The sequence below is a fragment of the Spermophilus citellus genome (assembly GCF_964194105.1).
Source record: "Spermophilus citellus genome assembly, chromosome: 13".
Classification (NCBI taxonomy): Eukaryota; Metazoa; Chordata; class Mammalia; order Rodentia; family Sciuridae; genus Spermophilus; species Spermophilus citellus.
The window spans coordinates 3,554,032-3,698,210 of NC_138193.1; the positions used below are offsets into that span (position 1 = coordinate 3,554,032).

At 39.0% G+C, this 144,179-nt stretch overlaps 2 protein-coding genes across 4 annotated transcripts; one reads left to right on the forward strand and one right to left on the reverse strand.

Annotated features, from left to right (window-relative positions):
* Window positions 1-5,219: 5,219 nt before the first annotated feature.
* On the reverse strand, window positions 5,220-77,971 carry SEPTIN10 (septin 10). Of its 3 annotated transcripts, none has more exons than XM_081265336.1 (11): window positions 77,530-77,971; window positions 45,443-45,511; window positions 42,432-42,549; window positions 41,846-42,041; window positions 37,451-37,637; window positions 31,499-31,660; window positions 25,936-26,032; window positions 24,187-24,355; window positions 18,300-18,432; window positions 6,881-7,068; window positions 5,220-5,383 (listed from the first exon to the last, which is right to left on the reverse strand). In XM_081265336.1, the coding sequence occupies exons 1-11, from the start codon at window positions 77,548-77,550 to the stop codon at window positions 5,368-5,370; spliced, it is 1,356 nt and encodes a 451-aa protein (XP_081121462.1). In that variant the 5' UTR covers window positions 77,551-77,971; the 3' UTR covers window positions 5,220-5,367. The 3 variants fall into 3 exon arrangements, with proteins under 3 accessions (XP_081121462.1, XP_081121464.1, XP_081121463.1); XM_081265338.1 differs by lacking the exon at window positions 5,220-5,383 and adding an exon at window positions 6,068-6,264; XM_081265337.1 differs by lacking the exons at window positions 5,220-5,383; window positions 6,881-7,068 and adding an exon at window positions 16,378-16,688.
* Window positions 77,972-78,087: 116 nt separating this feature from the next.
* Window positions 78,088-82,419, forward strand: SOWAHC (sosondowah ankyrin repeat domain family member C). Its single transcript, XM_081265335.1, has one exon. The coding sequence runs from the start codon at window positions 78,233-78,235 to the stop codon at window positions 79,820-79,822; it is 1,590 nt and encodes a 529-aa protein (XP_081121461.1). The 5' UTR covers window positions 78,088-78,232; the 3' UTR covers window positions 79,823-82,419.
* Window positions 82,420-144,179: the final 61,760 nt, after the last annotated feature.

The following is a 144,179-nucleotide window of genomic DNA, read 5'->3' on the forward strand; positions in this document are numbered from 1 at the left end:
AGTGATTATTATTAGTCATACACCAACAAACTGGAAAACATGAAATAGATGGACTCCTGAGCACATATAATATACAAAGATCAAACATGAATAAACAAAAACTTAGGCCTGTAATAACTAACAAAATTAAGTCAGTAATAAAGTCTCCCAAGAAAGAAAACCCCAGAATCAAATAGCTCCAATGCTTAATTCTGCGAAACTTAAAAAAGGTACTGTTACACAATTCTAAAACTATTTTGCAAAGTTGAAAGAGAGGGAATTCTTCCAAACTCATTCAAAACCAGCATCACCCTTATACCAAAAACCAGACAAGGACAAAACAACCAAAAGAGAAAATTACAAACCAATATCCCCAATAAATACAGATGCAAAAGTTCAACAAAATTCTAGCAAACTTAAACCAACAGCACATCAAAAAGATTATATACTATGATCAAGTGGGATTTATTCCAGGGATGCAAGGTTGGTTTAACATATGCAAATCAATAAATTTAATTCATTGCATCAATAAAATGAAGGATAAAAACTATATGATCCTGCTAATAGATACAGAAAAAGCATTTAACAAAACTCAACATCTATTCATGGTGAAAACTTTTAACAAATCAGATATAAAAGGAACATATCAATACAATTAAGGCCATATATGACAAACCTCTGAATAAGGAAAATTTTTTTCCTTTAAGATCTGGAACAAGACAAGGATATCCACTCTTACCATTCTTATTTAATACAGTAATAGAAATTCTAGTAACAGCAATTAGGCAAGAGAAGAAATACAAGAGAAGAAAAAACTGAAAAGCAATAAATCCAACTACCCTTGTAGGATTTCAAATATAGAAATACCTAAAGACTCCAGCAAAAAACTGTTAGAAATGACAAGCTCATTCACTATAGTTGCAGGATTGAAGATTAACATAAAAAAACAAAATAGTGTTTCTACATACCAATAATGAGCTAGCTTAAGAAGAAACCAAGAAAGCAATTTAATTTACAATGGCTACCCCAAAACAAAAACAAAAAACCTATAACAACCCTAGGAATAAACTGAATTAAGGAAATGAAAGAACCCTCTCAACACACACACACACACACACACACACACACACACACACAAATCTATCAAGCGCCGATAAAAGAAATGGAAGAGGGAACATACAAAAACTGGAAAGCGGGCTGGGTTGTGGCTCAATGGTAGAGTGCTTGCCTCGAATGCGGGGAGCACTGGGTTAGATCCTCAGCATCACATGAATAAATAAAATAAAAGTAAGGTGTCCATCTACAACTAAAATTTTTTTAAAACTGGAAAGACACCACACATATGTGGAATGAAAGAATTAATATTATTAAAATATACATACCACCTAAAGCAATCTACAGACTCAATGCTATCCCTATCAAAACACCAATGATATTTTTCAAAGAAATAAAAACAAAACTCCTAAAATTAATATGGAGCCTCAGAGGACCCCAAATCACCAAAGCAACCCTGAGCAAAAAGAACAAAGCTGGAGTCATCAAGAAATATTAGATTTCAAAGCAGACTGCAGGCCAGATATGATGCATGATTAATATCCCAGAAAACTGAGAGGCTGAGAAAGGAGAATGGCAATTTCTAGGTTCTCACAATTTAGTGAGACCCTATCTCAAAAAAATAAAAAGGATTGAGGATGTAGCTCTGTGGTACAGAGCCACTGGGTTCAATCCCCAGTACTGCAAAAGCAAACAAACCAAAAAAACCTTACAGATCTATAGTAACCAAAACAGCATAATACAGGCATAAAAAAACCAGCACAGAGACAAATGAATAGAGAAACCAGAAACAATGACAAATTTATAGTCAACTGAATTTTTACAAAGACAAGAAGAATACCCACTGGAAAAGGGCAATCTCTTTAATAACTGATGCTGGAAAAACTCAATATCCACATGAAGAAGAAAGAACTAGAGACCTATCACTCACCATATATACAAAAATCAACACACCAAGAAAAGACTTAACCTGAACTATTTAAAATACCAGGAGAAAAACATAGGCAAATCAATTTAGGGTGTAAGTCTCGACAAAAAAATTGGGATATGGTCCCATAGGAACAGGCAATAACAGCAAAAATAGACAAAGAGGATTATACTAAACAAAAAAGCTTCTATGTATCCAAGGAAAAAAACAGACTTGATTTATGATCTATAAAATGAAAATAAAATATTGGTAAACTACTTATTCAATAAAAGATTAATATATATAATATATAAGGGACTCAAACCACTCAACATCAAGAAAAAACAATTATAATGGGCAAATTATTTGAACAGGCATTTCTCAAAGGAAGATATAAAATTAACAAGTATATGAAAAAAATTCTTAACTTCATTAATCATCAGGGAAATACAATTCAAAACTACAAAAGAGATATCATTTTCTCCCCAGTTACAATGACTATTCTAAAAAAAAATCAAATATAGGCAAGGATGTAGTTTAAGGAATTCTCATATACTACTGATGGGGAATGCTAATTAGCAATAGCCATTATGGAAACAGTATAGTTTCCTCAAGAAACCAGAAATAGACTACCACATCATCCAACAATTCTATGATTGGATTTAGAGACAAAGAAAATGAAATCACCATAATGAAAAGGTATCTGCACTCCTGTGTTTAATGAAGTATTATTTGCAATATCCAAGATATGGAAACAAGCTAGGGATTCATCAAAAATTAATGGATAATTAACACACACACACAAATATTATTATTTAGCCATATGAAAAATGAAATCCTCAATGATTGAGGAGAAGAGAGAGTCTACGGTATGGGAGCAAATTTTTACCACACACACACATATCAGATAGAGCACTAATCTCTAGGATATATAAAGAACTCAAAAGACTTAATATTAAAAAAAAAAACTCACTAAATGGGCTAACTGAACAGATACTTCTCAGAAGATATACAAATGATCAATAAATATATGAAAAAGTGTTCAACATCTTTAGTAATTAGAGAAATGTAAATGAAAACTACTCTAAGATTTCAACTCATCCCACTCAGAATGGCAGTTATCAAGAATACAAGCAGTAATAAGTGTTGGAGAGGATGTGGGGAAAAAGGTATACTCACACACTGCTGGTGGGACTGCAAATTGGTGCAACACTTTGAAAAGCAGTGTGGAGATTCCTCAGAAAACTTGGAATGGAACCAACATTTGACCCAGCTACCCCACTCCTCGGTCTATACCCAAAGGATTTAAAATCAGCATACGACAGTGACATAGCCACACTGATGTTTACAGCAGTTGAATTCACAATAGCTAAACTGTGGAACCAACCTACAACAGATGAATGGATGAACAGATGAAAGGGAGGGAATTCAATAGATGAATGGATGAAGAGACTGTGGTATATATAAACAAAGGAATATTACTCAGCATTAAAAGAGAATAAAATTATGGCATTTGCAGGTAAATGAATGGAGTGGGAGAATATTATGCTAACCAAAGTAAACCAATCCTAAAAAACTAAAGGCTGAATGTTTTCTCTGATAAGTGGATGCTGATCTATGATGGGGGTGGGGAGAGGGAATGGGAAGAATGGAGGAACTTTGGATTGGGCAAATGGGAGGGTAAGAGAGGAGTTATGGGAGTAGGAAAGATGAGGGAATGAGATGGTCATCAATACCCTAGGAACATGTATGATTGCATGAATGGTGCGTCTCTACACCATGTACAACCAGAGAATTGAAATGTTGTGCTCCATTAGTGTACGATGAATTGAAATGCATTCTGCTGTCATGTACAACTAAGTAAAACAAATAATAATAATAATAATCATAGAAATCCTGTCACTTTGTAGCAACATGGATAACTAGAGAAAATTATGTTCAGTAAAGTCAGGCCCAGAAATATGTGTAGAAACTAAATCCGATGCTCCTCAGGAGCAAAATATAGTTATCAGAGGTTGAGAAGTACGTGGGGGAAAGATGGAGAAAGAATGGTTAATAGGTAGAGGGGTACAGCTGGATAGGAGGAATAACTTCTGTGGCACAGTAGGTAACTATGGTTAATAGCAAGTACGTAAATATTTTGAATTTTTGAATGTACCCAACATTAAAAAAAAAAAAAAGATTACATCTGAGGTAATGAATATATGCCAGTTACTTTGATCATTACACATTGTATATAAGTAGTGAAATATCACTATCACCCATAAAAATCATAAGCCAGGTGTGGTGGCGCACACCCATAATCCCAATGGCTTTGGTTGCTGAGGACGGAGGATCGCAAGTTCAAAGCCAGCCTCAGCAACAGTGAGGGCTAAGCAACTCAGTAAGACACTGTGACTAAATAAAATACAAAATGTGGCTCAGTGGTTGAGTGCCCCTGAGTTCAATCCCCAGTATGCCCCCCCCCCAATTAAATAAATAAATAAATCAAGCAAGCAAGCACATTTTTAGTAAATATGTAGATATATATTTTTTCAAGAATATTGGTTTTATTTAGAATATTGAAATACAAAAACAAAAATTTACATACCTATAACCATTGTGAAAATGTTAGAACCACTACAATGTGAAAATACTAAGGCACTGTTCCTTGAAATAATGTATTTAATATTCAGAAGTTCGTAAAGAAATATTTTTAATAAAATTGATTCAATCTTCTTATATTTTGCCCTGAAAGACAAACTTAAACAAGTAGTAAGATATCCTAATGAAAATTATATGATATACCCAGGTTCAGGAATATCACTAGGTAAAAGGGTTTATATACCTGGATGTTTTAGCTTTTCAACATATTTTGTTTCATCACAGCAATACATCAACCACAACAAGGCATAATCAGGCATAAAGTCATTCTGTTACATAATTTGACACAAAAGGTAGGAATATTACCAATGGGATAATGGAAAAAAAACCTTTAAAATTCTATAAAACTATTGAGAAGTTAGAGTTTGAGCTATGTAATACATTCTGAAACATTCCCTCACTTTTGTGTATTTGTTTGTTTCGTATATTTGAAAAAAGTTCATCCTGGAATATAAATGTAATCAGCCATAGTATGAAGGAGTTCTGTATTTTTGATGGCGCTGAGTCTTTGCTCTTTGGCATAATATGTGACAAAATAACTTGGCAGCAGGAGACGATATCTACATTCTTTGCAAAACAGAAACTTGAGATTTCTACAGTGAATTTCTAAGTAATATCATCTACTCTGGCTTATTTGAAATATTTTTCCATAAATGTCAGTAACAGTGGACATGTGCCAAACACATATAGTGATAAAAGCAAATAAAAACAACAAGAAAATCAAAGCATACTTATAACTTTTTACTTTTGCTTGTGATGATCTTCTGTGCTCTGGAACTCCTGTGTTACATAAAATTGGAACTGGAAAGAGAAAAAAAAAATTTTGATTGGTACAACACAAAACAATATAGGAAGTAAAAATTACCAGAGTCATTAGTTTTACAAAGATTTTACAAAGAAAATATATTACAGGATATTTAGCTACAGCATCTTGAAAAAGAAAACAAAAAACAACCACCAAACCATAATTTCTTGAGGATAAATTCTGAGCTCTATGAATGCAGTTCTGATTTTGCAAACTGCATGGTTCTCAAGTGCAGTAGGGTGACAATTTTTACAATGTAAATGTAAAGCGGTCTTTAATTTGAAAGGAAAATTAATTTTAGTAATATCTGAGATACAAGGATAAAGCAAAATATTGTTTAGTTTTATAATTTTAAAAAAGTATGTTGGAAAGCAGTACTATTATAATATCTACAGTCTATCTTTTGAAATCCAATGCTTGAATCAAATATCACTATTATACTATCACATTCATTCTTAAAAATTGCAAGAAACACAGGCATTGAGAAAATTTAAGTCTTGTTCTGGGTCCATCATAGGAAGACATGACTTTGCTAGGGCACAGGTGGCTGGAGTAAACTGAGGCAAAGACCACAAAGGAGCATTCTGAACAGAACAAATCATGAATTTCACTATAGTCAAATAGGTAAACTGATAAGGACATTTTAAGTGGAAGAAATAAAATGAAGGGGGAAAAAAAACTTATTTTCTAAAACTTTGGTAACTTTGATTTTAACACATACCAAAACCTACAAGCTTGAGATTATCATCCAATTGCTACTCATGGCCGCCCCCTTGTACTGTGGCCCTCTCTACCTTCCTCTGCATCTTTACGTCCATCATTGGTTTCACATGTTCTGACATCAAAGCACAGGAGTTCGAATCGATAGCCTGGGTCCCTTATTAAAATAAAAATTCTCACAAAATCAATAATCAAAAGGATTGGTTAAAAGAAAAGTGAGCCTAAGAATTAGGGTTTTTTTCCCCCAACAAAGTACAGAGTTTCAATTTTGACGCAAAACTCAAAATAACTCATGGTAGGTCAGCAGTCATTACCTGTATACTAAGGGCACATCTGGGCTGTGAAATAGCTAATTTTTTCCCAGCTAACTGACCCTTTTCTACTATGATGAATATTTTTTATCTTGTTCATTCAGTTGCCAAATATTTACAAAGCCCCTAGTATGTGCCAGGTACTGTTCTAACTTTGGGAAAAGAGAAGTAAATGAGAAAGATAAGGTGTGTGCTTGTGCTCTTAAGGAGCAGCAGTTTGAGTTTCAGGAGGCAGGCAGAGAGTAACTAAATAGGAACTAGAATTAGGAAGATCAAGTAGAACCAGGAGGATTGTGGGTGTGGCCCAATATTAGAATGCTTACCTAGCACTGCATAAGGGCCTGGAGGCTTGATCCCCAGTATGGAATTTCGGGGGTGGGCAGGGGTGGGGGGGCAGGGAGCAGAGCCAGGAGACAGTAGAGGAGGGAAGGGCTACAGATGCAGAGTGGTGGGGGCTCTTACTTCTTACGGTCCTTGTCCTTCTTTATGTTACTACCCGATGCCATATAGGATTGGTTCAGGAATATGTCACAGCTAGATTTCCTTTTAGAAAAATGGATCCTTTCTTCTTCCAAAGCTCTTCTCCTTTCTTCAAGTTTTAGTCTTTCTTCTTGGTGAATTCTTTTAAGGTGCTCAAATTTGGCATGCAGCTGTGAAATAGAAATGTAATTTCCATTACTGACACAGTGTGGCAGCACACGCACAACAATGCTCTCTGGCTCAGCAACTAGATAACCCCAACTTCTACTTATGGTCATCATTTTCCTAATGCTAAGTTCATGCTTCAAGTAAAAGTTTACATATGAAATTGCCTTGGTAATTTTAATAATGATTTCCCATGCAAAAAAATGCTTGAACCATATAAAATACAAACCATAGCCTCATTAAAAAAACTGACCTTTTTCTGGGTTTTTTATTTTATTGCTTTACAAGATTCTCTTCAAAGCCTCTTTAATAAAGTTTCTCAAGTCCATGCTCAAAAAAATAAGGGCCATGAAAGAGCAGAAGGAAATTATCATAAAGAAAATAGCCACTTATTTTCCTAATAAAGCTGAAGTTATACTGGCAAACCCTACTAGAAAGCAAATGTTAGCTGTCAGTTTGTCAAGAACCTTACAAATATACTGCATATTTACAGTCATTCAGTAACTTCTTGAAATATTAACAAAGAAATCCTGAATTCAAAAAAGCTTGAAAAAATATTTTAGTAGAATTTACACTATAATGGGGAAAAAAACAGATTACATATCCAACAGAGACAGTAAAAAATAAATAAATTTAGGTTAAATAAATTCAATGCAGCTGTGGGAGACCTGAATTTGCCACTCTAAAATATGAAGGCCTACTTAGCTGAAGACAATTAAGAAACAGATGTACAAGAGATCTCTGTTCTCCTTATAATACCTAAAAGCAGGGCAGAGATTTACAAAGAGTACCCTGCATCTCCCTCACAAGGGGAACAAAGGTTTTACCAGCAGCCTAGAGAAAGCCTCAGAAGACCTTTTATTCACAAGCCTTACTAACTAGCCTTTATCTGCCTTTTCTTTTCTCTTGTTAATTCTTTAAAAATTCACTGTTCTTTGTTGAAGATTCTATAGTATCTTAAATTCAAAAGCACCTCTCTGAGAATTACTCATTGACTGGATATCTCTCATGTATATGTGAAGTATAGATGTTAGTAAGCTCCAATTTTTCTGTGTTAATCTGAACACAAGAAGTCTGTTCCAACTAAGAATCTAAGGGGGTTCTTCTTTCCCTATTCATAAAAAAGCAGAAATGTAGAAAGAAAAATATAAAGACCATAAGCCAGTAAATTTTTATTTCCTTGGGGCTGAAAATCACTTTGATAAATCATATGAAGGGAACATTGTCAACTTAAAGGCAGGCCTGTGTTTAACTTTAATCTGCTCCCCAATTTAAGGAATTCCTTATGTGAACAACAGAAGGCATATTTCTAAAATGGCATAAAACTCTGAGAAACAAAGAGCATTTTTATTAAAAAGGAAGCTTTTAAAAAATTGAGGGGCGGTACTTAACATTTTTAAAGTATGACGTCTGGCAGAATAAGCACTCAAGAAATACTAGTCATAAACAAAACAAACAAGGAATCGCAGCTCTCTCCACCCTTCTATTACAGCCATCAAAGAAACCTTTAGCACTCCATGTTATAATTAATTGTATGAGCAACTTCTTCTCGAGGATTGCTTAGGAGCTCTGCTTTTTTCATCTTTCTACTCCTAGCACCCAGCAAAACATAATGGAAGAACTAGTAATGAAAGGACATACAGATAAAATGTATGGGAAGTGCTGCAAGTAAGCTTACTGGAGTACACAAGGAATGAAGGTGTGAAATGGGGGTCAACTTCATGCTTTGAGTATGAACCCAGCTGCTTGGCCTCTGGTAGCTTATTTTAAAACTAACATGTACTGCCCCCAACCCTTCCTCCTCTCCTTCTTCTCCATTCCCCCAAAACCTCAAGGATTCAAATTAATGGTTTTTTTCCCATTTCAGGCCATCAACTTCAGCTCACTGATCAAAAGAAGAAAGGTATCTGTGCCAAGTCTGAGCAGTCAGCTATCTGAAGGTCACTGCTATGATTTGGATAACAGCTGTCCCCAAAAGCTCCAGTGTTAATGCAGGAATATTTGCAGGTCAAGTGAATGGACTGTGAGAGCTATAACATAAGCAGTCCATCCTTGTTTGATTGCACTCAATGAATGGTAACCAGGCTGGCAGGGCATGGCTGGATTAGGTGGGTCACTGGGTGTGTACCCCGCAAGGGTGGTTTTTACCTGAGGCCCCTTCCTTGCTTCCTACTCTGCTTCCTAACCCCTCCTTGAGCTAAGCAGCTTTCCTCTGCTGGGCCCTTCTACCATGATGTGTGCTTCAACTTGGGTCCAGAATGAGGAGTGAGCCATCTATGAACTGAGACTTCTGAAATTGTGAGCCCCAAATAAATCTTTCCCCCTTTACATTGTTCTTTTTGAGTATTTGGCCACAACAACGCAAAGCTGACTAAAATAGCCACCATCTGAATAGGAATCATATCTTCTGATAGGCACATCCTGAGCTTGGTCCCCTGAGCCTGGTCCCCGAATTTCCCTTTAAAACCCCTTTGTTTCCCCCTTGTAAGGGGAACAATAGTTCTTGAGATACTTACTAGTCTACTACTCTTCTCATTTTCAAGCAAATCAATAAATGTCTTTTCCATTTTTTTCAAAACCTTGTCTTCATTATTTGGATCAGCACTGGGTATAAGGACAAAGATTTTTGTAACAGGTAAAGCTAGTTTAATTGTAGTTTACCTTAAAAATAACAATCTGGGGACTTGAGCAGATTCCACATGAATCAACTATGTGCTTGCCTACCAACATCAAAGTGCAGAATTTAAAATCTAAAAGATAAACTTGGTTTTTGTCCTATAGTCTGATTAGATACTGAGATTAATATTATCAGTTCTGTGTAGCACTTGAGCATTCATGCAAATTAATAAAAAGCAACTTCCTGATAAGCCCTTTTCTGCATCCTGAAGTCCTTTTCTGCATCCTGAACTTTCTCAAGCTGAGACTGAAAACTGAAAAATACCCCCTGGCCCTTTCTGTACCAAGGAAGACAGAAAGTTTTCAACTGACACATTCACTGTCTTACATAGCCAAGTTAAATTTACACATATTTCTATAAATTATAACCATTATCTTAGGACCTGGGAAAAAACAATCTATCTGCTTTTCCCCAGTTTGATCAAACTGCATAAAATTCATTTTGTCTTTTTACATCATTTGCTTATTTCTGATACAGGTAGGCAGATGAATCCAACCAGTCAGGATCCAGGTAGGTACCTGGTTTGGGCGATAGTTGGACTTGGTGTTGGAAAAGATGGTATACAATCATAGTTGGGTTTCAAGATGGAGAAATAGAAGAGGTCACTTTCCTGGCTGCTTCATGATGTGAAACCAAGAAAGCAAATAGGCAACTTCTCAGCAGTGGGTGGGAAAAATAAGTGACTTTGCTGGAAATTAATACTGGTCATTCAAAGCATATGGAGAACTCAGGAAGCTGAATATAATAAAATAAAGAAGAAATCCCAAGCACCACTGTCATGGCAAGCTACAACACTCCCACCACCACCAAGCTTGAGCAAAGTGGATGGATAAAAGAATTAAAGAACCCACATTTTTAGGAGGCCTGTGGTTAAGACAATGATGAACTAACCTGAAAGGCATGCTGCACAAGATCACTGTGCAGGAAAGAAGGTGCATCTCTCCCAGCTGCCCATGGAAGACAGAGGAAGGAGCCATTTTGTAGCCAAGCTGCTAGCCCCCAACAGCTGGGTGAGCAGAACCTGGTGAACCCAAGCTGGGCCCAAAATATAGGCCTGGCAAACACACACTGCATGACACAGAGTGTGCCTAAGTGACTAGGAGAAAATCAAACACAGGAAGGGGTTTATACAGGGGAATAGAGGTCATGGATACCCACCTGGCCAAAAGCCCGCCCCCTCCAATCTAGCTGCTTGCAATACCGGCAGGGAGAGGAGACCAGCCAGAAATTTGAAAGGGTCAGGCACCTACCTGAATGAACATGAAACGCGGGGGTCCAGGGGTAACGGAGGGGACAAAGGATTGGCTCTTCTACTGCACATCTGGTCTAGGGGAGATTCCTGGAGTGTAGACTCCTAGCGTGGACAGGCAACTACTGGGCCCTGGAGGTGTGCCGACTTAAAATCTTCAAATCAATTGCTATTCAACAAAGAACCTAGAACCTATCTAGGCCTAAACCTCACATCCAGAAGCTCCACCTATAGGATCTACTTTCATACACTAACAACCACACTCTGAAGGTGGAGCAGACGTCACACTTTATCCCACTACACCTAACACTGAGGAGAAGGGAAGCTGAGAATTTTTTGAACTCCAAAGGAAACAATTCTTTAACTTTTCATGGGAAATTTTTTCTTCTTTTTTTTTCATTAATTGTGATGTAAATGCATACATAGTTGTCAATTTTTTCTAACTTCAAGCATTTTTTGAAGGCAGTTATTTTTTATGACTAAGTACTGAGGACTGGGATATTTGATTAGTACATTTCAGTTTTGTTTTGTATTCTTTTATTTTTTAAATTTTTTGTTTTACAATTTCTTCTCTCACTTATCTGTTTCCTTTGATTCTTTCTCTCCTCTGCTAACAAACTCTATTTTTCTTTCACTCTTCCTTTATTTTTTAACTTATATTGCTCTCCTCTCCCTCATAATCATCACATCTTAGATCTCTTCTGTGCTCTCCCTGTTCAGCATTTGAAATTGTAAACCTTTTTACTATTATAACTGATTAGATCATTTCTGTTTATTGTAACAATTAGCATTGTAGATGTCACAGAAAGGTTGTTGTTATTTATTTACCTATCCCTAAACTTTGAGTTACTAGAAATCTTCAGGGACACTATAAGCCAAAAAGTAGAAACTCTACCCATACTGTTACATGGGTAGACACACAAACAATACGAAAAAGCAAGGAAACAAACTGCCCCAAACAAACCAGAATACTTCAATAACAGACTCCATCAACACCACAGAGGAAGAGATGTCAGTTTAGAAAGTTCATGGTATAGGATGAGGTAAAGAGTAAAATTAGAAAATACAATAAGTAAAAGATCAATAAAGAGATTCTGTAAGAAAGCAAGCAGAAATCCTCAAAATAAATGAATCAATAAAACAAATTAAAAATTCAATGGAAAGCATTTCCAGCAGACTAGACCACTTGGAAGATAGAGTTTTAACCAACAACAACAAAAAATAGGATCTTGAAAGTTGACCATGGAGAAAAGATGATAAGAGACAATGCACAGAACTTCCAAGAAACATGGTCCACCATGAAGGACCAAATACAAGATTTATTGGGATAGCTGAAGACTCAGAGATACAAACCAAACTAATGTACAATCTTTTCAATGAAGTAATATTAGAGAAAAACCAATCATTGAAAGAAAATGGATGCTAACCATGAATACTATACCAGCAAAATTAAGCCTTGATCATGAAATAAAAACCTTCCATGATAAACAAAAGTTAAAAGAATTCACAACTAGAAAGCCTGCACTACAAAATATACTCAAAATATTTTATGAAAAATAAAACTGAAACCAGGAAAGGGAGGAACTCCACTAGAATAATAGTCAAAGGAGAAATTAATTCAAATTAAAAATTAGAAATAAATCAAAATGACAGTTAAAAATCATTTGTTAATAATAACATTGAATGTAAATGGCCTAAACCCATCAATCAAAAGACAGGAACTAGTAGACTGAATTAAAAACCAAGACCCAATAATGCTGTCTCCAAGAGAATTACCTCATAGGCAAAAATATCCACAGACTAAAGGTAAAAGGATGGGAAAAAACATATTATTCATAAGGATCTCATAAACAAGCAGAGGTTTCTATCCTCATATCAGGCAAAGTGGACTTCAAGGCAAAGTTAATTAGAAGGGACAAAGAAGGCCATTTCATACTGCTTAAGGAAATTATACATCAACAAGACATAGCAATCATAAGTATGCCTCAAACAATGCAGCATCTTTGTATATCAAGCAAAGACTTCTCAATTTCAATGACCACATAGAACACAGTACACCTCTCTTTAACACACCTCTTTCATGACTGGACAGACCTTCCAAAAACTAAATAAAGAAGTTATAGAACTAAAAAATACAAAAGGATTAACAGACATACATATAATAAATATTTCATCGATCAATGACTGAATCCACTTTCCTCTCAGCAGCAACCAGATCCTGTTCTAGAACAGACCATTCTTAGGCCACAAAACAAATCTTAGAAAATACAAAAATAAATAATAATAAAAAAATTGAGATAATACCTTGCTTGTATTCCATCAGATAATAATGGAATGAAATTAGAAATAAAAAATAAAATTTTAAAAAGAAGCTATTTTAACACCTGGAGACTAAATATTACACTATTATATATATGGCCAATGGATGGCAGAATAAATCAGAGGTGAAATAAAAAAATATGTTGAGAATAACAACACAACATATCAAAACCTCTGGGACACTATGGAGGCGGTTCTAAGAGGAAAGTTCATTGTACTGAGTTAATTCACTAAAAGAATAGAAAGTCACCAAATACATAACCTAGCATTACATCTCAAAGCCCTAAAGAAGAACAAGTCAACACCAAAAGCAGAAGACAGAAAATAATTAAAATCAGAGCTGAAATCAATGAAATTGAAGAACCAAATAAAACAAATTAAAAAAAAAAATCAATGAAACAAAAAGCTCATTCTCTAAAAAAATAAAAATAAAAAATTGATAAACCCTTAGCCAAGCTAATCAAGAGAAAGGGGGCAAAATCTCAAATTACTAAAATCAATGATAAAAAAAAAAAAAGAAATATCACCATGGACACTACTGAAATAAAGACGATAATCAGAAACTATTTTGAAAATTTATATCCCAATATGACAGAAAATCTTGAAGACATCAACAAATTTCTAGGACGACCTACCAAAATTGAATCAAGAGGACACAGAAAAACTTAAACAGATGAATTTCAGGCAATGAAATTAAAAATGCCATCTAAAGCCTACCAACTAAGACATGCCCAAGACCAGATAGAGGCCCAGAATAGCCAAAGTAATCCTTAGTGAGAAAAGCGAAGCAAGAAGCATCACAGTACCAGATCTTAAATTATAATACAGGGCTCTAGTAACAAAAATGGCATGATATTGACACCAAAACAGACAGGAAGACCAACAGAACAGAAAAGAAGAGAAAAACTCACATAAATATAGTTATCAAAAGGTGCCATAAACATACACTAGAGAAAAGCCTCTTCAACAAATGGTGCTGGGAAAACTGGGAATCCATATGTAACAAAATAAAATTAAGCCCCCATCTCTCATCCTGCACAAAACTCAACTCAAAGTGGACCAAGGACCGAAGCATTAGACCAGAGACCATGGACCTAATAGGAAAAAAATGTAGCCCATCATGTTGGCTTAGGAACTGACTTCCTCAACAAGACTCCTAAAGCACAAGAAATAAAATCAAGAATCAATAAATGGGAGAGTATCAAATTAAAAAGCTTCTTTACAGAAAAGGAAACAATCAAGAATGTGAAGAGGGGCTGGGGATGTGGCTCAAGCGGTAGCGCGCTCACCTGGCATGCGTGCAGCCCGAGTTCGATCCTCAGCACCACATACAAACAAAGATGTTGTGTCCGCCGAGAACTAAAAACAAATAAATATTTAAAAAAAAAAAAAAAAAAAAAGAATGTGAAGAGAGAGCCTACAGAATGGGAGAAAATCTTTGCCACCTGCACCTCAGATAGAACATTAATCTCTAGGATATAAAGAACTCAAAAAACTTAGCACCAAAAAAAAACAAATAACTCAGTCAATAAATGGGCAAAGGAACTGAACAGGCACTTCACAGAAGAAATACAAATGGTCAACAAATATATGAAAAAATGTTCAACATCTCTAGCAATTAGAGAAATGCAAATTAAAACTACAGTTAGATTCTATCTCACTCTAGTCAAAATGGCAATCATCAAAAATACAAGTAACGCAATAAATAGTGGCAAAGATGTGGAAGAAAAGGTACGTTCATGGGGCTGTAAATTGGTGCAACCACTCAAAAACAGTATGAAGAGTCCTCCAAAAACTTTGAATGGAACCACCATTGGATCCAGTTATCTCACTCCTGGGTATATACTTAAAATAACTTAAAATGTGCTGACTTAAAATCAGCACACAGCCACATCAATGTTTAAAGCAGCTCAATTCACAATAGCTAAGCTATGGAACCAATCTACATGTCCTTCTACCGATGAATGGATAAAGAAAATGAAATATTATTCAGCCATAAGAAACAATGACTTCAAGACTTCTGCTGGTAAATGGATGCATCTAGACATTATCACTAATAAGTGAAATAAGTGAATCCCAAAAAACCAAAGGCAAAATGTTCTGTTATACAGATGCTAACACACGACAGGGGGGTTAGACAAAGGAGAATGAAGGGAAGAGCAGGGTAGAAATAGGAAAGGCAGTAGAATGAATTGGACACAACTTTCCTATGTTTATATATGAATACACCACCAGTGAAACTCCACATCATACAACCACTAAGAATGGCATCCTAATTAGAATAAGTCATATTCCATATATGTGTAATATGTAAAAATACACTCTATGGTCATGTATATCTAAAAAAAGAAATAAAATTAAAATTAAAAAAATAAATTAAAAAATCAATCTATGGCTTTGTAATGCCTGCTATAATGCCAACAACAACAATAACAAAATAGTTGGGGAAATAATTCATTAAGTCAGAGAATGAGGGTAGAAACAATAGATGGCTAAATTCTAATAAAAATTTCATGTTCCATACATGGAACAAGTAAATGGTCCTGTGGGCCACTGAGCCTCTGACAGAAGTATTGAAAATGAGACAAGGTTGAAACATGACTAAGTAAGGCCCTTCTAACCTATAATTCCTTCATTCCAGAGGATGCCTTTTCTGAGAAGTATCAGCTCCTTAGTATTTGCTTATTTAAATAGTTTATGCTTTTCAAAACAAGAGATGTAGGGGCTGGGGTTGTGGCTCAGAGGTAGAGCACTCGCCTACCATGCATGAGGCACTGGGTTCAATCCTCAGAACCACATAAAAAAATAAAGATATTGTGTCCACCTATAACTAAAAAATAAATATTAAAAAAAAAAACAAGAAATGTAATAAATAGATCACTTTGATCAGCTCAGTGGTTGAAAGCACTTGTCCAGTATGCACAAGGCCCTGGGTTCTGTCTCCAGAACTACAAGATAGAAACAAAAAGCAGGTCAATGGTGTAAGAGGCACAACTCTCTGAGCATGGTGCACCCCTATCACATGGGAGGCGAGCAGAGTAGAAGCTCAGGAAGGGAGCCTATACAGGCAGATTGGTTTTATGTAAACAGAGACGAATCTCTGATTACTTAAATCGAAGTGACATACTTTATTTGCATACTAAAATACCTTGAAAGGTTACAGAGTACTTCTAAGTTGCTAAGGCTGGCCTCAAACTTGAGATCCTCCTGCTTCAGCCTCCTGAGTTACTGGGATTACAGGTGTGCACTACCATGCCCAGCTAAAATAGCTACTTTAAAATGTAGCCTTTAAAAGTTGAGGGGAGGATCCATAGGAACAAACTAGAAAGATGGAGCAGAGGAGCAGGATCCATAGGAATAAACTTGTCTCCTGAGCAGACCTGCTGAGAAAGGGGTAAAGGAATGAGTTGGAGTTTTGATTTTAAGCTTTTAAGGCTTTTTATCCCAGAGTATACATCACATGGTTACTATTGACTCCATTAGAAGTAACTCATACAGACACAGTTTGCATTTTATTATGGCCCTATTGATTTACCTAAGGCAGCAAAATGTTACCCTTCTTCATCACACACTATCTGCATTCTGGACCTGATCCATTTTGCTGACCCTGGGTCTTCTGGGGATAAGGAAAGTGGACAAAACTTGGTCTATGGAAAAAACTTTGTTAAGACTGAGAGATTGTGGTCCAGGTTCAATCTCAGGTTGGCAATGCCTTGGACCTCTACAACCATCACTTCTCTCCAGCCCTTCAGACAGCAGGAATCAACGAGCTCTCATGAAAGAACTTCCTAGCAAATATCAATGTTTGGCCAACTATTCCCACTGGTTTCCCATGTGTCCGCATCCTAACAACTCATGAGGGAGGCCAGAGAATGGAAGCAATATTCTCAATTCAGGGTAGAATGAGGAGCACCAGATATTAGGAGATTCATGTTCTCAACTTTTATGACACCTCAAAACAACTACTGCCAAAATGTATCAATATCACTATGTGGGAACACATTATAAAAGAAAAATTCAAAAAGTCAAATGGTTTAAAGAGTGTTGCACACAGAACTAAGACTAACAGGCCCCAGTGTCATCATCCTACTCCTGGCTCCATATTTTATTATAATTTAGTTTTTCCAAGCATGAAACAAGACCAACAATGTAATTCACAGTAATACTTTTAAAAATTAGGTACAATAAGAAATGGTCATGAACTAAAACTTTCACATAAAAATATTTTTATTATCATCATGCAAGATGATAATTCATATGGCCAAACGTAGGTGAGGTCTGAAATCAGTGTATGAAGATTTAGTCATTATCTCACAATACCAACAGAAATGAGTTGTTTTTAGCCCTACTCATGACACAATAGGATTCTTGTAAACTGGTTACCTGTTGGCATTAAATACTGTCCTTTTTACTCTATGACAAAAAGAAAGTAGAAACCTAGAAATGTCAATGAAACATGAGTATGTGTTTCCAACACTTGAGAATTCTCACTTATACATTCATTACACAATTTGAGTAAACAAAGCAGCTCAGACAACAGTCTTGGTAAAACTGTGTACTCCTTTTCCATTGTGATGCATTCTGGACAGCAGCACAGCATTGTGACAGCCCACAACCAATGCTTATTTCCACTTCTGTACCCTAAGCCCTCTGCTAATTCCTGCTTATCAGGCTTTCAATGGTGCAGACTTAATGCCTATGAGAGCTGATAAGATTTCCTTTTCTGGACTGGCTGCAAGGAAGCTCAGAGAAAAATTTTTGTACAAGTTATTGCAGTATTATTACTGTCTAACCCCTGCCTATTTTATGATCCTATCCTAGTTTCTCTTTTTTTTTTCTTTTACCCTAATTTGAATGTATGCTCTCCAAATGGATATTAGGACTTGTTTTTCTTAAAGACAGAATTCATAAAATTTTAAAAAAAGTAAAAAGTGTCTCAACTACATTGGTCCAAAGAAATAGGACACTGAAAAAAATCACATCAAACTTGCCTCTCTTTCGGCTTCTTTCAATATGGCTTCTTTCTCCTTTACTCGCTGCACAAACATCTGCTTCATTTCTTCTTCTTTTCTCTGACGCTCACCATGCAATTCATGTCTTTTGGCTTCATAGGTCTCTTGAACACTAAAAAAAGTTATTTGTGTTATTCTCATGTTCAAAAGATGATGTAATAAATTTGATAAATCTCATATACCTCAAAGTAGACCTCAGATATATAATAGGATGTACCAGTAGCTGCTGACGTACAGAATCTGAAACATGCCATGTCCTATAGCATTTGATAAAAGGCCTCCAGTGCTACAGCTAATGTAGCTACTAGAATTAATTAAAAAAAAAAAAAAAAAAAAAAGGTCCTTCACAAGAAGTACCCTCCCAAACATTTTCCTTTTTCAGTCTCTGTTAACTGGCATAACCCCAGAAACATTGAAGAAATAAAGTCACCTGGGATATATCTCTTATACTTTTCTCTACCTGATATCATTAAAGTCTATATTCTTTCCACTTCTACAGATATCCTATTACAGCCCAAATTGATCTTTGCATTTTCTGCCTTTGCTGTTGAAATAATCTCCTAAATCATCTCTAGACTTCTAGGTCCTCTTTTTTTCACTTTGTTCCTGCCACTCCTTAGATTTTCCACCAAAACCATAGACCTCCTTAACCTTTCTCCCAATTAGTTATTCTCTCTATAGAATAAGGTCCCGCCTCCTTCAATTCTACTTTTCCAGATTCATTTCCCAACAAACAAATCCAATTCCCTTAATGTTCCAGCCACACAAATCTATTCACTGTTCTTAAAATATACCTCACATTTCAAGCAATATTGTACCTTCTTTGTTTCTGATGTTGCCTACTCCCCACCCTCCTTCTGGCCCTCATATTCTTCTATCCCTCAAGGCCAAAGACAGATGCAACTTTCTCTAGAAGGCTTCTCCACTTTCTTAGTTAGAATCAATTGTGCCTTCCAAGCCACTTCTTGTCATTTATATCTTGGCTGACTCTCTCTCTCAACAGATCACAAATCCTGAGAACAGGAATGGGATCTCCATTTGTCATCTTCACTTGGCTATCTAGCAAAGCTCTTCATAAATGTTTGTTCAGTAACAGAAACTTCTGGCAAGTAGAGGCAGATAAAATCAAGCAGAGCAAAGATTGTCCTGGAATTCTATGGACAACTACCCTTTCTTACTAGTAATATTCCAGAGGCATAATAAACCTACTTATATGTCAGAAATGCGGATCTCTTCCATTTTAGCTCTCTGAGAGAATACCCTGAAGGTCTAACAGGTAATATAAATTCACTTTCCTTCTTCAGTTAGAAATTTCTACTACTTATGAAAATACATAAAAACAGATTTCAAAATGTGATGAAATTAAGGAATTTGACTAATCTTAAACACTGTAACTAGAAAAAGTTCAAGGAAAAACAGTAAAAAATGTTGCACAATGCTATTAGTTAAATTTATGATATGTGTAGTAGATAATACCAGGAACAGAAGCTAAACATCTGTAAGAACATCCTCATAAGGAACAAAGCTTAGGGGGCTGGGGCTGTAGCTCAGTGCAGAGAGCTTGCCTAGCATTGTGAGGCACTGGGTTCGATCCTTAGCACCACATAAAAATAGATGAATAAAATAAAGGCATTCTGTCAATCTACAACTACAAACAACAACAACAACAACAAAGCTTACTCTGGGTATGTAGCTTAGCGGTAGTGTTTTCCTACCATGCATGAGCAAAGCTTATAAATGTATAAAATGTCTTAGGTACCACATAAACTGCCTCAGATCCCAAAGAGGCATTTTACTTTGTACTATTTTTTTTTTTTTTATCTTTCCTGTTTGAGTCTCATTTCTTAAAAGCCCCTAAATTTATCAGCTACCTTCACAAATTTTATAAACCTCACTACGTGTTATTGGTATCACACTGGACTGACACCCTTTAAGAACAAATTCAATTGACATAATATCTTTAAGTCATATAAAATGTAACTTAAAAAAATGCCTCACTACTTTGTACAAGTACTGGAGTTGCTTAGGAAGAAAATAAATCTACAGGATAAAGAAAAGAGATCTAACATTTGTTGAATATCTGCCACAAGCAATGAACACTTTTGAACTCATGTTCAATATTTAATTTCCACAGTAACATACAAGAACAAGCATTGGTATTATATTATGGGTAAGAAAATGAAAGTTCAGAGAGGTAAAATAATTTGTCCTAAGTAACATAGCTTTAAAGTAATAAGCTGGGATGTGAACTAGATCATACTTGTTCTAAAGCCCCTATTCCCAAACATCATAAATCAGACTGCTTCAAGCAAGGCATTCTCTGAAGGGAGAGTAAAGTGCTTGCTTCTGAATATTTTCCATCATATCATACCACTTTTCAACTTTGCACAACACACACTTATGAGGGCAATTTTAATTAAAGAAAACTGCACTATCATTCGAAAGGTGGTAAAGAAACTCTTAGGGGATCTGAAGTGACTAGTTTGTAGGGTTAGTTTTGTAAAATGACTGCAACCACTATTTACTATATCATAGATTTATTAAATGAAAAAGCTTTCTTGCTATACTATTTCTTTCCTTAGTATAAAAGTAGCTTTGTTATGAACATTTAATGACCACATGCTATAGCTGCAGATCTCACTGACAAAGCTGAAAACCAAAGAAGAAAAAAACATTCTCAGATGCTCATGCCATCAAGGAAAGTCCCCACGCCCTTCTCTAGGTGACCTGTCTGGGTGTTTCATGTATAGTTTGAATATGACTGATGAACTTTTTTCTAAGTCTACTCTTGACTAAACACAGAAAGTGAGTTATTTATCTCGAGGGCTCCAAAGACAAAAAATGTTAATATAATAAGCAACTCTAAAATATTAATAAATCTTCCTTTCAAAACTATAGGTCCTACAACACTTAAATGATAGTGATTTTGTACTGAAATATTAAAGGTGATTAACTGTGAAAAGACTAGTACGCTAATCTGAAATTCTTAAACTTGGGGATTCAAAATTTTATAAAAGCATGTTTCATATAGTTTAAATAACCAATATAAAACATTAAAATCAAGTTTTTAAAACCAGTAAGAGTATAATGCCATGTATCTGGATATACATGATCACTGTGGGCAGCTTAGGATACCAACTATGACTCAGCATAAGTAGAAATGGAAAACCAATGAAGAGGGCTGATAAAGACAAAGAGAAATAAAGGTCATCCTAACAAGTGCATCTAAGTTCTTTTAAAAATTGCTAGATTAATATACATTTTACATGACAACCAAATTATAGAGACTACCAAATTAAATATGAAAGATTCACCTGAAAGTAAAATGTAAATTCTTGAAAATTCTAAAAAATGAAAGTTTCCAATATATCAGGCTACAGAAGCCTCATCACATCATTTAGTAACAAATAAGAAAGCACTGGTAGAAATACTTTCCCTCAGCTTAAACCAAAGAAATTTCCCCTGTTAAGGGGAACAGGTAGAAGCTATTCTCACACTGGGATCCAGTTCCCCTCCTTACTGCTCCCACCCTATTTGGACACATTAGAGGTGGGGAGTGGTAGAGCTGAGTTCATAGCATGCATGCCCCAGCAACTCAACAACAACAACAACAAAGCAGACACTTCAAAACCACTCAGGATTTTATCCAGTATCTAGTATTTTTCACTAGTGACTCCCAAATTACTATCTCATCCCTACTTTCTCAAATTCCAAATTTTCAATTTTTTTATTTATGTAATAACCTACTCAAACACATTAACTGAATTTTAAAATTATAATTATCATTATTTTTATTGTTACTATTTTGGTACAGAGATTGAATACAGGAGTGCTTTACCACTGAGCTTGCTAAGTTGCTTAGGGCCTAGCTAAGTTGCAGAGGCTGGCCTTGGACTTAAGATCCTCTTGCCTGTCCTGAGTTGCTGGGATTACAGGCATATGCCACCACAGCCAGCTATGAATATTTAATAAGCATCTTAAATTTAATATTTTAAGAACCTCTCAATTAACAATGCCAATGCTAAATTCTCCCTGTCCCACCTTGTTCATGTGGGAATAAACACGACATCTATTCACCCTGTTTCTGAGATAAAAATGGTGACTGAGGGCTCAGGATGTAGCTCAGTAGTAGAGCACTTGCCTAGCATTCATGAGGCCTTGGGATTGATACCAAGTGGTGCAAATAAATAAAAAGAGTCACTGAAGTAATCCTTGATTCTCTTTCCTTTGCATCCCACATTCAAACCAATCCACCACTGGATTCTTAAAATTATATATCCTAAAAATGCTTCTCATTCCTCTATCACTACCAACCTTTTTTAAGTCTCTACGAACTTGTACCTGGTCTCCTAACTTGGTCTCCCAATTCCACTACTGACTACCACCCATCCTCTCTTGCTCACACAGGGCAGAGTGTCCTCCTTCCACACCCACCCCAGAATGTCCATCTGACCCACTGTGCATACGTACCCAAAGTCTAGCATGCTGAGCAGACGGTAGACAAATAGTAATTATTGGCTGCAAGACTGAATGAGCATTTTAAAATGTAGATTTCTAGACTCCATCCCTGGAAATTCTGACCCTGTATTTCTTAATCATCTACAGGTGACTATGATGAGTCCACCAGGCAACCTGGATCCCTCTTCTTAGAGAGTACTACTCCAAAGCTGTCCCGCTTGCTCTCTCAGGGTATCTGCCTCCTTAGTGCACACAGAGACCTTTGCACTGACCCTGAGGCTTGGAAGAAACGAGAAGCGAAGCCTCCTTTGGGAAACACTAGGGAAGCCAACTTGAGATGATTAATCTTTAGTAAAGATATAATACAATAAAATAAGAAAATCATTAGTTTATCACAATTATTGGTCCATGACCAGAATACAGCATACCCAAATTTGGTGAGGAAAGATCAAGTACATATAATTCTTAATTTATCATACTACAATATTATATACTAATAAAATTTAACTTCATCTAAGATTTAATCTTCCACAAGATCAAGGGCAATTACAACACTGATTGGACTCTCCAGTTCTTTACTGTTGTGTTACTCTGGGGCACATGCTAACAGGCAGGAAAATGGAATATAAATAGTAGAATGAAAAAAGAATCCTCAGTCTCAAAACAGAGTTTAAAATAGTGTTTGCCCTAAGGATCTCATGCTTTATTCCAAGCAAAACTGGACAAAAAAAATGCTATAATCAGATTTGACATAAAGGATTAAGATTTCTAGTGTACATGTCTCAACCAAAAAAGAAAAAAAGGGCAGGGATATAGTACCATATAAATTTCCAAAGACATTTATAGAAACATTGACTTCTCTATGCTTTAATCATTGAAGCAAGAAGGTCTTCAGGTTCTAAAAAATTCTTATAACTATGTTGTAATAATGTAAGAAACAACCTAATCTTGAACTCCCTAGAAGTAGTTGCATTCTTTCCTTACAAAATGCTTTGCTAAATTTCAGTCATCATAAAACATTCTTCAGGATAAAAACCAAATGATCAAGTTTTAGGTTACTTAATATGATTTGTAGCCCAACTTTTTACGTGATAATTATTCAATATACTTTCATCTGTTTCAGATAAATACAAAAATAAAACCGAATAATGAGTGTTTTTCCTTCACTTATTCATTCCAGTGTATTCTGAAATCATGGGCTTTGATTCAGACAAGGAGTTAAAGACCCATCAGAAGCAAGAAGGATTCAAGTGATTCAAAAAGTACAATAAATGTTCATTGTTAAATGATTCGATTTCCTGGGTTTGGGAATTTTTTAAAAACACGTTCCCATTATACTGGATACATAAAAAGATATAATCCTTTCTAACTTCCTCTTTTGACTGGCTTCTCAAGAAAAACTCCTTACCTGACTGGCTTATTCTCTGGGCCCACATCTGTAAAGCCCATTTCCTCCAGTTTGCAACGCCTATAGAGCTCATAGTGCCTAGTGTGAGTCTGCTCCTGTAGGTCCTCCATGTTTGTACAAATGAGCATTTCTCGCAACTTTACAAAGTCACAGTGGTTTTCATTTTCCACTAATCATAAAAAAAGAAAAAGCAACATTAGCTTTTAATTGTGACATACACATTAGTATTTGTCGAATGAATAAATAACACATGTGAAAAACATCAAAATGATTGATATGGTTAATAGCTACAATTATTTTATACAAGTTAATCAAAGTCTTACCTTATACACACTGTCTTATAGGCAATGTTAATTAACAGATTGGGAGACTAACTTTAAATTTAATAGCCAACAGAAAATGGTAAAGAAATATATTATCACATGCTCAAGATATTTCACAAATGTTTTTAATATTTACAAATAATATAACATTTCACATAGTACTCTTAAGAGTATGTAATATTATTTCACCTCAAAGTAGTAAACTGTGCAAACTTAAGAATATCATTTATACATAATTATCAAATTCTTTTTCTATAATACATTTATGAAATCAAAATTAGTGAATATACTAATATAGCCTTTATGTAACTTTATGGCGACCAATGACTATAAACATGCTACTGTGACTAACAATCTTATATTACATGTATTTATTTATTTTTGAGACAGAATCTCACTTTGTTGTTCAGGCTGTCCATAAACTCATAATTCTCCTGCTTTAGCCTCCTGTAGCTGGCATTAGAAGTATTCACCACCATGCCTGGTCCTTCTATATTTTTAGTAAATTAAAAGTACTAAAAATAAAAATTTAAAAAGTTGTCAATTTTTAAAAAGCAGTATTTGGAAGGCCAGTAAATGGATAGGGGTATTCTATTCCCCATTAATATCACAAATAAATAACCAGATAGTACTAAATACTAAATGCCAGATAACCTAAATGTAAAGTGGATTTAACTTTTTCAACTTGGTTCAATGATTTATTTGTTTGATCAGAAAAAAAAGATATAAATTTACAAGATCATAATATATTGTTCCCTATTTTGATCAGAAAAAAAAGACAAATTTACAAGAACATAATTTACTGTTCCCTATTGTTAAGTGGTAATTAGTTTATATATCATGTTTAAATACCACTTTACACATTTAAATTTTGATCAAGAGCTGGTGCATGTAGCTCAGTGAGGCTCTGGGTTCAATCCCAAGCACCTACAAAAAAAAATCCAAATTTTGATCAAAATACCCAACCAGTGCTTCTCACCTTCTGAAGCCTTCAGGGGAGATAAAATGGGAGTGGTACAGTGAGAATGAGGTTACTCTGCCTTACCACTACAGACTGGCCAAAAAATTACACAGTTAAGTCCTTTGACAACCAATCATAATTCAAAATAAGCATTACCTCAAAAGAATATATTAAATACATCAGATTACGAGGCAACACAGATAATTTATTTTCTTTTTCTTTTACTTTTTTGTTGTTTTATTTTTGTGGTACTGGAGATTGAACCCAGAGGCACTGTACCACTGAGCTACATCTCCAGCCCTTTCTATTATTTATTTTGAGATAGCATCTCCCCCTAAGTTGCCAATCTCATTTCAAACTTGAAATCCTCTTGCCTTAGTCCCCTGACTTGCCAGGATTACAGTTATGTGCCACCATAATTCATGCAATATATATATTTTTAAAGTCATTGTTTATCTCATTTACCTTGTACAATACCCCAAGGGTACTGACGAGCTTTGACCATCTTATTTCCAACTTTTACCTCATCCATACTTCCTACAACAGCAAATGGTAAATGCTCCTGTAAAAGAACCATATCATCAATCTCTTCTCATACCAACATGACTACTGATAAGCTATAAAAATTATGAAAATAGAGAATAACTTATTAAGCAACAAATCTATAAAAATCTAATGACCAGCTATGCCTCAGATTTAAAACTTGGCTTTGAATATGTACTGACTATACTATATAAAACAATTTGGGGCCCTAAGAAGAAAATTCTTTCCTGAGCATCTCCCAATGCAAGGCATTATGCTGTTGGGAATACAGGAAGAAAAAAAAAAAGAATTTTTAGTGTGCTTTTTTTTTTTTTAATCAGTATTACCTTAGCCCTAACAGAGTCCTAAAATACAGTGTTGAAGAAATTATACATATATCACTATATAGATAATAAAACTATGTATCTGTATTTAGGGTAGATTCAGAATATATGGCACTAATACAAACTAATATATAAAGTTCCAAATTACACTAATATAGTAAATGCTACAGAAATTGAGAGAAGCCAGAGATTATTGGGAGCAGGAAGATATAAACCAAGCTATATTTGGAAAGATGGGATTTAGACAGATCAAGCAGAGTGGCAACAACTAGCAGAAGAAAAGAGATTGTGAACAAAAAACTTGATTCAGGGGCTGAAAGTAAACAAGTTTATCTGAAGTTGAGGATTAATATAGAGGAAAACTCTAATGCAAGAAGTATTGAGTACTATTTAGTTTAATATTAAGGAACCGATATTATTTAGTTTCTAAATTGTTCCTTTCTGAAAAATTATTCTAGACTAGCACAAGAAGTAAAATTAAATATAATCTATATTTAATACATAAATTATAAATATAAGTTGTAAATATATATTTTTCTGATAAATGAAGATCATTTATATTAACTTTTTATAGAATTTAGATTTCTTAATAAAAATGGTATATAAAAAAGTCAGAGGGCTGGGGACATAGCTCAGTTGGTAAGAGTGCTTGCCTTGCATGCCCAAGGCCCTGAGTTCAATCCCCAGCACCACCAAATAAATAAATAAATAAACAAGTCAGAAAATAAAAGGTAAGAAAGAGAATCAACAGTTAAAGATTATCAAAAGCCCAGGACCGGACGGATATACAGCAGAGTTTTACAAAACCTTTAAAGAAGAACAAATACCAATACTCTTCAATCTATTTCAGGAAATAGAAAAAGAGGAAGTACTTCCAAATTCATTCTACGAGGCCAACATCACCCCAATTCCAAAACCAGACAAAGACACTTCAAAGAAAAAAAATTTCAGACCAATATCTCTAATGAATATAGATGCAAAAATCCTCAATACAATTCTGGCAAATCGGATACAAAAACATATCAAAAAGATCATGCACCATGATCAAGTGGGATTCATCACCGAGATGCAAGGCTGGTTCAATATACAGAAATCAATAAATGTTATTCACCACATCAATAGACTTAAAAATAAGAACCATATGATCATCTCGATAGATGCAGAAAAATCACTCAACAAAGTACAGCATCCCTTTATGTTCAAAACACTAGAAAAACTAGGGAAAACAGGAACTTACCTCAACATTGTAAAAGCAATCTATGCTATGTCTCAGGCCAGCATCATTCTAAATGGAGAAAAACTGAAGGCATTCCCTCTAAAACCTGTAACAAGACAGGGATACCCTCTGTTACCACTTCTATTCAACATAGTTCCAGAAGCACTAGCCAGAGCAATTAGATGAAAGAAATTAAAGGTATAATTTTAGGAAAAGAAGAACTTAAACTAGCACTATTTGCTGATGACATGATCCTATACTAGCAGACCTAAAAGGTTCTACCAAGAAACTTCTAGAACTAGTAAATGAATTCAGCAAAGTGGCAGGATATAAAACCAACACCCATAAATCAAAGGCATTCCTGTATATCAGTGACAAATCCTCTGAAACGGAAATGAGGAAAACCACCTCATTCACAATATCCTCAAAAAAAAAAATAAATAAATACTTGGGAATCATCTTAACAAAAGAGGTGAAAGATCTATACAATGAAAACTACAGAACCCTAAAGAGAGAAATAGAAGAAGACCTTAGAAGATGGAAAGATATACCTTGCTCATGGATAGGCAGAATTAATATTATTAAAATGGCCATATTAGCAAAAGCACTTTACAGATTCAATGCGATTCTGATCAAAATCCCAATGGCATTCCTCACAGAAATAGAAAAAGCAATCATGAAATTCATCTGGAAAAATAAGAGACCCAGAATAGCTAAAGCAATCCTAAGCAGGAAGAGTGAAACAGGTGGTATCACTATACCAGATCTTAAACTATACTACAGAGCAACAGTAACAAAAACAGCATGTACTGGCACCAAAACAGAGAAATTACTTTTACAATGTTGAGGTAAGTTCCAACCCACAAAATTACAGCTACCTTATATTAGACAAAGATGCTAAAAGCATGCAATAGAGAAAAGATAGCATTTTCAACAAATGGTGCTGGGAGAACTGGAAATCCATATGCAACAAAATGAAATTGAATCCCTATCTCTCATCATGCACAAAAGTTAACTCAAAATGGATCAAGGATTTAGGAATCAAACCAGAGATTCTGCATCCAATAGAAGAAAAAGTTGGCCCTAATCTCCATCACATGGGGTCAGGCCCCAAATTCCTTAATAAAACACCTACAACACAAGAGTTAAAACCAACAATCAACAAATGGGATGAATTCAAACTAAAAAGTTTTTTTTTCAGCAAGAGAAATAATATGAGGTAAATAGGGAGCCTATATCCTGGGAACAAATTTTTACCCCTCACACATCAGATAGAGCTCTAATCTCTACAGTATACAAAGAACTCAAAAAGTTAAAAAACAAAAAAACAAATAACCCAATCAACAAATGGGCCAAGAACCTGAACAGATTCTTCTCAGAAGAGAATATACAATCAATCAACAAGTACATGAAAAAATGCTCACCATCTCTAGCAATCAGAGAAATGCAAATTAAAACTACTCTAAGATACCATCTCACTCCAGTAAGAATGGCAGCCATCATGAAGTCAAACAACAACAAGTGCTGGCAGGATGCCAGGGGGAAAAAGGTACATTCTTACATTGCTACAATTTGGTGCAGTCAATTTGGAAAGCAGTATGGAGATGCCTTGGAAAGCTGGGAATGGAACCACCATTTGACCCAGCTATTTCCCTTCTTGGACTATATCCAAAAGACCTAAAAACAGCATACTATAGAGACACAGTCACATCAATGTTTATAGCAGCACAATTCACAATAGCTAGACTGTGGAACCAACCTAGATGCCCTTCAATGGATGAAAAAATAAAAAAAAAAAAGTGGCATATAAACACAATGGAATATTACTCAGCACTAAAAAATAACAAGATCTTGGCATTTGCAGGGAAATGGATGGCATTAGAGCAGATTATGCTAAGTGAAGTTAGCCAATCCCTAAAAAACAAAGGCCGAATGTCTTCTCTGATATAAGGGGGGTGACTCAAAATGGGGTAGGGAGGAAGAGCATGAGAAGGAGATTACCACTAAATAGGGAAGAGAAGTGGGAGGGAAAGGGAGGAGAAGGGGAATTGCACGGAAGATGGAAGGAAACCCTCATTGTTATACAGAATACATTTATGACGATGTGAGGGGGAAAAAAAAAAGAAGGGTGTCACACTAGACTGGGTAGAGAGAAGTGAGGGGAGGGGAGGGGAGGGGAAGGGGGAAGGGAAGGACAGCAGAATAAAATAGACATTATTATTGCTGTGTGTGTATTCGTGACTGCAGGACCAATGTGATTCTGCAACCTGTACACTCAGAAAAATGAGAAATTATACCCCATCCGATTCAAACGTATGATATGTCAAGATCATTGTACTGTCATGTGTAACTAATTAAAACAAATTAAAAAAAGAAGTACCTGGAACAAGAAACATTTGTTGTTTTAATGAACTAATGAAACACAAACAATATGTGAATGACCCCTAAGGGCCAGAATGAAGTTGCATGTCTCAAGAATCCCATGTGTCATAAAGTGTTTTTGTGTGATATGTGACTCCTGCTCTAAATCAACCTATTATTTTTACTTTGTATAATAAATTTTTACTTTCATTTTCTAAAAAAATAAAACAAAACAAAAAAAAAACAGTTAAAGATTATCACTGTTAGGTACTTAACTAGGAGTGTATCATTTAATCCTTATGACAACTTTTTTTTTTTTTTAAAGAGAGAGTGAGAGAGGAGAGAGAGAGAGAGAGAGAGAGAGAGAGAGAGAGAGAGAGAATTTTTAATATTTATTTTTTAGTTCTCGGCAGACACAACATCTTTGTTTGTATGTGGTGCTGAGGATCGAACCCGGGCCGCACGCATGCCAGGCGAGCGCGCTACCACTGAGCCACATCCCCAGCCCAACAACTCTTAAAATAGGTACTATTACCCTAATTTTATAGATTAGTTAACAGTCTTGGGGAGGTCCATAACTCTTATACAGCATATGATTAAATTTGTCTTAGTCCCAATCCCACAATCCTTTAAAATAACACCAGATATTTAAGAAATGTGATAGTTTAAAGAAAGTAAAAAGAATTTAGTCATCCTTGATTAGTCAATGTTTCAGATGTATGTATGGGTACTATAGAGGAAGGTGTACATGAATACCAGCTTGAAGAGATCTTCCTGAAGACTTAAGACTCTAAAACATTCCAAGGGAGGTTGTAGAGTATGCTCACATTTGTTTAAAACAGGACAGAAAGGCAATCTTTCTTAGACAAATTAAATAGAGCTCCACAAATTAAATAGAGCTCACAATTGCATAGCTTTATTCAGACGAAAGCAGGGAGGAAGGAAAAAAATGCTTAGAAATATATTCTCATTATCTTTTAACAGTTTTAAAAATGCTTATTTCTTCTTATACTTTTTAAAAATGTCACTTTGTTTGAAGTATTTTTGGAAAACACAAGGTAAAATACACCACAATGATCCCCACTTATCCAGACAGAATACATTTCAAGATCCCCAGTGGATAACTGAAACTGCAGATAGTACCAAACCCTATATTTACTTTTTTTTTCCCCCACACATAAAATATGTATGATAGATTTATTTATAAATTAGGCACATAGAGAGATTAACAATAACTAATAATAAGATAAGAAAACTTTAACAATATATTGCTAATAAAAATTACATGAATGAGGACACTCTCTCTTAAAATACATTATGCTATGCTCATCCTTCCTTTTATAATGTAAGTTGACACAATGCCTGTGATGAGATTTCATCATTCAGAATGGTACACAATGAATTAGAACTTAGAAATTATTTATTTCTAGAATTTGCTAGTTAATATTTTCAGACTACTGTTGACCATGGGTAACTAAAACTTCAAAAAGCAAAACTTCAGATAAGGGAGACTACTGTAGCAGTGACATGAATCACAAGTTATTTTCACATGTAAGACAGCCTTGACATTCCTTTAGGAGCTTACATTCATTGCAGCATTGATTTTTGCAATAGTATCATCATCTGTTGGGAACTGGTATATCTGGACACCATTGCAGACCAATTCACTCATGATCTTGATCTTAAATTTCTGTAATTCGGATTTAGAAATTGTATCTGCTTTGGCAATCACTGGAATAATGTTCACCTATTAGGTAGAAAGAAATACAAAATCATATAATTGAGGATTCATTTTTAATTTTGTAATTATTTGTTCACACAAAACCATTCAGTCTCTGTAAATAAAATTCCTTACCCCGGACCAGACTGATAAACTATGTTCCAGCTTATATAAATAGACTTATTGGTACATCACCATGCTCATTCACGGGCTACTTTCTTATTACAACAGCTGAGACTAGCAGATGCCACAGAAACCATGTGGCCTGGATGCCTAATTTATTATCTGGCCCTCTACAGAAAAAATAAGTAGACCTCTGACTCAGATAATCATTGGCTTTCACTTGATACACACACACACACACACACACACACACACACACACACACACTTTTCTCTCTGTGTCTCTCAAAAACACACATATCCCTTACATAGTCATCCCTATAGATACTGGCCTCATAGTAACTGCTTTTAAAACGCAGACCCAATGAGTTGAGGGTATAGCTCAGTGGTAAAGCACTTACCTAGTATGTGTAGTATATGCAAGGCCCCAACACCATAAACACACACTAACAACAATAACAATAATAATAATACAAAGAAAGCAGAGCTCTTGTTGAGATTAACCTTTCAGGCCAGGCATGGTGGCACATGTGTGTAATTATAGCAGCTCAGGAGGCTGAGACAAGAGGAACAAGAGTTCAAAGCCAGCCTCAGAAATCATGAGGCGCTAAGCAACTCAGTGAGATCCTGTCTCTACAGAAAATACAAAATAGGATAAGGCTCCAGTGGTTCAATGTCCCTGAGTTCAATCCCAGTACCAAAAAAAGAGAGAGAGAGAGACTGATTAATCTTTCATTAGGTTTAGAAATCTCATTTTCTTCTCTCTCCCTTGAAGTGTCTTACAATTCCATCACACACAAAATATGTAAAATATAATAAAGAGTAAACTGAAAATGCCTGCTTAATTCACTAACAACTTTTATATCTTAATAATCTAAGCACTAAGTAATTAGTGACTGGTCCCTCAGCAAAATGAAAAAACAAGTGACGTTTCTCTTTCTGCCTCCCATTATAGCCCTGATTTTTTCCCTATCAGTGTCCCAGTCTTCAAAGACTTCTACCTATATGGTACAGAAAGGAAGAAACTGCACCAATACCAGCTACAAGTCTTCATGACACAAAGAAATAACTTCATTAGCATTATTCAAATTTCTATTACTGCTAGGGAGAAAGAGATGTGGGATCCTGAAGATCAACTAACACATAAATAAATCTAGTCCTTTAAGAGTGAGATGGCAATGTTAATTTCAAAATAATAAAAGTAAAAATAAAATCACTGAGCTACAGCCCCAGCCCACATTCTTAAACTTTTATCTTCTCCAATTTTACAATGATTCAGTATATATACTTGGATATTTCAGTCTTCTATATGATCTAAGGAGATAGTTGTTCTTCCTGCTAAACTCAAATCAATGGTAGAAAACTTTACAATTGTGAGTAAACAGATTTCATGTTAAACTACCTAAAAAATTGAATACTGCTGGGCACCATGGCACACACCTGTAATCCCAGGAGGTCTGAGGAAGGTCTGAGCAGGTTCCAGGTCAGCCTCAGTAAAGACCTAAGTAATTTAATAAGACCCTGAATCAAACTAAAAAAAGCTGAGAATGTGGATCAGTAGAAAAGCATCTCTGGGTTCCATCCCCAGCACCAAGGGGGCAGGGGGATTGGATGACAAGTTCTTGGTTTCAGTATTCTATACTTACATATTCAATAAATTATGCCAGGTCAATAACTTCTGATTACTTCTACAATAAAATGCAGAAGTGAACTGAATGCTAAACATTAACATTTACATGCCTATCAAAGGGAGAGAAAAAAATACATACTGCCAAAGATGGACACTTTTCACCCTCTACAAAAGATAAAAGTAACTTTCTTAAAAAGTAATCAAGTGTTTGGCTTATAGGAACAATAAAGAATTATCTTAAGAAAGGCTAGAGGGGGCTGGGGATGTGGCTCAAGTGGTAGCGCGCTCGCCTGGCATGCGTGCGGCCTGGGTTCAATCCTCAGCACCACTTACAAACAAAGATGTTGTGTCCGCCGAAAACTAAAAAATAAATATTAAAAAATTCTCTCTCTCTTTAAAAAAAAAAAAGAAAGAAAGAAAGGAAAAAAAAAAAAAAAGAAAGGCTGGAGGCCTGAGGAACTAAGATCATTGCTCATTTTTATCTAGTACTCTTGTGTAAATTAGGCTCTAGGCCTGCCAGGTGTCTTGTGGGTAATAGTTGCTACTATAAAAATATTGCATATCCATATATGTTAAGTACCAAATGACAAAATTGAAGCATGCCTCAAGTTTTCTCTTTAAACATGTACAAAAATTTAGTTATAACATTCCTGTCTGGTTTATACAATAGAAAACTAAAGGCAGGGTTTTGATAAAGAAGTCCCAAGTTTAGCATTTTTCTCCCATCAACTGAATAAAGCAGAAGAGAGCAGCAACAATTTTCAACAGGGTAATGACAATCTTCAATGAGTGCATGATGCAGATTTTCTTTTATATTACCATAAAATGTTTCATTTTGTTTGAATGAAATACAGTGTTATTTAAAAGATAACACTGGGACAAGGATGTAGCTTAGCAGCAGAGTGCTTGCCTAAAATGCTTGAGGCCCTGAGTTCGATCCCTAGCACTGCAAATAACAAAACAAGATTGCGATGCTTTCCAAAGTCTTTGGCAGTACATGATATGCATCTAGAGCTAGTTTTCTAAGAGTTTGCAGACTGGACTGCTGAACAAGTAAGTGATCATTATCTTTCCTGTTTATTCCTGAAAATCCACTAAGGGATCATATTAATATAGATTACTCCCTGCTAACTCTTCTCTAAGACTTGAAGGCTAAAGGTGGACATCAGGTTAGTAAGGACCTCTAATACCAAAATATGAATATTCTGAACAAGATTGTGCCTGCTAATTAAAAGTATTTTCAAGTAAAAGAATAATAAGCAACACAGGTGTTTCCTATGTGCCAGGCACTGTGATAAATGTTTAAAGTTATCTCGAGTAATTTTTTTTGTTTGCATTCTAATTTCAAGACTGTTCTTTGCAGCATGTATACAAAACAACTGACCAGAAAGTACAGAGTATTCCCATATACCTCCTTCCCTCACACAGTTTTCCTATTAATAACATCTTCCATTGTTTGACACATTTATTTTTGGGTTTTTGTTTTGTTTTGTTTTCTTGAATTTTTTATTTGTTCTTTTTAATTATACATGACAGTAGAATGTATTTTGACATATTATACATACATGGAGTGTAACTTCCCATTCTTGGGGTTGTATATGATATGGAGTTATACTGGTCGTACATTCATACATGAACACAGGAAATTTATAATTTATTCTACTGTCTTTCCTATCCCCATTCTCCCTTCCTTCCCTCTTCATTCCCCTTTGTCTAATCTAGTGAAATTCTATTCTTCCCTCCCCTCCCACCTTATTGTGTTAGCATCTGCATATCATAAAAAAAAATATTCAGCTTTTGGTTTTTGGGGATTGGCTTATTTCATTTAGTATATTCTCCAGTTCCATCCATTTACCAATAAGTGCCACAATTTCACCCTTCTTTATGGCTTAGCAATATTCCATTGTGTGTATATACCACATTTTCTTTATCCATTCATCTGCTGAAGGATATCAGGTAATCTTTATAACAAGCATGAGCATGTACAAATGTAAAAGCTAAAGCTTAGTTAGTTTGCCCCAAGAGGCAACAGCTGGTATGTGATTGGACTAAAGTTGAACCAGTGAGTGGCCTATTTTATATCACTTTATATTTTATATATATTTAACTTCTTGGTTTTTTTTGTTTTTTTTTTTTTTTTTTGGTATTGCAAGGGATTGAACCGAGGGCCTTGTATGCTAAGCTATAGTCCTATCTTTTTTATGAGATGGGTCTCACTCTGCTGAGGAGGTCAGCCTCAAAATCTTGGTATGGAGGGATCGCCCTCCGAAGCTTCTGAAGCAGTTGGGATTACAGGTGTGCACTACCATACCCGACTCCTATTATCTATTTTATACTAGTGTATTAAGCCTGTAGACCTCAGCTAACTCTGAAACAGCATTCTTATACAAATAACAGAAGCAGGTGCTTGTTTTTTATAAGGTAGTGTAAAGTTTATCATAAAAAGTAAAGAACATCTTTAAATCATCAAAGCTGGAGATTATATAATATATATTTATACACTGTACTAAAAAATTTATGAAATATAGTCTATATTCTGACCACTGAGAAATGTGAACCAACATATTTGCATGCCTATACATTTTGTATTTCATGTGCACAATATAACAGGGACTTTGTAATACATTATCTCATTTAATTCTCACAAAGTAATGATAGCTGTCTTACTAAGATTGTCTATTTGTTAAACCCTCTATTTACCTGGATTAATTTAGTTAATTTTCATACCTGGGCCTTAAGGTAGGGCTTCTTGCTGGTTTGTACATAAGTACGAAAACTGAGACTCAGAAGGCTAAAAGCACTTGCCCAAGATCAAATAAGTAATAGGCGACAGATCCAACATTTAAAACCAGACTCCATAGGCACCAAATTATACTACTGTCTTTGGACAGGAAGATGGGGGTGTGTGGACTGAACCCAGGGGTGCTTAACCACTGTGCTACACCCCCAGCCTTTTTTTGTATTTTATTTAGAAACAAGGTTTCGCAGAGTTGCAAAGTGCCTCCCTAATCTACTGAGGCTGGCTTTGAACTCGTGATCTCCTGCCTCAGCCTCCCAAGTTGCTAAAATTACAGGCATATGCCACTGTACTAGTCTTTATTCACACTTTATACTGTCACGTTTCTTCTCTCCAGCTTATGTTGCATGCTATTGTTTTTTTTTTTAACCTTTTATTTTTGTTTTATTTTATTTTTTTATGTGGTGCTAAGGATCAAATCCAGGGTCTTACATGTGCTAGATGAGCGCTCTACCGCTAAGCCACAACCCCAAATATGAATTCCCACATAAGCAGGCTCCACTATGAAGATAACCGGTTAAATGATTAAGTCTATCACATCTCTTCACATGATAAGTCTATTAACCTTCACCAAGTTTTTGCTAAAGCCTAGGGACTATGCCAAAAGTAAATCAACCTATGCACAAAGGTTTCACTAGTAGTCTTCATGCTTTCCACATCAATTATTGTATTACTATACAGAGGAAAGCAGAACAACCAGAATGCCCTTATATTTTTAAACCATACCTTATAAAATTAGTATCCAGGATTCTGAAAGCTGCCTTTCTCACTACTTGGGATTGAATTTTCTTTTGGTATAAGACAGTAAGTAGTTTTAACTTATAAAGCAATATATTTAAGCAATATATTTAGCTTTAAATAAAAGTTAAACTTGAGCTGATTTACAGTCTTTTTAAAGCTCCCTAAATTTATACTGGCTCATACCAACTTACCTTGGTATGGCTCAAATTAAAATATATTTCACTAAATATGTGATAAAACATTGTACTTTAATCTTTGTCAATGAAGTTCTTCCTCTTGCTTAATAGTGTTGTAACCTAAAACTAGTGTTACATAATTTCTATATTAAAAATAATGACACTGAACTATTATTCTAATGTTTTGTATTTGCATCTCATCTTCCAAACTGAATTCCTCCAGAAAATAAGCTGAGAGAAATGTCAGATGCACAGATAAAAGTCACAATACATACACTATCTATCCATAAATATATTTAAGCAGTCCACATACATTTAATGTCTAATTTATTGATTACTTTCCTAACCCACCTTGCTGTCCAGATTCTTCATGGTTAAGAGGTCAAGTGTCTTCAGAGAGTGGCCTGTTGGAGCGATGAAGTAGAGGCACACGTGGATGCGAGAATCATGGTAGTTGAAAAGAGAGCGCTTGATCTTCAGTTCTTCTTGGAGATAGGCTTCAAACTGAGCATTTATGTAGTCAACTATTGGTAAGTAGCTGAAAATATAATTATTTAAATATTTAATACAACATATCCATGCTACCTTGATAAGACACTTGTAAAACTCTCAAGTCTGAGGTCTGTAGTTTTACCAATTAATAAAGAGTTTATATGCTAAGCTAAACTTTACTGAAAAAAAAACCAATGTGTATAACATATACACAAAGATAATATTCACAAGCCATCAGAACAAACTGTGCTTGATACAGTAATGAATTACAATGATTCATTTCCATATCCGTTCACATGTTGTGTCCCATTATAATAAAGGTTCCCATACTTATCAGACTGCTCAAGAAAGCTAAGAGTCTAGTTTGTAACCATGACATATTATTTAACTAACTGAAAAAAGGCTCAAGGTATCAACTAAAAATATATTTAAATCAAAGTCCAGGACTTTCTCTAAATCAGATTTGTAAAGGCATGAACATAGTAAAGAGGAAAAGCAAACATCAGCTGAAAGTATCTAGGAATACTGATTGGCATGGTTTTATTTTTCGCTAATTATGAACAAAGAAATGGCCAATCATGTTCTCTGCTCCAAGTTCTTACTCAGATAACTCCCCTTAGAATGTTGTCTTCCCTCTGGTTGTCTCAGTCTATTCATCCTTTAGGATGTAAATCAAATCACAAGACACATGCAGGCCAGCGTGCTAACAGCAATTCAAGAGTAGTTTGTGAACGTCCTACTTCATTATGATATGTTAAATCACTGCCTATTCAACTTACCTTTCTACCCTTAACTATCCTCCTTAAACAAATCCAAGTGAAAATAAATAGCAAATAATTCCTACCTCAAATTCCCTGGTCATCTTTGCAATCATCTTTGTAGACCAAAAAGAGCAGTACCTTGTGCAGCTAAAGAACTCGATAAATGTGGATAGAACTGAATTCTTCTATAAAGTTGCCTGACAATTCTAGTTCTTGAGGATCATCACCTCTTTTAAACCCACAGAATACCTTTTCTCCCTGTCCAGACGGTAAACAATGTGAAGACAAAGATCATATAATTCTGTCTGCTATAAGAACTAGAATAATAAAGAATTTACTTCATTTTCAGAGTGATTATTATGAACATCAGTAAGTAATTCTAGGAAACTGGTTTAAATGTAACCTAACAGGATTCCCTTCCCAAAATAATAGTAAAATTTGTTTCAATTACATATTTGATATAAAAATTCCAAAGAAGCTTTTATTCATGACTTAAAACATGACCTATTGTGTGACCTACATGTGAATGTTCCTCTATCAAATGCCTTACTTATGATTTTTGAAAATGAAATCCGTAAATTATTTTTTGCTAAATAAACAGAATATAAGAAATGGAAATAGTGAAATAGGAAAAACAAAAAGGATAAAATTGAGAACAAGAAAGTCAAAACTTGGTGTTTGAAGAGACCAAATAAACTGGCAATGCTCTGTTGAGACTCATCAAACAGAAAAAGAAAACAAGAAGCTGGGGTTGTGGCTCGGTAGTAGAGTGCTTGCCTTGCATGCATGAGGCACTGAGTTTGATCTTCAGCACCTCATAAAAATAAATAAAATAAAGATATTGTGTCCATCTATAGCTAAAAAAATATTTAAAAAAAGAAAATGAAAATTAATACAAATAACCAATATATGAAAAGTAAAATAGGTATCATTATAGATGATATAGACAATACAAAGATAGTAGGAGTGTATTACCAATATTTTTAGGCTAATAATTTGAAAATTTACACAAAACAGATTCCTGGAAAAGTATAACACCAAAACGTTTTCAAAAAATAAAAAAGATCAACTCTAGAATAGTCCTATAAACACTAAGTAAAGTTATGTAACTCAAAATTAGCTTTATTGGTTGGTTTTAGCAAACATCTCAGGGAAAACTAACTCTAATCCATAAAAATAGAAAAAGAATTAAAATTCTTCAATCTCATTTCAGAAAGCTAACAATATCTATTTATTTATTTATTTATTTATTTATGCTAGACTATACTAGGGAGGATTTGTGTATTTTGTTGAATAGTAAGGCGTGATATAGCTCAGTGGTAGAACACTTTCCTAGTATGTATAAGGCTCTGGGTTGAATTCCTAGCATAGCAAATAAATAAATAAATGAACAATTGCAAAAACACTAAAAGAAAAATACCGAATAGAGCACAATATGAAAAGGTGATCCCAAAGTGGTATCCAAGATTATAAGTTTAATTTAAAAAGGGCTGGGTACATAGCTCAGAGATAAAGAGCCCCTGAGTTCAATTCCCCAACATCGAAAAACAAACAAACAAAAACAAACACCAACATTGTCTATTCACATTTTTAAAAAATGTACTACTAAAATAAACTTTCTTATTCTATCTAAAACAAAACTCAAAGTCAACAAACCAAAACCAAGAGAAAAAGAGAAAACAAGAAAAACCCCTAACACATGTAAAAAGTACAGCTTTACCTCTAGGATGAGGATAAGGTGAAGATGCTCTCAATCACTCCTTACTGTTCAACAAAATACACAAATCCTCCCTAGTACAGTCCAGAATTTAAAAAATAAAGAAAGAAAAGAAAAGAAAAACAAACTGTCTCTACTCATTATGGGAATAACTGGGACTGAATTTACCTTTCCACCTAAAAACTAAGACAACGTATATGAGAAAAGGGGTTCTGGATGTTGGACAACAGGCAGTATAAAACTATGATCATTGAAAAAGGAATAAATGAGGGGAGCATGGAAACAGGTTTACTGGGCAGAACACTGAAAGACAGCAAGTAGCCTGATATATTCACCAAGATGCAAAGACTAACATAGAAGTTTAGGGAGACCAAGATGACCGAAACCTGTGGGGCAGAACACTAGACAGAGAAGAGCTGCAGACAAAAAGCTCTGTGGATCTGAAGAGCATACTCCTAAAGTCTGTGGCTAAGACTGATAGGCAAATGCCAAGCCCAAAGCCATTTCCTATATTAAAGAAATGATGGTGGTTACAAAACTACAAGTTTTGTCAAAACTAATTTTGAATTGTATATTTGATAGCAATGAAATCTATTCAACTTAAATTATGCATCAATAAATCTTTGTTAAAATAAAAGAAACTTAAAAAACTGAAAAATATCTGGGAAAACACCTAATTCACAGCAGTAGTTTTTCTGGGGAGAGAAATGGGACAGGGCCTGAGGAGATGACCAAAGCGGGTTCCAACTGATATGTAGTGAAAACGTATCTACATATTATTTTGATAATTGCCAAAAAACAATCCAACAAATAAATTAATGAAGAAAGGCAAATTAAAACTCAAGGATAAATTTACATAGAAAGCTAAATCTACTGTGAATTTATTTCATCCTATAAAGAAATTTAGTTAGCAGGCCAATTATAATGACACTATGTTTAAGTTGAATTAAAAATACTTTCATTAGTTCTAAGTTGCTATCCATCTTACAAATATTAATAACATTTAAAACAAGGTATCAAAGGCCTTTATACTTGCCACTAATCCACATAAATAATTTCTTCATATTTAAAACACAATGCAGTGTCAAAAAGGCTATATGCAAATACATATCAGGTCAATTTGTACAAAATATTTTCCCTCTAAAAAATTGCCTATAATAAGGAAAATATATACATTTCAAAAAACAACAAAAAGTAATTAATTTCACCCAATCTATTTACCCCTTTATTTCATAGCTTAAAGTTGATATGGAATCCATTGTTAATCTTCATAATACTATAAGAAAATATATACTAAGTAAAATATAAATTAAAATTTCACTATTAAAACTTTCCTACAATGCTTACTAGTATAACTATTTTAGTTGGCATATTGCAAAAATAACTGATGAACCATGTATTTGTCCATTGTATATATTTGCCCTTGTATATATTTTATTTTCAACAATAATCATCCTTGCTCTGAAAACTAATACCAATCACTGAATATACACCAAATATCAGGAAATAATTAAAACTATTTTTGCTGAAATACACATTTTAGTAATTTGATTCAAATTACTCTAAAGAAAATAGACAAGTTGGCAGAAAAAATGTCAATTTGTTAATAAGAACAAAACATTGCTTAATTGCTAAAAATAATAATAATAATAATGTATGGGAGGAAAGGTATGGATTGTCACAGAGGAAAATCAAACTAAAGCTCACAAGGCAAAAGGCAAATGTCTTGATCCTGAAATAAGAAAAGTTGTCTTAATACATAAAGAAAACACATACCTCTCTTCTTTATTTATTTGGTCACCAAATCCCACTGTATTCACAATGGTCAGTTTCAACCGAACATTACTTTCCTGGAGTTCATATGTCTGAGCTTTAAGTCTAACATTTGGGCAAAAATGTGAGGCTTCATGTTCTTCAAAATTAGTATTAAACAATGTGTTAATCAGTGTGGATTTTCCAATGCCAGTTTCCCCTGAAAGAAAGAAAGGTACATCTTCATAGGCACATAGAATGGGTGAGAAGAAACAGCTGCGAATTCCCAGAGTAGTTTCAAGGATTGCAAATATTTTAAAGATAGGGTTGTCCATGAAAGAAATATATAATGCTGGTTCCAAGTCATCAGCAGAGAAATTAATGTGTATACTAAGTTACTCAGAATTCCGAAAAGAGCACTAACATGTTTATAGAACAACAAAAGGTTTAAAGCTAAGAAAAACAAAACTGAAATAATTTAAATAAGTAAGAAAATCCCTGGGCTCATGATCTCAAACTGATAACATGAGCATCATACTGCTTATACTAACAACGGAATGAGCACAAGGAACATGAGGAAGAATTCAGAGGAAGAGTTAGTGGCACTCACCAACACAGAGAATATTAAAACAGAAGCCTTGCTGAATGGATCTATTGACTAGCTGATCAGGCAAACTCTCAAAACCAACATGGCCACACATAGTTAAGGATCGGATATTTTCTCTTTTCTGAAGAAAACAAAAACAACAGCCACAGTTAAAATGACCTTGACAGAACAGGAAAAAGTCACACTTGAAAGGATGAATTTATCAAAGGAAGTAAAAATTTTACAATTATTACTATTCACCTAAGACAATGATCAAGTACATTGTGAGGGAAAAGAAATCAGTGTCCAGATCCTCAAAACACAAATTTCTTATTCCCTTCAATACAAAAGTCCAGCACAAATTTTAACAGTAAAACATTTCATTTCTAAAAACATTCAAATAAATTATGTCATATTCACTCACAAAATGGAGGATTTAAAGTCACTGAATGTTTACAATAAATTTTTAATGACTTGGAAAAATCCTTCATTAAGACATGAAGTGAAAAAAAAGTACAATACAAAATTATAGTTTCAGCTCCAGTAGTGACAGTATAACTCACGTCAAACTTACCTCCCCGCTGATAACAATTATAAGCAACTCTTTCAAGTCACAGGGACACAGACTCTGGAAAGAATGAAAACTCCAGAGGGAAGGGAATCTACTCTGTGAAATACACATTTACATAGCAAATCCTTCAGGACACCCCTAACCACTTGTACTCTCCCTTGAGGGTACAAAGATGGAGCTCAGGAAGAACTGAAATAGTCTTACTGAGTTAAGAAGTCATTTGAAAATTGGGGCAGGAACACTGGCTAGAAATTGAGGGGGGTGGGGGAATTCCGGAATGGAAGAAGCCCAAAATATGCAAACACACTCCCCTCAAATACATGGTTGACTGCCAAACTGCACAAGGACAGAAGGAATACTGAGGCTCTGTCATGCAGCACTAGGAGCTGAGCATTTTTAAAGAGTACCATCCTGGAGAGAAAGGAGGTTCTTAAATTTTAAGTCTGTACGTTAAAGAGGCCTGAGAAACACCTCGATCTTAGATATTCCACATTTTAGGATTAAGGACTATTTTCCAAAAATTAGAAAAGTTCCCTAGTATGAAGCCATGACTGAAATAGACTGGCCCTAACCAAGCCTATAACCAAGTCTCAAAGTGATCAATATGATAAGACAGCAATTTATCAGCCTGTTAGAACAAAGCTGGAAGAAGAATCTAGCACCTCCATGATACATACTATATAATAAAAAAGAAAAATTATATTATATATACTATGGTATTATTTGAAGGTAAAATGTGATAAAGTAAAGCTTAGATCAACATTTTTAAAAAGAAAAAAAATAGAGTGGAGATAAAAATGGAACCAATCATAAAAATACTCATAAATCCAAAAAAGGCATAAGATATCATTGGATGCACATAAAATAACTAAAATTTAAAAGACTGATGATGTCAAGTGTTGAAGATAGAAGAACAAATGGAATGCTGAGAATGTGCTGGTGCAAATACAAAATGGTACAGTGAATTTGGAAAAATGTTAGATAAAAACAAAAATCCAACCTGGAGGTTAAAACATACATCCAAACAAGGACACACATTCATAGCAGTTTTATTCCTAATAGTCAAATAGTAGAAACAACTCAAATGTATAAATAGATATACAAATTGAAGCATATACTGATACATGCCAGGACATGTATGACTCTTTTAAACTAAGTATCCAAACAGTGATTTATTTACTATGATTTGTGTGAAAATAAACTTTTTTATGTATGTATATACTTTTATATCTATATGAATAAGGAAGAAAATGTCTCAAAAGATAGTGACAGACTAACCACTAGGGAGGAGACACAGGTCAGGTGAGAAAGGATTGCTTTTTACCATGTGCAGTGGGCAGAATAATGAAATAGCCTCTGGTATGCATACATCTTCTCTCAGTTATTTAATAAAACTAAACTAGGTTCAGTTGAGAAAACTTGCGTATGTGATGTAGGTGCCAACTCAGGTAACTCTAGAAAAAGGACAATCATAGGTATGCCCTGACCTAACGAGGCAAGCCCTTAACAGGGTCTGGGCATTCCTGGCTAAAAAGATCTGGTGGGGGGGGGGGGGGGGGGAGATGTGGCTAAAAAAATCTGAAACACAAAGAAGATAAGACCTGCCAGAAGTTCTGCCTGGTTGGCTTTTAGAATAGAAGAGGCCATGTGGCAAGGAAAAGAAAATGGTCTCTGGGAGCGAATGGAAGGCCAGTCAGCAAGGAACTGCATTCTGCCAATAACTTGAAAGAGCTTGAAGGGGAGCTCTGCATAAAAACCCAGCCATCTGAAACCATCTTGAAAACAAGAAGGGACTCTAGCTATGGGAGCCCAGAACTAAAGGAAATTATTTCATCTCATTGAATTACCATGCTTTACTTGCAATTTTCTGTTTTTAACAGCATAGCTCTTTCATCAAGTTAAATTTACCCCTCTTTTTAAATATAATTTCTAATATGCATTACTAAAACCATTCCTACTGTACAGGCACACTCAGAAGGACCTTGGAAACATCAGGTCTAATCTTGCAACAGAAAGCATTGGCGAGGCCACCCAGTTGGTCTCCACATTCTGTCATCCAAAGTTGTCTGCCCCTACCATGCTCTGCAAAGTGCCCACCCAAAGCAATGCTAGTATTTGTTTCTTCCCCTCCCAGAATTGTGCTGGAATCTAACCGTGGTAGTCTTTTTATGGAATGTTGTTGTTGAAGCACCTGGAGTTTTAATCTGCTTAAAACCAGAAACAAAAGAACCAAAAAATAAATAACAAGTGAAAAAATAAATAGAAAACAATTTAATAGGAACATTATGCATACTCAACAATTAATTATTCAATCTATCACTGATATTTCACTTGAATCAAGAGAAAAGTTAATTCATAAATACAAACAAGCCTTTACATAAGAGTCTACAAATTCTATAAGTAGTTATTTTTAAATCATAAAAGTATTTAGGGACAATATGTAATATATTTTAAAAAGACTCACTCTCTCTTCAGCTTCACATAATGGGGAAGGCATAGAAGCTGTTCTGAATGCCATGTGAGAATGAAAGAACTGGAAAAGAAAAAAAAAGACTTTAAAAATAAAACAAATATATTACATTATAAACATTTACCTAAATAATATATTTACACTAGGAATGGAATCTAATATTGCCGTCATCACTGAGTTTTGACTTGCAAGTCTATACTATGGACTCATGTTTAAATTTTTTTGGCTTACTAAATAAGCAAAAAATAATATTCACCATATACAAGAATACATACTCAAAAATTATAAGAAACCAGTAAACTCCCACTTACAAAGAGAAGGGTAAAGACTGCTGCTTTTATTTAAAAGATTCTGCAGGATTAAAACAGAAAGTAAGTTATTTCACTTAAAAAATACTCCATAAGGGGCTAGAGCTGTAGTTCAGTGACAGAACGCTTGCCTAGCATGGATAAAGCACTGCATTCCATCCTTAGCACCACATAAAAAGCAAATAAATAGGGCTGGGGATGTGGCTCAAGCGGTAGTGCGCTTGCCTGGCATGCGTGCAGCCCGGGTTCGATCATCAGCACCACATACAAACAAAGATGTTGTGTCCGCCAAAAACTGAAAAATAAATATTAAAAAATTCTCTTTCTCTCTAAAAAAAATTTAAAAATAGAGATAAGATAATGCTGTACACTTAAAAAAAGTAAATAAATAAAACAAAGTTATAAAAATATATTTAAAAAATGCTCTACAAGCCAAGGTGGTACTCAAAACTAGTTATGGTCCACTGCGGCATGCCAGGGAAATACAAATGTTAAGAATGATCCAAGGGCTGGAAAAGTATGGATTTTAAAACTTGGACAAGTCCATTAGTCACCCAATTAAAATAAAAATAACTTTTGGGTATTGACCGAGGAGGAAAGGGATAGCTGAGTCACATGGTGGTTTCATTCCAAGTTTTCCAAGGAATCTCCATACTGCTTTCCATATTGGCTGCACCAATTTGCAGTCCCCCCAGCAATGTATGGTTGTACTTTTTTCCCCACATCCTCGACAACACTTATTGTTGTTTGTTCATAATACCTGTCATTCTGACTGGAGTGAGATGATATCTTACAGTAGTTTTGGTTTGCATTTCTCTAAAATTATTAACATTTTATCATATATTTGTTGATTGATTGTATATCCTCGTCTGAGAATTGTTTGTTCAGGTCCTTGGCCCATTTATTGATTGGGTTATTTTGGTGTTTAACTTTTTGAGTTCTTTATATACCTTAGATATCAGTGCTCTATCTAATGTGTAAGGGGTAAAAATTTGCTCCCAAGATGAAGGCTCTCTATTCACCTCACAGATTGTTTCTTTTGTTGAGAAGAAACTTTGTAGTTTGAATCCATCATCCCATTTATTGATTCTTGGTTTTAATTCTTTCGCTGTAGGAAGTCTTAGTAAGGAAGCTGGGGCCTAATCCCACACGATGAAGATTAGGGTCTACTTTTCCTTCTATTTAGACAGTCTCTGGTTTAATTCTTAGGTCTTTGATCCACTTTGAGTTGAGTTTTGTGCATTGCTTATAGCAGCACAATTCACAATAGCAAAACTGTGGAACCAACCTAGATGTACTTCAGTAGATGAATGGACAAAAAAATGTGGCATATAACAATGGAATATTACTCAGCAATAAAAGAGAATAAAGTCATCGCATTTGCAGGTAAATGGATGGCCCTAGAGAAGATAATACTAAGTGAAATTAGCCAATCCCAAAAAACAAATGCCAAATGTTTTTCTCTGATATAAGGTGACTGACTCATAGTGGGGTAGGGAGAGGGAGCATGGGAGAAATAGATGAACTCTAGGTTCATCTTACAGAGGGGTAAGACGGGAAGGGAGGGGGCAGGGAGTTAGCAAGGATGGTAGAATGTGATGAACATCATTATCCAAAGTACATGTATGAAGACACGAGTTGGTGTGAACATACTTTATATAAAATCAGAGATATGAAAAATTGTGCTCTATATGTGTAATAAGAATTATAATGCATTCTGCTGTCGTTTATTTAAAAAAAATCAATTAAAATAAAATAAAAACAACTATTATTTACAGAACTCCTATGCCCATCATTGTGTTAGCTCATAAAGTACAATTTCTTTTCTTTTTTTTGTGTGTGTACTAGGGATTAAATCCAGGGCGTCACACATGCTAGGCAAGTGCTCTACCAATGAACCACATTACCAGGCCCTCCCCACTCTACCACCCCTTTGGTACCAGGGATTGAACCCAGGGGCGCTTAAACACTCTGCCACATCCCTGGTACCTTAAATTGCTTAGGGCCTTTATATTGCTGAGGCTGGCTCTGAACTTGTGATCCTCCTGCCTCAGCCTCCGGAGCCACTGGGATTACAGGTGTACACCACTGTGCCCAGCTTCCCAATCCTTTTTATTTTGAAACTAAATTCTAAGGCTGGCCTCAAACCTGCAATCTCCCTGCCTCAGCCTCCCAAGTAGCTTGGGTTACAGGCATGTGCCATTGTCCCTGACTTAATACAATTTCTTATTTCATCTTTATAACACCTTGAGCTATACTTACTACCATTTTCACAGCTTAGATGAGAAGATTAGGAATCAAAAGGCTGAATAATCATACAATCCAGTAGCTGTATACACAGGTCTGATCCAACTGCAAAGTTGGTGCTCCTTCTAAATGGCCCAAGTTGCAAACCAAATACCAAATGTCACTTTTTGCAACAATAGAAAATGATGGATGAGAAGTATTGTGATATAGATATGAGGAGTCCCCTAAAACTCATGTGTGAGGCAATGCTTTCAGAGGTGAAATGATTACATTATGACAGCTCTTGCCCAATCCATGGACTAACACACTGATATGAATTAACTGGGTGGTAACTGCAGGCAGGTAGGGTGTAGCTGGGGGAAGTAGGTCACTGGATATACCTTTGGAGGTTATATTTTGTCCCTGGTGAGTGGTATACTCTGCTTCCTCATTGCCATGTCCTGAGTTGCCTTCCTTCAGCAACCCTTCTGCCATAATATTACCATAGGCCCAGAGCTACAGAGTTGGCTAACCATGAACTGAATCTCTGAAACTGTGGGCCAAAATAAACTTTTTCTCCTCTAAATTGTTCTTGTCAGGTATTTTGGTCACAATGACAAAAAGCTACAAAGTATGAATGAGATTGGAAGAGACAAATCAAGGGAAACTGGAAGTGTCCACTTAAGAGTCCATTTGGTGCCAAAGAGAATACCTAGTTAGGGGCCCCGTTATCTAATGATAACTGAGTTAGATAGAACATTCAATGCTTGTGGTCACTTCTTGATACAACTTACCAACTGCTCATACCTTAATGTGTGAACGTGTTTACTGTAAGTGTTGCCACACATCTGATTTACCTGTCAACCATACAACTTTAAAAACACGAATGGTAAGAAAGTGGCATTGCTTTTGGTTAAATATATATGTATATATATTATATAACATACATATATATTTAAATAATTTTTAGTTGTAGAGGGACACAATAGCTTTATTTAGTTTTTATGTGGTACTGAGTTGAGAACTGAACCCAGTGTCTCACACATGGAAGGTGAGAGCACTTTACCACTGAGCCACAACCCCAGCCCCCCACACACACTGCTTTTAATCTGATAGCATAGGATTAAATTCTGTAAAATGTAGTTTAGTAGGCAATTGGGTTGGTAAATATAATAATTTGCTTAGAAAAGAATGATAGGTTTTATATTCATTCATTCATTAAACTTTAACAAAACCTAGGCTAAATATCTATTATTATGTAGATAAGGATTCTGTCCCTAGAAGTTCATTGTTTTATCCAAGGAAATGCCATAAGTCATTTGCAGAAGTTTCCCAGTAAGGGAAGGAAAGTTGTTATCAAGATGGTATCAATTTGGTTGGGAAGAACCAAACATTTCCCCACAGTTAGCTGGCAGGAAAAGGCCAGTCTCCCAGGGCCCTGGGACAAAACATGTGCCTCTGTTTGTATTGCTCTCCCTGTTCCAAACTGAGATTTTAAAGAATGTAGAGAATCTGATCCTTCTCCAATTAGCCCAATGTTCTGGCACTTGTTGTGATTCATTAAATACTACAACTTTTTACAAAAGTATTTGTTAGACTTTGGTAGGAGTTAAATTACTGATATCTGGGTTTTTAAAAAATATGTATTTGTGTGCACTATACATATACACATATAAATACACACACACATATGAAATATAAACTACAAAAAAGGCAAATTGAGGGCTGGGGTTGTAGCTCAGTGGTAGAGCATTTGCCTAGCATATGTGAAGCACTGGGTTTGATCCTCAGCACCTCAAATAAATCAATAGATAGATAGATAGATAGATAGATAAATGTCCACCAACAAGTTAAAAAAAAAAAAAATATATATATATATATATATATTTTAAAGTCAAGGGTAGGTTGTGATTTTGTTAGTGCCTTACTTTTGTGCTTTGGAAAGAGACTGTCACTGTTACAAATAGGAAGAAGGTCACTGGATCACTGACATTATGAGACTCATAAGGTCAAGGGTCATGTCTTACTCCTTCAGAAACTCCAAGCAGCTGGCGCTGTGATTTATTCAAAATAAGTAGAATGGTGAATGGCCTAGCATATTGGAATTCCATTTTTTTTTTATGTAGGGTTTCTTAGGAATACATCAAGCTCTTTGTATGCCAACTGAGGCATTCACTCGATTATCATTCTCTTTGTTATTTTACCTTCAATGATGTCCTGCTAACTTCTAAAAACTGCTTCTAAAGTAAAACTTGTTTTGGAAATTTGAGTTGTCAAGTAGTACCAGTGGAAAATATTAAAAACAATTATTCATATTACTTTTATTTTTATTAAATATTTATTTTTTTAGTTGTAGTTGGACACAATACCTTTGTTTTATTTATTTTTATGTGGTGCTGAGGACTGAACCCCAGGGCCTCACATGTGCTAGGTGAGCGCTATACCACTGAGCTACAACCCCAGCTCCTTCTATTACTTTTATATGACTTATTAATGCTTCCTGGTCAGAACATTTACACAAGATTTTATGTAGGTTTTGGCAGACATTCAAAAATACAGAAAATGGGGCCGGGGTTGTGGCTCAGTGGTAAAGCACTTGCCTGGCATGTGTGAGGCACTGGGTTCAATTCTCAATACCACATATAAGTAGATAAAATAATAAAAAGGTCCATCAACAACTAAAAAATATTTTTAAAAAATACAGTAAATAAGCTGGGTACAGTGGCACACAACTGTAATCCCAACAGCTTGGGAAGCTGAGACAGGAGGATCTCAAGTTCAAAGCCAGCCTCAGCAAAAGTGAGGCACTAAGAAATTCAGTGAGACCTGCCTCTAAATAAAATGCAAAATAGGGCTAGGGATGTGGCTCAGTGATTGAGTGCCCACTGTAAATAAATCAACAAAAGCAAATACTTGATATGAACTTAGATAAATTAAACCTAGGTGTTATTAGTCAAAGTTTAATGATGAATGAATATAAAACCTATCTTTTTTTTGTTTCTTTTTTCCCTGTTTAAAAAAAATGTTTTATCGGTACATTATAATTGTACATAATAGTGGCATTCTAAACCTTTTTTTTTTTTAAGCAACTTTTACTTAACAACCCAACTACATTTCACAAAAACTAATCAAACTATCATTAGGTTAAAAACTGAGGGGCTGGGGATGTGGCTCAAGCGGTAGCGCGCTCGTCTGGCATGCGTGCGACCCGGGTTCGATCCTCAGCACCACATACCAACAAAGATGTTGTGTCTGCCGAAAACTAAAAAATAAATATTAAAAATTCTCTCTCTCTCTCTCTCTCTCTCTCTCTCTCTCTCTCTCTCCCCTCTCTCACTCTCTCTTTAAAAAACTGAAAGCCACTTTCTTATAGTAATTTTTAAGAACTTAATTGTTACTAAAATTTTATAATTGACCAGTGAATACAATATAGCTTCAGGGACTCAGGTATGTGGCATATTGCTTACAATAGACATACACATTCAAGTGTGAACAAATGGTAAATTATGTCAAGAAGTAACACTGAGCATAGAATGTTCTACTGCTTTACTCAGTTTATATAATGCAAAGGTATGAACAAGTTACCCTAACCCGATATTTTCTGTGGCACTAAGTGGAGTCTTTGTGGAGTCCAGAATAATTTCCTCACTCAGCCACTCATGTATTACACTAAGCAATTCCTCTAACGTCATTCATATCTTCACAGCCTAAGACCAATGAACCCCTTTCTTCTACCAAATTCATTGTTTAATTTCTCCAAATATGAAATTCTGTCTCCCTGCTGGTGCTCAGGAAGCATGCCACACTGATGTGACTACGCTGCTGCTTAACCTTCCAGGGTCTGAGCCTGTGCTCCCCACAAGCAGGCCACTCTCCTCATTAGACAGCTCTTGCCCTCAGTAATTTCCTTTCACTGTGTCAAATTCTGCCTCTCTAGTCCATTAAGGTCCTGGTTTTTCCTTGGGGAGTTTTCTTTCCTCAAGGTAGATCACAGATATTTGAATACACTTTGCTGCCCCTTGATCCTCTGATGGTGCTACAAGCTAATAACGTTGGGGGAAAATCAAGTTTCTTTGACATGCACAGTACTAGAAAGTATTTTCCAGAACTTTAAAAAACTTAGGTGTAATATACATGAAAACATAAAAGAACTTGGACAAAATCTAGATGCATTTTGTGAAAATGCATAGTGTGAAAAGATATTCTGAACTTCACAGAGAACCAAGGGGCGGTCCTGCGCTGAGTAGGAAGCAAAGTTGAAGATCTTCTAAGGTTCCCACCTTAGTGCTCTAACTCTGAGCTACACTCCAGCCCCTCCCAGTGAATGAATGAAACTATACCGTGGAGAGTAAGGCCCTTTCTGTCTTAACAACTTACAAGGAAAATGCCTGTAAGTCTTGCATTTTGAGGTATAAAATAAATCGCTGCAATCTCAGCGTATGACTTTTCCCCTCCCCTATGAAAACTAGAACAACTCAAGGTTGTATGATGTCGCGTTGCATGCGACTAAAACACTCAGGGGTCACTCCAGGGGAACTGGGCTGCGAGAAATAACCACACAAGAGACAGAAATATCTTTTTCTTTGGGGGTGCTGTGACAGCGCCTCTGACCTTAAGGGTCCTCAGAAAGAGAGAGTGAGAGCGTGCTTTTATTAAGGAGAAGCCATTCAAATGAGACAAGGGGTCAGGTTTCAGGGGGCTGAGTCTAGCTTCCTGATGTCTGCTGTCAGCAGGTTGACTGGCATCTAGGAAGGCCACACCCAAGGGCACAGTAAGAGAAGGGGACACCCAAAGGGCGTTTCCATGGAACATTCTATCCCAAACAGGGCAAGGGGTTATATCACAAAGGAACAGGTGAGCATAGCTTGATCCTTGGGGATGCAGAAAAGCACGCCCATGCATGAAGACACATTTGGCTGCATTTTACACTACTTAAAAAAGAAGCCAGATCATGGGGCGGGAGGGGATGACCGACAGTGCCTCAAACCAATCAGGAGAGGAAAAACACTGGTCACAGGATGTGACCGCCTCCCACAGTATGACTCACCTTTAACAAGAAATCATAAGAATGTGATATGGTGAAGAATGAAGAATAAGTCATAGAAAATGCATGTACAGACAGGACGGATTAAGGAAAAAGACACAATAAAAGTATATCTTCTTGTGTGTGATGACCTTGAAACTAAATCTGAAGGCTTATTTAAATGAAAAGTAGATGGCTTGAATTTGGGGAGAAGGTAAGGTGATAGAAAAAAATCAAATTTGAGAAGTAGTAGGCATAGCGGCATATTCAAAATAAAAACATTAAGAAAGGGTAAGGATGTAGCTCAGTGGTAAAAACAGCCCTGAGTTCAATCTCCAGTACCAAAAACAGTTGTCAGAGTCATTCTTCTGTTCTTCCCTTATCCTGTCCCTTCTCCCTCAATCCCCTTTAACTACTCCACTGATCTTTCTTGTATTTTGACTGACCTTCCCCTCCTCTTCTTCTTCCTCTTACTCCTCCCTCCTCTCCCCACCCCTGCCATTATGGGCTACATTCCAAATATCAGAGAAAATATCCAATCTTTGACATTATGGATCTAGCTTATTTCACTTAGCTATAATAGTCTCCAGTTCCATCCATTTACTGACAAATGCCATTATTCCATTCTTCTTTAAGGCTGAGTAATACTCTATTGTGCATATATATCACATTTTCTTTTTCCATTCATCTGTTGAAGGACGCCTAGGTTGGTTCCATAGCCTGGCTATATAAACCATGATGCTATAAACATTGATATGGCTGTATCCCTACAGTATGCTAAATTTGGACCTTCCAGATAAATACTAAGGAGTGGGATAGCTGGGTCATATGGTGGTTCTATTCCTAGTTTTCTGAGGAATCTCCATATAGCTTTCCAGAGTAGTTGCACTAATACACAGTCCCACCAACAATGTATGAGTACACCGCCCCAAATCCTCTCCAACACTTAATATTATTTGATTCTTGACAATTGCCATTTTGACTGGAATGAGATGAAATCTGAATGTACTTTGGAACTGAATTTCCAAACTGCAAGAGATGCTGAACATTTTTTCATATTTTTTTGGCTATTTGTCCTTCTAAACAGAAACATCTGTTTAGTTCTTCTTTGGCCCATTTATTAATTGGATTTTTTGAGGAGGGTGTTAAGTTTTTTCAACTCTTAATACATTCTAGATATTAATGTCCTATCTGAGGAAAGCTCTTCTCCCATTCTGTAGGCACTTTCTTCATGCTCTTGTTTCCTTTCCTATGGAGAAGCTTTTTAATTTGATGTCATCCCATTTATTATTTTTTGTGCTTTAGGAGACTTGTTAAGGCAAGTTAATCCATGTGCTAATATTTTGGGAGCATTAGGCCTACATTTTCTTCTAGAAGTTGCAGGATTTCTGGTCTAATGCCTATGTCTTTAATGCACTTTGAGTTGACTTTTGTGCAGAGTGAGAAAGGGGTCAAGCTTTCACTCTTCTACATAGGGATACCTAATTTTCCCAACACCATCTGTTAAAAAGGCTATTTTTTCTCCAATGTATATTTTTGGCACCTTTATATAGTATCAGATAACTATTTACATGGGTTTGTCTGTGTCTTCTGTTCCATTGGTTTTCTTGCCTTTTGGGGGGCCAGTACCATTCTGTACGTTATTCTAGATCAGTAGTATAATTTGAGGTCAAGTATTGTGATAGCTCCAGATTTGTTCTTTTTGCTCTGTGTTGCTTTGGCTATTCCAATCTTTTATTTTTCGAAATCAATTTTAGAATTACTTTTTCTAGTTCTGTGAAGAATGTCGTTGGTATTTTCATGGGAATTGCATTGAATCTGTACAGTGCATTTAGTTTTATTTCCTTGATGTGTCTGGTTTTGGTATCGAGGTAATACTGATTACATAATATGATTTTGTCGGTTTCCTCCTTTTCTATTTCACGGTGTAATTTGAGAACTAAATTTTGGCAGAAATTGGCTGAGAATCCCTCTGATGAGATTCTCTTTGTTGGAAGGATTTTGATAGTTACTTCAATTTTATTACCTGAGATTGATCTATTTAAACTGCTTTGATTTCATTACTTGACACTGATTATGTAAGTTTTCTATATCTTCATGGTCATGTATCTCTAGGAATCTGTCAATACCCTAACGATTTCCTAGCTCATTGGGAGTATAAATTTTCAAAATAGTTTCTAATGATCTCTGGATTTCAGTAGTGTCTGTGGTGATATTTCCCTTTTCATCTCTAATTTTGTTAATTTCAGTCTTCCTTCCTTTTGAGTAGTTGAGCCAGAGTTTATCAATCTTGCTTTACTCTTTCAAAAAACCCAACACTGTTTTATTAATCCTTTGCTTTTTAAAAAATTCTTAATTTCATTGATTTTGGCTCTGATTTTAATTATTTCCTGTTTTTACTGATTTTTGTGTTGGTTTGTTCTTTTGCTAAGGCCTTAAGGTGTACTGTTAGATTATTTATTTGTTATCTTTCTACTTCTTAACATATAAACTCATTTATAAACTTTCTCTTAGAACTGCCTTCATACTCTCCCAGAGATTTTGATACATTGTATCATTATTTTCATTTGTTAATAAATTTTTTTCTTTCTTCTCTGATTTCCTCTGCTATCCATTTGTCATTCAAAAATGTATTTAATCTCTGGGTGTTGGAGTGTGTGCTGTATTCTATCTGTGACTGATTTCTAATTTCATTCCATTATGGTCTGATAGGATACAAGGAATTACTTCTAATTTTTATATTTATTAAGATTTGCTTTATGGCCTAAAATGTTTTAGAAAATGTTGCATGCACTTCTGAGAAGAAAGTTAATTCACTCATCAATGGATCAAATAGTCTATAGATGTCTGTTTGATCCATTTGATTAATAGTATCTTTTAGTTCTTAGGAATCTTAATTTATATCTGGATGACCTATCTAGTGGTGAGAAAGGTACCAGTATTATTGTATTGTGGTCTATTTGATTCTTTATTGAGAAGAGTTTGTTATGTACACAGATGCACCACAGTTTCAGGCATAAATATTTACAATCATTTTATCTTGTTGTTGGATGATTACCTTTCCCAGTATGAAGTGACCTTCTTTGACTCTTCTGATTAATTTTGCATTGAGGCCCACTGTCTGATTTTGAGAATAGCTGTCCCTGTCTTTACGGGTAACATCTGCATAGTATATCTTTTCCTATCCTTTCACCTTCAGTCTGTGGATGTCTCTGTGAGTTTCTTGCAAACAACATACTGTTGAGTCTTATTTTTGAATCCCATCTGCCAATCTACTAAATCTTTTGATTGAAGAGTTTAGATCATTTACATTCAGTATTGTTACAGAAAGGTGATTTTTATTTTCTGCCATTTGATTTAATTTAGACTTGATTCTCTTTTAATTGAATGTTAATTCTAGTGTAATTCTTCCCTGTGGTGCTGGTTTTTTTTTTTTTTTTGAATTTTTTTTTCATTGCTTCATATTCTTAAATTTGGTCTCTTGATGTTAACCCAGATTTGTTGAAAATCCTGGTCATGGTCTCTTAACATCTTTTCTTTATGGTTAATTTTATATGCACTATTATACACTTTGTCTTCAAGGCCTGAAAATCTTCAAAGTGTTCTAATCTATTCGTGCTACTTTCCACTGAATTTTTAATTTGGCTTAATGAGTCTTTCATTTCCAGGATTTCTGTTTGGTTCTTTTTTCAGAATCTCTCCTCTTTGTTGAAGTCATCTTTCACTTCCCATGTTTTCTAATTTCACTCCATATATCATCTTTTAGAACATTTAAACTATGAACATCATAAATTCTCTGACCTTTCCTCCACTGTGTTGTTAATGGAATCAGTTGCTGAATTGTTATACGCTATTTGGGGTGGCTTGTTCCCTTGCTGTTTCATATTGCTTCTATGTTTACCCATCAATTGGTATGGTTGTTATTGCTGCTTTTAAGCAAGGACCACTTGGTGAGCTTCCTTCTCTTAAAAAGCCCCGGGTTAGGTAAATATCCAGGTATTGATACTTTAATGTGTGATCCCAGTATTAGCATCATCTTGAGAGAAGTCACTGAACTCTATTTACTACAATCACATCAGAGCCAAGTCATATACTATTCAACCTTATCAATAGAAAACGTGTTGATATTGATATCCACAGCTCTTCTAGTCCCAGTATAAACTTGTAGTAAAGCTCTGGAACAGGTTGAAAATTTAGTTATTAAATATAATAAAATTGCTATAACATTATATGAGGGCTGAAAGGCGGAAGAAAGACAAAGCAAAAGAAAGATAGAAAATAATAATATAAGGTAAGGTAAAAAGAAAAAGATGGGGGTTATTTGAGGTATTAACAAATAATGTAAGGAAAACAAACCAAATGAATGTAATTAATGCTTTAAACCATTAGAAAAAAAAAAACAAACATTGAAATGGGTTGAAGGTACAATGTGGGCTATTTTGGTAACAACTATTAATCAAAGAGTAATACAGATGATCAAAGTTGATGTTAAGAGTTATTTATAGAAAACTATGCCAAGCTGAAGAAAACTCTTGTTGAATCTTGGTTTGGATTTCATTAGAATTTGGGATGTTTAGAAGATGTCCATCATTCTTCGTCTTTGTTGCTATGGACTTCCCACCAGCTGGTTCTGGTTTGTCAGCTCAGGGTCCTGCAGGTGACTGCTCTCAGAGTGTGGTGTTGTGTCTGCTGATTGTTTCTGTAGTGTGCAAGAGTTGCAGATGCAGGGCTCTGCACTGTCTCTGTGATTGCTATGGATCACTATGTACCCTCTTCCCTCTACAGGATCCTTTTCATGGTGGCATAGAGCCTAGTAACTTCTATAAGCACAGGTCCTGTGGTTGTGGGTTCTCTGTGGGTGATCTGTGGTGCAAAAAGATTCCTTGTGGCCCATACAATTCACTGGGGTACTGTCCTTACTACTCAGCTGGTTCACCAGGGTTCTAGCTTCCACTACCCCAGGGTGTGAAGGGCAGGTGCCTATTTCCTCTGGTAACTATAACCGAGGCACAGGCCAGCCAGTATGTAAACAGTAAACACTTGGCATTTGTGGCTGAGGATGAGGCTGAAGGCCAGGTCAGATTGGAAGCCACTGCTCTCTGGTTGGAACCAGAAAACCTTCCTCCTTGGCTGACTTCTCCTGGGCTATGGTAATGATCTGGGCATCTTCCCCTTTAAGCTTCCTGGGGACTCAGGCAACTTCTCACCATGGCTTTCCACCAGCTGCTTACATGATTTGGGAACCATCCTTCTATGCCATTGGATATCCGGGTAGCTTTGCAGGAGAGATCAGGCAACAGTTCCTGTAGGCTTTTTAAGATTCAGGCAATTGCCTGCAGTTCCTCCCCCCCATCCCCAGTGTCAGTGAGCAGCAGCAACAGCCGTACTGTTGGCTCCCCTGTCCCCTTTCCTCTGCATGGGTCCAAAACTGTCTTGCTGCTGGGATCTGCACTCTCACTTCTGCGAATACCAGACATCCACTCTGGCACTGCCCAGGTTCCTACAGAGGCTGTGTGGAGAGCTGAATTGGGTGAGCACTTCCCAGTGGGACTGTTCCACCCCACTCCCCATGATCTTGGTGTGGAAGAGGAGGTTTCAACAACTTTTAGCTGTTAAGATCCCTCTACAAGTTCTTTCTAGATTGGTTCTTAGAAGATCCCACTGCAGGGGTACTCCCTCTGTTTAATTTGTTGCTCACTGGAAGTGGGGAGATGCTGTGTTGATTTAAGAGGGTGACTAGTCAGCTCTAGGAACTATCCTAGGCACTGAGGATGTATAACTTAACAAAAGAGGGGGGAAAAATTCCTGCTCTTAAGGAGCTTCTCTTCAAGTTAGGAAAAACCTAACAAAAATCAAAGTAAAGAATACAATGCTAGATAATGATAAACACAATAAAGAAAAAAAAGGGAAAGGGAAAGAGGAAATGTGGCAGTGGCTTGGCATGGGGATGGGTGCTGTTTTGAACCAGGTGGTCTGATAAGTCCCATCTAAAAAGGTGACAGTTCATCAAAGATTTGAAGAGGTCAAAGGAACAGAGTAGATGAGGAAGATATCTGGAGAGAGAGCATTCTAGGTAGAGAAGTGAACAACTGCAGAGGTCTAGGAGCAGATGTGTGCCTAAGGAGTACAAAAAAACAAAAATCACACACACACACACACACACACACACAAAAAAAAAAAAAAAAAAAAAAGGATAAAAGCCAGAATACAGGGAGAAGGAAGGGGAGAGAGCAGTTACATAAGAAGAGTACCAGATCAGACAAGGTTCTTATGACTTATTTCAAAAAATTGGCTTTTAAAGGTTTTTAGCATAAAAGGAACATGAACTCTCCTTGTTTTTAAAGGTTCATTAAAGCAATTTACAGTTGAGGGTAAATTGAAAAATGGGCTGGGCATGGTGGCTGTAATCCCAGGAACTTGGAAGCCTCAAGCAGGAGGAGCGCTAGTTCTAAGCCTCAGCAACTTGTGAGGCCCCAAGCAAGTCGGTGAGACCCTGTTCTACCACGCGGCCTGCGCAGTGGTTTCATTAATGAGGTTCTGGCATTCAGTTAGTTAGAAGAGATCAAAATAAAACACACAGACAGTACCTTATTTTAATGCTAGGTCCGAGACGGCTCGGTCTCCCTGTTTCCCTGCCTCCAGCCGCTCAGCAGGGCAGCGAGGATTACTCTGGGCTAGCAGGAGAGAGAGAGAGCGAACACGCCGGGGATCAGCCTTTTATTTGGGGGAAACAAGGGATTCAGGGGAGAATTCCATCCAATGAAGGTTGAGGGGGGGCTGTACTCCAAGGTCAGGGTCAGTGATTGGGTCTCCAGGGTCAGTGGTTACGCACACCCCCACACGGATGGGCTCTCTCATCAGGAAAGGGTCGGGATAACTCCGACACAGCCAGAGTGCCTCAGGCCCTTAACGGGAGTCACCCAATCACGTGTCAGAATGGCTCCCCACATATTCCCCCTTTTTATTCTTAACAATGAGGCGGCGGTTTACTCTCTGGAGTCCCCGGATTCTTGATTGGAAGACTCGCCATCCTATAGTTACAATACAAAAGAGAATTAACAGCAAAGAGAATAATCCAATAAGGTACCAAGCGGAGTGCTTAAGAATATTTCCAGGGTTGAATCCATTTAATTCCTTCAATATTTGGTTAGCCAAAGAAGAAGGATCTGAAAAATCAGCTCTATTATTTTGAATGTCTTGGATATGGTGATGAAGTTCCAGAATATCCAAGCTATTATTACTATTTTGCCAAATACCTAATAAATGGGTTTTAACCTTCTCCCAATCCCAGAGAGAAGCATTGTACTTGGCAGCTGTAACACATACATACTTATAATTAGCATGGCATTTAAGCCTTTCCTTAAATTTTAAGGCTGAAAGTTCATTACCAATGTTAATAACAGTCGCCTCTAAGGCGTTTAACTTAGTCTCAATCCTTTCATCAATATTTACTTGATTACGCAGAGCCTTGGAAGTATTTTGAGCTAAATTATTAAGAAATTTTGCATGCTGAATATTCTGAGACAATGTCAGAGATGCAGAGACGGTTGAGGCAATAAATGAGACCAGTGCTAAGACACCAACAATTATGACTCCAATAGCACGTTTAGGTCTTGTTAGCTGGGCATGAATTTGTTGTAGGACTTGTAAACCAGCATCAGCATACCATGGCTCTGAAATATTAGCAGGTAATAAAACAAAAGAGGGCTGATGAAGTATCAGCACTCCTTTTCCTCCATTATACCTAGAAATACAATTAGTTAGGTTGCACTTATTACAAGTAACAAAATATCTATCATCTATCCATTTAACTTTTACATTTCCAATAATTAAAACATAAGGAGATTGGACACAGGCTCTTAGGCCATAGCAAGATCCCTCTTTACAGTTCTTGCCGACAAATTTTGGTAAAGGTTTATCTGAAAAATGTAAATATTCTGAGGCAGCAATTAAACGCCAAATATCTCTTTGAATGCCTCCTTCACTATAAGTCAAAATATTACTAACAAATCCTGCAGGTGTCATAGCAGAATTTCTTCGTAATTGTCTCTTATCAATTTTTGGAGACCAGTCTAAAATATACCCACCAGCTTTAGACACCTTATGTTGTACAGGAAAGGTATTTACACAATCCATCCATTTAGGAAAGGTGCCAATTTCAATTATAGAACTATTTGGACAGTGGGGTACCGGTGGAGGTTTTGCAGAAATGACTGGCTTGTTATGGGAAAGTCCCATCTTAATTACTGATCTAGTATTAGGTTTTAAGTCTCCATAAATAGAATTATTTGTCAGTCTAGGTTTACTAATTGCTGTCTTTTCTTCAAATGATACTTTTAGACAGCCAGCATGTTTATCATGTGACCAACATAAAGGCAATTGGGCACTGTAGCCAGAATAATTAAATCTAGTCACATGATTGGGAGTAATATGAGTATCTGTAAATCCTCCCATCATGAATGAGTCATTAGTAAATACTGGAATAGATTCTCCAGTCCACACAGCTGGGTGTACCAGGGGTGGATCTGGGAAATATGTCCAATAAGTGTCTACTTGATTCCCTTTTACCTGACAGCCCAGTAGGGCAATTACTGTCGCTACCATCAAGACTGGGGTCCTGTTCTTTCCTAGGCGTCGAAGTATTTGGGAGGCCTGGGTTGTCAGTTTCTTCACATCTTTCCATGAAATCAGCTTCTCGGCTGGTTCAATCTGGTCTTTCTTCATCTTTTTCCGATATCTCCTCCTTCTGGGTTGTGGCTCCTCCGTGTCTATCCTCAGTCGCTTGAGTCTGGGTTCTATCTCCTCCATGTCTGATAGCACGTTCAGGCACCCAGATAGGACGAAAAGCACCTTCTGGAAAAATACAAGCATGCCCTCGGCCCCATGATATTACCGGATCTGGGCCCTTCCACTGACCAGTCTGTAAATCTTTCCACAGAACTCTGCCTAAAGGGCCTGTCACCGAGGGAGACATTTGTCTCTCAGCAGCTGTGTGACCTTCTGTGTCACAGTTTAAAAAATTTAAAACAAATAAGGCATGATTAAGGCTATTTTGGGGAGTCATTATCTTATTCCCCCTTTTTAATTTTTGTAATTGAAGTTTAATAGATAAATGAGCTCGTTCTACAATGGCTTGACCTTGGGGGTTATAAGGAATTCCTGTTTTATGATTAATTTGAAACTCTTGGCAAAATTGTTGAAAAGCAGAGCTTACATAAGCTGGAGCATTATCTGTTTTAATCTGCATAGGACACCCTAAAACGGAAAAAGCTGCTAAGCAATGAGAAATTACATGTTGAGTATTTTCCTTAGTACGTGCTGTGGCAAAAATAAATCTAGAATAAGTGTCCACTATGACATGTACATAACATTGCTTACCAAATTGAGGAATATGAGTTACATCCATTTGCCATATTTGATTTGGTTTTAATCCACGGGGATTTACCCCTGATGGCAGAGATGGAATGTAAATAACACACTTAGGACATTGGCTTACAATCTGACGAGCTTGTTCTCTGGTAATACTAAATTTTTTACGTAAGCTAGAAGCATTTTGATGATGCAAGGAATGGGAAGCTAGGGCACAGTCATATGAAGACATCTGTTGACAAAAAGCTACTAATTTATCAATATTATCATTACCTGTAACCAAAGGTCCAGGGAGGTTAGAATGTGCTCGGATATGTCCAATAAAACATGGGTACTTCCTCATTAGCACTGTCTTTTGTAAATTATGAAATAATTCAAATAACTCCTGTGATGAAGTAAACCCAATAACTGAGGTTTCAATATTTTTGGTAACTCTGACTGCATATAAGCTGTCAGAATAGATATTAATAGGCTCATTTGAAAAATAATCTAAGGCCAAAATCAGGGCTTGAAGTTCTGCCCTTTGAGCTGAAGTATAAGAAGTTTGTATTACCTCTGTGTGAACACGGCTGAAGAAACCTGCCTTACCAGAGCTGGAACCATCTGTGAACACCGATAAAGCTCCCTCTATTGGATGGGAAAGTACAATCTTTGGAAAAATAAGTGATGTTAATGATGCAAATTGTACAATCTTATCACGAGGATAATGGCTATCTATCTGGCCAGGGAAATCTGCAAAAGCTATCTGCCATGAACTAGAAGTTTGAAAAAGCCAATTAGTCTGTTGAACAGAAAATGGAATAATTATGATATCAGGCTCAGATCCAATTAATTGTAAAATCCTAGTTCTACCCTTAATCACTAATTGAGCTGTAGAATCATGAAAAGGAATTAATGTTCTTTGAGGGGAATGAGATAAGTAGATCCATTCAATAACTCCTAATCTTTGCCATATGGCTCCTGTTGGGGTATACTCAGTTGGAAATATTAATAAATACAGTATTTCTTTAGGATCTATTCTAGTAAGCTGTGCATTTTTAATTGCAATTTCCACTTTCCTTAAGGCTGTTTTGGCCTCCAAAGTTAGTTGACGTGGAGAGGTTGGAGAAGGATTTCCTTGTAATATCTGAAATAAAGGACTTAACTCAGAAGTAGTTAACTTTAAGGATGGTCTTAGCCAGTTAATATCTCCTAATAGTTTTTGAAAATCATTAAGGGTACGTAACTCCTTGACTCTTATCTGAAGATTTTGAGGACGGATTGTACTCCCTTGAATTATCTGACCTAGATATTGAAAAGGAGATACCTTTTGAATTTTTTGAGGAGCTATACTTAAACCCATAGTTGTAAGTGAGGTCTCTAACTGAGTAAAAATTTCTGAAAGTACTTCTGAATTAGCATGGGCCAATAATATATCATCCATAAAATGAATAATGTATGCATCAGGGAAGCTATTTCTAATGGGATCTATTGCCTGATCAACATATTTTTGACACAGTGTAGGGCTATTACGCATTCCCTGAGGAAGGACTTTCCAGCAGTATCTTTTAACAGGTTCCTTAAAATTAACTGCTGGGACAGTGAAAGCAAATTTTTCACAATCTTCAGGATGTAACCTTATAGAGAAAAAACAGTCTTTTAAATCTATTACCATCAAGCTATAATCTAAAGGAATGGCTGTGGGGGAGGGAAGTCCTGGCTGTAATGATCCCATAGGCTGAATTATCTCTCTTAAAAGCCTTGAAAATCATTAGGGGTTTGTACGGAAACTGTGGTTCCGCTCCGGTAAAATTAAAGATGGCGGCCCCCATGGTCGGCATGGAAACTGTTTGTTTTGCTCCGGTAAATCTAAAGATGGCGGCCCCCATGGCCGGCGCGATGACGTCACACTGTGCGACCGTTCTTGGAATTCCCGGGCTCCCGCCAGGAGGAAATGCCGGCGGCAGCGAGAAAGCGGGCTGATCCGCGCCGTTTGAATCCTCCGCATGGGGCTGCGAGTCTAAGTTCACATTTCTAACCTTGGTCCCTAGTGCTTTTGTTCTCAAGGGAAAGGTAATTAACTTAGCCTCAGGCTGATTTTCCATTTGAATAGACTTAACAGCTCCTTGAATGGCTTTTATAAGGTCTTCAGGTATTTCAGTAGAAAGACAAACTCTCTGTAACTTTCTTCCTAATTTCTCCCAAGTAAGTAAATTTGGAGACTCTTGGTCACAAAACCAAGGACAATATTCACCTACAATCTTTAAGAATTGCAATAACTGAGTTTTCTTTATCTGTTTTCCTTTCTGATTAATTATACTGTCTAAAATAGTTAGATACATTTCCTTATCCGAAGAAGTAGAATTTCCCATTTTAAGTAAATTAACGTCTCTTTCCTTCAATATCTCCCGGTACTTTTGTGACTCAAATGTCATTTTTTCCTTTCTCTTATCTTATTTCTTATTTTCCTTATCCTCTTTATTACTTTTGTGACCCAAATGTCACCTCTTCCTTTTCTTTATTCTTTATTCCTTACTTTCCTTTATTTTCTCTTTATTTCTTTTCCTTATCTTCCTTTTTATTTTTTCCCTTAATCTTTTTAGCGCGCGCTCCCACTCAATCTAACTAATTCAGAATGCCCCCCTCTTGGGCGCCAATTCTACCACGCGGCCTGCGCAGTGGTTTCATTAATGAGGTTCTGGCATTCAGTTAGTTAGAAGAGATCAAAATAAAACACACAGACAGTACCTTATTTTAATGCTAGGTCCGAGACGGCTCGGTCTCCCTGTTTCCCTGCCTCCAGCCGCTCAGCAGGGCAGCGAGGATTACTCTGGGCTAGCAGGAGAGAGAGAGAGCGAACACGCCGGGGATCAGCCTTTTATTTGGGGGAAACAAGGGATTCAGGGGAGAATTCCATCCAATGAAGGTTGAGGGGGGGCTGTACTCCAAGGTCAGGGTCAGTGATTGGGTCTCCAGGGTCAGTGGTTACGCACACCCCCACACGGATGGGCTCTCTCATCAGGAAAGGGTCGGGATAACTCCGACACAGCCAGAGTGCCTCAGGCCCTTAACGGGAGTCACCCAATCACGTGTCAGAATGGCTCCCCACACCCTGTCTCTAAATAAAATACAAAAAAAGGTTGGGGATGTAGCTCAGTCGTTAAGTGCCCCTGGGTTAAATTCTCAGTTCAAAAAGAAAAAAGAAAAATGGCATATAAAAACAAGATCAGTTAAGAGACCACTGCATTAGTCTAGAAAAAGAGATGACGTCAGCAACGTTAGCAGTGGGAGAAATAAGATGTAGTTGAAATTTGGATCTACTTCAAAGGTAGAAATGATAGCACTTGCTGTAGGCTCATTATGGGATGTGAAAAATAACTAGAAAGGTGGAGCTTCCATTCACTGGAATTAGAAAGACTAGAGAGGAGGACTGGGAAAGACCAGGAGTTCATTCTGGAGCTTGTTACAATGGAGATGCCTATTAGACGTTGAAGTAAAGGTACTGAGTAGGTAGTTGAATAGAGTCAAGAGTACAGAGATATCTGAACTCACTGAAAGTAGAAATTCTGAAGTCTGGTATCAATCAGTCAGTACTGCATGCTGTCTGATGAGGTGAAATCACTCAAGGATTGAGAGTATAATTAACAGAGAAGGAATCACAGAAATGAGCCATGGTCCCCAATTTAAAGGCAGGGGATTAAGAAACAACACTCCAAAAGATCAAGAAATAGCCAAAGAGGGTGAAAGAAATTTAGAAGCCTGTGGAGTCCTGGGGGGGGGGGGGGGGTGGCGCACAGATATGTTCTCTGGTAGGAGAATGCCACTCCTATTTATTTACATGTTGCGTTTTCATGCCACAATAATGGAGTTGAATAGTTTCTGACAGAGACCACAGAGCTCATAAAGTTGACACTATTTCCTATTGGACCCTTTAAAGAAATTGATCTACAAGAATTGAGATGGTGAATGAACTAAGAAAATAGAGTCTTTAGCTACAATGAGAGCCTCTTAAAGAGCTCCTAAAGGTCCATATTCTAGAGCCTTGCCCCTCAACTTGGCACCTTTGGGAAGTGGTAGAAACCTTTAAAGGGGTAGAGCCTAGTGAGGGTTAGGGGTGGGGGTGGGGTGGTTCTTAGATCATTGGGATATATGAGCCACTTTCTTTTTCTCTTTTGCCTCCTGCCTTCCATGAGAAGAACAGCCATGTTCTATCACTCACCCCTGCCATTATGTGCTGCCTCTTCACTAGCCCACAATGTAGCCAATTATAGACTGAAACCTCTAAAAAAAACTGTAAGTCAAAATAAACCTTTTCTTTTTATAAGCTGATTATCTCTATTATTTTGTTACAATAACAGAAAGGGGACTAACACAGAGTTGAAGGTCATAAAGTGAGACCATTCAACATGATTTTCCTCTATCACACTGAGCTGTGAAGGCACAAGAGTGGAGTCAAAGGGACAGTTTAGTTTACTTAAGTGTGGGCTTTGGTCAGGAGAGAATGACGCAAAAGACAAAGTTCAGCACTTTCAGGATCTGATTATAAATGGTTATTATCATGGACTCAAAGCATGGAAAAAAGTGGAAAGAAGGTATGAAGGACATAAGGGAAACAAGTTAACAGATTAGGTCACAGAATTGAGGAACTAAAGGTATGGTCAGAGGAGAATGACTGAAACACATTGTGATGGATACAGACATTGGTAATGATAACAAGTATGAGGTATTAACTGCAAGGAGTTGCTAAAGTAACAGATAACATTGACGGAGAGGGAGTCGAACACTAAGAAGGTGGAGGAATTAAAGGATAATCTAAATAGATACTGAAATAACCCAGAATTTTGACAGTTCTAATGCTAGACAAATACAGAGCGTCAGTAACCAAACCTGGGAGATAAGATTTCAGGAATGTCAAGAAAGGGAAGCAGTGAGTAGACAGCCATGACAGCTGAGTGACTGAGAACTGTTACAAGAGAGAATAGAATGATCTGGAAGTGGCAATGAAGGGCATAATGGTTAAATGCCCCTCTTACAGGTTCTGTGCTACAAAGGGAACCCAATAATGACAGTAAGCTTTGAACCCCAGCTCCTCTATATCTCCTTTGGGAAAGTTCAGTCAACGAAAAACTAGGCAAATATTTTTGTATTCTTATCAAAAATCACAAAAACCACCCAGGAATGCTTGATCTACCTTAACCCAAGAAAAGTAGTGAACAAAACTTTCTAGGAAGCTGTATAAAGTTAACATAATAACAGATAATTGAAAATTATCATGATTATCCCTCTTTTACCCATTTTGGCAAACACCAACACAATTATGCTAAGGTAATCCTTTGCCCCAGACCACACTCTCCTCTTGTTACCAAGGCCCTATAGGATTCAATTTCATCTACCTCTCCAGCTTCATCTAGTTCCCAACAGCTCCCTAAACATACCAAAACTCCACACCACTACCTCTGCAACTGCCAGACACCGTACCTGGGTGTTCCTTCTCTCACTTGTCTCATATAAGTGTTCCCTTCTCAAGAGCGCTTATGTGACTGTGTTTTCTAATTTGCCTGCCTCTGCTCAAAGTGTGTAAGTGCTGTGAAGGGAAGAGAATGATGGGATGGAGTGCAGAAGACGGACAAGAAATTTTCAACCACGGTGCAAATGCCTCTCAAAGGAGACAGATAGCTATTTTCCAAAATGATGCAGGATAGCAAGGGAAACAAGATCACAAAAAGAAAGCATACAAAATGGAAAAAAAAATCCTCTTCATTTACACTTCTTTTTGGGGGTGGGGGCAGGATTTAACTCAGGAGCACTCAACCACTGACCACATACCCAGCCCTATTTTGTATTTTATTTAGAGACAGGGTCTCACTGAGTTGCTTAGTGCCTCACTGTTGCTGAGGCTGGCTTTGAACTTGATGATTCTTCTGCCTTGGCCTCCCAAGTCGCTGGGATAACAGGCGTGCACCATCGCACCTGGCTTTCAGTTATGCTTACCAATCAGTGGATTAATATAAAACACTTGTAATTCTCATAAAGGACTTAATAAAATATGTATTTTTTAAAAAAAATTCATAACTTGATAATAATTAGAAAATAGTCCAAGATTGGAACAGGCATGTTACCAAAGATGTCAAATAAACACATGACAAAATGTTCAACATCTTCAGTCACTTGTAAAATACAAGCTGAAACCTCAATGAGATATCACCATACATACAAAAAATGCCTGACAATATCAAGTACTGACAAGGAAATGGAACAAGAACTCTCATTCATTTGGTGGGAATGCAAAATGGTGTAACCATTTTAGAAAACAGTTTGGTAGTTTCTTATTAAGTTAAACATACACTAGCTGCTACTTAGGGGTCTCACAAGTAGACACTTACTCAAGAAAAATGAAAACATTCACATAAAAATGTACAAGTGAATACATATAGTAGCTTCATTTATAATTGCCCCAAATAGGAAACAGCCACAAACACTAAGTGGAAAAAGTGAGCTCAACTGTAGTATAGGCACATTCACAGAATGGAATACTACTCAGCAACAAAAAGGAATGTGCAATAAAATGAACTAATCTTAAAAGCATTACATTTAACAAAGAGATCAGCTTAAAGGCTACAATAATACCTATGCATGACACAATGAGAGGCAGAGAAACTGGTCAGTGGCTGTCAGAGAACAGTGGCAAGAGAGACTGACTACAAAGGAAATTTCTAGGGTGATGAAACTAGTAGCCTAACTATGGTTACATCAACATATGCACTCATCAAAATTCTGGGCTAGAGATGTAGCTCAGTGGTAGGGTACTTACCTGGCATGTGTCAAGCCCTAGCTGGATCCCTGACATAGCAAAAGAGAACAAACAAAAACCAAAAACAAACCCTCACGGGACTTTGTATTAAAACAGGTAGATTTTACTCTATGTACATTGTACTTCAATAAAAAAAGTTAACTCATAGAAATGTAATGTTTTATTTGGCCTTTAAGTTGCCGTGACCAGGACATGGGACAAGGCAACTTAGAGCATAAAGATTATTTGGGGTTCACAGTTTCTGAGATCTCAGTCCACAGTTGGCCAATTCTATTTCTCTGGGCCCAAGGTGAGACAGCACCCCAGGGAGCAAGGTCCCAGTGGAGAAAACCTGATCAGGTAATGGCAGAGTTAAAGAGAGTAGGGAAAGGGACCACAGAGAAGATGCGTCCTTCCAAGATAGACCCCCCCACACACCAGTGATCCATCTTTTCCAGCCACACCCCACCTGCCTACAGTTACCACCTGGTCATTCAAAATTAGCATGCACGGATAAGACTATAGCCTTCATAATCTAAGCATTTCACCTTTGAATATTCCTGCATAAACAGAAGCTTGGAGGTGGGGGGGGGGGGCACCTTATATCCAAACCATAACAGTAACGGAATCTTTGTATTAAAAGATAAACTAATCAATAAATGGGAAAGCAGTAGCTAAAGAAAAAAATCTGATAAACTAAATAATTAAAATAATGACTAAAGTCCTCTTGATATATGTAATTTTTATAAACAATATACAGGAAATATGCAAACACAAAACAAAATTAAAATACTTTCTTCAACTGTTCAAATTATAAAGTAGTGTTAGGTTCTTTTGGCCCTCAGAGTGATGCAGAAACTAAATTATAATTATTTTCTATACAATAGAATCTCTGTTACTATATAAGAAAAAGCCTATCTTCTACCAAACAGAGAGTCCCTAGAAAGAATCTCAATGACTTATGTCACAACAGAGAAGAGCTAACATGACATCAGTATAAATGTATGGTTCTAAAAAGTTGTTAGAATGAACTATGTCTGGTGACAACAGATGCAAAATGCTGGAGCACTAAGTCACCAGCAACACCATGTGTAAGGGCCTGGGGCAAGGAGGTACAATGACAACAAGAACCAAACAAGAGAGATTTTGTTCAACCAAATTTGAGAAAGTCGACTCTCATCCAGAGAGAGGAAGAGAGAGAGAAGGAGGGAGATAACAGTACTCAATAGGAATGAAAATTATAAAATGTGATAACACAAGTAAATTACTTGCCACACTGAACTTTAGCATCAGCATCTGGTCACATTCAATTACCAGAGCAGACATAGTTAAAGCCATAAAAGTCAACTTCATAAAAAATTGAATAAGAAATAAGACAATTTCATACATAAAAAAATAGGCTGAATATGTTAACATTTGCAAAGATTATTGGACTACTAAAAAGGTAAAATTAAACTAAAAGAAGACGAAAATAATGACTAAAGTCCTCAATTTTTAAACATACGTTAAAAATTTTTAAAGCCATATTTTTAAGATTTGTAATACAACTGAAAAGCTTCTCATGTTATTTTAAGGTTGACTGTGTGAGCAGAATCTGAAACAGTCTTCCTGCCTAAAATACCGAGCCAGCTACTCTCTACTAATCTATGGCCATCTCTTCCTTTAAAATTTACCTCAGTACCAAACTTACAAAAAGTCTATATTCATTTAAAGCTAATATGAACAATAATCATACAAATAAGTTGTATTTTCCAAAAATTCATTTTAGTAACCTGCTTAGTTTTAGAATAGTCCTGAGTAGGTTCACAAATGCCTTATTTAACTTACAATGTACACAGTATTACATCTTAGACCATTTCAATTCTAGTAGCAGCCTAAGAAGAAAGCACATTTGTTGTCTTATTTCTAAAAAGGCTAAAGCTAGATCATACCACTAAATGAATACATCAGAATAGTAAAAGTCTCAAATAAATAATCTAAGAACCTCAAAAACCTAGAAAAGAAGCAAAATAAACCCCAAGCAAGGAAAGAAAAGAAAAATACTTCGAAAAAAAGAAAAGGTCAGAAATCACTACTTATACTAAAGATAGAAAAATTAAAATAAATAAAACAAGGAGCCAGTTCTTTGAAAAGATCAATAAAATTGACAAACTGGTATCAGAACTGATAAAGACAAAAGACATAAATTACCAACATTTGGACTCAAACAGGGAATAGCACTACAGACCCTGATGCCAACAAAGGATACTAAGGCAATACTATGTTCAACTCTACTTATGTAAATTTGAAAACTGGAAGGAATGATTCTGTTCTTTAAAAACCACAGACTACCACAACTTTCCCAATAATAGTGAATAGCCTTATAACTATTAAAGAAACTTGAATTTGTAATATTGAAACTCTCAAAAAAGAAATCTCCAGGCCCAGACAATTTCACTGAAGAATCCTATCAAACATTTAAAGAATTAACAACCAACATTTAAACATTTAAAGAATTAACACCCATTCTACATAATCTCTTTCAAGGGAGAGAATACTTTTCAACCCATTTTATGAAGCTACTGTTACCTTGACCGACAGTACATAAACCTATAGACCATTATCCCTCATAAAGTCAGTAAAGGGCATCTACAACAAACTTCATAGCTATCATGAAAAGACTGAAAGCTTTCTCCCCAAAAAGAAGGAAAAAAAAAAAATACAACAACAAGGAGACTGTTCTGCTTTCATCACTGTTCTGATTTGAATGCTTAAAAAAAAAAAAAAAAAAAAGTAGTAACAAAGGGCTAGAATCCAGCCAACACAATAAGGCTGGAAGGAAATGGTAAAAAGGAAGAAATAAAACTGTCTCTATTTGCAAATGGCATGATTATCCACATAGAAAACCTCAAGGAATCCAAACTCCTAGAACAAATGAATTTAGCAAGGTCACAGGATACAAGATAAACATACAAAAAACAATTGTATTTCCTGTTACCAATGAAGATGAAATTTTAAAAATTATCATCTACATTTCCTTAAAAAATTAAATACGTAAACATGAAGGTATAACTCTAACAAAACATGCAGGACTGTATGCTAACTGCATAATGAAAGAAGTCAAAGTAATATTAAGAAATGACAAGAAATACTGTGTTTATAAGGTAGAAGACAATATAGTAAAGATATCAATCCTCAGTAAACTGATATACAGATATAATAATGTAATTCTTAACAAAATCCCAATAAGATATTTTTTTAGATATACACAAAATGATCCTAAAACTTACAAAGAAAGGCAAAAATTAAAGAAAGGCAAAGAATTAACTAAAAATTAAAGAAAGGCAAAGAATTAGCTAAAAAAGTTTTTTTTTAATTGGTTGTTCAAAACATTACAAAGCTCATGACATATCATCTTTCATACATTTGATTCAAGTGGGTTATGAACTCCCATTTTTACCCCAAATACAAGTTGCAGAATCACATCGGTTACACATCCACATTTTTACATAATGGCATATTAGTGACTGTTGTATTCTGCTACCATTCCTATCCCCTACCCCCCTCCCCTTCCCTCTCATCTTCCCTCTCTACCCCATCTGCTGTTATTCAATTGTCTCCCTTGTTTTGTTTTTTTTTCCCCCTTTCCCCTCACAAACTCTTATATGTAATTTTGTATAACCCTGAGGGTCTCCTTCCATTTCCATACAGTTTCCCTTCTCTCTCCCTTTCTCTCCCCCCACTCGTCTCTGTTTAATGTTAATCTTTTCCTCATGCTCTTCTTCCCTGTTCTGTTCTTAGTTCCTCTCTTTATATCAAAGAAGACATTTGGCATTTGTTTTTTAAGGATTGGCTAGCTTCACTTAGCATAATCTGCTTTAATGCCATCCATTTCCCTGCAAAATCCATGATTTTGTCGTTTTTTAGTGCTGCGTAATACTCCATTGTGTATAAATGCCACATTTTTTTTTTATTCATTCATCTATTGAAGGGCATCTAGGTTGATTCCAGAGTCTAGCTATTGTGAATTGTGCTGCTATGATCATTGATGTGGCAGTATCCCTATAATATGCTCTTTTAAGGTCCTCAGGGAATAGACCGAGAAGGGCGATAGCTGGGTCAAATGGTGGTTCCATTCCCAGCTTTCCCAGGAATCTCCATACTGCTTTCCATATTGGCCGCACCAGTTTGCAGTCCCACCAGCAATGTACAAGTGTACCCTTTTCCCCGCATCCTCGCCAGCACTTGTTATTGTTTGACTTCATAATGGCTGCCAATCTTACTGGAGTGAGATGGTATCTTAGGGTGGTTTTGATTTGCATTTCTCTGACTGCTAGAGATGGTGAGCATTTTTCATGTACTTGTTGATTGATTGTATGTCCTCCTCTGAGAAGTGTCTGTTCAGGTCCTTGGCCCATTTGTTGATTGGATTATTTGTTATCTTATTGTTTAATTTTTTGAGTTCTTTGTATATTCTGGAAATTAGGGCTCTATCTGAAGTCTGAGGAGTAAAAATTTGTTCCCAGGATGTAGGCTCCCTATTTACCTCTCTTATTGTTTCTCTTGCTGAGAAAAAACATTTTAGTTTAAGTAAGTCCCATTTGTTTATTCTTGTTATTAACTCTTGGGCTATGGGCGTCCTATTAAGAAATTTGGAGCCCGACCCCACAATATGTAGATCGGAGCCAACTTTTTCTTCTATCAGGCGCAGAGTCTCTGCTTTGATATCAAGCTCCTTGATCCATTTTGAGTTAACTTTTGTGCATGGCGAGAGAAAGGGGTTCAGCTTCATTTTGTTGCATATGGATTTCCAGTTTTCCCAGCACCATTTGTTGAAGATGCTATCCTTCCTCCATTGCATGCTTTTAGCCCCTTTATCAAATATAAGATAGTTGTAACTTTGTGGATTAGTCTCTGTGTCCTCTATTCTGTACTATTGGTCCACCCGCCTGTTTTGGTACCAGTACCATGCTGTTTTTGTCACTATTGCTCTGTAGTATAGTTTGAAATCTGGTATTGCTATGCCGCCTGATTCACACTTCCTGCTTAGAATTGCTTTTGCTATTCTGGGTCTTTTGTTTTTCCATATGAATTTCATGATTGCTTTATCTACTTCTACAAGAAATGCCATTGGGATTTTGATTGGCATTGCGTTGAACCTGTAGAGAACTTTGGGTAATATCACCATTTTGATGATGTTGGTTCTGCCTATCCATGAACAGGGTACATTTTTCCATCTTCTAAGATCTTCTTCTATCTCTCTCTTTAGGGTTCTGTAGTTTTCATTGTATAAATCTTTCACCTCTTTTGTTAGGTTGATTCCCAAGTATTTTATTTATTTTGAGGATATTGTGAATGGGGTGGTTTTCCTCATTTCCATTTCAGAGGTTTTGTTGCTGATATACAGGAATGCCTTTGATTTATGCGTGTTGATTTTATATCCTGCCACTTTGCTGAATTCATTTATTACCTCTAGCAGTTTCTTTGTAGACCCTTTTGGGTCTGTTAGATATATTATCATATCATCCGCAAATAGTGATAATTTAAGTTCTTCTTTTCCTATTTTTATGCCTTTAATTTCTTTTGTCTGTCTAATTGCTCTGGCTAGTATTTCAAGGACTAAATTAAATAGAAGTGGTAAGAGAGGGCATCCCTGTCTTGTTCCAGTTTGCTAAAAAAGTTTTTGATAAAAAGGGGAAACATTCCTCCTAAAAAAAGTAGGAGGAATGGGTCTACCCTTACTTACAAGGTTACAAGACTTACAACTTTACAGGTAAGTTACAAGACTTACAATGTTAGGAGAATCAATGGTATATGTGTTGATAGAACCCAGAAATAAGCTAGCATAAATATGTTCAACTGGCTTTTGACAAAAGTATAGCCATTCAATAGAGGAATAAGAACTTTTTCAACCAAAGCAATTAGACATCCCTAAACCACAAATGAGCTCTTGACTAAAGTCTGACACCTTGTAGAAAAATTAACTCAAAATGGACGGTCATGGGATTAAATGTAAATTGTAAACTATGAAACTTTTAAGGAAAAAAAAAAAAGAAAATCTTCAGGATCTAGGATTAGGCAAAAAATTCTTAAACTGACACCAAAAAAGCACAAATCCATAAAAGGAAAACTTAATAAAATGAACCTCATAAAATTTTTAAAATCCTTGTTTTGCAAAAGATCCTATTAAGAGGATGAAAAGACAAAAGTACAGAATGAGAAAGCATTTGCAAACTACATATCTGAAAAAGGACTGGTATCTAAGATACATTTTTTTAAAAAAAACCTTCAATAGCCAAAAAAAAAAAAAAAAAGATTCAATTAGAAAATTCAAAAAAAGAGATGAAGCATTACACAAAAAAGCAAATACCATCTATGTCCAACATCATTAGACATTAGAGAAATGCACCTGAAAACCACAACATCATACATACCTATTGGAATGGCTAAAAATGAGGACAACCTTAAATGTTGACAAAGATGTGAAGAAAGTAGATATCTTATACACTGCTGGTAAGAATGGTTCAAACATATTAGGAAACAGTTTGGTAGTTTCTCATTAAACTAAAGATGCAATTACCACACAATCCAGCAACTGCATAAATGAGCATGGGAGAACTGAAGCCAATCCCCCAAAAATAAAGGTAGACTGTTCTCTCTGATATCTGTTATGCGGATGCTAACAAGTGGATTAGACAAAGGAAAATAAAGGGAAGGAAGGAGGGTAGGAATAGGAAAGATGGTAGAATGAATTGGACATAAGTCTCCTGATGTTCACATATGAATACTCCAGTGAAACTCCACATCAAATACAACCACAAGAAGGGGGTCCTAATTAGAATAAATTATACTCTGTGTATGTATGTCAAAATACACTCTACTGTTATGTAAATTAAAAAAGAACAAATAAAAAAACTTAATGTTTACATGACATGACACTATAAATTACAGGGATGTTTACAGCAGCTTTATGCATAATAGCCCCAAACTGAAAACAAGCTAATGGCCTTCAAACAAAGTGTGGTACATTCACAACTTCTGATGCTTGCAACAACTTGGATGAATCTCCAGAGAACTTGGCTGAGTGAAAAAAATCCAATCCCAAAAGGTTACTGACTCAGTAATCACATAAATTTTGAGATAAAAATTTATGGAATTGAATAACAAATTACTGATTAAGAGGGATTAAAGAGGAGATGGGACAGGGAACTAAGTGGGTGTGATTATAAAAGAGCAATCTGAGAGACCCTGTGGAGAGGGAAAGGGCCTCGATCTTCACTGTATCAGTCAATATTCACGTTGTACTACATTTTGCCAAATATCAAGAAAACTGCATAAAGGGTAGAGGGATATTACTATATTCTTTCTTACAATTGATGAGATCTACTATGATCTCAAAATAAAACATTTAATTAGAAAACAGCTTCAGAGCAAGCTTAAGTGCTGGAAATTGTCAAGAAATCCAATATTAACTGAGGCGCTCTCTTCTGTTCCAGTATGATTTGATACTGAAGATTACTCAACAAATCAGTTTATAAACACACCTTCCTCACCACAATCCTTTGATATTTTCTTCAACAACGCGAGCAAAGGGCAATGGTAACAAAGAGAAAATCTGAGACTTTTCGAAATACGTTCTAGAGTAGAAAGAGGCCTGGGTGGAATCAGAGCACAACTCTGGTCCAAGCTCCATAAAGCAAACCCACACATATGCAAAGACAGATCCCATTGGCTTCTGGAAAACTCTCAGTCGGCTTCCAAGAGAGTGAGAATATTACACAAGGCAAACCACACACGGTGTTAGGATGAAAACACCTGTGACCACTTTGAGAACCAGCGTCTCAACTGGCAAACAAGGTAAAGTGCCAAAGTCACCTGAAACGTAACGTGCACAGTCATCTAAACCGCTGGACCGTGTTCTTACATCAGCAAGGGCGCCAAGGCGGGAAATGAAAAGGTTCAAATCCCCAGGGACACACCTGGAAGCCGCAGACGGCTTGGGGAAAGCCGCGGGAGCCGGGGTCGCCGCGGCGCGTCGTCCCGGACGGGCGCACAACTCCTTAGTCCCCTGGCTCCGCCGTACCCATCCACAGTGCGCGCTCAGAAACCGTTAGGAAAGCCAGGGACCGGCCCACAGCTCTAAGTCTCATCTCCCCACTTGGGCATAGACTGAAAAGCCGAGCAAAAAGATCTTTCCCCAACTCCCGGAGCGTGGCCCTGCGCCTCAGCGGGTAGGGGTCGGCCGCGAGCAGACCCGCATCTCTGCCGGGGACCGGCCGCGCCCGGGGAGGGGCGCGGATCACCCTCCCAGCCCGACCCGAGCGGCCCGGAGGGCGGAGGCTGAGGCAGTGCCCGAGGGGCGCGCGTCCCGGAGCCCCCGGCCGAGGGTGCCGGGCGGCGAACTCACCAGGCGCTGCGCGTCTTCCATCGATCCCGGGTGGAGGGCCGCGAAGCGGCGGTTTCAGACCTGGCCCGAGAGCGCGTCCCGGCGGCGACGTCGGAGAGGAACCACCCGCGGGGCACGGGATGGGCAGGGCCGGCGCGCGGCCGGGGCCGCCCAACGGACGGGGGTGGCCTCCGCGGCGGGGCTCCGGGTGGGGCGTGGCCAAGCCCCGGGGGCCGCGGGGACCCGCCATGGACCACGCCAAACGTTTCCCGCGCGCCCGGCCAGCCCCTCAAAGGGGTGCCTCTCAACGTTTTAGAGGACTTAATGGTAGGTGCGGGGGGAGGGTGAGTGAAGGACAGTTGGGACACGAAGCAGGAGACGTGAGGACCAACGTCCCCACGACTCCGGCGGCTGGCGGGAACCGCGCGGGCGGACCCGGACCCAGAGACCGGAAGTGGGCGGGGCCGCCAGCGACCGGCGGGAGCCGAGATCGCCGCCCTCGGCGGAGACCGGAAATGGGCGGGCTTGAGGGCGGGGCGAGCGGGCGGGGCGGGGCGGTCGGGGGCGTGTCGGCCCGGGCGCGGCTGGGGCCAGGCGGCGTCTGAGTGCTCTGCCGACCCACGCCTCAGCCGTGCGAGAGCCCAGGGAGCTAGCCGGGTTCCAGACCTCCGACCGCGCGGTGATGGGGCCGGGCTGAGCCGACCGAGAACCGGCGCCGCGGCGGATGGAGGGGCCAGCAGAGCTGGGCCCCGAGGCCGTGTTCTCCTTCCTCTCGGAACGTGGGGGACGAGCCCGGCAGGCCGAACTGGTGGACCACTTCAGGGGCGCCCTGGGCGGTGAGCCGGAGCAGCGCGCCCGCGCCCGAGCCCGTTTTAAGGAGCTGGTCAACGCCGTGGCCACAGTCCGTACCGATCCCGCCGATGGCGCCAAGTATGTTTACCTCAAGAAGAGGTTCTGCTCCGGGTCCACGCCACCAGAGGCCGCGCCTCCCGGGGACCCGCCTCACGTCGGGGTGACCGCGGAGACGGAAGCCCCAGACCACCCGGCCGGGTCCGGGGAGAGCGGCCCGCGCCGCCGCGCGGCGGACCCCGAGGCGGCGGACCCCGAGGCGCCCCCCGAGCCGGGCCGTGAGCCGGGCGACCCCGAGCGCCCGACCGCCGCTCCCGGGCAGCCTCCGACCAGCGGGGCCCGGAGGAAGATCTCCCGGCGCGGCGTCCCTGCCCTCCCCCAGATGCCGGTCCCGGGCCCCCCCGAGGACCCGGGTCCCCCAGCGCCCGGCGGCGAGGAGGCGGACCCCGGCAGCTCCCTGGGAGGGCCGGCCACCCCGAGATCTGCCCGCCAGAACTTCCGGGACCTGGTGATGGGCAGCTCCCCGCCACTCAGGAGGAGCGTGGGTCCTGGGGGCAGTAGCCCCGGGAGCTCCTCCGGGGGAGGTCGCGGCCGAGGCGGGGGCGACTCGGATAGCGCGTCGGTGGCTTCGTCGTCCGCCGAGGAGGAGAGCGGCGGCGGCGGCTCGGTGACCCTGGACCCTCTGGAGCATGCCTGGATGCTTTCGGCCTCGGACGGCAAGTGGGACGGCCTGGAAGGTCTGCTTACCTGCGAGCCCGGCCTACTGACCAAGCGAGACTTCATCACCGGCTTCACCTGCCTGCACTGGGCCGCCAAGCATGGCCGGCAAGAGCTCCTGGCCCTGCTGGTCAACTTCGCCAACAAACACCAGCTGCCGGTGAACATCAACGCCAGGACGAGTGCCGGCTACACGGCCCTGCACTTGGCAGCGATGCACGGGCACGTGGAGGTGGTCAAGTTACTGGTGGGGGCCTACGACGCCGATGTGGACATCAGGGACTACAGCGGGAAAAAGGCCTCTCAGTACCTGAGTCAGAGTATCGCGGAGGAGATTAAGAACCTGGTGGGAGCCCTGGATGAGGATGATGGGGAGAGCGCTGCTGGTAGCGGGGGTGGACGTTGGAGACTTTCAAAGGTGCTCCCGTCGCACCTGATCACCTATAAACTCTCTCATGTCTTGGAGGATGCGGGGGATCATCACCACCATCATCACCATCTCCACTTGGCTGAGGGATGGGCTGGAGGCAAAGCCAAGGATCCCGGTCGCAAAGCCTCTAGCAGCTCTAGTGGGCGGATAAAACCCAGACTCAACAAAATCCGCTTCAGAACCCAGATCATCCACACCACACCCACTTTCAGGGACCCAGAGCAGCCGCTGGAGGAAGGGGAAGAGGAGGAGGAACGATCTCTTAAGGGCCACTCATCCTCATTCAAATTAAGACCGAAGTCCAATGTGTTTGGGTAAAAATAATTTCTTTTAGAAATGCTAAGGTTTGTTTGTCTTCAGGATAGAATACTAGAATACTGGAGTAAGGAAAGGAGAACAGAAAAAAAAAAATTGATGCATTCTTTTGTGAGGGATTGTGATGGGCAGAGAGGAATTCCCCTCCAGCTAGCTTTCTGGGTGAAGTAGATTTCTTTATTAATTGACTGATCATACATTGACCTCTGCCTCTTCCCATTCCACCCCTTTGACCTGTGGTCCCTTTTTCTGAGGATTAGAATTATATCTAGGGGGGCTGAATTGATAACTGAATTCCTTTGTTTTAACGGATACAATGTTGCACTTTTTATGTATCTGTTTTTCTAAGTGGTTACTCTCTCAAGAGCAACAAAAATGCAAATTGTAATGAAACTGGTAGTATTTTTAAGTGTGAACAAAACTACATGCTGCCCTGTAGTTTTAGTAATTGCTTTTTAAGGTACTACTGAAGGCAAGGTCAGAGTTGAGATGCAAAAGTACTGAATAGAGAATAATGTAAGTAAAATGGGAATCCTGTTGGCAATCTCTTCGTATTGCAAGTAGCAGGTTAGTTATTATTTTTTAAAGCAATTTCAGTTTTAATCACTGAACAAAGAATTAAGCAACCGTCACTTTTAAGTTAATCTGTACTCTGGATTTCACCTATCTTAACTCCACTGCACTCAAGTATTACGGTACATTATTTATAACTACACCTTCTTGTTTAAAGAGAACACTCAGCAGCCTATGTATGTTTGAATAAAATATTGCCTCTCATTCTGATTGACACTTAATTTGTTTTCCTATTCTGAAAGTCTAAGTTTGTTAGGATTTGTATTCTGAGGAATCATACAACCATTGGTTCTCTTTTGTTTGACATAACCCTAATGGTGCTTAAGCAGAAACTGTTTCTGGTTTAGACAATTGGAATAAGAAGAAAAAAAAAAGGCATAAATATTAGCGAACCAATGCTTCTATGAAGTAATTATTTAATCAACTTACTGCTTAATGATTCTTGGGTAAGAGACTTTTATTTTACTAATACACTCATAGTTTCTATGCTTTGTGCAACATTTTGCAATTGTTTAAAATAGTAAGTCAATTTTCCTACCTTTCTTTGAATATATTCAAAGAGCTATACTGTAGTTACTGAAAAGCTGGGTGTTAAATCTGCCCAGTTAAAAATGGCACTTTATAAAAGGAAAAGAGAAGAGATGGAACTATTTCCATATTTAAATGCTGCTAGCTATTGAATTCCTTTGTATATAAGTGAAAAATACCATTCATTAAAATTAAAGACTTGTTTAAGTATGATTATTAGTTACATTTCACTCATTTGTGTGAGAGTAAATGGTTTTATAATTATTACTTCAAGATTTATCTCACAAGCATATTAAGTCTTTTCATAACAAGTTTAGAAATTTTCATAGGGGATATATTTGATCAAGGCCTTTTCCGTTAGTCTTTTTATTCTCCTGATATTGAAACTTAAGTTGATACAGCCTACAGGATAGAGGAGTGAGAAAATAGCTTGCAGAGTGAATCCAGGAATGCATTGCACATAGCCTCAACATTTAAAGTTCTTAGATCTTTAATTTCCCAAGACATAGAAATTGGTAACAAATTTGTCACATCTATCTGTAGATGGCAGTTGAATTTGTTTAAAGATGAATAAAAAATATTCACATAAAACATAAATGATTATCCATTTGTGTGCCCTCACTTTTGTTTTAGGATTTGGGAAATGGACCATGTACATTTGAGAAGTGCTTTCATTCACATTTATGGGTGGAAAAAAACAATGTAATTTTCTGTAATTGAAAATAATTTCCTTGAGAGTGCAAAACAGCCTGATTCTACATATTACCTGTGTCTTATATAAGAATAAGCTACAACTTCCCATTGAGGAATCTTAAATTTCATAGACATGTAAAGCTATGGCAACTATAGGAGTAGACACTTCAGAACCTTCTGAAGATACTGTTGAACAGTCAGCATTGATCTCTTAAAGATATATTAGTAACTATGCACAAAATCTATAATTTGCTAGGTCTTCAGAGATTATCATTTAACTTGCTCTTCACACCAAAGATAAATTTTCTGGTAAAATAATATTTTAAATTTTCAAAAAGTCATTCCCAAAAGGGGGAACTACTGGTAACATTCTTTTTCACATGTGATTGTGCGCAGTAAGTGTAGCATTTTCAGCTACTGAACTCTACATTCCTGTTTTTCAGTTTCCTAATCACGATTATAAAAAAACAAATAATTTGTGAATTTAATATTCATAGAATTGTACCTACCATTAAACACTTAGATATGTCAAACACTTAGATGTTTATTGACATGAGAGTGGTAAAAAAAAAAAACACAGGTATGTTCATGTGTTTCTTATGGGTACACTTGAAACTAGTGAATGTTTGTCACAATTTATTTTTGTGGTATGTAAAATGCAACTAGCTTATATAACTTAAAAATCTGGTACTAGTTTATTCATACCTAAAATGTTGGAGTCTAGGATGCCTTGTCTCTCATTTTCTGAGTAAGTGAAAGTTTGGGAGTTTGAGAATGTAAACTCTGTAAAGTTTGTTTTTGTCAAAATAAAAGGTTCACACTAAAATTTCTCTCTGAATTGTCTTAATTTCAATAGTTGTTTAGCCATGTTACATATACTGTGTTTTATGGTTCAAAAAAAATGCTTTTTGAAGATTGTATTTCCTACCCCTTAAGGTCACCGCCCACATGTTGCTTATTCACAGATAAAAATGAGGCTTGATGGCTGTTCAGGGTCACACAGTAAATGGCAGTAAGATCTTCAGAGTCTACTTTTCCATATTGTTAACCATCCTGCACTTTGAATTGTCAGATTTTTAGCAAAACTGATGTACTCAGCAGCACTGATGGAGGAATCAACATGAAGACAGGTAGGATGTCTGCCACTACCTTTTTTTTTTAAAGTTGTACATGGACATATCTTTATTTTGTTTATTTATTTTTATGTGGTGCTGAGGAATCCAGTGCCTCACATGTTTGAGGCAAGTGCTCTACTGCTGAGCTACAACTCCAGCCCCTGCCACTACCTTTTAAAAAGAAGACAAACTGTGAATTGGACACACACCATCTGCTGTAAACTCTCCCTACCCATATCCAGCCTTAAGGCAGATGTGGAACTGCTTTTTCCCTTTTCTTCAATATCCATTTTTCTTCAAGCATCCAATGTTAATTCATTTCCTCATCAAGGCTGCCTTTGATCTCTAGTTTATAAAATTCATCTGTATCAGATCGAAAAGGAATGTGGGAATCCTCAGTGTAATTATCCACTATTGTTCTCTCTTAGGGAGATCCCACAATGATTGCTGCTGTAGTTTTTGTTGTTGTTTTATGAAAATCCATATTATGTTTTTTTACTATATCTATAGGATTAGTAGAATTTTTGTGTTTCTAGACCCAAGTCTTTCTTTTAGCAGTACCTGTTTTAAAAGGAGTCATTGATCAATTCAAGTAATTGAAGATATCTTTGAAATTTTTATCAAAAAATTATCAACTCTTCCAAATCAATAGCTTTATTTTATTTGAAGTTCTTTTTATGGTTAATGCCAAAAGTAAATGCCCTTTTAATTTACTACAAACCAGTGCCCCTTTGATGATGAGTCATATCTTCATAAAGTAATTATTAGAAGACTGGGAGGTGATTCTATGTGTTTGTTTCTCAAGATATAGCAGAAGGGTCCTTTATATCACTCTGTGATCCACCATCCCACCCCAAGAACGGCACTCTTACATTACCATACCTTTTTCTTCTTGATCTTTAACTGTTAACTTCATCTCAGTTAAGTGGCTTCACCATTTTGTTAATAAATTGCCTACTTTTTCACACAATTGGTTAGGAATGTATGGCAAATGTCCCCCTCTAGGACAGTACCTGAACGGTTAAAGATACTCCATAAGTGGGTCTTTAAATGGAAAACATTTGATAGTCATAGCCTATTGTAGATAAATCAACAACGAGTATTCATGTTAAATAAAGGCATTTCTCATCCAACGCAGCTCTTAAATGCCAGCCAACTACCTCATCTGCAGCTTAGCCAAAAGAACAGTTATTTATTCTAATCCTGGAAGTAAAATTGGCTTCATTAGGACTTTGATTTGTTAGTAATTTAAGAGGTTTTCAAAACTAAATTTGACTATATGAAAGATCTATCTTACAAGCTGACTTGTAACTGTCCTTAATTATTCTAAGTACTTTAAGGAATATTACAGACTATATATTCTGTGAAACTCTGAGGAGCAAAAGCATAGAGAAATGAAGCTTAGTTGAGCATAGAGAATTTTCTAATAATCATTTTAAATATATCATGGACAGCCTCATGAAATAGAACACTCAGCCTTTGGCAATGTTGGGTCAGAGCTTAAGGGAACACTTGAAAAGTTAAAAACAGATCATTTTTAAGCACCCTTCTTAGGGATTCTTTCTCAAGAGATACTGTTCTATAGCTATTCTGTCCAAAGCTTTAGCCAAAGGCACCCTGACTTAGAATGAAATTAACCAACTCTTCACCAATTGGGTGAAATAGGATCATGGTAGTTGGTTTTGTTTTGTTTTTAATGTTTTATTCATTGTTGATGGACCTTTATTTATTTATATGTAGTGCTGAGAACCGAACTCGAACCCAGTGCCTCACACATGCCAGGCAAGCACTCTACCACAGAGCCACAAACCCAGCCCGGTAGTTGGGTTTTGTAACCCAACTTTTTGTCGTTTTGATCAAAGAACCTAGAATTCCCCCTTAGAATTCTTTTCTGGGGTTTGATGTTGCTTAATAGTAGAGCACTTGCCTAGTGTGCACGAAGCCCTGGCTTCTACCCCTAACACTGCAAAAAGCAAAAACAATAACACAAAAATTTCTCTGGATCTATAAAATGCTTTGAATTTAACAGTCTAGAAATAGAATTGAACATAAGTGATATTTTTGTGGAAATTTCCAGTATTGCTAAATGTGACCTTAGAGTTTGAAGTGAATAGGCAGTTACTTGATTGTAGTAAGCTCTTCAAATATATGGTTGTATGTTAAGTCTACACTAAGGAGATCCTAAACCTAATGGCTAAGGATTTTCTTTGGCTGTATGAAAAGTATGATTTATACTTTCAAGAAGCTTACTCTGTGTGACAGATGTGGTTGTAAGTACCTTATAATACCTAGGCTGTTTAATTCTCAGAGTACACCTTATAATAACCAGGCTGTTTAATTCTCAGAATACACCTTATAATAACCAGGCTGTTTAATTCTCACAATACCCCCTCTCTTTTTGATTCTATTATCTCTGTTTTATTGATGAGGAATTAAGATTCAAAGACCCTAGCCACTGCTTAATCAAGTTCACATAACTATTCTTAGCAGACAAAGCTTTGAGCTCAAATCAGCTTCCATCCTAGGTTTGTGGTAAAGCACTCGATCCCACCACTTCTCTGGAGACATAAGAGACAGTCAAAGCTGATCCAAAGCTTACAAGACAATCACATCTTGATGTGGAGAACTTATACTACTATGTAAGAAAAGAAGAAAACCACAAAGAAACATCAGTGATGACATGGGTAATGTCTTTAACACTAAAAATATAGCTTCTCATTGAGAAGATTAAGACTCGGTTTTTATTTTATTTTATTTATTTTTGTTGGGGGCAGGTACCAGGGATTGAACTCGGCACTCAACCACTAAGCCACATCTCCAACCCTATTTTGTATTTTATTTAGAGAGAGGGTTTTACTGAATTGCTTAGCATCTTGTGGTTGCTGAACTCGGGATCCTCCTGCCTCAGCCTCGTGTGCCACTGGGATAATAGGCATGCACCACTGCACCCGGCTTATTTATTTATTTATTTATTTATTTATTTATTTAAGGTAAAATTCCTTTGGGTCATGGAAGAATATTTCATTAGCTCAGAAGAGTGGAGTTGCTAAAATGTTTGAGATGTGTCCATGTGTTTTTCCTTACCTCCCCTCTCTCCGGCCCCCAACCACCTTGTCTAAGCACTTAAGCATCAATAGAAGATCTCAGATCCACTCCCACATAATCAAGAGACCAAAAGCCATTTGGGAAGAAAACAGTAGCATAGCATTTATTTTCTCTACCATAAACTGATACATCTGTAGTCCACAATCTCAATTTTGATCATTCATTTTAGAAAAAGTGGGAGTTTATCTTTACTACAAAGGCTTCTATATTTATGTTTTTAAGAAAAGAATCTTTAAGTATATTAGCTTCAATGTTTGCAAAGTGTTCCTAAAAATCAGTCACTTGCTACACCTTTGATGCCCAGTTAACTATGTGTGGACTTCAAATGAATAAAAGTGTTTTGCTTTAGTTTATTAACTATTTTCATATTAAAATGTACTATATGGTCATGCATTTACTCAAATGACACTATAGCAGTAGATCATTTATATCAGTCTTTACTACATCCAATGTAGATATTGAGTAAGTGTGTACGGGAAAGATAGCATTTAGATTCTCTCCTCTAAAAGACACAACTATGAGGTTTCAAAGATGAGAATTCTACCTGTTACAGTTTGGCCTCCAAGGAGGTTTTGTTTAGGACCTCAATCCATCTCAATGTCTACTATCTCCATTTCTAGAAGATTTTCAAGTGAACATCTATCTGGTCATGCCATCCCTGTGTCTTGAACTACCAAAAAGCCTTCCATTATACAGCCTGGCGCACTTTTGAGCCTCATGGGCCTCACCTGGGTGTTCTCACCCCCCACACACCCAAACTTCAGACACTCAAGCTTCTTGTAGTTCTCAGAATACACTGTGCTCTTTGTAGCCTCTGGTCTGTCTTTCTCGAGCTGCATTGATAGCTGGGACAGGCTTGCTTTGGCAGTACTGCTGTCTGCAAATCCCTAGTGGCTTCTTTTCTGGTCCCACGCACTCAGTGGCATTCTCCTCTGTGCCCCTGCGTGGGCCACTGCCTTCTTTGCCAACTATCTGACTGTTCTCCACAGCAGATGTCTTTGCTATCTCCAGTCATTCCTGACTCATGCTTGCACTCCAGAGCCACTTGCTTATGGGTTCAAGAAGGGAACGATTCTTCTTACCCACTGGCCTCCTGCAGACTACTTTTGGTGCCACAACTTTGGGATCTCTTGGAGGGGGACATATATGGAGCTTCTTTTAACCAAACTCTAGACTGGTCCCAGTGGTTAGCTGTTGGCAAATGTCCCTGGTATCTGCACAGCTGGATGTTATTGGACTAAACATGATCTCACCCTGATTATCTTCCACAATGTCTTACCCAGGAAACCAACATATTGATGGATGAAGGTGTCCTCCAGTGAAGGGTACTATAGGAGAATTCCTTTCAGGAGAGGTAATTCCTTAATCCATAACCAACTACTAGAAAACCATGATTCCTCATCCAAAAGCTGGGATACCACCTTGGAAGTAAAAAATCAATCTCCCAAAGAAACTTCAAAAACTAGGTTGGTAAATTTGGGGTAGGGGAAGGAAAGGAGGAGAGAGAAGAGACAGGCAAGCCCAGGTGAGTCTGGACAGCCCCAGGACACGCGCACAGGGGTTGGGCAGGGTCCACTCCTAGAGTCATCTTGGTGCCAACTGAACTCCACAGGAGTGTGATGATTCTGCATACTGAGCAGCTAGTGAAGGGGCAAGGTCTGCCTCAGTCAATAATAGACACACAGCGCACACAGGTGGTTCGCAAATGTTCAAAAGAGGCCCTGGGGCTGGGGTTGTGGCTCGGTGATAGAGCACTCGACTAGCAAGTGTGAAGCACTGGGTTCAATCCTCAGCACCATATAAAAATAAATAAATAAAATAAAGGTATTGTGTCTATCTACAACTAAAAAAATATTTCAAAAAAAAGAGGCCATGGATAGTGGTCTGAGGCTGAGACAAAAATAAATACCATGGTTCAGCTCATCTTACAAAGTTGTTTTGAGATAAACTTCACTCTGGGGCTGTCCCTGGGAAAGTTAGTAGGTATGTTAGACAGCTTTCATTTACTATAACAAATATATTGTTGTAGGGACAAACGAGGCAAAGCACCGAAGACAGCAGAAACAGTTTTATTTGGCTGCAGCCAGGTTCAGAGGGCACAGCTTTTGCTGTAATCAATTAATCCCCTGAACCCCGAGTTCAGGGAGTTTCAGAATTTTATACCCAGCATGTAAAGGGAGGGGCTCAGAAGTTCACAGTCTGCAGAAGTTCACATAAAAGCAGCTTTTTCCTTCACTGTTTTAGGCAAGTTAACCCTTCAAGGACAACACCTGAGAAGGGGGGAGCTTCTTCTCCCCTTTCTTTCCTCCCCCTGCCAGCTGTTACCATGGAGCCCAATTGGTATCTTCTTCTTATCTTAAAAAATGTAGACATCTCTGTGAAGCCCAGCTCAAGGCCAGAGGCCTCCTTAGCACATTTCTACAAACTACTATACTGGATACATTTGTGGAAATTTATTAAGGGGTTGCCCAGCACCTGGAGTGCTGGTATCTTCCTGGCCAGTGGCCAAGCTAAACAGGGCAACAGGAAAATAGGAAATTTATCCATATTGAACTTTTTCTCAGAGACTCTTTGGCTGACAGTCCCAAAATCAGCCATGGTGAGAATTCCTGGAGAAGCCCAGTTAAGACTTTTTCTGTGGAGAGAGGGGGTGCCACTTCATATGAGATGATCAACATACAACAAAGAAGATAGGATAACTGCGCAGGCACAGCGGTGGGGTGGGGGGTTCTTTTAGGCAGAGGCAGCACCATGGTGGAAGTGGAGCGGAAGAAGAAGCAGACCTTCTGCAAGTTCACCTACCGCGGAGTGGACTTCCACCAGCTGCTGGACCAGTCCTCCGAGCAGCTGCTGCTGCTGTAGAGCGCACACGGGCGGCGGCGGCTGGACCCAGGCCTGCATCAGAAGCACACTCCTGCTAAAGCGCCTGCGCAAGGCCAAAAAGAAGGAGTCAACCATGGAGAAACCAGAGGCGGTGGAGACACACCTGCGGGACATGGTCATTTTGCCCAAGATGGTGGGCTACGTGGATGGTGTTACAATGGCAAGACCTTCATCCAGGTGGAGATGGTCCGACACTACCTGGGCAAGTTTTCTTATCACCCACAAGCCTCTGAAGCTCGGCCTGCCTGGCATTGGAGCCACTCACTCGTCCTCCTTCATCCTTCTCAACTAAGTAGTGTTATGGGAGCTGCTTCAGAACACCCTCTTAAGTCTGAATTCACATCAATGGGAGCTTTATTTACCTGGCCAGGGAATGTCACCCACCCACAGAGACTGAAGCTCTGTGGGAGAAGAGCAACTTTCTGGCCTGTGTCCTGGGAACTTGAAGATGAAAACCACAACTCAGGGGCTTTCCTTAGTGTGTCATGCAAGTAAGCCAATCAGAGAAATTAAAACAATAGTAATGGGGTCCTGCAAGCCCTAAGCAGAACTGGAATTTTCAAGCAAGTACAGAAGCTAGGAAAAAGGGCAATCAGCTTTGCAATTCAGTTAATCATTTTTCCAGGTTCAAGCAGGTGCTAGACATCTGTATCCCGAGTTTGAGCAGCGGTAGGCAGAGGAGAGAATCTATTTCAAAGTGATATAGACCCACAAGTGCACTCAAACCCAGGATGTAGCTCACACTGACCACCGCTGCATCCTGAATAGGGTACAATTTGTGGGGAACAAAGTACAGAAAAACAATTTTTATAAGAAAACAACTTTCGGGCTGGGGATGTGGCTCAAGCGGTAGCGCACTCGCCTGGCATGCTTGCGGCCTGGGTTCGATCCTCAGCACCACATACAAACAAAGATGTTGTGTCCACCGAAAACTAAAAAATAAATATTAAAAAAAAATTATCTCTCTCTCCCCTCTCTCACTCTCTCTTTTTAAAAAAAAAGAAAAAAGAAAAAAGAAAACAACTTTCATTTCAGTTTCTCAGAAACAGCTCTTGTAACAGTTTTTATTTTTTTTTATTTTATTTTTTATAGAGGGCAGCAAAATGGAGTCTTAGGCCTATCTATGACAGTTCTTGCTTTATAATTGTCTTATCTCACTTATCATATCTATAATCTATATTTTTTACTAATTTATAACCTATAACTTACACTCTTACTGATTTTACTGATTAATTTACACCACAACAGTAGCCTTCCCAGACAATAAAGACACACACAAATCAAAAAAAAAAAAAAAAAAAAGGAAACTGCCGCAGTCTTGGCTGGGCACAGAATCACGAGCCACTCAAGCAGGAACAAAACTTTATTTTGAAAAAGCCGCCAATACTCTGTAGGCGCTGGCAAGCCAAACCCAGTCCTCCCACGCGGGCCTCCACTGGAACCGCGTGTTCCCTGGAACCGGGGGTCCCCCGGACCTCCCCCGGAATTCCCTCCTACTATCCTTCCCCAACCAATGGGAACTCTCCAGGAGTCCCGTAACATGAGTCCGGTAGCAGGCCAAGGTGAACAGCGGGAGTCCAATTTCCATATTAATGTAAATCTTAACATAATCATCTCAGTGGCTAGCTGGCGTCACTTTACAACCAAAGGTGCCATACATCGTATATTTGCTTGTGGCTCCTAGCAGGAAACGATTGTTTTGACTTATGGATTTGGATATTTCAGCCCTGCTGTGTTTGAACCTGTAGTGAGGCAGCATATCACGGTGAGAGAGCATGGCAGAGGAAGATGTCATATCATGTGAAACAGGATGCAAAAAGAGAAAGGAAGGAGTTGTGGTTCACTATCCCTTCAGGGGTACACCTCAATGTCCACAATCTCTTACTAGGCTCCACCTTTTAACGTTTCCACCAACCTCTCAATAGCGCCACAGGACAGTGACCAAGCCTTCAGCACAGTGACCAAGCCTTCAGCACATGAACCTCTGGAGGACATTCCGAAACCAGAAAGCAGATGGGGGCCATCTCTTCAGGTGGTTTGAATTGAATGCTAAGCTAAAAAGTTTATTAATAAAAAGGTTCTGAGATGCTTTTTGAACAGGATGGTAACGTAACACGTATTACATTTTAAGAAAGTCCTTCTGGCAGAATCAACTGATTCTGACCAACATTCTGGACTATGATACATGCTTCAGCCTTCCTTGCCCATCTCAGACATGATTTCATTCTTGAACTCTTCCTTCAGGCTTCTACTTAAAGCTGTGTTTGGGCTGTCTGGGGAGTGTTGCTTGAGGTCTGCTCTTTTCCTTTCCTCATGGGGAGATAATGAGTACAGTCTAGAGGAACGGAAGCTTCTAGTGAGGTCCACAGATTCTCTCTCTCCCTGTGTCCTTCCACATACTTCTCACTGTCTCTTGGATACACACAGAAAATCTATTAATTCAGATTTGGGCTCCATTGAAATTGAGCTCTTGGGTAACTGAGTAGGTATTTTGGTAAGCAAATAAACACAACAAAGGAGTATTCTATGGAAATGTTGAGAGTTGAATACTTTAAATCTGTGATTTAGATGTTTACTACCCCAGAAACCTAACTGCAAATTACTCTTAGCATTCATTAATGGTAGGAGTTTTGTTAAAGGAAAAATCTATCTCACAGAAATAAATTGCACGGGTAACATCTTATAATTTAGGTTTTCAGCAATTCATGTTGATTTGACTGCCAATCAATACTGAATATAGCATTTTTAAAATATTTACTTAGATATAGTTGACTCATGTAAAACAGATTCTTTATTTTCTCCTTCAAAGTGACTTCTATTTTCTTGATTACTCAAAATTTTATCTGCCCTTTATGTGCTATATAAACTTAGGTAAGCTATTTATTTTGAGGTTTAATAACTCATCTATAAATTGAAGGGGATATATCTAAACCATCATACATAGTTGTTTTGAGATTAGTATGACAGATCATGCAGATGATGAAAAACATTGTTAAGTCTAAACATGTAACTTGTGGTTTGAAAGAATGCCAGATCAAAGTTTCTTTTCTCTCTTCTCTCACCATATTTGACTATTTCCTCTTCTAAAATCATCTCAAAGCTGCTTCTATATAAAATTAAAAGTTTTCAGATGTTAAAAGAAAAAGAAAGAAATCTATAATCGGAACAGAGATTTAATATGTCCTTCAGAAACTAGTGGATCATTCATTCTAAACATGAGGAAAGATGCATTTTTACCTTTAGATGTAATCTCTTCCTCCCACATTCCTGCCATTATGATACCATCTGCCATTGAGCCTTCACCAAAATTATGACAAGTGAGGTCACCTAATCTTGAAGTTTCAGTATTCAAAACTATGAGCTAAATAAACCTCTTGTCTTTATAAAGTTAACCTGCTTCAGGTATTTCTAAAAACAAATTGTATTTCAGGTACAGCATCAAAAAAAAAACAAAAAAACATTACTGTGCCTAAAGTTTAAAAAGATATGTTTTTTCATTTTACTGGGCTTGAAAAACTATAAACCTCTATCTTAAATAAATATTAACTTACAGATATTTAATAAATTGAGAACCTATTTTTAAATTATAATACCATTGTGTACTAATTTGAATAGTAAGATTTGTTCTGCTCGTATTTAGAGCTTGGGACAAGAAGATTAGCTCTATGGTTCTCTGGCATGTGCAAGGCCCTGGTTTCATCCCTAGTTCTGCACAAGAAAAAGAAAAGATAAATAAAAGCACTTCAATAGAACTCATACAAGGGAAGCAGCAGTCTAGTATGCTATAGAGAAAACACTGATTAAGATGCCCCAGGCTCTGCCCTCAAGGAATGCCCAAAGTAAAGCAGAACACACCCACAAATAGGCATAGTGCACGAAAGAATAAGAATGTACGTATATGTATATTAATATATTTTGAACAATAAAAATATATAAATTTATTTTTATGTATATTATAATGTTTTGACATCTTATAAATTTTTTTTTGGCAGAGAACCAATCCAGAGCAAGTCCTCCTCCATCAGGCTTTTACATTGCTAGAGGCAATATTCTTCTATCTTAATCTCCCCAGACCAGGTACTAGGTAACTTTGACTCCCCTACAGTTTAGAGGCCGCCAGCATCATTCACACCAGCCAACCCTAAACTGTCCCCCCCCTCCCTGCCTTGCTTTTTCCTCAGAATTCCCAATGAAGTCAGTGTCTAATCCTTTCCCTCATTCCTGTCTTCTGCCTCCTGGCCACCTAGTAGACCACCATGTGGTCCTGCCAGCCTCCTATCTCTAGGAATGCTAGTTGTTTGATGATTAAATAGATATGATGTCATTGATGCGTGACCTGGAAGTTGACTGTGGCAGTCATAGGACTGTCGATATCATCTCATTCAGGCTTTGGTGTTCTATGTGAAGCAGCAGAGATAAGGAGTGAGTCACACTGTGGCAGAGCTAGGACTTGGACCTACATCAGCAGCAGATTTTCAGCCCAATACTATTGCTTCCCTATAGATTATTTTCTATGAATTGGACAAATTACACTTTCTTACCAGAATGGAATATTTTGAAAAGAAGTCTTATTCATAATCCCAAATCCTCTTGGAAGGATATAGATTCAATTCATAATCTTAATGACATCTGCTGTTACTTGACACATCCTTAGTTTGGAAAACTCTAGATGCAAATAATGTCCAAAGTTAGGTTGTACACTAACGAGTGTACTAATTTCCCACTCTAATAATATGAAGTTTGAAAATCAAGTGAGAGAAGCTGCAAATTCATTAAGGCATCTTATGATCATTGCTGAATAATAAAGAATTTGTCTGGTTATTGTCCTGAGTTCCTGACATGGAGACTCTAAAGACCTTTAGAATTTCCCAAGTGGTGGGTTTGTCTTTGATATGCCACTAAGGTGACTCCAGTGTGTCTGTAAGCAACTTCACGATGAGAACTAGTCACCAGAAAGAGAAATCAGTTGATTAAAAGGTTGGGAACTTTGAGCCACCTGATCTTTGAAAATGGAAAGGAGGTTGGAGGTTGAGATCAATCACATAATCAATGAGTTAATCAATCATGCTCACATAATCTCAATAAATATATGCTGGACACTGAAGCTCAGGGGAGATTCCTAGTTGGTGAACATATTAATGTGCCAGAAAGGTGAATTGTCCCAATTTCACAAGAAGATGGCATGGAAGTGCTTCACAAAAGAAATTTCCCATGTGTGTATGCTTTAACAGTAAAATTGTATTGTGCTTTCCTGGGCTCTGTTAGTTGTTCTAATGAATCATCAAACCTGAGGGGGTTGTGGAAAACCTCCCAATTTTAGTCCGTTAAAAGTGTGGATGTTGGACTGGGATTGTGGATAAGTGGTAGAGCACTTGCCCAGCACATGTGAGGCACTGGGTTCAATCCTCAGCACCACATAAAACTAAAATAAATAAAATAAAGGTATTGTGTCCATCTACAACTAAAAAATATATATTTAAAAAAAAGAGTGGATACTTGGGAACCCTTCAGGCTGTCAGGTACCTCTAAGGAGGACTTTGCTCTTTACCTATGGCATCTGTACCAAGGCAGTGTCAGGATTGAACTGCAGTACAGCCAGTAGCTGTTAGGCCAGTTTGGGTGGAACAGAACATCATATTATGTATTTAGGACTTGATGTCCAAAATGGAATACATAATTTTCAATTCAGATCTCCTTCCCTTTGAATTCCAAAATCTCATATAAGTAACTATGAATGTTGTTGCTCCTTCTTATTATGTTCATGCTCTGTGTAAAATAGCTTGGTTTGGGGAACTTTATTGGCTCAGATCCTGACAGGTAAAAGAAGGCATACTTATTGCAATTTTTAAAAACAGTTTTGAATTAACATACAATTTAAAATAGAACAGACAGGATTAAGGGAACCAGCAGGAAGTGTTGTGGCACCTGGGAAGCATTACCACTCTCAAGCCTGCGGTATTGACAGAGAGCTGTGGCACAGGGCCATGCGTAGGATGTCATAGGACACAGTCACTGCAGAACTATTCCAACAGGCAGAAGCAACCCCAGCTCTTCTCTTACCTCCCAAGACAAAAGGCAAAACTAAAAGAAAAACCCAAATGATTTGCCTCACAGAGGATGAATATGGGGCAAATATCTAGCATTGAAAATGAGCATAGGACTCAAAATTAAGAAGATGCTTGATTCCAGGATTATTATAGATGGGGTGATTCTCAAAAAGTCAACATTTGTTTTTCTTGTATAACAGTTGATTCCATTTAATCCTCTTAAAAATCTAGTGTGTGGAAAAGCAGGTATCACATACTGTGACTAAGAAGACTGTGGATTAACTGGGTGATTTCATTTACGATTTGTAGCTAGTCATCTTCTCCAGGAAGTCTTTAATGAGTTGGCTGCACTTGGGTGTTCTCTGTTCTTTTTTGCATTTTCTCTCAATATATTGTAGTTTAGTCTTTCCACCTTGCCTATTCCATCTGTGAACTTTTTTAGGGTGTGAATTTTCTTGTACTCCTTTCTGAATATTCAGCCCAAAAAAAATCTGAATAAGAGCCAGGCACAATGGTGCATGCCTCTAATCCCAGCAGCTTGAGGAGGCTGAGGCAGGAGGAACAAAAGAAAAAGAAAGGAAAATGGGAATAAGAAACAAGAAAGCTGGGCGTGGTGGCGCATACCTGTAATCTCAGAGGCCCTGGAGGCTGAGGCAGGAGGATGGTGAGTTCAAAGCCAGCCTCAGCAGTTTATCGAGGCCCCCCAGAAATTCAGTGAGATTCCATCTCTAAATAAAATATTAAAAAAGAGGGAGTGGGGTTGTGGCTTAGAGGCAGAACGCTTGCCTAACATGCATGAGGCACTGGGTTCGATCCTCAGCACCACATAAATATAAAATAAAGGTACTGTGTCCATCTATAACTAAAATATAAATATATATATATAAAGAGGTGAGGATATGGCTCAGTGGTTAAGTACCCCTGGATTCAATCCCTGGTACAAAATAAAGGAAATTAAAAAAAAAGACCTATAAATTGATGAAGATTATCTGAAAAATAAGTAAACAAAACTGTTGTAAGTAAAATATCTGATAGTTAAAATTTAAAAGAAACAGACTTAGTGGACAGACTAAACTCTAGATTAGACATCTCAGAAAAGTAAAAAAAAAAAAAAAAAAGCAACTGGAATATAAATCTGAAGAAGTTACCAAGAAGACAATTCAGAAAACCTAAGGGTTTTTTTTTTTTTTTGTCTATTTTTGTCATTCTTGTTTTGTTTTTAATATTTAAAAGAGGTGCTGGGGACACAGCTCAGTAGTACAGCATTTGCTTAGCATGCATGAGGCCTTGGGTTCCATCCCCAAGCCAAACAAAATAATAAACATGAAAAAATGGTTAAGACACATAAATGATACTGATGAAATCAAACTCACATACATTTGAAATTCAAGTAGAAGTGAATAGGGAGAAGGGAAGAGGCATTATTCAAAGACATAATAGCCGAGGATTTTCCCTAACTGATGAAAAACATCAAACATTGATCAGGAAGTCCAACAAATTATAATAAACAAATACAAAGCTACATCTGGATACATCGTAATAAAATCAGAACACAAATTACAAAGAGAAGACATGAAAATAAACTAAAAGGCAGATTATCTAAAAATAAAAAGATGATCAAATTGAGATTAAGATTAGTATCTTAATAGCTGCAATTAGATCCAGAAGGCCAGAAAATGTTAGCTTCAATATACAAAAATAACCATCAGATGTCATTAAAGATGAAACTTATAGGTCATTCAAGATAGCAAAATGTAGACATACTCTAACAAATACAATATAGACATACTCTAACAAATTAATGAGAAAGTGTGCTTCTAACAGTTGCTCATTAAGGAACTACAATAAGAAAGAACTAAAATAATCCCAAATGAAAGTTCCAAGATTCAAGTGGGAGTAAGTATATTAATATATGCATTATATATATATATATATATTTTATATATATTTGTAAACTTAAAAAAAAAGATATGGATAGGGCTGGGGATGTAACTCAGTGGAAGAATGCTTCCCAAGATGCATGAGGGCCTGGGTTCAATTTCCAGTACCACACACACACCAAAATTACACCACACACTGTATTACATAATAATAACAATAACTTGTAATGCTAAAAATGAAGAGGCAATTGACAGGAAGAGTGTTTTGATCAGCTTGAAAAAAAATGACCAAGGGCTTAGGTGTGGCTCAGTGGTGGTAGAGTCTGTACCTGGAATGTGCAAGGCCCTGGTTTCAATCCCAGTGCTGAAAAAATAAAAAAGTCACAACCATAAATGAATATCTATGAATAAAAGAACTGGCAGACAACCATGATCATCTCTTGATAATTAAATATTCCTTTGCTGAAGAAGTTGCTTATTTTTTCAACTACCAGCACCCACTAATAAATTGGCTTTGGTAAGAACCTAAGTGTTAGCACAAATTAATGAAGAAGTTTGAAAAAAAATGATGCACCAATGTTTTCTGTAAATTGCAAAATGAACAGTATTTGATCATTAGTGATCTTTAGAGATCTTTAATGGTAGATTATAGTGATTTTTTAAAAGCAGATTACATCTTTAATCTACCTTAGGAAACTCCAGTGTTTAGCAGAATGACACTTGGAATATTATATTTTAATCACTTATTCAGTAATCACTCATGAACCACTAGACTGAGTGGCAGATCCTTGCTAGAAAACATCCTATCCAGTTCACCAGTGGAGCCAGATGTTGTGTCCTCAGACAGCACCAAGTCCACAGGTTATCTAATCCTGTTTTGTCTCAGCTGGGGAAAAGATCTAGAGCAGAAACCAGGAAAGATAGATTATAATGATGAACAAAAGTACTCCTTTTCAAACATAATTCACTAAGTATCATAGAGTTTCGTTTAGATGTCATGTACTTTGCTGGGCACTAGATTTTAAACACAAAGAAGATAAGCTCCCTATTTTTCCTCTACTGAAAAGTGGTACATAAACACAGATTGTAGTACATTGAATGCTATGGATTAGATGTTTGTGTCCTCTGGGATGTTTATGTTGAGATCCTAATCCCCAGCAAGACAGTATTAGGAGGCAAGGTCTCTAGGATGTGATTTGGGAGGCTTTGTCCTTCCTTTTTTTTTTTTTTTTTTTGCAGCAGGGATTGAACCCAGAGGCACTTCAGCACTGAGCCACATCCCCAGCCCTTTTTATATTTTATTTAGAGACAGGGTCCTGCTAAATTTCTTAGGACCTCACTTAATTACTGAGGCTGGCTTTGAAGTTGCAATCCTCCTGCTTCTGCCTTCTGAGCTGCCAGGATTATAGGCTTGAAACCATCCTGGTGTGAGTACAAAGCAAAAAGATGGCCATCTAAGAGCCAGGAAGGAGTCCCTTATCTGACTGACACATGCCAGTGCTTTAATCTTGGACTTTCCAGGTTTCAGAACTGTGACAAATAAATTGTTCTTGTTTTGTTGTAGCAGCCCCAAACTAGACGACAACATTAAGAATCGGATGATCTTTTGGAACTCTCATTCCCCCCCCCCCCCCAGAAGAACACACCAAGACATATTTTTTCTATTAAAAATAATATGCCTCTTGATATCATGTGCTGAAAAGAATACATTACTTCAATGAAATCTCTGCCAAAAGTACATAACCTCAATGGAATAATGAGGAATCTTCAACAGAGACAAATGGAGGGACTTTTTCTATTGGCAAAAATGTCACTGTTATAAAAGACAAAGATAGTCCAGATCAAAGAAGATTTAAGAAATATGGCAACCAATTACAGTGTTTGATTCAGACTTTTGCTCTAAGGGACATGATTAAAATAATTCAAAAAATCCAAATCAGATCTGTAGATTTTAATAGTACTGTGTTGATGCTAATTTCCTGATTTTGATCATTGTTCTGTGGCAGTGTACAAGAGTGTCCTTGTTTCTAGGAAGTGCACGTGAACTACTTGGGCTAAAGAGCATCCTGACTGTGATGACTGTCAAATTATTCAGGAAAAAAGAAGAAGCAAGAGAGAACAAAGAAAATATGGCAAAATGTGAAGATTTGGGGAATCAGAATGAAAGATCTATGAGAATTTTTTGTGTATTAATTGCAACTTAAGGAAGTAAAAGAATCATTATGCAGGAATTAAGAAACAGCCTCTTCCATTCTTCCTAGTGCTCACAAGAAGCAAATTAAGTTCATTTAAATGTAGGGTAAACACTAGGTTTGCTCTCTGAAGATAGTTTCAAAATGAAATTTACCTTTTCCTTTAAACTTTTATTTCTATGTTCCATAAAAGCAAATTCCCCTCCAGGTGTACACGTTTGGTGTAGGGTTTCCTTTGTCCTGAAGGTCAACTCCAGAGTGGAGCAGAGCCATTTAAAAAAATATAGCAGTGATCTCCTTTCTGGCCTTTTTTTGTTACCTCTTTTCATTGACCAGCTTGAAAATAAGCTGGATTTAGTTTTCAAACATGTTTTAATTAATTCAATCAATTCCTGGTTCCTTATGTAATATATTTCCAAAGAGCAGGTTTGCACAGTAATAATAAAAAATAAATTGAATGGAGCCTCAGCAACAGTGCTCTTGTTACATAATTCTCTCATATTCTCTCAATGGCTCATTCATGAGGGTTTGACCTTAGTTACTAGAACTGGGAGAAAGCTCCACAGGTTTAGATGAATAGGAAACTGCATTGTTGAAATGATTCTCTTGTAAGACCTTCTGATTCTTCTGCCAATCCTTTCGTTTTATTCTTGAAATAAGTAGAAGTTGGAGACTTTTTCCTACAACCAGTAGAGTTCTGGCAATGCTCCAAATCAAAGCCTGGAGCAGCAGATATTGCCACTGGCTAAATCTCTTTATGGAGGAAATGAGGGCAGTCGAAAAGAGGTGTCACCTATATTTTCCATCCAGAATTCTTAGACAGAAGGGGATAGTTGCGCAGTTCTTAAGATTTTTGGTTGTGCAGTGCATTCACACGCCAATGTAGTTTGATATGCAGCATCTCCTCACTTGTAGATATTCATTCATATTTTTCAAGTACTCTTCTTCTCTGCCTTCGGAATTGAGAAAATGATAGTAGTTGGTGATTTGGCATTAGGCCAGATGTACGCTAAGAAAATGAAGTAGATGTTTCTCCAGTTTCACTGAAGATCGTGGTAAAGAGAATTCCTCCCAAATTTTATTTGTTATTGGGTTCTAGAAATCATGTGAAGAATATTAGTTGTAATCATGAGACTTGCACCTGCCTTCTTCAGAAGGTTATTATCAGATCATTCTTGTTTTTCCAACAATACTACATTAAGAGCAAAGGGGAACTCAAAAAGGCTGGGAATTTATCTTTTCTTATTCTGTCTTCTATTCCCCCCCCCCCCCCCCACAAAAGAGTGCACTAAGCAGAAAGAGAGACTCAGACAAATGCTTGGGAATTACATAACTCCTTTTGTTTTCAAATCCTGAATCTTCATTAGTATTTTTATCTTTCTTCCTAATACCTCTGAACAGTCCTCCAGCGTGGATTGCAGGAAACTTTTTCAAATGCAGGTGAACATGAGCTGGAGCAGAGCAGCTTATTCACTGAAGGCCATTCAAACTTACTTTACAACAGTGACGCTATATTGGCTTCCAACAGCTCTTATGAATCACCACCACGATCTGCCCTTTCTAAGTGGGAAGCTCAGATTCTTTGGCTCTGTTTTCATCCTGTCCGGCTGCTGTTTACTGAACAGTCATTCCAAATCCCCATGCCTGCAAACTGATCATTGGCTGTTCTAAATCAGGCCCAGGTGCTACAGGAAGGACTGAATCACAGGAGTGAGGCCCATCTGCCCCTGCCCTCCTTTCAAATCAACTGATGATTTTTGACACTTAGAGGCTGTTGCTTTTATGCGTAGCTTGCTGAAGGAAAGAAACTGAGAATAAATCTTTAAGAATTACATTACCAAAGGGAGCGGGCAGAAAAAGGGGTGAAAGAAGGGTCAGATTTGGATACTTAAGAAGTATAACTACAAATAATGGTTCCAAACATGGATTGGGCTGGGTATATCACCAAAAGAATAAAAAAGCAGGGATTTGAACAGATATGTGCACACCAGTGTTCACAGCAGAACTATTTGCAGTAGGCAAAAGGTGAACACAGTCAGCATGTCCGCCGGTGGGCAGGTAAACAAAATGTGGTCTATACATAGAATGAAATATTGTTCAGCCTGAAAAGGAAGGAGATTCTGTCATAAGCTACAACTGGGATGAATCTTGAAGACACTATGCTGAGTGACATAAACCAGTCACAGAAGGACAAATGCCATATGATTCCACATATGGCACTGCTCTATGTACGAGCAGTCCAGTTCACACAGAAAGTATCATGATGGTTGTTGGGGACAGGGAGAAGGGCGTGGGGAGCTATTTTTTAATGAGGGTACTGTAGTTTCAGTTTGGGAAGATGAGTGTTCTGGAGATGGATGGTAGTGATCATTGATCACAATGTGAATATAATAATGTGAATATAATGCCACTGAACTGTGCACTTAAAAATGGTTAAAGTGGTAAATTTTGTTATGTATATTTTACCCAATGCAGAAAACCTTCCTAGGTGGGAACAAATTGATAATATCCTAGTCAGTCAAGTGGCAGAAACTATTTCTCAAGTAGTCTTTCCTTTTTTTCAAATAGCACTGGCTATTGGAAATGCTTTATTTATTTTTGTGGTGCTGGGAATGGAACTCAAGCTAGGCAAAGCAAACACTCTACCATCAAGTTACACCCTCAGTCCCTGAAATGCATTTTTTTTTAGTTGTAAATAATACCTTTATTTATTTATTTTTATGTGATTCTGAATATTGAACTTAGGCCTTGCACATGCTAGGCAAGCGCTCTACTGCTGAGCCACAACTCCAGCCCGCTGAAATGCATTTTATTTTTATTTATTTTTGCATTGTTGGGAATTGAACCCAGGACCTCTTACATGCCAGGCAAGTAAGTGCTCTGCCTCTGAGCCATATCTTCAGCCCACTGAAAAGCATTTTTAAAAGAAGTTAGGATTAGTAAAGAGATCTGAGTAATGACCAGTGAACGAGTATTTCAGGGTGTCTTGCCAGACTGTATGTTTTGGTAACTGAACATTGGGGCAGGCCAGAGTGTTATGCTCTAAACAGGAAATAGAAATCCCTTGTGTGTGCACAAAATGACACTTTATTTAGAGTCCAGGGGGAAATCTTCTAACATCCTCTGCAAGGTCACAAAACAAAAATCTTCCCATGATAAGCCCAAAGTGGTCAAAAGACTGTCACCAGGAAATATTTCTCTTCTAGGCAGATTGCCTCACTTCCAGATTTTCTTTCCCTAATTTTATTTTCAGATATCATCTCCCCCCCCCCCCCCCCCCGCAATCTTCCAAAGCTCTATCACTAGGCTTTGATTGATTACTCTCATTTATTTAAACCATGTTTATGGATCACATACTATGTATTAAAAAGAGCAAGCCAAAGTTCTTGATCTCAGTGAGAAACTGATGTGACTTCATTTTTGAAAACAGCTTCAACCTCAAGGCCTGTCCAAAGGGAGGGGGAGTGACCTTTGTCCTTGGAAAAACCCACAGAGCACTTCTAGGCAGATAGCCACCCTGCTGAGTTGTTTGTCCGTAAATAATGGGAGAGATCTGTGGCGCCAGGTGTCGCTGACTCAGTTAGGCAAGGTGAAGACCCATAGCAACTCCCTAGCAACCACCAATCAGAGACAGGGAAAATACTTGGGATGCCAGATGACCCCCCAGTAGTTTATGGTGGTTGATAACATGTTAGGAAACCTTGTAGTTTAGCACCCCTCAGAGATTAAACCAATCAGTTCAAATGAATCCCCCTCTGGTACTAACCAATCACCCCATACCCAACATGTTCCCTCCAGTGAATGTGCTCATCAGTGTTAAGAGTTGTTGTTTGATTTTCCCCCGGTGTGAAATGATTTGCTGTGTGATGTTGTGATACATAGAGGATCCCCCCAAAATCTATAAAATCTCACTGAACCAAGGACTGGGGCTCACTCCTTGGGACTGCTGCGTTGGGAACGGTTGTGAGTCCAGGCTGGAGCTTGTGTGATTGCATCAGATTAGGCTCCTGAGGGTCTGTTGAGGTCCCACGGATCTGGCATTACATCGGGGGATAATGAAATGGTTTCTATGACAACATGAAGATGCCATCAACCATTCCAGAATACGGAAAGCTGTGAAGGACAAATGAACAGATGCCCCTAAAGCCAATAGCTCTCAAAGAAATTGGAGGAATGTTTATGAACGATACTTGAAAGGCAGGTTAACCAAAAGTGAGATATAGAATTATTTGAATTGATTCCAATAAAGCGCTGATACAATAGGTTTTTAAGAGAACATCTATGGCATAAAGAAATTTTGTTAAACAACAGTATGGTGATTATGTTTCTTATAAATTCATTATCAATTTCATGTGCACACTGCAGTAGTCATGGGTAAAAATAATATGATATAGAAAAATTTGCTTTAAAATATTCCAAAACAAAATACCAGTGTTTGTGGGAGAACACATTAAAAAAAATATGGGCAAAATACTGATGATTTTAAACTGGGTAATGGTATAGGAAGATTTATTATATTATTCTACTTTTTATATTTTAGATTTTTTTCCTGGAGATTGAACCCAGGGACTTTCTATCACTGAGCTTCATGCCATCCCTTTTTTGTTTTATTTTGAGGCAAGGTTTTCCTAAGGTCCCCAGACAGGCTGGTCTGGAACTTGCAATCCTCCTGTCTCAGCCTCCCAAGTCTCTGAGATTACAAATGTGTGCCACTGTGCCTGACTATTAAAGGTTTTTGAAACATGAGAAAAAGTGAAAGTATTAATAAGAGACCAGGAGGGAGGGGAGCTTGCCGTGTGATCTAGGTGAGAGACCAAGGTCTCGTGCCCTGCTTCTATCTGTGAGATGGTGAGAAATGGATGGATTTAGAAGTTATCTGGGAAGCAGAAAATCACTTTCTGGTGATAATAGGAAAGGAAGAAACCATTTATAATTCCTAGATTTGGGGCTCTGATATACTGGGAGGACAGCCTATTGGAAGGAGGTGGAGTGGGGAAAGCAGAACATTGGAAGGTGTAGACAGAACCTAGAAGTTCAATGTCAGTCGTGCTGTTTGAGAAGGCAATTAGAATCCAAGCAGAAGAGTCAGTCTACAGTTACCCATTCAACCCCTGAGTTCAAGGGCATACAGGAACTGGGGAGAGGCTTTTAGGAGTCCTCAGCCAATAGATGGCATTGAAAACCATGACCTGGTGTCAGGTCACTAGGGGAGAGAATAGGGGTTAAAGCAGTTTGTGTTAGAATTGGAATATTCCAGAACCTAAAGATGAATGTTAAGAAATCATCTGGAAAATATCTCCAGATATTTCACTGCAGGCTTTGCAGTGACTGCATTCAAACTATGTACTGGCTCCTGTGGTCTCTATCCCCGGGGCAGTCAGCAGTGCTGCCTGGCTGCCTGCAGTCCGGGGGCTGGAATTTAAGACTGTGCGTCTCACTCTGCTTTCCTAAAACAAGGAGGTGTCATCCAAATCGGGACCTTATTTTTTGCCCTGCCTCTCCTGAGCTGCTTGTCAATATTTAATTTTTAGATAACAGGACCCCATCTATTGCCAAGCCCCAAGGCCTCTCACTTAAAACAAAAAGAAGAGGAAATCAACAAAATCCACTCTGGGTGAAACAGTCTGCTTTCTCCTGGTTGGTTTGTTCCTGCGGGTTCCCACCCCCAGGAATAGCTCTGTAGCCTCTAACTGAGCAGCTTTTGTTTCCCTCCCAGACTGTGTGGCCCCAAAGACAATGCCAGGATTCAAGAGCCAGTAGAATTCTAAATGTCATATGCATGCCTGAAGCAAGGTTACTCTTCTTCTTCAAGCTGTTGGCAAAATTATTCCAGAGCATTTTTTATTTCTAAGGCAACTTCTCAGCCCCAGTCAGCTTAATTCCTTGGCTGCTGTCTTGGAGACCTGAGACCAAGAGTGGAGGGTTCATGTCATCACGTAAATGAGTTTTTAGACTGGAGGCAGGGAGTTGGGTTGGCGTGCACATGGCAAATCATTACCAATTTGGATTTAAGTACCTAGCCTAGAATATCAAATGGTTTGTCACAGGAAAAGAGGAGTTCCTGGAGAGCAGGGGGAACTAGACTCAGGATCAGTGGGGTTCTTCCCATTTGTGACTGCAGAGAATTTCAGCACATACCAGTCAGACACAAATGGAGGTTTATTTAGGAAAGTAGATATAACACATTCGAGGGAGTGAGAGATGTGTTTGGGACTTCCCAGTTCTTTTTTTAAATAAAACTTGGCGAGGGGTAGGCATCAGAAGGTATGTAGTGATATCATCGGTCTGATATCTCAAAACGATTTCTGGTGGTCTGGTCAGTCTCAGGATCCTTTGGCTGAAGTAGTCTTCATTATCTGGTCAGCAGATAGTGCTGGAAAGTCCCCTAAATTATAGGTTACTCAAGATATCACATCTCTCTTTTTAATTTAATCTATTCATTGGGTGTTTATGAAGATTTAGAGATTCTCCTGGAATTTGAGAGTAACAGACCTAGAAAAGAATTGTGGAAATTCTGAATTAAAATCTTATTTTCTTGTCCTTCCTTTATGTCTCCTTTCTACCAGATTCTTATTTCTTTTATTCTACCTCAGTTTTAGTGAACTGGCACACAGTGAGCTCCTAGCCCCTTCTGGCCAATCCCTGATGGGTGATGCCTAAAATTCACCCTTTTGGCCTGAGATTTTGTTCTCGGTGTAAGGCAAATTGCTACTACCAATAGCAAGTAAAACCATCCTTTATTAAAATAAATCTGGGTTCTCCCGAGTTTATATGTGAAAGAAGACTTTCCAGGTGGGGATGGGAGTATTAGCTAATACAGCCTGGCTCTGCTTGCAGGCCGCCACATGGTCTAAGGGATAGATGGCCAATAGGTGGGCTAGTCTCTGTATACTGTGCCTGGAAGAGAGATTTAGCCTGTCTGGATTGAAATCTTAGATCCATGATTTACCTGTGTGAACCAACTTCTTTCTGCCTCAGTTTCCTTATCAAAGAGGGATACTACCTTGTTGAGCTGTTTGGAGATTAAAATTTGCAAATGTTGAGTAAGATCCTGAGTACTTACCCACAGCAAACTCAGCACAGTGTCAGTCGTAACTATCTGGGGATGGCTGCTCTCTACATCCTGGTTCCCAGTTATGAATGTTAAACTCTGCTCAGAGTATGGACAAGATTCTAATTTCCTTTCAGCATAGTCAAGAAAGGCTACAATGCTCACAAGAACTAGTGCAGTGGTGGGAGGGGTGAGGGGGTATAATTCAGTGGTCAAGCACGAATGTGGAAGGCCTGAATTTCATCCCCAGCACCACAAAAAACTAACAAAAAATCTTTACTAAAGCATAAGAGAAAACCAGAAGTAACTGACGCCAACGGAAACCCAAGACGTGATATCAGCCAAGTTGAATGTAGGCACTCACTGTCCTCTTTGTCCCCTGACCTTCCCTCTTTTGGTGTGTTGGTGTTTTTGAGGATGCCACTCCATGCATGTGCTCTCCTGGGGCTATCTTCTATTCCGTTCTGTTGGTTAGTTATAGTTCCAGGCTCATCTCAGGTGATTGTTACCTGTTAAGGAGACCTGATCCACTTCACCCAGGAAATGGCTCTGGGTAGGAATTAGGGTCAGTAGAGTGAAGCACTCATCTCTGGTGCAAAATGTGAGGCAGGGATAGCAAAACATTAGGTATCCAGATGGGTAAAATTTGACCAATTTTTTAAAGTCAAATGAATACATAAAATGAATGGCAAAGAAAATACTACAATTTTAAATGAAGCTGTGACCTGAGCCATGTTGGAGCCTGAGACAAAAGGGGTAGGGCACTCTCCTATATACATGTCTTCATTCATTAAGTGGCTAATGATTTGAAAATAAAATATTTAAAAGTGTTTGCTTCCATTGAAGCTAGGAGTATAAAGTAATAATAAATTCAGTTTGGGATACAAGTGAAATATTCACCATTAAAATAGTGCCATGAGGTCTGGGGTGGTGGCTCAGCAGTAGAGTGGTTGCCTCACACGTGTGAGGCTCTGGGTTCCATCCTCAGCACCACATAAAAATAAATAAATGAAGTTATTTTAAAAAAATAGTGCTATGAGTTTTAATAGACCTCTTTTTCAACTATTTAGTATTTTTTTTAAATTAATGATGGAGGGATTAAAAAAGAAACCTGAAAAAAATACATAAAAACCTTGAGACAGGACGCAGCTTCTCCCTTGTACCTCATCCACAGGATGCATGGGCCTCCTGGGGGTGTCCACCCAGCCAATGGCTCACGTCAGACACCCTTCCTCCATCCCACTGTGGTCCCTGAAAGTCTCCTGTGTTCCACGTGACCTTCCCAAGCACATCTGACTAATATCTAACTAAGGCTTCCCAAACAGAGTAGATCTCTTTTGAGAAATCAAACTGGGGACTAGAGAAGCCATGGGGACATATTTTCCTAGAAGTGAGGGGACAGCTGTGACAGAAACAGCCTCAAGGACAGAAAAAAAATGAGCAGAGTACGGATGAAAATGAAAGCAAGTGGCCATGTGACCCAGGGATTGAGACCTGCAAACAGCTTTCCAAGTCCTTGGCATTTCCTCATGAGGTGAATGCACAGCTGGTGAAAGTGGATTTCTGTAACTTCAAATCAAAAAAAGCAAATTTGAGGAATCAAATAAGATAATGGAGGCCGAGTAACATTGCTACATATTATAAGGTTGTCATGACCATGTACGTAATGTATACAAGAGTCAGAGATGGAAGATAAAGTAACACAGGGCAGTACCTCTGTGGCTAATTCAAGTAACTACAAAAAAAAAAAAAAAAAAAACTAGTTGGCTGTCTTATTCAATTTTCTGTTGCTGTAATGAAAGTCCTGTGGGTTAAGGGTGGAGCTAATGGTGGAGTGTTTATTCAGCCTGTGGGGGTCCCTGAATTGGATCCTCAGAACTGCCAAAAAAAATTATATTGAAAAATAAAGAAAAAAAACAAAAATAGCTGAGGCTGAATAATTTATAGAGAATAGAGATTTATTAATTCATGATTCTGGAGGCTGGGAAGTCCAAGACTATGGCATCAGCATCTGGTGTCTTTTTGCTGCATCTCAAAGTGGCAGAGGGTATCACATGATGAGAAAGAAGAAGGCGGCAAGCTCCAGTTTCCTCTTCCTCCTCTTATAAAGCTACTCACGCTGTCATGGAGGTCCTAGTCTTATGACCTTGTCTCACCCCAATAATTTTTCAATGGGCCCACCTTCAAAATACTATAAAATACTTCAAATACTATGAATTTGGGACTTAAGTTTGCAACACATGAACTCTTGGGAACACATTCAAATCAAAGCATTAACTTCAGACCTCAGCTCTTCAGGGAATTCCTTTCTAATCCACAGACCAAAGTGAATTCCCTCAAAATTGTTGAGTCGAGGGGCTGGGATGGTGCTCAGTGGTAGAGCACTTGCCTAGCATGTGTGAGGCACTGGGTTCCATTCTCAGCACCACATATAAATAAGTGAATAAAGGTCCATCAATATCTAAAAAATATTTTTTAAATAATTGTTGAGTCAAATATTTGTAGGGATGTTCTGTCTTCTCTGCTAGAGGGAAAGTGCCCTCAGGTCAGGAATCTACATCTCTGTGCTCATCATTCTATTCATCCACCGCACCTGAGACCTGTGGGCAGTTCCAGATACTTAATAAATTCTAGTTTACTCATGAAGGTAAGCAAATAGCTTGGGTAAGACAGAATCTTCCTTATGGAAGATTATGACTCCAAAGCAATCCATAAGTTACAAATACATGGTTTTAAGGCCGACCCATTCTTCACAAATAAATACTTGTTGCTGAATTGAATGAAAACAATGCTTAGGTAGAACTTATTCTGTGCTAGTGCTATTAAAAGTACTTTCAGAGTTAACTTATTACCTCTATAGCTACATTAAGAGGAAAGTGGGTGCAGGGTTGGGATTTGAATCAGCCCCTGCCCCCACCCTGTAGCCTCGGGGACTACATTTTCTCCAACTCAATGAATAAATCAAGTAGATGAATGCTGTATCAGAAAATCAGAAACTAAAGTCCAGTGTTAACAGTTGCTCATTCTTCACTGTGAATGGAGCACCTAAGACATTGCAGCAGGGAGGCCAGAAGAGGTTTTGCAGGGCCTGGCCCTTGGAGTAAAGGTGGACTGTTTTCCAGATTAGCTGCATTAGATGCAGAGAAGCAAATCTTGGAGAGCTTTCTTTCTTTCTTTTTCTTCTTCTTCTTCTTTTTTTTTCCTTCCAGTACTGTTGATGAACACTTGGGCCTCTTGTATGCTAGGCAATGGATATATCCCTGGCCATCAACTTGCTTTTAAACCTTTCTTTTCAAAAGCCTTTTGGTGGGGGCTGGGATTGTGACTCAGTGGTATGCGCTTGCCTAGCACATGTGAGGCACTGGGTTTGACTCTCAGCACTGCATATAAATAAATAAATAAAACAATTAAAAAAAACCAAAAAACACCCCAAACCTTTTGGTGGTCAGATTTGACTGAGACCTTGAGAACAAGTATCCTTCTATGCATGCTCATTGTGAATCTCATTGAATGCCACACCCCAGTCCTATCTTTGAGTTGCCTATAGTCTGTTGGAGGAAGCAGGGAAAAAGTGAATGGGCATATTAACTGTACTCACACACAGGAGGAAAAGCCACAGGAAGGCAACAGAGGGGTACAAAAATGGGGGCCAAAGCTGGTCCCATTGAGAAGACGAGAAGCACTGAGCGAGGGAAGGTTGGGAGAAGAGGGGCTCTCTGTGTCAGGGTTGGGGCCTGCCAGCGTCCTCAGGTGGGAACTTGGAATGGGAAGGAAACTGAAAGGGGAATAAGATCACCACTGAACTACAGCAGAGGGCTCAGAGGGAGGAGGAGGGTGAGACTGTGCTCAACTGAGCCGTGATCTGTGGGTCAGATTCTCTGTGCACTCAAAGCCTCTGGGAAATTTTAAGTAGTAGGATGGCACCTTCGGATTTACATGATTTATGCATATCAGCTGGGCACAACAGCAAATGCCTGTAATCCCAGTGACTTTAGAGGCTTAGGCAGGAGGATTCCAAGTTCAAGACCAACCTCAACAACTTGGTGAGGCCCTAAAGACTTATTGAAACCCTGTCTTAAAATAAAACATAAAAGGGCTCGAGATATAGTTCAGTGGTTAAGCAACCCTGGGTTCAATCCCTGGTACCAAACAAGGGAGGGGGTATCATGGCTGCTATGTGGAGAATGGCCTGCTGGGGGTGGGAGAACAGGAAGTGAAGAGGGATAATTGGGTGAACAGCCACAATCCTAGCAAGGAGTATCCTGGACCAGGCTGCAGCCCTGCTTTGGAACAAGCATCCTCAGTCCTCACCAAGGGAGTGAACGGAGGAAATTTGAGGACAGAAACGCGAATGAAGTCTTGTTACATGGCCAACAAGAGTCCCTAGCTTTTAGAGATAGGGACTAAATATTTGGATGAAATGACGGAATGCATGGAAGGAGGAGAGTGGGTGGAGGGCTGGATGAACAAAAGATTGTCTTTGTGCTGATAACAACCGAAGCCTGGAGATATTCTGCAGGGGTTCACCATTTTATTCCTTCTCTTTTAGTATATGAATAAAATTATCCATAAAACATTTTTAAAAAAGCTTATACACTTGATCCTGCCAGACACTACTCTAAATGTACATTATGGCATTTGAATGCTGTGAAGACCAAAAAGCAAATTAACCCTTGGGCCAGTTTTTCTGACATGAGAGCAGAGTGAGCTACCTCTGCCCAGTGACTGTCACAGTGGACACATGGTGGGACCTGTGCTCAGACGAACCGAGAGACAACCTGGCCAGCTCCCAGCTCTTGTTGCCATGCCTGGTCTCTGCCCCTCCCTCCTGCTCAAAGGGAGCCACTCTCCCCTTCTCACACCACCCCCTCATTTGTATAATGGTTTGAATTATGGAGTATGTTAAAAAAACAAATGATCCCAGTTTCTGGCTTGAAAAACTTGGCAGCTTTATCGAGATGAAGAACCAGTGGAAAGAAAAAGTTTCAGAGGGGAAAGCCAGGAGTTAAGTTTTGGGACAGGCTAAGAGTTCCTGAGAGACTCGGTGTGCAAAGCCACTCAGGGCTGATCCAGGGGACACTGAAAGAAGCCAGGGCAGCTGCGTTAGGCTGCAGGACAACCTGCAGAAGACACAGCCACCTCAGGTTCTGAAAGGCCACAGGGGGTTGGTGCTCTTTGGGTTGGAGGATGGAGGGAGGAGCCCTTAAACTCCACAGGCCACAACCCCTCTCTGTCGACAGCCTCTACTCCAGATTGCTTGGGGCCCTCGGAGGTTGCTGCCACCCTCTGTTCTTTCAGAGCCTGGACTTGCCAGAAACAGCCAGTACTGGAGCCCAGATTCAAATCTTACAGCCTGCTGTGACTTTTGTTTTTGCAGTGCTGGGGTGATTGAACCCAGGGCCTCACGCTAGCTGAGCATGCACCTACCCTGAGCACACCTACAGTCTCTTCCCTCTGTCTGTAGTAAAGCCTCTATCCAATGGAGTACTGCTTCTTGAACATGAATGTGAATTACCTGGTTCAAATGCAGATTCCCCGGGAGCTCCCGGGTGGTGCTTGATCCACTTACTGCAAACTGAATGACTAGAACAGAATTCTTTCTGCCAGTGACTCTGACTGACCCTATTTGGAGGAAGTCCGTTTCCATGGCTTCACCCCAATATAGTGCTCATTGAACACTTTCACCCCAGAAAACAAAAAGGATAGAAGCAATAAGCATGAAACATTAAAATTTTACAGTTTCAGTTGGGAACTAGGAAATAAACATCTGGTTACCAAACCATTAAAGAAAAAGAAAAAAAAAAAAAACAACTCCCAAAATTCAAAATCTGTGGTGTTTTTTTTGGGGGGGTGGGGTAACAGGGATTGAAACCAGGGGAAGTAGGGGAGCTCAACCACCGAGCCACATCCCCAGCCTTTTTGATATTTTATTTTGAAACAGGGTCTCACTAAGTTGCTCAGGGCCTCACCAAGTTGCTGAGGCTGACTTTGAACTTCTGATCCTCCTGCCTCTGCCTCCACAGTTGCTGGGATTACAGGCCTGCACCACCCTGCCCAGCTCCCCAAAGACTCTTAAAGGCTGGTAAGAGCAAAACAGAAATTACTTACAAAATAAGAACAACTTGATTTCATGACTAGAGTCTTACAAACCACATGAATGTAAGTTAATTTGAAGATTGTTTTTCCCAAGTGGAAGGTACATGTTACTGAATATGGTAGTTTATTATAAGGATTTAATATTTGAAGATATTATAAATTCTTTCCTTTTTGTCCCTTCCCCACTCCTCCCCAGTACTGGGGATGGAACCCAGTGATGAACCCAGCCTAATTCTACCTTAAGATAAGAAGCCATCTTGTCACAAAGTCATGAAAAGTTAATTTCTGTTTTACTATAAATTACCACCATTTCTAAACTTGTTTGGAATTCCTCTCCATGCCTTGAACTCATCCATGCCTGGCTCCCCCTGACCAGATAACAACCCTCTCTGAACCTCAGTGGTGCCTCATAAATTCTGATGTTGGGATCTAAATTTATTCCCTACCTTGAAATGTTAAGCCATTTTAATCATTATGCTACTATTTGCCTTTGTATTGTGCTTGTCAAAATCCTGTTATCTGTAAGTTGTCAAGACACCCCCCTTTGCAACTTTTTATGCTATAAAACTATGCTCCTAGAGAGCTGGGGTACTGTTCTCTAGCCCAGGGTTTTTGGGAGAGACAGTCCTGGCCAGAACTACAAGCTTACTTTAATTTGATTTAAATTTGGAGTCGGTGGTCTTTTTTTTTGCGTTGGTTTAATACTCAGGGCCTCTGTTCTTACTGGGCATGAGCTCTACCACTGAAGTACAATCACAGGCCCAATGTTATACATTTTATAGCTTCCGAAAATAAAGGATATTCGTTTAAAGCAGATGATTACTTCCTCATTTTTCCGTTTTGAAAGTTCCAAAATTTATATTCCTTTTTCTTAAGACCTAATTTTTAGAATACAACTTTTCTTTAAGAAAGTTCCCCCTTGATATGTTTAAGGGAAAAGTGTGGCTAGTTAGGCAAAAATGAACTTGTGAAAGCTGTCACAACAATTAGTTAGCCCTCTGGAGGCCACAGCCCCTCCTGCATCAGCATGTTATACTAGAAATGATGAAATTATAATTCTAGGATGCAATCACTCATTGCAAAACAGTTGTGAGTTTATCTTAGGGTAAGGCCATGATGATTCTAAAGTTTCCTGGAACAGTCTCTGGATGCTCCTTGGGGGTCATTCATGTGTAACTCTGGATTTTAAACTGATTCATCTGGATTTTGTAGGAAACAGAAGTCACTACGATGTTGGTAATTCATAAGGCCCATCACAATACACTCTGGTGATATGAAAACACAAGTAACATCAATCAGGTTCCAGAAACACAGAGATTGGAATTAAACGGGGAAATTAGGAGCTGGCAGAGCAAATGGGGGAAAGCGAGGCATCCCAGAGATTAGTAATTACAAGAAGCCAGTACTCCCTTAGAGCAGAAAGGACCAAGATATGCGGTGAAGTCATATATACCAAAACCAGGACAACTTTGTGCATTGGAGCCAGAACTATGAGGAGGAGCTGCCCAGCCAGAGCAGGAACACAAGAGAAACTGCTGGAGATGCTGTCAGTCTCTCACCAGTGCCTCCCATGGACCAAATGTCTCTGACCAATGGCTGAGGAATAAGGGAAATGCAATCTACAGGAACAGGCCCCCTGTGGTGTGCATCAGGGCCAGGCTGGGCAGCAGGAATACCTAAGAGTAGTAGCACCTTTGTTGCCAGCATCCTTTCTCACAGTTCTGCCCACGTTCACTCCCATTCGATAAGGTCACAAGTTTAATTACTAGGACGGGGATTCCCTAATATGCCTTCTTTCCCTAGACACAAAATCTAAGCAATCCCTGGGGCCTTCCCAAAGTCCAAGCCCCTGTTCTCAGACGAATGGGTGGCTTCTAGCATTCTACTGTTCTGGGAACTGCACTGGGTAAGTACCACCAATTTCTTTCCTATGAAATAATGAGCAATAGATAAAGTGGAAATATTTGTGTCTGTGTAAAATTTTTAAATTGATTTTGTTTATTCATATATTTCACCTATTATATTTTATTATTTAAAACAGTTCTAATTTCTGTCACTGTTATGAGGTTGATATTATTTCTTTCTTTTTCTCATTTTCCATTTTGACTTCCTTTGGTGGTTGAGGGGTGTTTACCTAGTAAGATGATACAGACCTTTATTTCTTTTCTTTTTTTGGGGGGTGGAGGGCATACCAGGGATTGAACTGAGGGGCACTCAGCCACTCAGCCACATCCCCAGCCCTATTTTGTATTTTAGTTTAGAGACAGGATCTCACTGAGTTGTTTAGTGCCTTGCCATTGGTGAGGCTGGCTTTGAACCCTCAATCCTCTTGTCTCAGCCTCCCAAATTGCTGGGATTACAGGCATGTGTCACTGCACTTGGCTACAAACCTTTATTTCTGATTAGTAAGTTCTTAGTGGTCCTGCCTTGAATGACGAACTATAGTTTCCCATTAGATTTTACTTTTAGACACTGGTAATCCAAAGAAGAGCAAACTAAACCCTCTGAGGACCAGATCTAGTCCTCTTTTGTCCCCACTGTATAGCACCAGCATCCTCTTAAGGGAGGACTTGGAGGAAGATTTATAGATTATTCTATTTCTGACAATCCGAAGATTGTTTCTGTGTTAGGCCTGGTCTCCTCTTTAATAAGGGGTTGGTGCCACTGGCAAAATCTGGCACAGAAATCACTGTCTTTTGCGGCTACTCAAGCCACATTTCTATTGGCTAGACCTAGAACTTCTCTGCTTATATGGATTAAGTAGTGCTTTAGGGAGGGCCCCCATTGGTTTCGTTTTAAAGGTGACTGTGACTGTGGTTCATACCTGCTCAGTCTTCACCTTTGGGCATTATAGTAATGATGCTGCCTTTCTCTGTGGGATGAGCTCTGCTGGCCAGATGCCATGGCTCTCGGATCCCGTCTTCTGACTGGGTCAGAGAGCCTGTTTCATGGACAGTGTTCCAACGGCTCCTCACAGGGCTTTTCAAGGTTGCTGGCCCTCCTCTCTCCAAAGCATTTTGCAGAGTAAAGGATGTCTTAGGATCCTCCTGGGAGACATGGGTAGGTGGGTCACATAAAACAATTTCCTTTTGGGGGGGCAGGAGATATAGTTCAGATGGTAGAGTGCTTGTTAAGCATGAACAAGTCCCTGGGTTCAATCCTAATAATAATAATAATGATGATGATGATGATGATAATAATAATAATAATTTCCTTTCAACTTTCTCATAGTCCTGAATCTTTGAATTCCTTCTTTGAGGTTATGTCAAGGAGATTCTGACATCCTACCTTGTTAAACATAGTTCATTGCTAGGCTCAGATTTCAGTCAACCAACCAGATGTTAGAGTCACTTGCAGCTCTTCAAAGTAGCCTGTTATATCCAGAATCTGGGATACTAGATTTCATATCAATAAGTGTAGTCTAGCCCAATATTTTGTTCTATTTCAGTTTATTGTGGATATATAATGAAGAAAATCTTGCAATTATTTTGGTATAAAGCCATCTCCTCTAAGAACAGATCTAGATGCATGGATTTGATTCTTCTAAGTCAAAAGTGATGAGTGGAAGGGATGAAAAATTGAGAAATCTTAGGTATTACCTTGGAGGGTAATTCTTTAGGTAAGAGTCTTGAGGAAGAAATAGTGTGTGTCCTCAGACTGTGTGGAAGAAGACATTTCTGCTGGTAAGGAAGTCTTGGAGAACCTTGGGGTTCAAGGTACTCAGATTATTACAAATCCATGCAAATGACCCCATCTCAATCTCAAGTTCTCACTTCCTTTGCTTTACTTCTTTACTTTTTACTTATTTTTTTTTCAGTACTGGAGATTGAATCCAAGGATGTTCTATCCCTAACCCTTTTGATTTTTTTATTTTGAGACAGGGTCTCCTAAATTGAAGAGCCTGGCCTTAAACTTGTGATACTCCTCCTTCTGCCTCCTGAGTTGCTAGGATTACAGGCATGCACCACAATGCCAGCAGCCTACTCCCTTTACTAACAATGCCCTAACCTGAACATAGAGACCTGATAAGGCCTAGGGTTGAACTTATAATTCAGAAAGAAGCCTGTATTACTATGTTTTGGAATTAGTCCTTTGCCTGTGATATAGAAATAAGAAATTCTGTTATGTTTTAGTGTTTCTCTTTGTCTTAACTTGAACTGGAGTTAAGAGTCTAAACTTAGTTTTGTTTTTGGTCTTTTTTTTTTTCTTTTTAGTACCAGGGATTGAATCTGGGGGCCTCACACATAGTAGGCAAGTGCTATGCCACTGAGCCATATCCCCAGACTTTGTTTTTTTGTGTGTGAGCTGGTACAACATGAGGAAAACAGTTCTTTATTACTACTATACCTATCATTACTATCATCATTACTACCATACCCATCATTACTAAAATCATTGACTGTCATGCCCACCATTACTACCATACCCATCATCACTGCCATCATTGTTACTTCCATAACCATCAAGCCTGGATTTTCTCTAGCCTTCACCTCAAGCAAGGATGACAATTTAAGTCATTGGGATGTCACAGAATTGATGGAGCTCATTAATGCTTTCAAGCTAAATAGGTAAACAATCCCAGAATTCCTAGGACTACTTTTGGGATCCAGAATTGGATCAATCAGGCACCACTGATGGAAGAAAATGCATCTGACACCGAACAGACAAATTTCTGCTATGGAAGTGATTTGTACATTTGTACCAGATGGCCTCCCAGCAGCGGGATCCTCAGAATACTGCATGAGCTCTCTGGGAACGTTTTCATTTGCAAAGTGAGGTGATCTTATTTCTCTGTACTACTAAATTCTTCCAAGTGGCCGTGAACCATCTAGCTCTACTCCCATAGGTTCCGGCTGTAGTTCTTTGGGACCAAGAGGACATCAGACCACAGCTTAAAAATGGCAGCGAGGGGCTCTTCTCAGATAAGAGAACTAGTTACATCAAGTGTCTCCTTTGAAAATTAAGATGGGCTGGGAATGGTCATCCATACCTGTTGTCCCAGCTGCTTGAGAGGGTGAAAAAGGAGGACCCCTTAAGTCCAGGAGTTTGAGACCATCTTGGACAACATAGCCAGACACTGTTTTTTTAAAAAAATTAAAATTTAAATAAAGCAAAATGAGTAAGATTAGAAGCTCCTTGGATTTAGGAAAGTTTGGGCCCAATAAGCTGATCAAGAAGCTAACGTGACAAATTCCTAGGAAAAGAACGCAGAATAGAAGAAAGAACAGACTGGGGAGACTGAGGGGCAGTGAAGGCCTCCATCGAATGTCACCATCCACCTTGTGGCACACGGTCTGCCTTCTTTCCTCACTTGGGTTCCCTGAGAGCCTTTTATCTTTATTTTAGAGGATAAACAACAGAAGCAACAAAACCTCATGTTCTCTGTTCCTTTAAGGAAAAGATCTTGGCCTGGGGACAAAAAGAATATCTCACACATATCCTTATATTAAATGAAGCAGATTGTGTGAAGCTTGGTGTACTGGTGGGGGAAACTCTCTTTTTTTGAAATCAGATAACTTAAGTTTCAAATAAGTAGTCTACTACTTATCATTAGCCTGGCCTTGAGTGGCATCACTTCCCTGAACCTTAATTTCCTCAACTGTGAAATGAAAATACTTCCATATGGAATGCTCTTCCGGATCTGTAAATTTTGATTTGTGAACTCCTACCTATTCTTCAAAGTCTAGGTCAAGGGAAATCTCCAAAAACCCCAATTCCCTAAGGGAATCATCTCCCTCTCTGTTTCAGCAGACTGATATGAATCTGCCTCATATATTAGGGAATTGTGTAGCCATCTCATCTTGCTACCATGCCATGAGCATCCTTCAGTCAGGGACCTTGTCTAATCACCCTTTATTCCAGTGTGGCATCACAGAGAATCTCTTAGAGAAGAGGGGCAAAATAAATGTTTCTTAAGTAAAGCAAGGATATAACTACATCCTTTCTTTTAATTCTAACCCTCTTTATTTTATTTTATTATTTTTTAAAAATCGTATTCTAATTTATTATGTATGACAGCATAATGCAAATCAATTTATATTATACATAGAGAGCACAATTTTCATGTCTCGTTGTACACAACGTAGAGTCACACCCCTTGTGTCTTCATACATGTATTTAGGGTAATGATGTCCATCTCATTCCACCGTCTTTCCTACCTCTCTGCCCCCTTGCCTCCCCTCCCTACCCTTTGCCCTATGTGAACTTCATCTGTTCCTCGCATGCTTCCCCCTGCCCATCCCTATTATGAATCAGCCTCTTATATCAGAGAAAACATTTGGCCTTTGGTTTTTGGGATTGTCTTACTTCATTTAGCATTATATTCTCCAACTCCATCCATTTACCTGCAAATGCCATGATTTTATTCTCTTTTAGTGCTGAGTAATATTCCATTGTGTATATATGCACCCCTTTTCTTAAAAATGAAATTCCAAAGGAAGAACAGATTATTTATTCAGGTGTTTATCATATGCCATCATGTCTGAAATATCCCATGTGATAATTAGAAATTATAAAATTAATTTGCCTTTTGGCATTAAGTAATGTCATGCAAGTAATCTGAGTTTTCTTAAACTAAAATTTTAGTGAATGCAAATCTTGGACAACATAGCAAGACTCTGTTTTTAAAAAATTAAAACTTAAATAGAGTATTGAGAATGGAAAGAGATAAAGCCTGGTCTACTATCATTCTGTTAAGATAATTTTTAAAATTTAGGAAAAATAGGACAATTTTATAGGAGAAAGCACAATTCTTCCAATGAAAAAGAAAAAATGCAGATGGTAAAAATTAACTATAGTATGAGTACCATGTTTTGACCTGCTATTTAAATAATACAGCCAAGAAAATCCATGATATAATTTGAAAAACGATGTCATTCCATGTAAACTAGAAACAACCTTGGGAGGGCTATGGATATCACTCAATGGTAGAGCACTTGCCTAGCATGTGTAAGGACTTGGGTTCAATTCCCAGCACTGAAACGGACAAAGAACAAAACAATCAAACAAACAAAAAAACCCAGAAAACCAAACAAACAACAACAACAAAAAAAAACCCCAAACAAACAGAAAACCTACCTCTGAATTCCCTGCTTTCCTGAATGAGCCAGTCCTATATATATCACCCAGCTGCTAAATGGTTAATGATGATCTATCTGGGGGGACAGACACCATGCACTCCAACATGCCAAACAGCTGCTTGTTACCAGAACTAGTGTCCCGACAGTATTCTTTATATTCCCATGGAAAGAAAATGGTAAAGTCCACCTTGAAAAATATACGTAAAGTGGTTATACATTCCTATTCAACTGTGTTTAAATATTAACAAAATTGGTACACTTATTAATGGAAAAGAAGAAGCAATACATTTCCACAAGGGAATCAAGTTGACAGAACGCTCCAAAGGAATTAGCTGAGTTTGTCACTACTCATTGATGTGGAAATCTTTCCCCAAGTTTATAACATTGAAATTAGCCCACATCACAGTTCATGTAGATAAACTGATTTTTACTCAACAAAGTGATTCTATTCCTCATAGATATAAGTCAGAATCACAATATTCTCTCCTTATTCAAACAGACTACCATGATGTCTACAGATAAGATCCTTTGAGCATCATATTAAAGCTATTGAATATTGACAAATGACATCAGTGATATCCCAAGAAGGAAATAGGTAACAAAATCAAATAAGCTGACATAACAGCACCCCAGTGGGCCTGGCTCCCTCTCATCTTATTGGGGGTCCTGTCTTCTGGGCTATGGTTTATGGGGAATGCAATGACTGTAGTCAAGGACTTGTGGTTGAATGGATGGTGAGAGGGGCTGAGCGGGACAGATGGCAGGCTGGAGTGGGGAGGGGTAGGAGGGCTCCTGTAGCAGGTGCTGAGCAGAAAGAAGGTTTTTGTCTGTCAGACAGAGTGTGAAAGCCACAGGGCCAGAGCAGAAATGGTTCTGGAGTTAGAAATCAGCAGGGGGCTCCAGATGAGGTGGTGGGCTCCAGTATGAGGGAAAGCGGAAGGGCCAGGAAACCCAATTGAGAGGTCTGTCTGCAGGAGTCCAGTCCTTCATGTCTGGGAGGAGAACAATGACAAAAATGCTCCAGTCTGGGAGGAGCCTGGTATTCTAAGCAGATTAGGTGAACAGAGCCCTTGGGGCCAGGCTACATCTTGTTATGAGAACGGGGCCCAAGGTGGGGCTGAGTCTCAGGCACACGTGGATGCCAGGTGGCTAAACTGGGACATGAAATGGGGGCACAAAGTAAGCAGCAGGAGTTTGGCTCTTGTCTCAGGTCAGCAGTGGTGACAGGAAATGACAAGGAGGAACAATCGAGCCTTCAGGGAAGGATCAAGTAGTCCTCATGCCAGGAAGCAGAGTGGGACTTGGAGGATGATCAGGCTGCACCGTCAGGCCCAGGGAAGGCTGTTGAGAGGCTATCAGGAGTCTGAGCAGCAGAGTGCTGGTTGTGGTTCTGCCACCAAATGACAGATCTCTTGGAATCCTTTTCACTCTTCTGAAAAACAGCACACCACCACCAGTCTCCCCTACCAGTCTGGGTAAGCTTTCAATTTCCATCTATGCCTCCTTGTTACCCATCTGGTCTTTGGGAATATAGAATAACTCTTTTCTCTCGTCTTATGCTCTCTCCCTGGATTCCCTTCTCTACTCCCAGCACTGACCTCTGTCTCTGACCTCGGTGTACTAGCCAGAGCTTGTTAGGTTAGTTAACTGGTTTATCTGCTGTAACAGATATATGACAAATAGGTACACACAACAGAAATGCAATTTTCCCCCAGGTAAACAGCTAGGTTGATAAAGCTCTGCCAACTTTAATAGGTAGCCTCACGGTTGCCCTGTCAGTTCTGGCTAGCACAAAGGGATGGGGCATAAGGGAGCATGAGTAGACATTTTATGGGCCAGGAATGGAAGTGACATATGCTTTTGCTTGTAATCCACTGCCTTGAACTCAATCCCACAGCCACACCTAACTTCCAGAAGTCTGGGCAAGGTGGATAGATGATGAACCCAGGAAGTAGAGGACACAGGGCATAGTGAGCAGCTGAGAGTCTCTGCTGTCTTCATCCTTAAATTACAATTATCTTCAAGCTCTATCCTTTGGGTACCACGCAGGAACTTCAAACTAACTCTGTTCAAAGTAAAATTCATTAATGTCCCCAGTAAAACCTAATTTTCCACTCTATTCCTTCCTCTGTCAATGTCCACCCTTTCAAATGTCCAACGACAAAGCTTTGAGGAAGCTCGACTTCTCCCTCTCCCCATGTTCAACTCTCAGCATGTTTTGGTTGTGGCACGTAAGAAGCACACGTCATATTTCCTGCTCTGGGACCATAACTGATTGCCGCTGCCCCACTCTGTCTGTCTGTTAAGCTCTGAGAACACCTCTCCCTCACAGTCTCCCCCAGGCCACCACTGCAGGGTGCAGGACTCCTGAGGGACACTGCTGGCTGGGGGACTGCCCATCAGCTTGGCAGAGCTTACATCTCTGCTGATCTGGACACTTCCCTATTCAGCCCACTTTTCTTTCCTCTCCCTCACTGAGGTCAGACCTGCCTTGCAGTCTGTGAGTTTTCCCCATCTTCTCTGTTTCCTCCTTTACCTTTCACAATCCCTCATCCATTTCTTGCCAGGTTGGGAGTATAACTCAGTGATAGTACACTTCCTAGCACGCGCAAGGCCCTGGGTTTGGTCTCCAGCCCTGCAACAACAATTTTAAAGACTAAAGAAAATCTCTTGCAAATAAATCAAATCCTGTATTGCCTTCTGCTTCCCAGATGACCCAAAATAAAGTTCTTTTCAAAGTTTTCCTCTCTTTTCTATTCCCATTGCTACAGCCTTCACCTTTGCCAGGCTTCCTAAAGGTCTCCCAGGCTTTGATCTGGTTCTTTCCATAGGTACTTCCCAAACACAGGTATGAACCTGCCCCCTCTCCTGGTCAAAAGCCTTCTGTCATTCCTACCTGTCATCTCTAGAGTCCACTTACGTTTTTTGGACCATCATTCAAAAACCTTCATAGTCTCTTCCAAACCTTGCTTCCTGCATCATCTTTCCCTCTTCCACACCTAGATGACTTGCTTTCCGCTGATTATACAGTATTCCCACTTTGGGCTCCCTGTACCTGCTTCCACCCACTTCTCATTCTGTCAAAATCCTATTTATATATGTTCATTACAATCCAGCTCTAAACTCCCCTTAATGCTCAAAGACTTGTTTCTTTCCTCTTCTGGACTCGTCTCACAGCACTTGGTTCATGTTCTTTACTATGCAGATCTTTATTTAAACACCTGTCTTTCTCCTCCACCTGAAGTCAGGAGCAGCACTTCATTTACTTATTCATTCTGAGTTCCTAGTTTCTGCACTTGCTGTAGGAGGTAATCTAAAAGAGATCATCATTCCTGCCCCAACAGCCTTTTTTCTAGTATATCTCCAGTATTAAGTAGTGCTTTTTTTTTACAACAAGTGCCTCAGTTTGTTAAATAATTATAAAAACGATCATTATTTTATATTCCCTACTAATCAAACAGTTCATGGAGATGCTGAGACAAGTATACTAGGAAGATAAAATGAAATTGTGGTTGGAACATCTGCAGAAAAACTTCACAGATATAAGTGAATTCAGCCAGAAACACTTGAGGCAAAAGGAGGGAAGAGTGTTGGAACACCCAAATTAAAGGGCACAGCCTCTGTGTTTGAAGCTAACAAGAACCCACATGTCGGCAAAGACACCAGACGTGTCTCAGAATCATTTCCAGAAATAACCCATCCTCCAGTTAGCTTTTGGGGAAAGGCACTGATGAGATGAGATGCCTCCCAAATGTCCCTGGGCAGCAGCCAACCAAAGCATAGTCATGGGCTCAGACGCTTGGACTCATAGCTGAAGGCACTTGGGGTGAGAAACTCCAAAGACAACCCTTCATCATCTTCTGTTCTGTTCATTTTCAAACGAGTGTGTCATCTTTTGTAAGCTCAGTGCTCCGTCTAGAGTTGGACAGTCCTAAGTATTTATTCCTTTTCTAATTCACGGGTTTTTACTCATCCTTCTAATTGAATTAGATTTTTTTTTTTTGTATTTTGGCAAAATGCCAACACTGGATTTCTGTAGAAATGAAGTATGCAATCTAGAAATTTAAGCAACACTATGAAAACAATTTAAAATCTCCCTGAATCTTACCACCCAGAAGAAACTGTCATGAATATTTAATGAATAGAAATCTCTCCATGCATACCTAAACACAGAGAAAAAAATGATATTAAAATGAGATAATCTAATCTTAATTTTAAATTTTTATTTAAAGCTTTATCTCCAAGTACAATATGTATATAGAAAAGGGAAGAAGTGAAGATTATAAATGCAATAATTATCACAAAATAAATACATATGGAAAAGCATAAATACAAGGAAAAGGCAAAACTATTTTATGCTATTAGAAATCAGGATAGTGGTACTTAGGGGAAAAAGGGAGGGAAAGGTAATGACTTTTGTGGGTGGTGAAGGGAGTTTTGGGGATGTTAGTGATGGTCTTGAGGGTGGGATCTGCTGTGGAAGAAAACAATCTTAGGCTGGTCTAGTGACACATTCCCATTTCCCAAACCTGAGGGGGAGTCTGACAGGACTACAGAAAACCTACCAGAGGTTTTGCCTCAAAATGGACTATTTGGTTTCTATAGAAATAGAGTTATGGGGATCAGTGGAATTACAATGGTAAATGAGGAGAACTGGATTTGCATATCCAAGTCATCCTTCCATTTATTCCTTAGACAATCATTTATGTGCACAGTGGCTCCTCATGTGTTATATCCATTCCATCTTGCTTTGGAAGGTATTCTTCTCCAACAAGCTGACAGAATCAGGGCCACCTGGTGCTGCTTTGTCCTTCCTGTTCCCTTCTTGTACTTGGAGATAAAGCTTTAAATAAAACTGGTAACCATCAACGAACACGGTCTGACTTTCTGTCTTCACCCACATGGCTGTTCCTGCAGAGTGTGGGATAAAATAGAAGGCAAGCTCTTCATTGGTATCTTCATCTCTGTTTAAAAGTCAGCCTTTCGGAGCACCATCCTCTACCACCATCATGGACACCTCTTGGGCCTTTTCTCAGCATTTTCTGTTTAAGTAGCATTGCTGAGAACAATGTAATCGCCTCAGAGCCACAGACGGGAATCCTGCCGAATAGACTTGTACAGACACTTTGAACACACCCACCCCCTAGGGCCAGGCTGTTCAATACTGTCAAAAGCAAACTTTCCACCTATTCATCAAGTGCAGAAGGAGGAATGTTGACAGGTTGCCAGGGGAAGAGACTTTTGGAAGGAGGGGTCTTGGTCTTCCTGAGAAAATGCCTGTTTTAAATGCCGAAGGTCTTCTCTGATTTAAGGGAGGTGACTCAAAATGGGGTAGGGAGGAAGAGCATGAGGAGAAAATTACCTCTAGATAGGGAAGAGAGGTGGGGGGGGGGAAGGGAGGGAGAAGGGGAATTGCATGGAAGATGGAAGGAGACCCCCTTCGTTATACAGAATACGTGTATGATGATGTGAGGGAAAAAAAGAAGTGGGTCACATTAGACTGGGTAGAGAGAAGTGATGGGAGGGGAGGGGAGGGGAAGGGGGAAGGGAAGGACAGCAGAATAAAATAGACATTATTATTGCTGTGGGTATATACGTGACTGCATGACCAATGTGATTCTGCAACCTGTACACTCAGAAAAATGAGAAATTAGACCCCATCGGATTCAAATGTATGATATGTCAAGATCATTGTACTGTCATGTGTAACTAATTAAAACAAATAAAAAAAGAAAATGCCCATTTTTCTTAGCAAAACGGGAGACAAGTGAAGTTCTTAGCAAAATAGGAGACAAGTACTGTGCAGATTCTCACTTAGGCAATGTTCAATTCTTTTGCAAGTGTTTAATTCTTCATTGGCATGCTGCGTCAGAGGCTACTCTGAGAGTATGCTTAGACTTTTCTTCTTGAGAGATGGTCAGTTTCTCTTTGGTATCTCTCATCTGTCTCTCTCATCTAGCACCTGTCTACTGCATCTATCATTTCTGACTATCATCTATTTCTGAACATAGCATTGCCTTCGAAGACAGACAGGGCCATCCTTCTGGGAGATTTGAATTTAAAAGAAAATGTGGATATCTTTTCAGAGGCTTCTGACCGAGACTTTTCACTTCACTCCCCACTACCTGGGCCCTATTGTGTTAAGACAAACTCTCCATTTTCTGAGGTTCACTATGCTTTTGCTTATATCCCTTCTCCTGAGCACTTCCTCCTGTCTTCTCCTTTAGGATTTGGTTTGGACATCACCCACTCTGGGCACCTTTCCCCTCCTCTCATCTTTGTTACAGAACAGCCTGGGCTCTCATGACCTCCCGAGGCCTTGAGAGGATCCATTCATACCCGCTTCTTAGAATGGAGTCATTGCCCTATCCAAGATGGCTCTGAATGGCGGAGGAAGGGTCCTGTGTTCTCAAGGTCACCTTTGTGTCAGTTCCCAGCCTTGGCCAAGCTGTTCTTTTCTCTATATCATAACTGTTCCTTTACCTCTACCTGGGCATCAACCCACCAGGAATCAGAGCTCCTTCTCTTTGATCCCCTCCTTAAGGTGAACAGAATCCTGTTGGAAGCTACAGAGTGTTCACTAAAGATTTATGGGTCACTGCAGGCACTTTTAAAAGCAAAGCACTTACTGGGTATGGTGGTACATACCTGTATTCCCAGCAACTTGGGAGGCTGAGGCAGGAGGATCACAAGTTTAGGACCTGTCTCAGCAATTTAGTGAAATCCTGTCTTAAAAAAAAAAAAAAAAGTTCTGGGAATGAAGCTCAGTAGTAGGAGTGGCTTCAGGATTAGTTCCCAGTAATAGGAAAATGAATGAATGAATGAACAAAAGCAAAGCACTTAAAATTCATATCACTCTTCAAAGGGGCCATCCTGCCAGGATCTCTCATGGTCAGACCCCTGTTCTCATTCTCTCTCTCTTTCAAGAGCTCCCACTTAATTCCTCTGACAATACCTAAATTCCCGTGTGCCAAATTCTACCCCAGCAGTTTACCAAGTTACTTTTCCAAATATAGCCAGGGCTCTCCCAATGAAGAAATCGGGTGCTGTTTGGATGATACAGTATTCTGTTCAGTAACTGTCACATTAGTGTATTCATCTATTTCTGCCTCTTTTTGTTTACTGTGATGAACCTCTCTGGAGGCAGAAACCTCATCTGTGGATCTATAAACCCAGTTGCTCAATAGATCCAGCTGTTACTGTGACCAGAAGAGAAGAGAGAAACAGGCCCATCAGGCACTGTGAGGGTCACACCAGGCAGCCTGTTGCTAGGAGATGAGGCTGCTTTTCAGAGGGGAAGGATGTGCAGTGTTGCTTAGCAACATCCCCACTGTCCTATCACTCAGAATGGACAGGACCAAACAATTCTTAAAGCCAGGGTCTTTTCTTTTTTTTAAATTGATTTCAGCCAAAAATAGGTATATCTTTCCTTCTGTTACAGCCAAGGAGATGTACTTCTTAAAGTGCATCTTTTGTATTTTGTCTACTACAAGGGCAAAAAATATGGAGCATCCCAGATATTCACATCCAAGAATTTACTTTGTCAGAGGGTTAAGTCAGAGGGGTGTTTGGGAGGATTTCCAAGAGCCCACAACCTGCTTTCTTTTCCCTGCAGGGACACATTCATTTAGTTTTGGCTCTCACCCCTGCTGTGTCTGGAGTGCTGCCCACCTCTCTCCTGTGGCTCAGAGTAAACTCGCTCACTTGGCATGGCCAGGGCTCACAAAGTCCAGCTGGTCATCAAGGACAGAAAGGCTTACTGGCCGTGGCTGAGGTTTCCCTAACTAGCTTAACCCAGGAAAAACATTCAGATTTATTGTCTACCTTTGTATGATTTAAATTCCTTGAAGACATTTATTTGCATTAAAAGCTGCACATGAGTCAAAGACTCATAAGCAACGGGCCAGATTTCCCTTGATTTATTCCAGAGAGTGCACAACATGCACTCTGAGACTGTTTTCCTTTTCTTTCCCTTTCCTACTGGCTTCCACAAAGGGGAGCATACCCTGGTAGGGTCCAGGGTGCAGGCCAGGTTGAAGGCTAGCTGCCTGCTAGTCTGCATGAGACAGGGAAGGCCCCTTTGCCGTGGATCAGTGGAGCTCGAGGAAGCTCACAGGGGTCCCACCAGGTGAGACTCAGAAAAATCAGAGCCCTTCCTTCATTCAGCATTCATTCCACAAACACTTATTGGGTCCTGCCAGGTGTCCTCCTGGAAGAGGAGGTCTACCAGGCAAAAAGGAGGTGCTCTCTAAGCTCCAAGCTCTGGGTCTGGCCAGGAACCAGGCAGGAGAACCACCTTTCTCCTTACAGCTCTTAGAGGATGCTTTCTAATGTGTTACCTCAATGAATTAACAAGTATAGAACTGCTGCTCCCAGGGGAAACATAAAATTAGGTCCTGTCGTAGTGAGGGCTTTTTTTTGGTCATAAATATGTAATTTTTAATGTGTATGTCTGTTTAAATACCTTATTTAATACATATTGTGGATCCATTGACCTTGAACTTTTGCCAGTAACACTATTGCTCACACTTGAAGAAAGCTTTTCTGGTTCATGTATTTTTAATTTTTTTCCTTAAGGCATATTTTAGCCTTCTTGCACTTAGGGATACTAGATGACACTTCCAAACTGGGGACCATGTTAAATAACAAAATCACCACCAAAAAGTATCAAAATGCCAAAAAAAAAAAAATGCAAAACAACAACAAAAAAGACTACCACCACACACACAGTACTACATAGACCAAGAAAAGACTTTTGTTCATAGTAGGAGAACTATAGTAAAATGACAGGGCATGGCTTTATTTGACCTTAATTGGTAGGTTACCTGTCCATCACTATGACAAAATTGTTGAGAAAATCAACTTTTAAAGGAGGAAAAGTTTATTTTGGCTCTTGGTTTTAGAGTTCTTGTTGCCTTTGGGCCTGTGGCAAGGAGTTTATGGCCAAAGAAACTGCTCACCTTATATGATGGGAAGCAAGAGACAGGGGGAGGGGAGGGGGTGTCCCAATATCACCTTCAAGGGCACACCCCCAAAGACCTAACTTTCTCTGCTAGTCCTCATCTTCTAAAGGTTCCACACCACCTTCCTCTAGTGCCATAGGCTGGGGACCAAACCTTAGCATATGGGCCTTTGTGGGGGGACATTTAAGATCCAAACCATAGTATTTGAAAACTTGCATATCAGATGACTCAAAGTTTTTGCCATTCTTTGTATGTCTGGAAAAACATCATGAATATTGATTATGAGGTTACAAATAAATTTCAGAGAATATAGGTGATTTTGCAAATATAGAATCTATGATTAGTGAGGATTAACTACATATAAGTGTGTATATATGTGTGTATATGGTATTATCTATGAAAGTTGAATATATATGTACATATACACACACATACAGTACATTTCTGATGAATGGCAACAATTCCCAGAGTGCTAAGGATGGAGAAATAACCAGGAAGCAAGGCCCTGGGTTCTTGAGAGACAGAGTGGTCAGGTCTCTAGGAGTCATTTGCAGTGAACTGGCATTACTTTGGAGATTGGCAGGCCCCACCAGGTTCCCATAACTTTGATTCCTTTTGTCCTCGAGACTTGATTGGGTCTTATGGCGTGTCTTGTTCTTTATTCTGGCAGTGGAGGTTCATGGACCACTTACCTCGCGATGTTTATGCAACACTTACTACTTGCAACCAGCCTTTCTCCATGTTCCTCAAACCTGGTGGAGATCAAATGGTTTCCCAAGACTTTCCTTGGAGATTCTGATCTAGTTAGTCTGAAATGGGGTATTGTACCCCAGGCTCTTATTCTAATCAAACAAACATAGGAAACAGCATCTAGTGGAAGGAGCCATTATTTTGAAAAGAACAAATGCATTACTGTAAATAGGGAGATAAAAGTTTGAAAATAATTCGAAATATTGTGGAAATATGATAATTTTCTGTTGGAGATAAGGAGGAGGATCTTGATGATGAATCAGATGAATCTGGTAGGAAATTTGCTAGATTAAAACACAGGAAACCCAGTAAAATTCCAACTGGATGCCTAATTGAATTTCAGATAAATAATGAAAAATGTTTCATTATATCCCAAATATTACATGAGATGTTCTTATACTAAATATCTTATTGTTCTTTTTCTGAATCAGATTTAGCTGTATTTTTATGTGATATATTGGGCTTGTTATCCAGGATGGGGTGGAGGAGGCTGTAGGCATTTGCTTAGGTTATCTGTAAACAGGAATGGACAGGTGTTGAGAGCCACAGTTTACATTTTGCTAGAAGGAATGGTTGAAAGGTGACCCTGCTCCGGGAATAGGGCAGCTCTGGGATTAGGGTGGATCCTGCTGGGAACAGGGTGGCTCCGGGATTAGGGTGGATCCTGCTGCGTGGGCGCCCACTACTTTGGAGTTCCTGTTGAATTCTTGCGGGGGTTCCGAAAGAATTGGCGCACGGAGCCGATGGAGGGAGTGTATTCCCGGGAAGTGTGTGTACAGTGCCGGTGAGAGTTCGGGAATAAAGAGTTGCTGTTTGAACCTACAAGGCTTTGTGGCAGCTTGATTATTTTGTGCCCAGCCAGACTGCGGCATTTGGTGGCCCGTACGGGAACGCCTGAAGCTTGGAGGTAAGTGAAATTGCTCACCCCAGAGGAAGATCGAGAGAATGGGTGACCATTTAAAAAAACAATGTGTTTTTGTTTTGATTTATTTTGTTTTTATTTCAAGTTGCCTGTCCCTAGAACTTTCTCAGGCAAACTGGGGAAAATGGTTGGCTCAAGGTTTGAAGTTGTTCGCCCCTGAGGAAGAGAAATTGTTAGAGGAAGGAGGCACCCCAGTAAGACCAACAACAGTTAGGACATTGTTGATACAATACAAAAATGTAGCCCATGGTTTTTTAAAGAGGAGTTGTTGAATATATCACAATGGGACCATCATGGTATCCTGTAAAAAGATTTTTCTTCAACAAGAAAGAGATGGCTAGTTCTCTTTACTACACTTGTTTAAGATCTTGGTTTTTACAGACATCTGATTAATTTACAAAGCTAAAGTGTTGAAACATCAATCACTCAATATAAAATCAAGTACTCTTTACTTATTAAGTTCCAAAAGGTAATATATTTAAACATTATGTGTGTTTTCATAAATTGGTAAGTTGAAAAAAAAGTTTAATATTGCTTTGTGTCTGTGTCTTTGCTGAAACAAGGTTACCAAGAATTAAGATTCTATCAGGTGTAATTTATATACAAAGAGTATAAGAAGTTTCAGAACCCAAGGAGACTCAATTGCAATGCGGCAGACAGGCTAAGTGGATGGTGCACAGGAGGTTAGGATGATGATAAAAATATTTGATGACTATATATTAATAGAGAAAGGCACTGCTTTAAGTACTTCACATTAACAGATTTACCCCATTCACTGACATTTTATATAGATCTTCTTCTTCTTCCTTTTAAAGTTTTGGAAACAGAGGCAAATAGAGGTCTACTAACTTGCCCAAACCCTGGCTACAAGGGACTGAATGGGAAGCAGCTCCTTCCAGAAGTCTTACCCTGTGTCCACCAGGAAGCCACCAGACTGGGCTGCCACGCGGGAAAAAAGAAAGGTTTTCTCCAATGTCAGGGTTTGTTACCTGGACCCATGGGGATTGGTGATCCACGGATGATCTCTGAACCCACACACCCTGTTCACGAATGTACTCAACAATATTTACTGTGTGCCTGCTATGTGCCTCAAACCGGCCCAGGACTTCAGGATGTGATGGTCGACAAAACAGACCAGTAACTCCCTGGGTAGAGTTTTCAGAGTGGAAGACAACACCCAGCACTTCTGCTGGAATTTGCCAAAGACCTCAAAATGGGTGTCAGTCTAGGGCAGAAGCAGAACTGGGACATGACTGGGACAAAGAATCACCTGTCTGGGGAGATCCCCCACCACCTTCTTTGATCTACTTGAGATGGGCATTCCTATCTAACCCAGCTCTTCCTCATGTCATGGTTTTCCCATAGTTCCCTCAGAAGGCAATGGGGAGGGCTGGGAATGTAGCTCAACGGAACAACAGAAGCCTAGAATATTGAAACCCTGAATCCAATCCTAGTATTGCAAAACAAAAACAAAACAAAACTAACCACCACCGCAACAAAATCACTAATGTGAACTGTTGTGGCAACCATATAGGGCAGGCAGCCTGCTCTATGTCTCTGCCTTTATTAAAAACAGTTCACTTTTTCTTGCACCCTACTGTGCCTCTACCTAAGGCAACAATTTAAGTCTGCATATTCTTATTTCTAAGCATTATTATAACCAGGATCATAGTGAAGAAAAATGCAAATCAAAACTGCCAGATCATTTTTCATTTCTCAGATCCACAAGCATCTTCAAGGGTGACCTCCTGCAATAGAGGTGGAAGAAGAAGATAGGTGCTCTCTCTCATACACTGCGGGGGAGAGTATAATGAAACACACTTTGGGGAAAGCAGTTTGGTAATATCTACAAAAATTAAAAATATATTCCCATTTGATTCAGCAATTTTTCATATAAATTTGCCATGCAGCATAGACCAAAATCTTGGTAGAAGAATATTTATCACAGCCCTTGGTGTAACAGTAAAACTGGTTAGATCTCACTTTCTTTATAAAACGGAACTCCACTATCCATTAAAAAGAATGAGCCAGGAAAGTCTATGCTGACATGGAAAAATTCCCTTAGATACGTTTCTTCATCCACTGTTGAAGGGTTCATCCAACAGTCTAATTACCGTGCAGCTATCACTGTGCTAGGTAGCAGAGAAGAGAAGGGGGCCTTAATCAGAACCCAAGGAGACTCAGTTGCAATGAGCAGGTGAACAAGGACGGCTCTAGGAGGCAGAGGGCAACGGGAGAGGGGGGAAGGAGCTTAAGGGAAGAGCGATGGGCAGCAGGATCTGATGGCACTATCATCAAGTTCTACCAGGACTGAAGTTCTAGAGACCATTGGGAACCTTAGCAATGGCTATGTCAGTGGGGACAGCTACAGAAGAGCAAAGAGCTAAACAAAAACAGATCAGGATATAGAGAACTCATTGAGAATGTGTTTCAGAATCAAAGGAAGAAATAAGGTGGTGCTTTGAATCTAGCGAAGAGAGAGTTTCTTTTCTTGTTTTCCCCTGTTGTTGGGGCTGGAACCCAGGGTCTTGCCTGTGCTAGGCAAATGTTCTACCACTGAGCTTTATCCCAGCTAGAGCCTGAGGTTCAGTTTTTTAAATGAGAGAGACATGAATATATGAAAACCAAAGGTAAGAATTTATCTGCAGTATGTCACTAAGTAAACAACAACATCCATCTGGATGAGCACGTTTGTGTGTGTGTGTGTGTGTGTGTGTGTTCCCATTTATGTTAAAATGTAAAGGCTATTTATATGCTGGTGTAGACACAAAGCTTTCCTTCTGGAAGGACACATAAGGAATGATTAATAGTAGTTACCTTTGGAGGGAGCTAATGTGGTAGAAAGGAGACATGATTTTTACTTTTTGTTTTAAAGTTTATAACTCTCTTATTCCCTCAACCCAAATCCCTAATTTTCAGTGTAATTGAATTGGCTAAGCATTGAGAAGAAAATAAATTCTAGTGAAGGGGGGGTTCAGCTAAACCTTAACTGCAAATAACCCTCCCATTCCCATCCTGCCCTTTCAGGGTTTTCATTTTAAAGCCTCTGTCTGTCTTTATCCAGATAAACGCTCTGGATCACAAAGACAAGGGAAGCATTTCAAGAATGTGGGGCCCCCTACTCCTCACTGGGGACCCTGTTCCTGTGCCAGGAGCTGAGGAAGGTAGGAAGGAGTTGTCCTCCCGCAGAGTGGGGGTCGGGTCGGGTGTGGGGGTGGTATGGGGATTTAGGGTGTATTATCTGGGGGAGCTGCAAACACACTGGTGACCTATTGCCACCTCCGATCAAATAAATCTGAACTCTTGGAGCCGGGTGGGGTGAGGGTGAGGGCAGGCATTTGTTTTCTCAGAAATCTGACTTTCAAACCAGAATCTGGAACTAGGGCTCTCAACCCTGCTGTGCATCAGAACCACATATTCATGTGAAAAATCTACTATATCTGTCCCCACAAAGGACCACAGATGACTTTGAAAACATACTTTTGTTCTCTTACTGCTCTAAGGGCTGGAAATTTGAGATCACAGTGTCTGCAGATTGGTTTCTCCTTGGCTTTGTAGATGGGTGTCTTCTCTCTGGGTCCCCATCTGGTCATCTCTCTGTGTGTGCCTGTATTTTCCTCTCCTCTTCTTAGAAGGTCACCAGTCATATAGGATTAGGATCTTCCTAATGACTTCATCTTACCTTAATCTCTTTATTGGCTCTGTCTCTAAATACAGTCAATTCAGAGGTTCTGGGGGGTTATCATAAGAATTTTGGGGGGAACATTACCCATAACAATGTGCAAGCTTCATCTTAGGCCAGTGAAGTCAGAATCTTTGGAGGTGGCCCTGAACATAATTTTGTTTTCTTTCTGCGTGTGGTGCTAGGGATTGAACCTAGGGCCTTCCTCATGCTAGGCAAGAACTGAACTATGTCCCTACCCTTTTGAATTTTATTTTCTGAGACAGAGTCTCACTAAGTTACTCAGGCTTGCCTTGAGCTTGGGATCCTCCTGCCTCAGCCTCTGCATTAACCGGGACTATAGGTCTGTGCCCTAGGGCCAGCAAATGTTCTTTCAACTGCATATGAATCTAGTGTGCAGCCCAGGCTGAGGAATGCTGGTTAGAAGAGTACTCAGGCAGTAAGGGGAGGAGCACAGAGATGGGCAGGCTCCCATACAGCACAACCTGCACGTCGCAGCCTTGCTGGGTGTTGCTATCTTATGAAATCATTGTGTAGTAAGTCATTGAAATCAAAAGGGTTATAGGTAGTCCAGCAGGCAGCAGCTACCTCCTTAATCCCATCCTTTCATTTCCTTCCAGTTTGGAATTCCATGTTTGATGAGTTCAATGAGTCTTACTTTTAATTGGAGTGTAACTGGAATACCCCGAGAACAGAAAGAATCAAAATTACAAATGAGTCTCAGATAAGCTAATGATGAGGCTGAAGAGAGACCAGGCAAGGTGACAAGTGCAGGAAGGCAACAGCCAGAGGGTCTGAAGAAGTTTGGCCACTCTGGTCTGTTCCCTGGTGTCTCTTCCTGCCTGTGCACCTGTCAGGTCAGAATGTGATGCTGGAGCTGCCCCCCACCCCCATGAGGAGGCGTGGCCTGGGGGGGGGGGGCTCTCAGCATATGTGGGAAGAGCCCTGCGAGCTGAAGAAGCCATGGCATTGTGGGGCTATCCAATTCCTGCACTACTCCATCTTGGTACCTTCTGTTATTGATCTGGTATTTTCTATTCCTCACAGCCAAAAATCATCCTAAAATTTCAGTCACTTACTCCATGACCACGCCAACAAATCAGATCCATTTGGATGAGCTAAAAAGCAACGACAAATTTCTAGGTTTCACACCCAGAGATCCCAATTTAATTGTTTCACAGAGAAGGAAAGTGTAATATTGTAACAGAGCAATTTGAGGAGGCACTTTTTTCTTTAGTTTTGTTGTTGTTGTTGTTTTTAATTAGAGGTTTATTGTTATGTGTAGTAGTTGGGTTTATCCTGACAAACTCATATATGCATGAAATTCAATTTCAGTCAGGGAGGCACTTTTTAAAGAAAGTATTTCCTCAAAAAGATCTCCCCCTCCCCCACGTAGAGCTACTTCTTCCTCCCCCCACCAACCTCTCCCTAATCTATTCCTCCATTCAGCATTCTTTATCAATTGTATTCTAACTTTCTTTTTTTAAAACAGTACTGAGGATTTAATCCAGAGGTGCTGTATCACTGAGCCCATGTCCCCAGATCTTTTTATTTATTTTGAGACAGTTTCTCGCCAAGTTGCCCAGGCTGGCCTTGAACCTGCAATCCTTCTGCTTCAGTTTCCTGAGTTGCTGGCTGGTATTTGCAGGTTTGCTCTTGTGGCCCAGTTTATGGTATTCTAAATTCTAAAGAAAGCCCTCTGCAGTACCTATCCTCTCCTCAGCTCAAAAGATAATGTTTTTATCTAAAAAGAAGATGCAGGTGCTGGCACCAGGAGATTAGAGTTCTCTTTGCTGTGATAAGGAGCCAAGGGGGAGACTTAGCCTTCCAGAAAAGGAAGGCCAGGATGTCTGGGAAGTGGCTCAATTCAGTGAAATTCCTGCCTTTGTTCCACTTTGTCCTCTTCCCCCTCATAAAACTTTTCTGTATTCTGAGCCTCTGAAAATGGAGATTTGAGGGAGAAAGTTCTCTATCTTCTAGCCAGCCTGGAATAAAACCTGTTTTCTCTCAGCAACTTGCCTCCTGAGCTTTAATGGAGTCCAAGGAGTGGTGAAGTGTTTCCTTTCCCAGTTTCAATATCTCAACCTAATAACATACGTAATTGGTGTTCATCCCTAGTTCCTGGCAGAGGGCTCTTTAAACCCTTTGTTTCTTAAGTGATAGAGGTGAAAGGAAAGTCTTTTGTTACTCATACTCATTCCCTTTCAAGCATATCAACTTGAAAGAGTTTATATCAATGAGGTGACTTAGAGGATGGGGCAGGTCACTAGAGGAACCAATCATGGGAATAGAGGGGTTGGCACTTTCAGCTCCATACCCTGGAATTCTGAGAGATATGCTAGAAAATTCTTGAACCCAAGGATTCCACAGTTTATAGCCAGTCATCAGAATTTTGAGTTGGTCCTGGGACTTGAAACTGGCATGTGAGGTGAGGGAGTCTTGTGGGACTGAGCCCCTTATCTGAGTGGTCTGCACTAACTCTGGGCAGTTAATGTCAGAATTACTTAATGCGAGGGGAAATCACACATTTGGTGTCAGAATTGTTATATGATAGTGAAGATAAAGTTTATTTACCTTTTGGAAAGGCATTGGACATATAAAATTATTTATTTACTGTTTAGTGGTGCTGGAGTAGAACCCAGAGCCTTGCATACTTGCTAAACACACATTCTGCTAGTGGGCCACATCCCCAGCACATTGCTAGTGGTTTTATTATTATTATTTTTTCAGTACTGGCAATTGAACCCACTAAGCTACACCCCTAGTCTTTAAATATATATAAAAAATTGTTTTTAAATTTTGACCCTGGGTCTCCTACATTGTCCAGATTGGCCTTGGATCTGCAATACTCCTGCCTCACCCTCCCAAGTTGCTGGGATTATAGGTGTGCACCACTGTGCCTGGCAGTGCTGCTCATTTTAGAAACTGGCATAGCATTGAGAACTGCTACTGTGCTGTGAAAGGGAACACCAAAGCAGCTTCAGAATCCTTCAGGCCAAAGTGGAACCAGGTGGTGGGAGGGGTGTTGCACACCAAGCAGAAGTGGGCCAGGGCCCTTCTGTCCTATATCGTTTGTGTAGGGTAAGGCCAGCGCATTGCAAGTTCATGGACAGGATATAGCTGGTAGAGCTATACGGAGCTCAGTTTCTACCTAGGACCAGTGCTAGACCTAGGATCTGGATAAAAATGACTTAATTTTCTTACACACATACACAAAAATGATTTCACTCATCAATGTTTATGTACACGCATGTGTGTGTGTGTATAAATGGAAGAGTTTGCACTTGGATTTGGAATGGGTGGGAACAACGGAATATTATTCAGTTGTTCAAAAATTATTGAGTGGGAAACTAACAGGTTTCCCAGTAAAGACCAGAAGGCACCTAAGTCCTGACTGCAGTGTGAACCTGTACCAGGCTTGACCCTCACCAGACTGAACTGGTGGCTGCATTTGTGTTGAGTGCATGGAGGTTTCTCTATACAGAGTTGGGGTGGATGCGTCTTCTGAACTCTCAGACTGGGATGTGCCTGTGGAGACTACAGAGTCAGAGAAGAGGGTCACACAAAGGGACATCAGGGGTGGGAAAAATCAAGGTCACAGAGCATAGCTCTCAAGAGAGTAGCCCTGGTGCCTTCATGGAGCTGGAAGAATTTAGGTGTCAGCTGAGACAAAACCATTACTGTGGGCAGAGATGTTATCCAGTACTACCCAGGTGCCAGGTCTCGGGGGGAACCTGTGCCATTGACTTTTCCTCAATGGCACAGGTTCCCCCCGAGATCTGGCACCTGGGACTGTGACCAGGGACAAACTGCCTTCTGTATTTTCCTTGCTCTTTCTCTGTAAGTATCCCTTTAAGAATTAGCAGGGCTCACATTCCTAAAATCCCCAGGGTCTCAGAAAGAATGGCTAATCCTGTCAGGATTAGGGAGAGGAGGATTACATCATTCAGTTGTTCAAAAATTATTGAGTGGGAAACTAACAGGTGCTGAGAAGACACCAGAGTAGAATAAGGCCCGGCCTTGCCCTCAAAGAGCCTCTAACTTCTTAGGGAATGAAAACTACGGTGCTTTATGAGATTAGAAAGTAATCAAGAGTGAAACTCTATGATGCGAATAATAACACCCGCTAAATGGGAATCGGAGGGACTGGAGGAGAAGGCTTTATGGAGAAGGCAATATTTGGGACTTGGCCAGGTGAGAGGGCAGGTGCAGGGAGCATGGGTGGGAGCAAGTCCACCCAGGGCACTGAGCCTGGAGGAAGGACAGTGGGGAGATTGTTGAAGAGCGGCAGTGGGGACAAAGTGTTCAGGGGAGTGTGGCCAAGAGTGTGGAAGGCTTTTAAAGTCCGGGGAGCAGTAAGAACACACAAACACTGACCCTGGCATCCCATGTCACGTGGGCTGGCTTGTAGAATTTATGACACTTTCCTGGTGACTCCCTCCCTCCACCCATCTCTGTCATGCGTCATGAGCTAACAGCTGGCACGTAAGACGTGACACAGAATGAATATTACTTCCCGCACATGGGCCAAGTCCCTTCTTGTGTTCCTGGTAGACTGTTGCCCTCAAATCCTTTGGGCAGTGATCATGCTTATAAAACGGCTGGCACATGGATAATGAATGCATGGTTTCCTGGGGCGGAATCCCTAGCTCTCCACGGAGGCTTCCCCAGGTACCCCTGGCCTGACTCCATGGGGTACTATGAGTGAGGACGGGTAACATTTTGCCACTTCACTGTATTCTTCTTGAAAGCATTTGCCAGTGGTCACTCATTATTTTCCCTCACAGTAGGGACTGTTTCATGTTCTTTTGTGTCTCTCAGGGAACAAGCTCAGGCCCAGATCCAGGCCCAGGCCCACAGTGGTTCTAAATTTAATTAACTTTTCTTATTTCCCTCCAAATGTTATTAGAATTAAAAGTTAACATGTTTTTAGTATTTTAAAATTATCATTTGTAGTATTGGGAATTTTGGGTGGTAGCAGATCCTTGAATGCTATTTTATTTTTAAGAATAGGTAAAAAATACACGAACAAACTTTTAAAGCTAAGGAAGGAAAAAATAATCTTTTTTCTTTGCTTTGCATTCCATCTAATTACGTCTAATACAATCACACCAAGGTTTCATGGGCATCTTATGGGTAACATTCTGTTTATGACCATTATATATATATAGTAATCATAACCTGTTACACTCACTATTCTGCATGTTGTTTTTGTCACATTGTTTCTCATTATTTTTTCCTAACAGGACTTGCGCTTCTGCCTCTGTTCTCTGTTTCTTTTTTTCTTTCTTCCTTTAAAAACATTTTTTGATACAGGGTCTTTCTCTGTTGTTCAGGATGGCCTCAAACTCACCACCTCTTACCTCAGCTTCCTGAGTAGCTGGGATTGTAGGCATGTACCATCACACCTCCAGCATCCTGTTTCTTTTTCAACAGCTGCATACTATTTCATTGTGTGCATACATGATCTGTTTAACCAGGTCATCATTGATGAACATGTAAGACAAACAGTATACTTGTAAATGCATAATTTTATACTCAAGCCACTTTATCTGTAGGATGATTACTGAAGAATTCCTGGGTCTAAGGATATGTATATTTCAAAATTTGGCAAATATTAACAAATCGCCTCTATGGAGATTGTACGAATTTACACATCCATAAGCAATAGGTGAGGTATCATCTTTTCCACACCCTCAAAAACCTACAAGAGGGGCTGGGGATGTGGCTCAAGCGGTAGCGCGCTCGCCTGGCATGTGTGCGGCCCGGGTTCGACCCTCAGCACCACATACCAACAAAGATGTTGTGTCCGCCGAGAACTAAAAAATAAATATTAAAAAATTCTCTCTCTCTCTCTCTCTCTCTCTCTCTCTCTCTCTCTCTCCTCTCTCACTTTCTCTTAAAAAAAAACCCTACAAGACTTTCTCATTTAGGCATTAAATAAACATTTCCTTTTATTTAATTTTTAAAACAATCATCATGTGACCAGGGGCATATTCTGTAACTCCAGGAGGATCCTAGCATGGTTTTTGAGATTGAGGCACAAAATATTTACTGAGCACTCATTCTTTGCATACCACTCTGCTTGGTGCAGAAGCTAAACTATGGAGCCACCCTCACTCCCATCCTTGGCCTGTCTAAGATCTCCCCTCCTGTACATGGTGGCGGGGGGGGAGGGGGGGGGCAGGAGATAGTGAGATTCACTATCCCCTAGGTTTTCTAGGTTTGTGGATTTGGTGATAGTTCGATTGTTGTGGTTCTGGTTTATTTTAAGTGGCAGTCAGTTTGTGGGAGGGATGAGGACATTAGGTCACAAAAACAGAGAACAGGAAATGGTTCAGAGATCAGGAAGGACAGGGATGAAGTGAGCTGGTGGAATGGTTGAGGATTGCTGGAGATATTAGATGCTAGACAGAGGGAGAAAGCAAGGGACGTAGACAGAACAGAGAGAAGAAATTTTTTTTTTTTTTTTTTTTTTTGCGGGGGGGGGGGGGGCGGTGCGGTGGTGGTGGGAAGCTAAAATCAAAACCTAAGCCATGAGGGAAGGGGATTTAAGATGCCTGGAAAATTTCACAGAAAAGTTTTATTTTAAAGGAATTGGTGGATAATTTTGTAAATATTGGAATTTCCTTCTCTCCCTGCCTTTGCATCTCAATATTTCATTAGTATTATTTTTAAGTGGTTTTGCTGCTTTTGCTCAGTCACATATGGATTGAAGATTGGTGTCTCGGGGACCCTGCTAGTGTTGAGGGAGCCTGGAGATGGGCTGGAAAAGCCTCCTGGGTCTATGCTAAAGCAAGTCAAGAGCTCAGCCAGTGGTCACTGGGTAGTCCATCGAGAGGCCGGCTACTGTAATATGAAATGGGAACATTACACTCCAGTTGTGCTGAAGCCAGGTGGTTCAGTACTTCGATATAAAGCCACCATAGATGTGATAAATGTACATAAAGTTATTTACATTTCTAATCTTCAACTTGCTGGTTTGGATGGGGAAAGTGCTTACATTATAAATATATCTATGCAAAATAAAAAAAATGCTCATAGTCCCTTAACTGTGTTATAGGAGATATGGATTCTTTATTTACTTTTTATTCATTTTTTTGATACTAGGAATGGAAGCAGGGATGCTTTCCCACTGAGCTACCTCCCCAGACCTTTAAACAAAATTATTATTTTGAGACAGAGTCTCACTGTGTTGCCAAGGGTCTTGCTATGTTGCTGAGACTGGTCTTGAACTTGTGATCCTCCTGCCTCAGTCTCCCAAGTAGCTAGGATTACAGGTGTGTGTCACTAAGCCTGACTGATGTTTGTCCTTTAAACACAGATTTTTTTTTTCATTCATTGAGAACTTCATTTGTTTTTCTTACTTAGAAGTGTTGTGTTTATATGACTGTCATGCGCTGTACAATGTGGTCTTGTCAGTCATTTATTAAGTCTCAACACTAATATTAGTCTCAATAAAGTTACTTATCTGTCTTTATTTTTATCAACAAGGACTCATTAGTACTTTATTTGGGGGCTTATAATTCAGTACTATCATATGTTTTGTTGTTAATATTATTCCAGCTTTGGTCCCTTTGTCCTTTCAACAATCCCTCACCTTTTTTTTTTTTTTTTTTTAGCATTTTCTCACTTTTTGGCACTGCAAAGATGTTTAGGTCCATCCTGTATTTTCCACTCTACTCCAAAGAGCTTCTAGACCTTTCCTCTTGATAAGACTAGGAATAACTGTATGTACAGTAGTAATCCATGCACACACACATCTGTATTTGCTTCGGTAGCTTTCTCACTGAATTTGTATTTTTAAAAACACCAGGAGCTCATGTTGGCACCAATGTGTTCTGTGACACAGTCTTACACCACAAGTTCAGTCATGTGTCGGGTTTTTCCCTAGAAGGGAAAAACCTGGCTCTTGTCATCCAACATGCAGTTACTTGTTTGAGCCTCATGTATGTTAGTTTCAGAATCCCTGTCTCTTTCCCCATGAGGAACAGATTTACCACGGACACCACAAAGCCTGTGTACCGTTCTTTTTGTAACTACCTGACAATATTCAGTCATGACTCTGACTTCTAAAGTTCCTTGGGTCAGGGGATTTTAAGGTGCCAGAAAACATGAAAAAAGTGATGAGAGATGGGAGTTGGGGTGGGGAAGAAAGAGTTGGGGTGGGCAGAAGAAAAATGAAGCCACAGTGTTTTAGCACTGCCGGTGTCTTGCAGGAAACTGCTCCAGATTTGTGGCTACGATCCTTTCTTGGGGGAGTGCAGGGTTGGGTTTTGTCTTCCGTGCCTTGGAGCATCGCAGAGCTGCCTATTTCTTGTGACACTGGTAGGGAAGCTCTTCCGGAGACCCATGGTGCCCTGTGAGTTAGATGGTTCTGGGGTAGCCCAAGCTGTGCAGTCTGTTCTGGGGATAATTGCTGAGTCAGCTTTGTGCCTTGTTCCTGCAGGACACCTCTGTACTCTGATGACTTTGAGGTCTGGGAAGATTCCCAAAGGGCCACTCCTTGCCGGAGAACAGGTACCAGCAGCTTCCTGCTTGGGATTCTCTTAGAAGTGGGAACTGTGTAGTGCCCTCAAAGCTTCCTTTGAGGCTATTTGGATCTCTGCTTTCCCCTTTAGAATGAATGTAAAATGTTCTCTTTTCCCCAATGATATGTCTGTTTCTTCCTTTCCTGGCTGATGTTTTGCAGAGATCATTTACATCCCTTTACCAATCTGGTAGTCAGTCAGGACAACCTCAAGAGGTAAACACTGGTTTTTGACCTAGAACAGAATGTTTTGGCAACAGAGGAGGGGCAAACTGGAAAAGTAGAGCGATTAGACATTTCATAGCTCTCAGAGATGAACTCTGCAAACTGATGTATTTTTCTTAAATGTACTTTGCACAAAATAGGAGGACAGAACTGAAAGATAAACTGGGTGCCTGCATCTTACAGTGCTACCATCTAGGGCCAGCAGGCACAGAGGAGCATCCAGGTCTGCAGGAAAAATTCCTGGAGAGATTTTTCAACTAGCTGTAACATATTTTCGATATCTGCTTCTCATTAGCAATGACAAAATCCAGTCATGCCTTGGACTCAGCAAAAATCACTCTTCTTCCCTCCTACATTCTCGTTCAGTAAACTCTAAAATTCCTTCTGTCAAATGCTCTCTTCCTCCCCTCCTCCCTATCTTTGCTCTGTTTCTAAAAGCATAGTGAGGCATTTAAAAAGAAATTTTATCCATATGGGTTGAATTATCTACACTTAACTCATAAAAACTGCTCTTTTGTAAGAGTGATCCCATTGCCAAGTGTCTCTGAACAACAATAAAATGTTTTTTCCCCAAGAAAAAGTGATAACTGAACTCTCAAAATTAATATCTATATTCACTCTCTCACCTAAAATTTCATTCAATGTAATCAGCATTTGTGAAAAGTCCTGATTAAGGATCAAGTACAGATTGGGGATGTGCACCCAGGGATACACAGGTGAAGCCTGTCCTGTTCCTGTTCTTTATGAATTAGTGGTCTAATAAGGGAAATAGAAAGGTAACAAGGGTTCACAGGTGTAGCTCAGTGGCAGAGCTGGTCTAACACAGGCAAGGTCCTGGGTTGGATTCCCACTACCACTAAAGAAAAGTAATAAGAATGATACTATTTTTTTCCTTCCTTTTTTGGTTCTAAAGATCAAACCAGATCCTTATGCATGCTAAGCCAGCAGTCTCCTGCTGAGCTATACCCCCAACCCAAGGTTGTCACTATTATTAATTAACTTTTAAGTGCGTTCCTGGCATGTGTGACAAAGGAGGCTTCCGGGTGCAAAGAAATCTCAGAGTCCTTGAGATTGAGTAACTAGCTCAAGGTTGCACCCCATGAGGGACTGAGCCCAGCCTGCCTCACCATCAATAAATCAGCAGGTGTGCATGAGTGCCCCCTGGGGTGGGGAAGAACTTTGCGGAACCACCCTTCCCTGATCCTGTTTGTCCCCTTCCCTTGCCTTCTGTCTTCCTGTATATTCAGTAACCGTGAAGTTCTGAACCTTGCCCTGGTAATGATCTCTTCTTTGCCAGTTCCTACGTTGTTCTGTTTCTCTCCAGCCACAGGGCACCTTGCAGGCCAGGCTGCAGCCAGTTCTGCAGGTTTTACCATGTTCCCCGTCAACACCAGAGTAATCATTTCTGCCCTACTGCAAGGCAGGTTCTTTATGATGATAGCAAAGACCCGGGTCTCTCCCAGCACTGTGGAACTTGGCTAAAAATACACAGGAATGATGGAAAGTGTTTACAAAATAGCCCTCGCCAGAAGCCTAATAAATGTGTTTAAAAAATGTACTAAGTTCCAGTGACAGAATCAGCCACAGTCAGCTATGAATTATTGGGAGAGAAATTTCTCTTAAATAACACATTCTTTTAGTGGATACCACATAACAATGGTAGTGTTAGTCCAAACAACAGTAGATGGAGAGCCCCCAAGCACAATCCAATGATCAATCAAGGCTGCCAGACCAGGCATAAAAAGCTGTGCTGTTCCCAAGGGACAGGGCCTGGCAGGGCTGGTCTCGGCTCACATAGGCTAGTTTGCAGGGCCCTGCCCTGAGCTGGAGCCAAGCAAACATTCCCAGAAAGACCTAACACTTGGCTGGGGCTGCTTAGCCTCAGGGGCCAGTCTAAGTCCAGAATGAATTTTAGAAGTCGCTATTCGGGTTCTGTGGTTATCCAGAAATGGGACAAAGTACTACCTCATTCATGGGATCTCTTGGGTCTCAGGATCTGCTCCTCCTTCTCCTTCTTTCTCTTCTTCCCCAGTGTGTGTGTGTGTG

Bases quoted from the DNA above. Each gene is read 5' to 3' on its own strand.
- SEPTIN10 (XM_081265338.1), bottom strand. From the start codon at position 77,550: ATGGAAGACGCGCAGCGCCTG. The intron at 37,638-41,845 runs GTATGTGTTTTC...TTATATTTTCAG, and splicing joins CAAATAAATAAAGAAGAGAG to CTACTTACCAATAGTTGACT. The intron at 7,069-18,299 runs GCAAGTTTGATG...TCTATTTCACAG, and splicing joins TGAAAGAAGCCGAAAGAGAG to CTGCATGCCAAATTTGAGCA.
- SOWAHC (XM_081265335.1), top strand. From the start codon at position 78,233: ATGGAGGGGCCAGCAGAGCTGGGCCCCGAGGCCGTGTTCTCCTTCCTC.